A 143666-nucleotide genomic window follows, 5' to 3' on the forward strand; every position below is an offset into this window, starting at 1 on the left:
TTGCCTGTATCTTTTCCACAAAAATCCACTTGATGTTTGCCTTTGGGTGGAACCACAGAAAGCTTGCCCTGGGTGAGAGCTTAGGCACCTGGCTCACGAGTCACCAATTCTGAGTCTCCCCCATGCCAGATTCAAACAGCAGTGATTTGTGGGCGTTTTTACTGGAGGCTTGATGGACTAAACCTCAAAGAAAACAATAGCTGGGTCACAGCTCCACCACATCCCGTGTTTCTCACCTGGGAAGTTCAGGAGATGCCACCACTGGAGGCCTGGAGTAGGCAAGCTCCCGTAAGCGTTGCCTCGATGTGTCAGCCTGGGGTCAAGGAAGGACTAGATTCTTTTAGTTCTTCTCTATCCTTGTGACCCAAGGGGCATCTGAGTCACCTCAGATATGGGGCCTGAGAATCAAATCCCCCTTGCCATCTACAGAAACTGGAAAATGCATCCCATGCTCTGCTGGGGAGTATCTTCTCTAGCTTGGGCTTCTCTTGTTTCCCTCTAGGATGAACTGTCCTACTGTGCACTCGTGAGCTACTGGTTGAGATCTCCTGTGGAAGGGAGAGGTCTGGGTTTCAAACTCAACCCCAAGGCAAGTGAAGCCCTAATCAAGGTATGAGGATGACTCACTTCTGCTCACCCTTCTGACTGTATTTCTCTGTAGGATGTGACACCCGTAACCTGGCAACACAGCAGTGGTGACATCACTTTTTTTTTGCAACAAGTTAGGCAGCTATATAGAATGCCTTACAGGAAAAAGAGCTCACATCATAGACACTGGATTCCCAAGGAAAAGCTCACGTGATTGTGTGCTCTGCTACTCTGCCCCTCATCCCTTCCCCAAGGATTTTATTAGAGTGGGCTAATTTCAAGCAGATTTGACAAAGGTTAAATGTCTCAAAAATAAAAAGTTTCTAAAAGAGCCACAAATATTGATAGACATGTAGAACAGAGATATCCAGATTAGTGACCCCACTGAGAGACTAATGGAGACTCAGTGCTATTAATAAAGACCAGAAAATTGAAAAAGGAAAGAGCCATCAAGAATCAGACTTTGTAAGTCCCACTGCTCATGAAACTGTTAACTCCTACTTGTTATTACTTGTCTCCATAAAAACACTGCCTGTCTTCTCCCTCGGGCATCTGTTGCAAGTGTTACTGAAGATGTCCTTGTAGAAAGAAAACAATTATTTTAATGCCTCCTTTAAATAAGAATATAGGCACTGCAGTTGCCTTTTCGAGCCCTTGCCCGTTAAGAGCCCAGTGCAGCAGGTCTGAAAACACTGGCCTTAAAAGCCTGATTGCCAAGGCCCCCAAGGCTGTGTGAGAGCTGGAAAAGGCGCTACTATCACATGGTGGGCTGGGAGGAACTGCAGTTTCTGCCTGAAGACTGAAGGTAAACTCTCTGTTTTTCTGTTGAGTAACATCTTCTGGCTCCTTCTGTCTCTCATCGTAAAATGCAGTTTATTTGTTTAGAGCCTCTGCAGTGTAGATGAGGGATGTTAAAAAGTGTAACAATAGATTAATAGATTCTTTTAGGGCCATCTTAAAATGCTAAGAAGTTAGCCTTTAAAATCTATTGGCCTGTAGGCTGACTTTTTGCATCAATTATGCCGAAAGACATTGTTCACCAGTACCTGCTCCCACTCCATCAGGTTCAAGCACTTCCATATCATCCTTCAACATTGCATTTATATGCCTGAAGTACTGCAGAAACTCCTTCAGATGGAAAAGATTTGGTTTTGTTCTTTCCTCTTTGAAAAGTTCCTGCAGGGGAGAGGCATCTGAGACCTCCAGAGCTGGCAAGCAGGTGACACAACCCTTCCCCTGCGTTTCTCATGTGGCCAGCTGCTTGCCCTGGTGCCACTCAGCTGCCCATAAACCTCTTTTACTACCAGTTTAGGGGTACAGTATGTGAGATGTTCAGTTTAGGAGTGCTGTAGAAAGTGGCAAAGCAAGTCCAAGATCAACAAACGGCCACTGGGCAATGATAAAACCATTGTTCTCCAAAGCTCCTTGCTTTGCAACACTGTCCAGAGAAACACAAAAAGACACACACCCTCAGAGCAGTGAAACTCAATTTTGCTGTCACTGAGAGGTTTCTAAGCCAGCCCTGGCCAGCAGCCAGCTGCTCAGTAGGCAGCAAGCTGCGGATCCTGAGGAATAAGCCACCCACGGTGTCTCAGAGCCCTCTAAACCTGTTGGGGCTGACAGAGATTCAGGAATCCTGGATTCATGGCCCCTTGCCAGGATAGGCGCCAAGCAGACCAGGGAGGCTACCTGCCAGCCAGTGATCACCAGGAGACCACGATCAATCCATTCCTTCTTGAGTAAATTTACATACACCGAGCTCAGGATTGGATCAAAGATAAAATCTAGTATCTACTTGGGTTTCACGAGATTTATTTTCTCTTGCCTACACTGGCTGTCAATAATTTTGCCATTGTTTTTTCAATAATTTACTGACTGAACTTAATCTTTATCTTTCTCAGATTAATGGATTGCCTAACACTGATGTCAGACCAGTTGATTAATCTTTTTTTTGTTTGTTTATTTTCTGTTTAACTTTTCAAGATATGAACAAACCCCGTATCCTTTCACATCTTTTGATGCTTTCCTGAAATGTGCCAAAGGTTGACTCAGATCTCAGCAAGCTTCCTATAACTATCAACAAGAGCAAAAAATGCACATATGGGGGTATGGGGCTAATGGAATGATAACCCCCTCATTGTCCCCCCCCTGCATTTCACATTAGCATGAGGTCATACTCAGGATTAGGTGATGGGACACTTGTTGCAGCCCTCTGAGCTCTGCTTCCTCAGCTGTATCTAGTCTCACAGGTTATTTTGGTGCTGGAGACACCAAAATTTTGGAAAATTCAAGAAATGTTGAGTAGTTGCTGTCAACAAAAACTGCTGGACAAAAGGGACATCTGCTTTCTTTCTGAAGATGCTCCTGCCTTTTTTTCTGAAACACAGAAAACCTAGTGCTGCAGTGTAGGTGATGCCTCAGATGGATTTTGGGGCTTTTCAGCTTCAAAACTTAGCCAATAAGCCTGGATCAATGCATTGCAACCTGCTGCAGGAAGCAAAAGAGTGTGTTCTCCATTGAGACAACAGCTTGTGGAGCTATTACTGTAATGATACTGCCTCGTAAAGAATACTCATTTCAATGGTTAATTGCTTCCAGCTCTGTGCTGGTATGGTCCCAGCCGGAGCAGGCCCAGCGTGACTTCTGCTGCATTGGCCGCTGCTATCGCAGCGCACAGAGCACTCTCCAGCAGACAGGGAAGCATTTAATCACCTAAGCGAGCACTTTCTCTGCTCCAGCAGTCAGCAGAGAGCCAATGCCCTAATGCAGCCAGTGCCCTAATGCAGCCAGTGCCGTTCCCGTAACGAGAATTTGCTAGCTCCAGTGCTCAGGAGAACAGAAGGGAAATGTGTGATGCACAGCAGAGGATCCAGAGCCACTGTTAAAGCTCCCATGAGGTCTGAGAGCCTGGTAAAGCCTACTGCAGCCTGCACTCCCTTAAGCACATCACATTCTCCTTCCCAAAGAAGCTGAATAAATTTAACTTTTTATATCAGGTGGACCCAAATAATTTCCATTGGCTTGCCATGAAAAGTACGTGCACAAGCTGCTATTGCAAGTGGTTTCATTTTCGTTAGAGGGCCAACCAAGAGTCTTGATGTTGAAAATACACATGTGCCATATTCTGTGCAGCTAAAAGAAATCCATAGAGAGAGACTGTCAGCACAAGGCAGCATCAGGGTGCATAGCTGACATCTGCAATCATATGTTTGCTCTTTCTTCCAATTCCCCCTTCTTTTCAATTACACCCACCAATTATATTTCGATTCATTGACATTGCAGTCACTCCTGTGTGGGCACAGTCAAGCTAGTTTCAAATGAGCTAATTTGGCTACAGATAGCATTGCAGACAATGCAGCATGGGACTGGATGCAGTAGAAACGGGGTAAATATTTCAGTGGCTTCACCAAAATGGGCAGTGGTGGGCTGCTGTGTCTCTCAGGGCATGAACAAACTATGTGAAATCTAGCCGAGGCACACGGGCAATACATAGCCAGGATTTCGGAACAGAACGAGGTTACTCTTAGGGAAGGGCTAAGAATGCTGCAGACCACCACCCCGGCTGAGACAGACCTAGTATACAGACCTAAAGTGTCCAAAAGCATCATTCTGGAGAGAGTTTCAGTTTGTTCAGCACTCTCGCAATTGCTTGAGATGTTTAAAAAAAAAAACAAACAAACAAAAACAACCCTGCAGACTTTACCCCGATGTATAAAAGCATAGTGCCAGCAGGAGCACAGAACCAGTGGAGATGACTGATGGGGCTTCCACGAGGTCTGAAAACACACCTATGCCCCACCAGCTGCAGATAGACGAGCTCAGAGAACTCCTGGGACAGTAACGCTGCAGGGAGCGTCTAAACACCTGAGACCTCAGCGTCTTTCACCTGGGGCCGGAAAAACCCTGCCCTCAGCGGCCAGGCGACAGCACCGGGGCCGTTCTTAGTCCCGCTGCGCCCAGGCGGGAAGGAGGAGGTCACTCCTCCTCCTCCTGCTCGCCCCCGGCGGGCGCTGGCGCGGTGTCCCGGTGGCGGAGGGCCGGGCCGGTGCCCGCGGGGCTCGGGCGGGGGCGGGCGCGGCGCGGGTGCCGCCCGGGGGGCGGTGGCGGCGGCGGCGGCCCCGCCTCGCCCGGCCGAGGGGCGGGGGCTCCCGCAGAGCTACTACTACCGCGGCGGGGCGCGGGGCAGCGGCGAGCGCTGGGGCCGGAGCGGGGCCGGCCGGGTTGCGGAGGCTCCTCCGGCGCCGGGGAGCGGCGGTGCCCGAGGAGAAAGAGGAGGAAAGGCGCGGGGGCCCCTCGGCGGGGCGCAGGGTTCCGCTGAGCGGGCGTGTGCGGCGGCCGGGGTCTGTCGGCAGCTGCCCCGCCGCCGCCCGCTCCTTGCCGGCCTCCCGCCGAGGTCCATGAGTCGCGGGCGGGCAGCGCACCGCGCCCGCTCCCCCGGCTCCGGCAGCGGCCCGTGGCGGCGGTGAGATGGGGGGCAGCCTGGGCTGCCACCGCTCCATCCCCCGCGACCCGGCCGACCTGTGCCACAGCCGCAAGTTCAGCGCGGCGTGCAACTTCAGCAACATCCTCGTCAACCAGGAGAGGCTCAACATCAACACGGCCACGGAGGAGGAGCTGATGACCCTGCCCGGGGTCACCCGAGTGGTGGCCCAGAACATCGTGGAGTACCGCGAGTACATCGGCGGCTTCAAGAAAGTGGAGGACCTGGCGCTGGTGAGCGGGGTGGGGGCGGCCAAGCTGGAGCAGGTGAAGTTCGAGATCTGCGTGAGCAGCAAGGGCAGCTCGGCGCAGCACTCGCCCAGCTCCCTGCGCAAGGACCCGGCCTCTGAGCACCACCTGTCCGCCACCAAGATCAACATCAATACCGCCACCCCGGCACAGCTCATGAGCATCCGTGGCATCACTGAGAAGATCGCCAACAGCATCGTGGACTACCGTAAAGAGCACGGGCCCTTCAAAAGTATCGAGGACCTGGTGAGGATGGACTGCATCAATTCCTCCTTTCTGGACAAAATCAGGCACCAGATTTTTGCAGAGCGCTCCAGGCCCCCTTCAACAAACACCAATGGTGGCCTCAACTTCATGACCAAGCCTCACCCCAGCCCCACCTCTCTAAGCCTCCAGAGCGAGGACTTGGACTTTCCTCCGGGGGGTCCAACCCAGATCATATCCACTCGCCCCTCTGTGGAGATGTTTGGGGGGGTGAGAGATGGCAGACCCGTCTTAAGGGTGGCTACGTGGAACCTGCAAAGCTGCTCCATCGAGAAGGCCAACAACCCAGGCGTGCGGGAGGTCGTGTGCATGACGCTGCTGGAGAACAGGTAAGAGGCAGCACCTGATCTGCAGGCCCAGCTCCACACAGGATTGATTGTAGGCTCATGCCTTTGAGGTTTGGGCGCTGTGGAGTCTTGCTGTGTGATCCTAGTGGGACTCACTCTTTCCCAGGATTACTAAATGTTTCCCACTTCTTGCATGAAACCCTGTTTGAGTCATAACTGGGGCTGTAGTGGCTGTCCCTCCATCAAGCTGCTGTAAGCCTCGATAGGCAGTGGAGCTCCTGAGGAGGTGTGTGTGTGCGTGTGTGTGTACACACAGCTGTGCAGGGGACTCTGGGCTGTTACAGTCGGTCTCCTCAGGCCTGTTAATGGTTGGTCAAGGATTGTTTCTCCATTAAGAGCTGCCTTTCCTGCCAGAAGCTGGGGAGCAGTAGCAGGGGAAGGGCTGTGTAACAGGTGTGGAATGCCACAGCTCGTCCCGCAAGGGTGACACAGCTTGTTAATGAGTGGTCATGGGGCACCTGAGCTGGAGGGACTGCTCATCCTTGGTGGGGTGAGACATGGAGCACCTGCCTGGGGATGCAGTGCTGTCCTTGTGCCAGGCTTTGTGCCCTGACTGCACTGAGCAAGCTCACTTGGTGGTGTGGCCAACAGGATGGTAATGCAGGTGTTAATGAAAAGCTAAGAGTCTGGGTTTTGTTTTTTGTCTGTAATTGAGCAAGGGTGCTGGGGATGTCTGTTTTACTAAACTTTCTGCTGGACCACAGAAATGCAGATTGCAATAACTCTTGAAATAACTTTTGAAATAACTCTAGCAGTTTACTCTTCATGTGTCAAATCTGGCTCAGCTGATTTGCCATTTAGTTTACAACAGAGGTAAGGTAACTTTTTTCCTCTGTCTGCCATTCAGACTTCCAGCAGGAAATAAGTAGGGGCAGGGGACTCTTTGGCTTCTGTGAAAGGATATTGTGGGGAGGGCAAGCACCGATGAACTGTTATCTCTGTCCTTTTCCAATAATATGCTGAATAACAGCTCTTGTCGGTGTGTTTGCAGAGGTCAGGCATATGAGCAGGATGGTGACAGTGATATGACATCCTGTGCTGCAGTACAGTATTTGTGGCCAGGGTTACCTCTGCTGTGCACTGCTGGGGAGCCTGATGCTCCCACATAGGAAACATCTGTCATCTCATCTCACAGTCACCACTGCTTGATACCGAAAATGAAGATGATATTGAGGGTTATTGAGATGTTACACTGATGGCTTCAGCCTAACATTATCAGTATTCTGCTTCACTAGTTCAGGTATCCTGTGCTTCCCCCTTTGTCTCCTCTCCCTCTCTCTCTGGCTCTTTTTTTTTTTTTTTTTTTAAGCAGCAGCTGGTTGGCTAGAGTGGAGCTTATGGGGAAAGAAACTCAGATTATCACCAGTCTCAGAATAATTTTAGTAACACAGTTTTGGAAGAAAAGTGACTTTGGTGATTTATTTCTATTTTTACATACATATATAAAGGTTTTTTAAGGCCTTCATCCAGTAAAGTGTTAGCTGTCAGTTCTGCAACTTCAGCATTTTTGGGGGGAAAAAGCTCCAAACAAGATGGCCCACCTATTACAAAAAAGCAGGGAGATGTAGTGGCTTATAAAACAAAGCTGCCTTAGTCCGAGCTGGCCACTGTGTATGCAGAACGTGGCCCTAGAAGTTTGTTTTATTTTTGCCCTTAGACTGCATGGTGCTTAGTTTCTGTCCAGTTTAACCAACAGGCACTTAGTTATGCTGGGTGCTGTGAAATGTCTCCTGGCTACTTTGAAGTTTCAAAGGAGCCTGACAGAAGTACTTGTTTTTGTTCTGTTTTATTGCACATATCTGTGTCATCAATCACGCAGGGTGAGTACGATGCAATGGTTTTCTGTATTTGATCCAATTTGTGATAACGTGAGAAGCTGGAAAGAAATGAGAGTGATGTATATCCACAGACAAGCCTGCAAAACTTTCCTGGGAAAATAAACGTGGGAACAGAAAACAGCAACACTGTGCAGAAAAAAAAAAAAAAAAATCATGTTGGGGAAAGCCATACTCAGTAACTCAGGGAAGAATTTCCTCTTGCTTGTGTGAGTATTGCTGGGGTCAGTGGAGCTCTGCACCTGTAAAACAGCCTCAGCTGGGGATGCCTTCATTCTGCTTTTGAGCTCCACGGTCTCCCTCCCAGCTCTGGCAATGGACAGAATGCTTGCAAACTAATCTTTGCTCAGGTAAATCAACTTCAGTAGATAGTCAGCTGGAGAAATTCACTTCTTGCTTCTCCAAGCAAGAATATATCACTGCACAGGGCTCACCAGCACTTCAGCCTCACAAAATCCATGGGTGTGTTTTCAGGGTGCTCTGTGGGTGTCCCACAAGTGTTGCTCAAGTCCCCAGCTATGACCCAAGCTGGAGGTGGGTCTGAAGGCTGTTTGGGTGGCAGTAGGTGCTCTCGTGAGCTGTGCTAATAGGCACCTGCTTGCTGCTGCCCTTAGGTGCATAAATGAGAGAGCTCCTTCCTGCTGGTCCCTTATAGTCTGTGGTGGTCTGGGGTAGTCCAGGGTGCTCTCAGGAGCTGGAGTACAGTCTTGTTGCAGTACCAGGAGCTGCCTCACCTGGTTTCTTAAGTCCAGAAATACAGCACAGCAAGTCAAGAAGATTAGTAAAACTGTGTAAAGGGAAGCAGAGAATCTTAATTTTACATGTTGGGGATTTTTATGCCAGTGAAAAGACTTGCGTTGGGCTTTGCCTTGGGGTTTGATTTTTTAAAAAAATTTTGGTTGGTTGAGGTGTTTTTTTGTTTGTTTTTTAATGACCTGGTCACAGCAAGTAACTTTAAAACCCCTTGGGCTTGTTCTTTCAGGTGTTAACAACAGGGAAAAGTACTGCTTCTTTCCAGGTGAGGCTAGAAGGCTAAGCTCCTCCTGTCTTCCAGCTCTTTGTATTGAGGGAACAGTTGTGCCAGAAGGAAAGAGGGCCAGACTTTAATTCAAATGAAACAAAAAGTAAGAAAATGTCATTTTGTAACCTGCTGAAGGGAGGAGAGGGGGAAAAAAAAACCCAACTAATTCAAGGTCTTCACGCTTGTTCCCAGAAGTGCTAAATTTCTGAAGAGCAGTGAAGGGAATGTACACTAAATCAGTAAGCATGACTACTACTCCTAAGCTATTTTGAAATTCATTGCTGTAGTGCAAAAATAATGAAATACAGCAAGGTCCTCACCCTCTTTTCTCATATTACAAGGATCTATGTTTATCACAGTGTTTGAAGTGAAGGAGCGAGGTGTTTTCATTCAGAGGACTACAGGGTAATTTTAGAAGAGCTTAACTCGATGAACGAGGAGGCATGACACATAATTGGATTGAAGTATCAAGTCTGGGGTGAATTTGCTCAAACCCGTGGTGTTTCTTGCAGGTGTTGTTCAGAAGATCTGGGATTTATTGACAGAGAGTCAGAGCTGTCTCTGGGGTCATCCCCTCTATCTGACCCTCACGTCCTCCCCATTCTCAGGGGGAATGAGGGAACCAACTGCTGCTTCTCACCAAAAAAGTAAAGAAAAACGTAGGGTAAGTTCAGGTCAAAGGCAACAAGTGTTCTTGTGGAAAATAAGTAGCCCCATGTTTCCAACCCTAGAGGATGTTTCCCCTGGACAAGGATGGTGGGAGTACCCCAGAACTGTCCCATACCCCAGGTCCATAGGGAAGGGTACTTTTTCCACTCCTTATCCAAAGCTGCCTCAGGCCTGTCCCTCCTTGCCATAAACTGATCTCGTGGCTCCTGTGACACCCTGTGACTGCTTTCTCTGGCTGTCAGGTGTTGGGGTGCCAGCTGGCTGCTGCCATGAAGAAGTGTGGGGCAGGCATGTGCAACACTGACCAGCACCACCGTAAAGGTGCAAACTCCAGTCTGACTGTGTGCTTCAGAGTCTGCAAGTAGCCAAGGGATCAGTTGTGATCCCCTTCCCCAGCATGGTTTTCAGTGGAGGAGTTCCAACTGGTTTTCATGATGCTTTATAATACTGAGAAGTAACTTGGTAAAGACCTCTTAACTAGTTTTTTTTCTTGTCAGCACACTTTCCAGTTGACTGAATGAAAATTGATAGAGGGTTTGAAGGCCAGAACTTGTACTCTATCTAAAGGAGGTTTGAAAAACATCTAGCAGCGTGGTTCTTCTGCATCCCTAGAAGGTTGTTCCAGTGATTGACTCTTTTCACTATAAAAAAAGTTATTACTTGCATACCTGTAGAGTAACAAATACAAATACCAGTATAAGGTTTGTACTTAGCACTGGTGTTGGTTTTTTTCTTGGCATGGACAGCAAGCCTTAGGAACCTGTCAGTCCTTCTTTTTCCCCAAGGTTTGTAACTGGTTAGCTGTTTTCAGTTTGGTTAGACAGAAGCATAGAGGTGTCTCAAAGGCAGGAAATTAATCTCAGTTTCTATGTCTGAGACCTGAGTCAGTGTTCCAGCTGGGGGAACAGTAGGTAGACCTCAGCCCAAAATTGCTTTCTGGGAGGCAGGGGGTGGACAGGCAAGCCCTGGGTAACCCTTGCTGTGCCACCATATTTGAAAGTTCTTCTTCTTAGCCTTACCCACCCCAGGAGACCTTTAGCACACCCTCTTGTCACCTAATAAAAAAAGAAGTTTCTGAGCCAACCTCTGAAGCAGACTCTTCCTATTAAGACATGAGGAAAACTTAATCTTTCTCAGCTTGCACTAGGTGCTGGAGGCAGTAGAACCACTTTTCCCATTGTTCCCCTACACAAAATAACAGGGTGGGGCTTTTACTTTCCACTCCAGTTTCTTAGTCTGGGCCGAGAGGTGGGGTTTTACAAGGGGCAGTTCTCCAACAAACTGGAGTTTGCTAATTTGCTTGGGAAGGGGTATGGTGTAGTACCTTGCCTCCTTGACTGTATTGTGTTTCCCATTCCCAAGATGATGGAAAAAGATTGGACCCCCACAGAACAGACATCATAGCAGTTTATCATGGTAGTAGCGATGGTTGTACTTCAGAGGCTCATCACCAGCTTGTATTTGTTGTTTCTATGCTGTTGCTGAAGCTCTCAGTGGTCGGTCAAAGCCCTGAGGTGCATCTGTTTTATATCTCTTTCTTTGTTAAGCTACTTGGTTTTCCCTCCATTGGGTTAAGCTGGAGCCTTGCCAAGAATAATTCCCCTGCAAGAAAAGATCAGGAAAGAGGGCCTGGCTCGAGTAACCTGACTATGCTAATAAGTATTAAACGGCGAAAGAACAAATACACCCTCTTCTCCTTATGTAATAGAGAGGAAATCCTGCCTCCTGCAACTTCAGAGAAAACTTAAGAAAAAAGGAATTGTTAGATGATATCATTTATGTGCACTTCACAAAGGGATTTTAATGAGCAGTAGAAAAAATGATTCATATAAAGCCACCATTAATTTGCACTTTCTGATATCTCAGAGGACAAAAAAATGGGGTGATAGAAGAGCTGTTGTTTTGGGGGTTGGCCTTTTTTTTGGTCCCCACCTGCATGAGACCAATGATATTTTACTTACTGGAGACTAATCGGAGCCTTGAACTGCCTTCTGCATACCATCTGGCATGGGAAAGCAGCAGGTCAGACACTGAGTTATGTAGTTTTCCAGTAAAATGAAACTCGACTGATTTAGTCCTGTTCAGGATTTGGCCCATTCCTTTGCCTGTGTAAAATCACATGAATGCTGCCAAGCTTAATGCTAAAGAGCACTGCCCTCTCCTTGGGGATTAGGGCTCCTCTGAGGTACTGCTCCTGCTTGGATAGGGGTCCCAGCCCCTTTCAGGACTACTGCTGGGAGAACAGGTGATGTCAGCTTCAAATTAATCAAATAATACGTTAATTAAATTCCATTTCCAAACTTCTGCTTCCTGTGGATGCAGTACTGAGCCGCTCTACAAGGGCATCACCTACTCCTCCTGCAGGAGATGGGCTGCTTGCTCGAGATACTTTGCTGCTCCTGGGTCTTTGCAGGACAGATCAAAAGCTGACTTGCATCAAGATCACGAAGGGCGTACACCATCCCTGTGTCCAGACACTTGGAGAAGGCATCTGGAGCCACGTGCTCTGCAGGAGATCTCAGAGGTGAATGCACTGAGCTGTTTGATCCTGCTTGGTCTCTGTTGCCACAGCCCCCACAGCTTTCCTTCCTCAGACATGACATAGGAATGTAGGACAAGCCCTTGAAATTACCCCTGAGTAGCCTTTCCAGGGATTTTGTGTTTTAAATGGAGATCTGGGCATTGTTTTAACTTTGCACAACTGCAGTTTCAGCGTATTTTCTGAACATTCAAGAGCTGTATCCAACCAGTCATTTTTATCTGCTTTAAAGTTGAGAATGTGGCTGGAAAAACAGTACCGTTTAAAGGCTGGTTTAGCCATATAAAATAAACATTATTTTTCTCCTTTTTAAAATTATAACCATGCCCTGCCACTGTTACTTGTGCCATAAAGCTTGACAAAAAGGAAACAGATTAATAGAGAAAGCATTGGTTCATATTATTCTTTTCTCCCAACATGTCTAGTTGATACATCTGGCAGCACTTAATGGCCACATATTTTCAATCCATGCATGTTTGACTATTTTGCACATGTTATTTTGTGTCACTGGGTTAATGTTGCAGGTATTTTGGTAAAGCAGAGCTGCCAGCTTATTCCTGCAGATCCTGCAAGGTTTGCTTTATTCCATGTGGCAAAGATTAAATGGGTTGGCTGATTTATGGTCATAAATTGGTGAATTATTAAGTGATATTGTACTTCCTGTTCCTGAATCACAAGCAGAGGCCACAAGACTATAAGCTCATCCTGTTTGACTTCTCAGAAAGCTTGTCCCACATGACTGTAGGAGACAGACTACATACCTACACATAGGGCTTCGTTCTCTAAACAGAAATATTTAATGCTTTGTGATTTTTCTGTGGTTTGGCAGCTTGCAGTACAGCTGCAGGAAGGGTGATTTTCTAACCTTGTCTTTGAAAAGAGCCATAGGATCATTCCCATTTCTTACTGGGAAAGAAGAACCAAGGGGCTGCTAAGTTCCTGACAAGGTGCAAGCAGAAACTCGGCCAGTCACTGTTAACTAGAGGAAAACACTGTCTCTGCAACCAAGTGCTGGTCTAGCTCACTCTGAATATGGGTCTCCAGTGGTGTTAAACAGGGAGATTTAGGACACAATCAGGTTTTCTCAAATTTAGCTGCATCCTTCTTGATGGAGTTGAGCTTCAGTGTGTTTCCTACAGCTTCATTGTTAGGAGGACCCTGCTTCTTTAGTCTCTAATTGGTGTTTCTCTGGGAAACTCACCCAAATCATGATTTCAAGATTTGGCTGAGTGAGCACAGAGGAGGTGATAGGTCATGGATTACAGTGTGCATGCAACTTTATTTTTAAATCATATTGTTCTTCATTGTAATGCAAGTGTAAGCTGACAGATGGAAACACAGTGTCCTTACTGAAATAATTACAATATGCTGCAGTAATTTCTCAACACTATTATATGGTGTGGTGATGGAGACAAGAACTGTGGCACATTAATAATAGCAGTGGTTAAAAATAGGAACGCAGTAGCTTCTTCGAGTTTTTCTTTTCATTATTATTTTACAGAGGTACTGTGCTTTGTTTGAGTAATAGCTGGTGACCCCCACTGATTTATCAGAGAGTGAAAGTGCACAAAGGCTTTGCTGAGGGGTCCTTTCTCATGTTGGTCCTCTCCCTCATCTCAGGCCTTGGTGCTCTACAGTGGATTCCAAAATGGCTTGTAAGGTGCTGAGAGCGGAATGGGCATCATATCAGTAGTAGATAAATATGTAGGGAATATGTAGCCACAGTAAACAAGGATATTTTCTGTCAATAAACTATTTCACCTCACCGCTGGCATATAGAGCATATTCATGTCCTGATCAGACCACGTGGCATTTTCAAATGGCATGAGTGTTTTAAACTGCTCGGTCACTGCTGGGGAGGCTCAGTGCTGCTGACCTCCTTTCCATCCCTGCTGCTGGGGGTTTGTGCAGGAAGGAACCTGGCATCAGTGCCAAGCTGTTATTTTCAGTGCCTGTGATAAAATTATTAGAGGCCAGTGAGTAAGAGAAATAAGTTTACCCTGCATATGCCTCATGTGCGTGCATGTTCCAGAAATTCAACTCTGTATAAAAATATAATCTAAAAAACAATTAATTCCTAAGGAAGGATACATCTGGGGATATGTTGTTGTGTGTGCTAGGGTTGGCTGAGAACACAGTGGATACTGTATGTGCACTGTGAGTGCAGTGGAATTAATGCAGCCTGCTTGTGCAGAATGGATCGGTATGGCTCTGATTGAGGCTGTCTGGAAGGGAGCTTCATGGCTATGCAGGCTTTCTGTCCATCTGCTCTGTCCCTGTGTCTGTCATGGAGCTGGGGGAGAGAGAGCACAGTAATGCCCTTCTGCCCTTTGCGGTGAACATCCCAATGGGCAAGGCTATACCTGGGAGCAGCTCTCACCGTAGGCTTACGGATAAAGAGGGAGAATCAGAAGATTTCCTTCTGCGTGCCTGTTTTTCTCCCTGTTTTTATAGGTGTTTCAGGTAACGTGCTCGAACTCCTGTGCAAATTTAGCTACAGCAGCTGTCCAAGCCATTCACAGCTGAGCAGGTTTTTAATGGGTTACTGAACAGCTAATTGATCAACTCTGCTTTGGCTGCGTGAGGCAGTGGCAGCCTTCCTGCCCTAAATCCCCTGTGCTTGCTGCACGCCAGTCCTGCAGAACCACCATTCCCTCTGCTCCACGAGGCGGGCGGAATAAAGAGGCTGTTGCTTTTGCCTTCAGACTTATCCTTCGACTCCTTGGTATTTATAGCTCCGTTGTTCCCCTCCGCTTCCGTGCCGCTCGCTCGGTCACAGCCCTGCGGGTGCGGAGGCGCTCAGCTGCCCAGGGCTTGCTCCAGGCTCACTTGAGGTAATTGCCGGTCAGTGCCTCCCCTCTCTTGCTCAGGCTTGGCTGGAGTAAAGGGTAGCCACCTTTCTGCCAAAGTGGAAGCCGTGAGCCGTTGGATACGTGCTGGATGTGGACTTAGAAACCATATATTTGGTTTCTTTATTTATTCTGTTTAAACAAATAAGACCAAGTGTGGTTTCATTTCAGTGCCACTCAATTGCAGGGTGTTGTGTCAAAAGCAGGTCTTAATTTGGTGTTGAAAAATGAACTGCTAGGCAAGTTTTTCTTTCATACATGCAAGGCAAGTTCTACGGGTTTGCTGTCAAACTTACTACCTGTAGAATGTTAAATGACTACCCTACTCCTCTTTTTTTTCTCCTTCTAAGCAGGCAGAAATATGGAGTAGTGTGAACCGCTGTCAGGGAGGACAGTCTTAGCTGGGAACAACCCATATGACTTGTTTTAAAACAGTCTGCTTTTCTCCTAGGGCAGGAAATTTCCAGTGGTAATCCCATCTTAAGCTAACATAGGCAGATACTGCTCTTCCACCAGATGCAATGATGGGATCCCTTTCCATAAGGATTGCCTTGGGGAAATCTTTGAGTTGTTCCCCTCTTGTGATGTGTGGGGCTGCTGGTGGTGAGGCATGTACCAGCACCACAATACATAGGACAGGAAGTACACTGTGTCTGCAAGAGCTTCTGCCCCCATACACAAAACACCAGAGCTGCCGGTGAATTCAGAGCTAAAATAAATGTTATTGTCAAGAAGATGCTGCAGTGGTACCTGGCTACACTTTGTAACCTTTATTCTGACCAGCCCAAGTGTTCCTATGATTCTGGCAGCAATGACAGTGCAATTTTTGGCTATCTATCTGTCTGTATCTTCCTGCTAGTCCTTTGTACAGCTCTTTCCATTATCTCTAGCTGTGTTTACGGTCCCCTTTCATAATCAATGGAGGCTGCCAGCGCTGCCCACTGCCCTCCGTGCTGGCTGCTCTCCTGAAAACACGGCACTGAGCAATAAGCAGTATGTGGCCTGGGTGAGGGCACGGGGGCTGGTACTGCTGGCAGAAACACAGAGGTACTCCCAACACATCCCAGAGGGTTTTCTTGGTGAAGATTACCCGTTGGTTACCAAGAAAACCCCCCAATGTCATATTTTAATTGCTTCTGAGCTCTCTAGTGCAAAGCAGCGCTGCACAAAAGGAAGCCGTGGTTTAAAGGAGGAGATAAGGTTTCAGTCATCAGCTCATGGATATAGATACAGATAGATATTTGAATAACATCGACTCTGGGCTGTAAAAGTTCTGGAAAGATTGCTGCTGGATGGAAGCTGTGCAAAAGCCACCTCCAAGCATGTGGAGTTTCCCATTTCTATTTTAAACTGAGAGCACTTGGACTTGGCTGTGGTTTGACTTGTTTCTCTATCCATTTTTTTTCCTTTTCTTTTTTCTGTGTGTGTGTGTAGCAGTTTTTTTGCGGAGAGGTATGCAAGGATGATGTGACCTGTATTGCCCAGCTGAGCTCTGAAATTTGGCAAAAAGAAACTGAAAGTAAGAAACTAGGCAAATATCTGTGTATTGGTTGTCCATAGGTTGAAAGGAAATTACGTCATATATTTTCTTCTATCTTTGACCTTATCTTTGAAGCTTGCTCTTGCAACCTGAACATGATCCCCCCCCCCACTTCCATATCCTCTTTCCACCCCTACTGAATCTAAAGCCTTTTCACTGGTTTCAATTGGCTTTCTGTCTTATCATATCTTAAGTACTTACAGTTATCTCAAATGCTGCTTGATCAAGCCTTTGCCTTCACACCATGAGGGTTGAATATCATCTCTCACCTACAAGGCTGAGGACTTCAGTTTCCTTGGATCATCTGTGATGCTTCCCCCAAATCGTTCTAATGCCATCTTCTTGTTCCAAGATGTGCTGCAGCATTTCTTTCTCTGCTGAGGCCTCTTGCCAGGCAGTTTGAAAATCAGTGCCTTTTAAGATACATCAAGTTTCAGGCAGAAGCTGCCTGAAAACTACAGCCTCACCTTTTATGTCAGGGAGGTGTTAGGAATTCTTGCAATTAGACAAGGCTCTTATACCATTGCTTTAAAGGAAAAAAGAATTTATATTTCCCATTTCTGTTACTCAGAGGTACTAAAAACTCTGCAGAAAAATTACTTGTTAGCTTCCTGATGTGTTGGACATGGTATTATTTTTAACTTCCTGGAGCAGTTGTTTTAAAGGAGATTGTATGTACCTTAGGCACTTGTCAGTGTGAGTGCTCAGTATTTTTTTCCTATCTGATTATGCTGTGCGGGTGCATGCTGCACTGACAGTTTACAGTTCCTCTTCCATATGCATCTTATCTTCCTGAAGATAGTGTCTGGAGATGTCAGCTCTGTGAGGAGAGACTGATGAATTTATATCAGAAGAATCTTTTTGTCTAGCAGCTCTTCAGCACAGCACGCTGTTAAGAATATCTCTTAAAAATAGAAAGTACTGGAGGAATATCAGCTTTGTCATGGCAGTGTCGTTCGTCATCAGTGCCAACTTGATTTGGCTAATCCCTGGTATTAGTAGGAGAAAGCCTGAGTTGCCCACACAAGGTTCCCTGTGCCCTAGTTTTTAGAGTGCTTGGTGATATGTTTTGGGGTCTCCAGCCAGACCAGCATGAAGTGCGTGTGCTCCCTTACTCGCACCTAAGTGTGTTTTTCAGTAGGAATGTAACTATGATGGTCTAAAAACTTCAGTTCTTCTGGAGATGGGATTTCCTTGTGTATTTAGCTGCTGCAGGCCAATTTCATGTTATCAAGGAGCAAGGGTCATACAACAGCATGAATCCACCATCCAAAAAAAGCACAGAGATTGTTGCTTCCATTTTTTACTCCCTGTGCTTAGCTCAAGTTCTACTTCCCAGGTCTACTCCTCAAAATTGGGATGTTCTTAGAAATGCTGTCAGATCTAGACCTTTTTTTCCCATTGAATTGATGGTTAAATTTTGGACAGTGATTATTCCTTGGTTTTCATCCTCCTGAATGCCTCATCCAGTCAAACACTTGTGCATGTTTCCCTGTCACCCTGTTTTTATGTCTTGTTTTCCATACTGGCATTTTGCTTTATGGGTGCAATGAATGGCAAGATATATTTTAGTACTGTGTTATTGCCCATAGGTATTAAATTACTGGTTTGATTATTTTTATAGATTGTTTTTATAGCACAACTTTAGAAGGCAGTCAGTCATGCTAACAAAGTCTGTGTGAGGCACACCTCTTCAAATAATCTGGAATGCTTTCCATGGAGCAATGATTACTTCTTCCTCAGAATAATCAAAAAGGAGTGGGATCAGCATTGTAAAAGCTTTATAATTCTCCTCCATGGACTTCGTAGACCTGCAGTTTGTAAACACCATTGAGAAAAATCACTGCTGCCCTCTATGTTGCTTCATGTCTACTATGGAATCCAATAAAATTGTCACGAGGGTTCAGCATTCAATATTCTAGCTCCTTCTCCCTGGGGGTGTCTGCACGGCCAGCTTCACCATTTCTCCACTGTTTTTGGGATGTTAGCACCTGTTCAAACTTGAGAAGATCAGTGGCAAACTGGAGGCATGTGTGGCATGGCAGTGGGTGGCCAGGGCATTAGAGAGAACCTATGGGGAACATCATGAGCATCCACACAATTCTGTTTCATGCCCTGCATGTAGTTTGTTAAGAGCTTGTTTGACTTGGAACTTGTTAAGAGTTTGCCTTGGAGCTTGTTACCAAACATGCAAATCATACCAAAAGCTGCACAAGACATAATTTTGCACCAGTATGTGAATCCCATGAAGCAAAATTTCCTCCTTCATCCGTTTCCAAGATACGTTTGCACTTCAGCTCCAATAATTGGAGAGCTCTGGGCCTGCATGAAGCAGACTTTCCCACACAAGTCTGGTGTTTCTGAGACTGTTTTGTGCTGAAGCCCCTGACCTAAATAAGGTTAAGGATCTGGGCTACACAATTAGCACCCAATGCCAAGAAAGGAAAAGCTAAGCTTGAGCTACCATTCCCTGCTTGGCCAGGGCTGGTCTGCATAGGGGGCTCGGTAGTCCTCTTGCATCCTTATGCTGTAAAGGCCATTCTTATATCCAGACGTCTCCGAGCCTGGCACACAGGGGTCCTCTGTGACTGAGAAGCTTTCAAAACTCCTTCCTGCATGTCATTGTGCAGCTAGAAGCTGGGATTGCTTCCAGCTCACTGAAGACACTCTGACATTGTTCCCTCCTAATCCCCTCCTTCTCACAGAGTATGGTTTTTCGGAAGGCTAGCATGTTCCCTTGTTGGCTTTCCATGCGGGAACACAAGCGGCGGTTCCTGGGAATAACGTAACCCTGAATTAGCGATGAGCCAAGGCGGAGGGCGGCTGCGTGGTGTGATGGTGGGATGAGCCTTTGGCTCTGTGGTGTGTTAGTGAGGACGCCTGGCTAGCCAGGCTGGCTTGTGGCCGTGTTCCATTTATCTGCTTGCTGGCCTGCCAACAAGAAGCGCAAATGTTTAGCATGGGTGGTGGGGCTGGGTTTCAGCAGGAAGAAACACCATCCCCCCATCCCCCTGCTTGCAGCCGCTCAGAGGATGATCCATACCTGGTTTGCTGTTTCTTTTTGTGTGCTGGTAGCCTGGGGAAATCAAAGCAGGTTAATGGGACAGGGAGAATTGTGCTTTCTACTGAACTGGCTTTTTCTTTTTTTTTTTTCCCAAACCCAGATACAAGTAGAGAGAGAGAGAGAACAAGGTAATGAATAAATAGATATATTCAGATGTCTTTACAAGGACATCTTTCAGTGCAGGGATTTGACCTTGGAGGTTTGGATTGTATAATTTATAAGATGGTGGCCTTATGGTCAACCAACCTGATACCTGAAGGTGTTGCTCCAGAAGACTTTGCACAGCTCTCAAGGCATTCAAAGAGAAAGAGGAGTAAAGGAAATATATTCCAGCTGAGTTATATCACCTTTTCCTGCCTTCTAGCAGGTCAGGAGCTCAGGTGAAGTTAGAACTTCTGGTACATCTGGCTGTGCTACTGTTTGCTCCACTGTTCCTTCCAATGTTATTATCTGTGTGTATTTGGAGTGTTAAAGGAGATATTTAAGGAGAGGGAAGCTGGGTTTTTTCAGGGTTTCTCCTAGTGATGAGAACCTGGAAACTTCTATAGCCATGAGCAGCAGCCAGCATGACTGGGATCCCTAAATCAATGGTATGTAGATGTTGGAGCTTCCTTTGCATTGTCAGGCTCTAACTTTCAAGTTTTGCCTCTTAGAAATATTAAAAAAATGGTGTTTCTAAAAAAAAAAAGCAAGATTAAGTTAGAGCTACACTTGACAATTTTACGGATCTGTTGTGATCTATAATCTCACACTTTCTGCTTTTATCCTTCAGAGCCATGTCCTGTAGAAAAGGCTGTGCTCCTGGGAGATAGGACTAAAGTGGGAGGTGGCTAAGATGCTTCACAGATCCCACAATGGTATGCATGTTCTCAGATTGGATATTAAGAAAAATTTCTTTGCTGAAAGGGTTGCCAAGTATTGGAATAGGCTGCCAAGAGGAGTGGTTGAGTTGCCAGTGTTGGAGGTCTTTAAAAGCCTTGAAGATGTGGTGCTAAGGAACAGGGTTTAGTGATGGACTTGGTGGTGTCAGGTTAGTGGTTGGAGCTGGTGATCTTGCAGGCCTTTTCCAGCCTAAATATTTCTATGATTCCATGGGTTGCTGCTGTGAGCTTTGGGTCCTGGTATGACGTAAAGGGCACAGCAGTCAGAGATGCATTGCTCCACCTCCTCCAGCCAGCCCACATCCCTTTCACCTCTCACATCCTGTAGACATGATGGGTATTTCCCTTCTTGAAAGAGGGCTTTAAAGCATTATTGTGTTCTGGGATGGGGGTAGGGCAGAGAGGAAATCAAAAGCCCAGCATGCAGGCTCTGCTGACTTAGGAAATCAGATGGTGTGCCTCGTGAGAGAGTTCTTCAGTGCAGAGCTGGTTGTGAGGTGGTTTGTGGCAACATTGATTAATTCATGTTCTCCTGCAGGAGAGGGGGGACAGATTGGTCCCTACAAAAGGTTGTCTCTGCCACGAGGTATAACCAAACTCCCTTTGCACGATGTCTTTGTATCTGTGCATGCACAAGTTGCCCCTGCTTGCTCATCAGAACAGGTTTTCTTTCTGCTTCTGGTTGTTGTCAGCAAACTTCAGCCGGTGGGAGGTTTTGTAGTGACCTGGGCTCTGGGAAAAGCACCCTGCCATCCTATTAAATGAAGGGAGGAGCATCACTGCTGAAGATCTGTTCCAGTGTTAGGTCAGCCTCTTTTTCTGATTACTGACTACTAAAATGTGTAATTTTTTTTGCCTAAACGATTTGTGCTTTTCTCTGAAGAGGAGAAGGGCAATTTAAAATTCTCCTTTCTGCTCCCTTCTTCTACCCTGCTTTTCTGAGAAAGATGTCCTTAGCATTTTTCTCTGTGCTTTTGTCATGAGATCTGTTATGTATGTTGTCATCTCCTTCTGATGTTCTCCTGGAAGTTGCTCTCCTATGACTGCCACTTCTGTAGCCTTTCTTCCCCAAGGGTGCTGCTTCTTCCCTCATCCTTTTGTGTCACTACATGGTCATTTGTACATCTGACACTGTCCAAGTGGGACCACCCAGTCTTGTCATCATTGCCTTGCTAAGCATCCTGTGGGCTTGTAACAGGTTGGGTATGACCTATAGTGTCACCCAGAGACCCGTCCTACCTCTTTGCTCCATTAGGGCTCACTTTTTAGTTTCCTCATGCTTATCCCCAAGGATGGTGCTGCTTTGCTGTTGACCTTACTGAGATGCCAAAATTGCCATCTTGCACACAGCTTTTTTATTTAGTGAAGTGACTGAATGGTGCAGTACCTGCTTTCTTTTATCATCTGTGGCATGGCCAGTCTTTTCCTGGATATTGGTGTTTCAGGCATTGGGGAAGCAGTTGTGATTTTCCTTACTGGTTTATATGTGTACACCACAGTAGGGTTAGCATTTGCTTAGTATTTTATTGCTTAAGCTAGTGAAGCTGGTGAGCCTCTAAGGGACCACAGGCACTTCAGCTGTAGATTAAGATTTGGGAAGCTCCAGGTGTCTGATTGGAATTGTGCATGAGAGGAGCCAGCCTGATGAGGGACTGGGCTTTCCAAGCTGCTGTTCTATGGACTCCCCTTCATCAGGATCCTTATTGCTGGGTATCCTGGCCACCTGGACTGCAAACCAACATCAGTCCCACTGAAGTGATTAATGTATGTGGAGGCTTCAGTACCCTTAATATGTGCTGCACATCTGCAAAAAACTGGAATGCTTAGCCAAGGTGAGTGGAAAGGAGAATTGGTAAATGGCTTCTGCCTCCAAACCCCTTTTCCTTTCTGAGCCTTTAGTCATGGAGCAATAAACAGGAAAAGTAATTAAATCACCTTTTTGATGCGGTGCAGGTGTGCCAGAGTTATGCCCTATTAAAAGTTCAGTAAACGCTATTAACCTTTCTTACACTGCTAGGACTTGCATAACTTCAGGAACTTCTTTCCCTTACAGCCCCTTACAGAGGCTATGTGGTGTGTATGTTATTTTTCTCTTTTCTCTATAAAGCAAAAAAGACATGCCGTTTTTGTTTAACCAAGGGAGATAAGAGAACTTCCTCTTACTCAATCCTGTGGCAATGCAATCCCAACCCAGCTGAATTTAAGCATGTGTAGATGTCTGCCTTTGGCAATTTTTATTTTTGTTGGTGAGAGAGAGTGAGAGTCAGTGTTTCTCCTCTTTCAGTGTGAATCCTAGTAACCCCTAAGATGTCTGGCTGGATCCTTGCCTGTGCAGGGTTATTTCAGTTCAGGGAATGCACAGTGCTGCAGCTTGTGGCAGGCTGCATCCACTCGCAGGCAAAGCGCCTTAAATCTTTGCCCTACACACACTGTGTAGCACAAATAAGAAGATGCTGAGAATCATGTGTTTAACAAAATCTCCTTTCCATGGCTCTTTGAAGAGCTTTAAAAAGATTTATTTTTTTTTAAATCCCCAACAAGCTCAAGGTCTTTTAAAATTAGACGGATTTGGGATTTTGCTTTTAAGTTTACCTGTATTCTCTCTAAAGGAAAACCTTTGGTGACAGGGCTGACACAGCAGAATTGTGTTTATTGTCCACTATTATGTATCTGGTAAAGCAGATATGACAAGTGCTCCTTTCTTTAGACCTTAAATCTTTTCTTTTTTTCTTAGTGGATACTAGCAGGCTGGTTAAATAGAATTCCTCCATAGATGCAATTTATGTAATAGTAATTTCTACAGCTTTCTATAGTAACTGGCTACATACCTGTGTGATGGCTGTGCACTGCAGAAGTTGTGACAGTTTTCAGGCATCAGTGTTTATTACGAGCTTTAAAATAAAATTAATGGCCCTTCCCTTTCCATCCTCACAGCCTTTGTGATTTCTTAGGTGTTCTGCTTTTGGTTTGAATTTTTGTTTATTTTGGCTTATTTTTTAAATAGCATATGGTCATTTAAGATTAAGCTGCAGCTGTTCAGTGTTTGGGGATTTATTCGATGCCCTTTGAGAAAGAGACAGCCTTGGACTTCTGTTGCTTAACAGGGCCTTGCTGAGAAGACTGACACTTCCTGTTGCTGTCCTGTGCTTCTAAACTACCACTTATCATCCACCAGGTTTTTCCTCTGCCTCCACCTCCATAATTAATCCTCCAAAAACCAGGGCTTGCAGTTTGTAATCGAAATTATAGCTAGGAGCTATTTGACTAAATGGGGGTGGGGGTGGGGGGTGTGCACCGGGGGAGAGGAGGAATGTGAGTTACTACAAAAATCAGAGGAATGATCCAAATAGTGAAGAGTAAATGCTGAAGTAATGAATAATGCATTAATGCTGTCCTTAAGTCGGAAGTAGGAGCCCTGTACACTGTATAATTAGCCCTGCTATAACGTGTATGCATTCCTGCTCTGTAAAATGTCTAAATGACAAACTGAAACGTGAGGTGGTCTAAGTGGAGTAGACTGTGCCTGGGAGCTGTAGCTGCTCTGGGTCTGTCCCACCTCCATCTCTGACACGATGCTGGACGAGAGCCATCCTTTCTCTGTGGCTTCAAGCACGTTCTGATCACTGAAGAAGCAGCACGTGTCCCTGAGATCTCCCGCTCGCTGCTTGTTACTCTTTCTCAGCAGCCGGAGCTGATCCAGGTTAATCTGGGAGCTTCTCGTCCGCCAAGTAAATTGGCTTCACCCTAACGGCTGCTGGATACAGCTTGCTGAGCAGGAGTGGTGACTGCTCACACCACCTTGTCTGCAGCTGCAAGAGACAGCCAGGCTACACCCTGGCTGTTTGGGGCATCACCACTTGCTGCCTCTGTAAAGAATGTGGAAGTCCACAGGGAATGGAGTATGAAGACATGAACTTTAAATTACACAGGCAGGAGAGTTGCTGTGTATTGGGAACAGGGCACGGGGAGAGGTTTTCCAGGTGGTCACCTCTGGCATTTGGCCAGTCCTGCTGCCCATTGAGGGAGACAGAGCCCTGCCATACGGCCACCCCAGGAAGGTGGATGTGGCCAGCGTGGTCATGGTGCTGGCACTTGGGAGCAGGGTGCCTGGGCAGTGCTGCTGTGTTTCAGCATGATGCTGCTCTGCCTGGCCTTGCTCAGCTGTGCTGTACTATTCCTTATCAAATCCCGGCACTTGGAATTGACACTAATTCTCATTTGTTTGCTTTTGTTTATTTACTTTTTAAACACTCTGACAAATGCAGGGATTCTGCTTGCCATAAAGTCATGACTCATGCTCTTGAAATTGCAGGAATTGCTCTAGAAATAACATGTTGTCCTGGCTTTGTTGCTTGTTCTGCCCATTCACCCAAAGTTTCAGGGGGCTTCACTTTGATGGCAATCCTCTTGAGCTTCCACAGCACCTGGCTTTTCCTTAGGACCAAGGAGAAACTGTGCACAGACCTCTGCTGCAGGGAAGCATTTTCTAGGCAGGCCGCTGTGCACAGTGTTTCCGTGGACATTGACCAAAAGACCTGTTTTTGTAACAGTGCTAATTATTGCAGGCAATATAAGCTTCTATGTGTGTACACAAATAACACTCTTGATTTGAAGCTTGCTATTCCACATAGAAGTGTTCCACAATTTGAAACTCTCAGTGATAACTTCCATGACAGAAACTTAAGATTTTTCCTCTTCTCTAGGAGAAATAGATCACTTTAATGAGGTTCCTTAACTGATGGAGTTTGTCCTGATCTCAAAGTCAAAAGCTACTAGAACAAAGAGGCTGCTGTGATAAATGAGTGTAAAGTAACTCAACTGTGCTATTTGCTAAGCACATTATAGAACAAGGGGAAAAACCTTCTGCTGTGCTTTCTCCAAGGAAACTTCTAACATGGCACTTTAATAAACCCATGACAGAAAATGCCACACAGTTTAGGACCTAGGCAGGAGCTCAAATAAAGGATTAGTTGCTCTCCACCTACCTCATTCCTGAGGTATGACTGATTTGACTGTGGTCTTGTCCTTGGTGAGACATCCCTTTTGTGTATCTTTTGGTCAACTATTTCACAACAGCATGTCATCTGCTGTGGAGGGCAGCTCCAATCTTGACAGCAGGCTGCAGCCCAGAAAGCCTGGGAACCACCAAATGAGATACTTATATGGACAGTGGTGGCATCCTGTTATGTGAGATGAGAGCAGCAGGGAAAGCGGAGAAGCCCTTTGCCTTCCTTACCGTGTGTCTCTGAAGAATCTGGCACAAGCTGCTGCTGGGGCGGGGAAAAGAAAACATTACTTGACCCCTGTATCTAGTCAGATAAGCCTCTTCCTTTGTCAACAAAGACCTTTTGTGGCAGTAGATATTTCCCATGCAGGATGATTATCTTTTATGATGAGTAATGTTATAGTTATGCTATATAACAGTGTGTAATTTGAGGGAATGGCCACTGTAGCAAACAGTAGGCATTGAATCCAAAAGATCCTAAAGAAACTCAGCTGTGCCAACGAAGCCCTGTGAAGCTCAAATGGAAGCCCATAGCCCAGCACTGCAGGTGAAATAACTCCCTGCTTTAGTAGAAGCAGGCAGGTGGTTGTTTTGGGATCTTCAGAACAGACAGTAAAAGAAGCTTCCTCACTCAGAAGCTGGTGCAGCACTGGAAGATGTTATCTCAAGGTCATGGTTTCTCAGTGTTTTAGAGGTTTTCAAGACTACAGCTGACCTCCTGGTAGCCCCGTGCTGAGGACACTGCTGCATCAAATGGTCTCTTTTGACCAATGTTCCTGTGTTTGTGGTTCTGCAGTACTGCTAGAGACAGGCACACAGGATTTGGTTGGTAGAGGATTCTTCTCTTTGCCATGCACAATCTCAAGGAATTTTCTGAGATGCAGTAGAAAAAGTGAATGGTAGCAGCCTGTGAAAATAGGCCATAGTCTGCTTGGCTGCATGTTTACGTTGCTTATGCTTTCTTTTTGAGTGGTCTGTCCCTTCTGCTTGGTGTATCTCTGCCAGCAAACTAAGCAGAGGCTGGTTTGAGGACAGCTGTTGGCTGGGAGAGTGTCGACTCAGCCAGTTTTTCTGACTTTGAGAACTGAGGATGGATTACATTTGCTCCCAGATTAGAGTTACAGCTATGTGATGCATCCACTGGAGGTTTAAATCAAAACCTTTCCGTGTTACTCCGATACTCAGAGCAAAGGCTATATGTGGTTGTGGCTTTTGGCTAACTGGAGGCTTAAACTTCACGTAACCCTCATCACACTTCAAAGTCATTACTGAAGTACAAAACAACTGCACTGATAGAAAGACTGTCTGGTCTGTTATTTGGGTTAAAGTTATATAAATGTCACTTCAAATGCCCCATAAGCTAAATTCTCTTTTCTAATGCAGTATCATGTGATGTTGTAGATGAAGCTGATAGGATACCGTTGTAATTAGCTCTTGGAAAGAAGGCTTTTGACTTCTTACCCTTATTTGACAGATAGTTTTCTTATCTAATTTGTGCTTTCTGTGTGCTCTTGCAGATACAGCCTCAGTGTTGGCTCATTTGTTTTCTGACTAGCATTTCTGGCTACCTAAGAGTGTACCATCAGTGTAAACAAAATTCTTTATGGCTTAACATCAACACCACTTGTAAATAGTAGTGAAGACTGACAGAAGGCTGAGATGTCTATTGTGGCTTCTCTGACATTTAAAGGCTTGGGTGTGTGCAAGATGGAGGAGTGTCATCTTCACTGGTATACAAAACTTGGGTTTTCTGCCTTTGCTACCTCTGGCCCGCTTCTTTTCACAGTTTTCCATTTCTTCACTTTTTGTTTTGGACTGTGCAATTGACCTCTGTTTCAGGATGATGAATGTTCATATTCATTCAAAGTTTGGGTTGTTCTGTTTTTTGGTAACCTTTGAGTGGGCCAGCTGAGTGACAGTTCTGAGGAATTCTCACCTATTGTGACCTTTCCTTCATCATATGGGATAGATGCTGTAAAGAGAGCACCCCAGCTGCTGGCGGTGGGTCCTGACGCCGTTCCTGTGTGTGGAGCAGCAGATGGCTGTGCTGACTGACGCTCCGCTCTGTTGACATGCAGACTCGATAGTGTTAGGCTAGGCCTGCACTGGAGACTTGAGTTGGAGTAGTAATGCATGAGTGTTATCTTGTTAAACCCACACTTTCCCCCCCTCTCATGGTGACAAGGTCTCAATCTTGAAAACGTCTTTGGATGCTTGCCCTTGCAGAGCACTGGTGTCAAGGTCTTGTCACCAGCTTCCCAAGCTCCGCGTTGGAATATGGGTGGGCTGGCTTTTGGCCACAGAATGGGAAGTCTTTAAAACATACAGGCTGTCTGCTAGTACAGTTTCTGCTTTGTTTCCCACCTGTTATAATGATGCACTTCATTTTAACCTTTTCATCAAAATGTCCTTGAATTTGTAAGACAACATAAGCTGCTTGTGAAAGAGCCATGGAGAAAAGTGCACTTGACCAAAGCACTGCTCTTGGTTTCTGTAGTGCTCCTTTTCCCTTGTCACAGTGCCTCTCCTCAGTAATTTTGTAGAGTCTCTTTGAGCATTTTTTGTGCACATTCCTCTGTTTTAATGCCCAGTGTTTAGCATCTTCCACCACTTAAACAATTCCAGTTTGGCATGAAGTCTTCCGCAAAAGATGCGCATATGAAATGCACAATGGCTGTGGCACTTCGCCAGCCTCTTTGAAGCAGGAGCCAGCTCTTGAGGGTCAGTCTCTTTCTTAAGAGTGTGTTGTAAAAAACTGCAGAGCTCTGTATCCAGATTCAGCCTGCTTCAATACTCTTTGCACAGCACCAGGCTAAATCTTAGTGGCACTCAGATGTCACCAGCTGATGGTGGTTGTACTACCATAAAGCTGCAGCATTGCTCTTGAGCAAGTATTTTGCAAAACAAACTGACTTTCCCTGTGTCCCTTTGTAATGATTTTAACTGTTTAAACTCATTTGTCTGAGACAAGGCTGTGCATGTATGGCAAAGTAATACCACCTTCAGTTTCTGAGGCTGAATAAGGGGCCATGATGAGCTTTCACATAAGAGCTTGATAGCATATGGTTCATGTACCTAAAGGAGAAAGGGAAGCAGGCTCAAGTCACATTTTGCAGGGACATAGAGGTGTATTTTTAAAGTAGAGTCCCTATTAACCATTTTTCCTCCCAAGGCCTCATGATTTTGCTGGAAGCTTTGTAATTCATGGCAGAACAGTAGTGTGGTGGTGTGCCCTTTCCCAAGCATATCCATTTATCTAACTAGAGACTACTCAGTTTTTCCACTGCTGCAGTAGGGCAGGATTGGGTGGGAGAAGGTGCTGTTTCTGGAACTAGGACTCTCTACCCCAGCAGGGAATGATTCAGAAAATCCAGAAAAAGAGCCAAACGCCAGAGACGGCATACACTATAACATAATGCCTATATTTGGAAGCTCTAAGTCACCTTTGATTTTTATGACCTTCTAAATTTTTTGGTTTTGGTGTTGGTCTCCTCCCTTGTTGGACAGATTTGAATAACTCAGTGCAAGTTAAATGAGCTGTTCATGTCCAGTTTTAATGACTCAGAAGAAATCAATGTTGCCACAGACACAGCATTCTCTGTGAGTCTTTCTCTTCCTGCAGAATTATAAGGAAACAGGCATCTTTTGAAAAATTGAAATCCTGTGACTGTGGACATTATACAGAGGATTTGCCCAACTTCAAAACAACTGAGCATAAGGTGAACTGGTTTGGATGAAGACATTATTGCTCTTAGCTAAATAGAATAAGAAATTAAATACTGAGAAGGAAAAGTACATTTTATCATTATATGAATTAAACTGAAATCTGACTCCCCCCCTTTTTTAATGCAGTCAACTGATTTTGGTTTGCTGTCTGTCAGAAGTGAGTTGCAACAACTGGTGTGATTTTTTTTGTGCATAAATATAAGGCACATACACACACACACGCTGCTTGCAGTAGTACTCTCTTCTGTTGCCTGAATTATCATGTAGCAAAGTGTTTGTCACAGCAGCAATCAGTGAAGGTGGAGGTGGTGACAAAGCCTGCTGGACTGTCACTCTGAGTTTTGAATGATTTTGGGAGTTTGGCTGCATTGCCACTGCATGTACCTGGTCTCTGTTAGTATTTATGTGTGGACAAGATTGCTGTGTTTAGTATAATTTAATATAGGTATTTGATTTACTGTTTCTTTATTCATTAGGCTACTATTGTGTAGTCATTATGTTCCTGGCAGTCCCAGGCCTTCTGTGGTTTCATCTCATGCATTTGGGAATTTGGGACATATTTTCAGCTCCTTGGTCTATTTTAAACTCTCTGTTAAAATTTAAAAAAAAAAAATAATAAAATCAACAAATAAGGGATTAGAACAGATTGATCCTTTTGAGCCATTTGCTCAATTAACCTTTGCCTCTCAGGAATCAGCTTTGATTCTGTTCAATCAAGTGCAATGTATTCCAGCCCTTAATAACCAGCATTTCTTCTGAGGACCTTGGAAATCTTCCCTGACTTCTACTTTTCTAACTGCTGCCACTCTCTTGGCATTGCACCAGTTTGCAGAGACCAAACTGGAGAAGGACAGGAAGAATAACAACAGGATATCAAGAGAAAAGGCCATAGGATGGCTTCTAACTTAGTCAAGTGTTTCTGAAAGTGTGGTTAGCACAGTGCTTGAGTCTTCAGTACTCTGTACCTCAGATGCAGGTTTATGAACCTAATGGTGAAATAAAGGACAATATTTACGTGTGCCTTGCATGCACCCAAAGTGACCCTTCTGTGACTTCCTCTAGTGTAAAAGTTGGAGGGAATCTTCAGAGAGACTTTATACAAGTAGAAATTATGTCCTGTCTCCTTCCCCCTTACCTGAGGAAAGGAAAGAATTAGGCCCAAGATCTCCTCTATGTGGAAAAAGAGGTGAATAGGACCCTTCCCTGTTGCTCCTAACCCACTCTATGATAGAACCCCTCAGAGTTTGCACAAGTGTCCTGAAAAAGCATCACTGCCTCTGCCTCACAGCTCAGGTGACACCTTTTCTGGGTAGATGGATAAGAGTGACATTTCTTTAGCCTTAGAGATTCTCCAAGTTTTGTGCAGCTCCCCTCTTAATTTTGCTGAGTGTGACCTGCTCTGCTTACTGATGTAGAGAAAGTCTGTATGCACAGCAGCTTGGATTTCATCCATTTGAAATACCATGGGTTGGGTGGTGTTTCCAAGTACATGGTCAAGCAGGCTTCCAGGTCTCATTATACATGGGCATTCACATGTTTTCTGCAGTTGGTTGTGGTTTGGGTCATTGTGAGTGGGTTTTATTCCCTTTCAGAATTCTAGGAAAAAGTTTGCTGTTCTTTCAGCTTTTTGGTTTTTCTCTCGTGCATTGGGAATACACAGTACTCAGAAGTTATGAATCATTGTTCTGTTCTTGCAATGATACAGCTGCACTGAAACCACAGCATCAGCTGAACATAAATCAGATCCTCAGTGCAAAGTTCATAGGTCCTGAAAAGTGATGGCTTTGCTGCAAGTTTAGGGCAGAGAATAGCAAGTAAAGAGCATCCCTGAACCCAAGGAATCACTGAAATAGGAAAGAAATGAACTATTTCAATTGCCTCCTGCCTGGTAATGCTGCTGTTCTTCCCCCTTCAGCTCTCAGTAGTAACCATCCATAATTCATGCTTTCCCTCTTCTAGTTCCATTACAGTTTCCTTTCTCCCCATGACAAATACTTCAATCACTCACATAATGTAATAGGATCCATGAATGCAAACATCAGGGTGGGAGTGTTTGTGTGGCCTGCACTACATTGCCAATTTGCTTGATGGATTTCAGCTTCTCTGCTCCTTCCATTTACTCCTGGTTCCCTTTCCAGCTGTGGTGCCTTGATCTGCTTTTTGGTTTCAGACCATGCTGCAGGCAAATCAGCATTGAATGACTAGGCATTGAAGAATATCTGCTTTCATCCCAGTGAGGAATCTGTGAAAAAATTAGCCCTAAATAAATTCATCTATGTATAGTTGTGTATATATATATATATGAATATTTCAAAAATTATATATAACATGCATATGATCTGTTTTATGTGTACCTCTAGTAGAGATAGATACAAATACATTTAATATGTAGGAAATGCAGCTGCCTGATTTTATCATAATTTCTTCTTACTGTAGATGCATTTTTCTTTTCCTGAGAATCTTCCAACATATTTTGTTGTGTCATTAGCTGGCAGTTAGTCCCAGAGCAATATGGCATGGTATTCCCATCCAAGCCCATCAGCCTGCCTCAGAAACTGCCCGGTGGCCTCAAGCAGCCGCTACTATGTGGCAGTGGACACAGTTTTTCCTTCCATTTAAGGAGTGATTGAGAAGATGCAGATGCTTTTATTGGAAAAGGAGAAACTGTGCTTTTTTTCCTCATCCGACTTCACAGAGGTAGATGAAGGAAATGTACGAGGCTGAAAGTCATTGAGCATGCTTTTCTTTCCTCCTGCTTTTTTTTTTATGGGGGTGTGAGTGAACACTGTCTTGGGGAGGAAAGACAACTTTGTAAATGGAATATGCCAGCAAAAATAAGATGGCTTTTTATAGTGCATGCATTGATGAAAGTCTTGAATGTTGCTCCTTCACTGTAAAGGCGCCCCACTTAAGTGACCCATTGCTCTGGTCAGTGTGGGCAGCCCCAAAAAAGGAGTGGCACAGATTCCTTTGCAGCCCCAAGGTGCTCAGACTTGCTCCCCCATCATCTCACCATGTTAAACATAGTCTGCCGTGCTGTTTGTGGGAGCCTGCTGTTCTTTCACCTACACTTGTGCGAGGTAATCATCACAGGGGCAGGGTCAGGAGGAAAAGCCTTGGGTCCATTAGGCATTAGCAGCAAGGAACAACTCCAGCAGCAGGTCTGTATTCAAAACAAACAGCCAAACAGCAAAGAAACCTCACCCCCACTCCCTCTATACACACCACCCCCACCACCTCCCCCCACATTTGTTTAAGCCACAAGATTTGTGTTTTCCTGTGTTTGTCACTTTTGGGCTGTTACCTTTCCCTGCTCTCCATGTATTTCTCTAAGCATCTGGCTATGCTTAAATCAATTAGAAAACAGTTAATCACAGCCCTTAACCTCAGGCTGTTGACAGCTGGGGCAGCAGGGACCACCACAGCCCTCACAAGGAGCACATACACGCATAGGTGGCTTCCCCATCCTTACTGTTACTCACCCTGTCATCTGGCAAGTGCTGAAGGAAAAACAGGGGCTGTGGTGTGAATGGTGATGAGCCTGCCCATTCAGCAGCAGAACTGGAGGCTTAGGTGAGGGATGGGGAGTGCTCCCTCCCAGGTACCATTAGCACAGCTCAGCTGCATTTTCTTTTTTCTCTTTTTAGTTCAACTCTCATGTTTTATGCACATCTCTTAGAGCAGGATAGATTTATGAGTAAGGCCGGTTTGGATAGGTTTGCAAATACAATTTTGGTGCACAAATTTGGTGGCCCAAGTGGTTTTGTCCTGTTCTTTTTGTTAACTAACTTGCACATGTCTGTCAGCAAGCACTTCAGTTACATGTATTCATGCTCTACTCTTAGATATGTGTTTCATAAAACTTCACTGTGGGCCATAATATATTTATGGAATCTTATCTCAAGTGCAAAGAGGAAGAGTTTGTGGACTAAAAGGAAGGGAGAAAGGAATTATTTAATGTTGCTCGAAATGGTTTGGGATTGAGTGGTTTTTGTATGGGCTATTTATAATAATGTCCGTGAGTCCAGCTGAAGCTGGAGGATTTGGTGCAGCTGTATGCTGAAGAAGGTGATAGAAAAGCCAGAGAAGTCAAATGGCATTTCTCAATGTTGTTAACTTTAGGCTTATGCACTGGCTGATAGAAAGCATGAGGCTTTTGGAAAAACTCGGGCCTCATGCAAAGTATGTATTTGAGCTTTTCTAGGCCACTGTTGTGAGGCCAAGTGTTCGTTTAAACACTTCAGTGAGTCTCTGATTGCTGAATGTAATGCTTCACCTTTTCCTCACTTTCTCCTCTTCCCCTTTCCTCGTAATTACCAGGCTCTGCACAGAATGGAAGCCTGAGCTCCACGCTGCGCTCAGTTCAGCAGACGTAGGTCAAGGTGCCCATTGATGATCTGCCCTGATAGTGGCAGCCAGGTGACCTGTGACCTGTAATGGCTGCAGTTCTAGTTCTGTGCATGAGTGGTCCAGAAACTGACTGTAATTCTAAAAACCTTCCTACCCCAAAAGCACCCTTCAAGCAGATTTTGGAGGAAGCAGCTTCTTTTCCTTAGGTGAAGACCAGAGGTTCATTCTGCATGGATGGATCTGGGATCTGCCTTGTGCAGCAGTCTCAGTCTATCCCATCTGCCTTGCTGCAGAGCCATAGGTTCACTGGTTTGCAGGCAGATGACCCTGTAGCACTTCTTCAGAAAGCCCCAACATTCCCCACTGCAAGAGCAGATAGGATTTTGTGGGCAATGTGAATTCAAGCTGGGAAGTGAAGCTCAGTTGAAATTAAACGCAGTCATGATGGCTCATGGTGAACAGCAATGCACCAGCCAGCAAGGGACCTATCTGCAAGTTTGCAGCATTGCAAAAGACTGCCAAAAAGTCTTAAATTACTCCTGGGTATGTGGGATTAGAAAGAGAAACCCAATGCTACTTGTTTTTGAGTGGGAAGGCTTTGAGGAAAGGATTGCAATGATACCCTGAGGCGTAGAAATGTGCTATAGGCAAATGTAGCTATAGGCATTTGCTCAGCACTGTGACTAATCTTCTGGAAACCAAAAGGAATTCCCTTAGTGGAGAATGCTGTGCGTCACCCATGGCCAAAAAAAGAGGGAGTCATGTGTTTCCTTGACAGCACATCATGTTTGCATATTTTCAGTGCTGGAGGAGAGTCCTTCATCCTGATCACTGCGTGTTTTCAAGTATTTTGAGTGTGCCTGGGGTGCCAGGATATTAATTTCAGTAGCTTTGTTTAGATAGATCATGTAAGTAATTCAGTCAGTGAGTATTTTTAATAGAGTTTCACATTCAAGCAGAGCAATTTTTATTATAGCTACTCATATGACAACTTTCTTAACCAGTATATTTTAAAGCTGGTAGGTTAGAGCTGGCTCTCCAGGAGCCATAGGGTTTCTTTGTGAAATATTATTTTTCTATGACTTTATTCATAAGTTAGTGTTTGCACAACACAGGTGATGATGAACAAAATAATGCCAAGGATATATATAAACAGAGTTTTTAAGTGTTGTAGACTGCAAGAACTTGGGCTTCAGCATTGGCTTTTGGTAACTCTGGCATTTCTTTTGAGATTTTTTTAATTGGAAACTTCCTCCCCTCCCCACCCTCCACCCGTTACTGACTTTATTCTCTTCTACTTTGAAATGCTTGGTGAGCAAAAAAGCTACAAACAGCAAATGAAGTTATGAGCTGCTCTCAGTGGTTGTAAGATTGCTGATGTAGCACCTAAATAAGCAGCCTGCTTTCTTTTTGAAGCATCAAACGACTAAAGAAGCAGCCTTGAAAGAAGCTGCATTTTCAAGCCGACATTGTATCAAGTAACACATACTAATGTTGCTTGGAACTGCTGGAAGAAATAGCAGTAAATAACTGGTTATCAAGAGCAATTTTCCAAGTAGTGGGCTGTAATCCAATGGACAGAGACAGCATCTGTGATAGTGCTTTAAGGAAAGAAGGAACTTACAGCTGGTTGGGTAAAGGCTGATAACTTGCATTTGCAGATTCCTTTTGACCAAGAAAGAATACCTGAGGTATTTTCAGGTGTCACTTGAGGAGAAAAGAGTAAAGTACTGGGCAAACATTGATCCTTAATTTGTAACAGCAGAGGAAGTATTTTTCTCTCCAGGAATCAAACCAATGTTGCTGCAAATGATGTAGCAACTTTGAATTGAGATTCAATTCTGAACCTGCATATGCAGTATCTCTGCAAGATGTAAACCCTTTGTATGGGTTCTTCACCTCTGAACAAGCATACAGCATCTCCATAATACTATGAAGTGAAGTAAAAAGATTCCTGCTTCCTGTTTCATTATGTGCTTCTGTGTGACTGGATACTTTGTTTTAAATAAATACATACCAGTTGAAAAAGTTCTTGTGGGACTTTACAGGTGTAAATGGGAAGGAAGGTAGGTTTTTACAGTGAGATGATTTTTGATGAAATTGGTACTTGGTTTTGGGGCAGTCTACATCTTTCTTCTGCAGCTATTGAGCATCAGATAACTCACAAATAATGTTCTAGAAATAAATTAGTCAATTGGTAGAAGCATCCGCAGCCTTGACTGATTTGATTAAGTAGTGAAAAAGTCTTAGCTTCAGGAAGAAAATGACAAAAGTAATATGCATACCCCCAAGCCACGTGCACACAGACTTGAAGCTGCCTTTGCAGCAGCCCAGGTGGCTGTGAGCACCCTGAATGCATCCACACGTGTGTTAGCCTACCTCCCTCTCCCCTGTCCAGTGTTCTTCTCAAGTGCACTGCAACAGAGGTGAGTCATCCAAAATTAACAGGTGACTTTTAAATTCAGAGACAGGTCTTGACTGTGGCTGCTTTGTTCCTGCATGGGTTATTGGACCTTTTTCTCCAAGGTGCATCAGCTGAGGCTCCTTCTGACTTGGACATAGCACTGCAGTGTTTTTTAAATGGAGCTGCCTTCCTTGCTTGCTGCCCAGCCCATCTTTATTTTGTATGCTGGCTGAATTACAAGGAAAATTATGTTTAAAAATACTTTGTATTGGTTTTGTACTTTCCCTAAGTGCCTTCCAGTTCAGCTGAATGTGTGTGTGTGTGTGTGCACCAAACAGTAACACCAAATCACATGTCCCCTGCCACCATAGTGGTTGGGCTTTAATGGAATACCTTTTTCATTCTCCAGATTATCCCATTGTTTTCTGAACCATCTCCATCCTCTTTGTCTTAGTAGTAATAGTCTCTGCAGACTAGAAATGTATTGTCTGTGGCTATTTTATAATTCATTGGATATAGGCTTTTTATGATACCTTGAAGACACTGAAAGCTACAAGTCCATTAAAGTGGAAGCACATTGGTGTTTAGGGATTAGGCTGTGAATACCTGCAGTGGAAAGCCATAGAAAGACAGGACTAGAACTATGCTTTGCCAGCTGCTGTTGCAGGATGGATGTACATAATTAGCATATAAGGTACCAGTGGATGCTCAAGAATTATGCAATATTGCTATGGGGTTTTGAAAGGTTAATAAAACTTTTTCTATTATATCCTTTGGCAGACTTCTTTGTTGACTATTCACACCTTCTTGAATATGAGCTTTTAACTGTACTGGCTTTTTATTGTGTCTGTGTGCAGGGTGGTGAGAGTAATTTAAACAATATTTATATGCATAATTTGATTCTTCTATTGCCATGCAAATGTTTTTGTATCCCTGGGTAAAGGAAATTATCCTCTGAAGCCCAAGGATAATATATTAAGTGACAGGGTTGAAGGCTGGATAAAGAAAGTGAGCCTGTGGAGTTCCAATACAGGGCTAGAATCCTGCTTGAGTGGCTCCCATAGCCTTGTTGAAGTGAGTGTAATTCAGTGTGCAGGATTTAGCCCCTAGAAGTAAACTTAAAAAAGATTCAGTAGGTGAAGAAATTTGGGATTGATGAGCAATGGGCATTACAAGAACAATAGTTGTGTATTGTCTTTCCACCATACTTTTAAACAGCAGTGCACATTTCCCTCATCTCTCCCTCAAATTTCTTGAGCTGGGTTGTCTTAATCACTGAACCTCATATTTAATGTAAATCCTTGGGAATGGCTTTTTGGGACTCATAGAAACCCATTTACACAGAGGAACAAAGTTGACTACAACTGATGGAAATGTCTAGAATATTTTTCTGTGTTTGTCATTCAGAAGATCCTTTGGTGTTAATTTGGGATATTACAAAAGTAATGACTGATGCAGTTTCTCTGTAAGGCAAATTCAGACATGCTTGTAATTTGGAAACCAAAAAATCTGCTTGTGATGGCTAATTCAAGGCAAACAAAGTGACATTGTCTCTATTTATTTTGTTACATCATGAGCATTTCTTGTATTTCTTTTTTCAAGAGAGAAGATAAAATGAGAGCTTTAGTTCTGCTGTTTCTTTGATTTCTGTAATGCTTGCAGTGGAGTGATTAATTCTCTTTTTCTTTCTGTTTTTTCTTACAGTATCAAGCTTCTGGCTGTGCAGGAGCTGGCTGACAGAGAAGCATTGGAAAAGGTACTAAAAAATGCATCTACTGCAACTATTGTAACACGTTTAAGCTCTTAAAGCCCTCTGTGTTAGTTGTGCTTCCTTACTTCATGGAATACCATGCTGCATAAAATAGGACATCTTCCTAGCTACATGGTGCATGAAGGTAGAGGGTCAATATTTTGTCTAACCTGACCACGTGCTTGTGGTGTTTTCTGATTTTACAGCAAGTTTGGGGTAAGCAATGCTTAATAATAAGCAGTAACTAATAAAATACAGTGTTGCCCTTCACCCAAGGGTATTGCAAGCACAGCAGGCTCAGGTCAGGTACACAGAAGAAATTATTTACTGTAAGGGTGAGAAGGCACTTGAACAGGTTCCTCAAGCCTGTGGATGCCTCATTCCTGGAAGTCTTCAGTGCCAGGTTGGATGGGGCTCTGAGCTACCTGGTCTGGTCAACAGGTTTCCCTGCCCATGCAGGGGGGTTGGAACTAGATGATCTTTTAAGGTCCCTTCCAACCTAAATTGTTCTATGATGGCCTTCTTCTGGATGAAGAACCAAATTTCTTACTACTTCATGATTCTTCTGGCCTGGCATGACCAGTGCCATGGACTCCCAGTGTCCATACTGGGACCAGTGGCTTCCCTTCACTTTCTACACTACTTCACCTGCAAGAGCAAGGAGCCAGCTGTGAGGAAGCACGGGAAACTTTTTAGGATGCAAAGAAAACAACTGGATTCTGAGCCCTGTTGTAAAAACTGCTGTCTTAGAGCGGGCACTGAGCTGGTCCTGACCCGAGTAGCCCCTCTGTACCTATGGGTGCTGGCAAGGCTTGTGGAGGAAGGAGCAACTCTTCTCCTGGCTTGAGCACATCCTTGTCTGTCTGTAAAGGAGAAGGTCCTGCAGTTCTGTGTTCAGGCTGCACCTTCTGGGTACTCTAGACATAATGAGTAAAATGAAATACAGCAGTAATGGGTGCTTCAACCTTGTGCTTTGCCACTGACCAGAGATGCATTTCACTGAGGTACTCCATACACCCCAGTTAATTCACATGGGGCATCTCTTCTCTGGTGTTCGTGAACTCTGATTTTGACATGAAGAGGTAGGTTTTGGTAATGGGCAGTAACAGAGGACTGTGCAGGAGACATTGCAGTTTTTTGCACCTGAACAGGACATGGTTCTCAAGCACTCATTGTGCAAAACAGGTTGATATTAGCAAATTTTCATAGGTTGTAGCAGTCAGATTTTGTGGCTCCTCACACCCTGTACACTTCCCACCTTTCCAACGGACCCATCCCTCCATTTGGCCCAATGCCTCCAAAAACATGGCCTGGCAAGGTTAAGTGACTTCAGCCTGGTGGGAGTGGCAGTTTGAGGCATTGTCTGGAGCGCTTCAGGAAGCTCTTCAGAATGGCTCAGCCTCAGAGAAATGATCTTTCTAAATTGAGCGCTGTGAATATTTGATATCTGCTTTCATGCAATGCCAAGCTTAAAGAATTTTAAAAGGCCAGTTTAGCCCTATGGAAAATAACAGGCTTGAATTATGTAAGTTCAAAGAAATTTGCTTTATTTTTTAAGTACAGGAGGGGAAAGAAACCCACAGAATAGAACAAAATGCCTTGTCCAGCCTGCTTGCAGTCAGATTTTGAGAACACTGTGCTGAGTTTTGTATTCTTAAGTAATTATTTATCAGCATTATACTGCAGGAATGCAGAATATTATTAAATTATAATATCTTAAAATTTATTCTAAGGTGGGTTTTTTTGGTTTTTGAAGGAAAGTTTCCTTTAAAGTAGCTCTGGACATAACTTAAAACTTTTTCCTGTGGGACACTTTCCAGTCTGTTGTAGATGGTTTTTAACTTTGGAATTTTTCTTGTTCCTAAAATTTGCTGTCCAGCTTTGAAAGTGTTCTTATATATTTTTGACACTTGCATGGAATCCCAGAGTGAGCAGAAGCACCCTGCTGAACAGCAGTGCCCCCCTGAACAGGCTTGGGGGCTGCAGATTAGCTCTATGAATTCACACTGAAGTTAAGCATGTGCAGCTAGTCTCTTGAGAACCAGGGCCTCGAGATAAAATGATATGTCATAAAATTATTCTGGCCATGAATAATGCAAGCAGCCTGTGAGGTGAGGCACATGAAGCCAGTGCACTGTTGGAACAGGCTGGGAGAACTTGCTTGAACTGTTGGGGTCTTGCTTTCTGGAGAAGGATTTTGTGCCACTCTATCTTAGGTACTTCAGTATCTTTAAATGTTTCTGCCACCTTGGCTATTGAAAATGAACTGGACACACTGTGAGAAGGTTTGTGTCCTGCAAAGACTCCGTTTCTTTAATTTCCTAAACCCCAGTGTTTTGGAAAATTGGGCCAAAATGGCCCTTTAAGCCAAAGATCTACTGCACTTGGTGGCATTTATGCCTGGCGTTGCCAGAACAGGAGGGTTGATTGGCAGGGTTTAATTACAGCCTGTCCTGGATTGGGACAAGCCTGACTGACCCTTGGATGCTGCTCATGAGCTGTTTTGTTTTTTTGGTTTTTTTTTCTTATGGGGTGCCACAGGTTCCTGTAAGGACCACAGATGGGGTGCTTGTGGAGCTGAACATCAGCACCATGCTTCTTGTTAGGAGAAATGGGAAAATAATAATTTATTACCGTGAACCAGGTCACTTAAAAAGAACAAGAGCCTTAACCTGGAGAAAATTCTGGGTCAGAGGTGGGTTTGTTTGTGTTTGTTTTGGCCATAGCCCATCAGATCCATTCCAGAACAGGCTCCACGTGAGTAATCTTGCAGGCAGCTTAAAACCAAGCCCATGCTTACCTGTATTTTGTCCTACCTTGAGCCTTCAAATCGATGTGTTTGCCTCCCCTGCCCTCTTGCTGAGCTGGCCCTGCTGCTGTGGGGCTGCGTTACTTCCACGCCTTCCTTTCAGAAGTGCTGCTGGTGTTTGCTGAGGGCAGGGAAGAGCACAGATGGCAAGATGCCATTGGGAGGGCTCCCAGTCGTGCCAGCCTCGTCCCCACAAGGGTTCAAGGCCGCTCAGGCTTTAGAAAGAGGTATCCCAGGCACGCAGGCTTGTCGGTGCCGAGCCCTGCATGGAACATCTCTTCCAGAAGCACAGCTCTGGGAGACACTCCCAGCGACACTCTTGCCCCACTGTGTTTTTGAGTACTTTATCTAATTTTGGCAAGCCCTTAATTGCAGAAGAAGAATTCTACTTGGCAAATGTTAATTGTATTTATTTGGGGTAGGGGAAAAAATAATTCTCCCAAGGAACATGCTGTTTTTATAGTTTAAAAATAAATCTGTGTAAGTAATTAGGTTGAACTGCCTAGCCAGGTGACATTTCACATTGGTTACTGTTTTAGCATTTAAATCCGTAGCCCTTTTCCATAGGGAAGCACGTGCACCAAAGCAATTGTTCTTATTGGTGCTTGGTGCCAGTAAGTTGTGCTCCTGCACATATAATAGTTATACATCTTACAAGAAAAATAAAAACATTCTTTGCATTCTAAGCATTTCCTCATGCATTTTTCAGGAGTTAGGAGGGGCTCTTGAGCTCATTTCTCCTTCAGAGGTGGGTTATAGAGGAAAGTTAAATAATTTGTATAGTTCAATAAACCCTGACAGCTTTTTAAAAGGTAAGCCTGCTTTGTGAACAAGCAACAGCAACCCATTATTTTATTATTTGTGTATTAAAACATAAATGCATCTGCTGTTACTCGAGATGACAAAGGACTGTCCACTTGACAGAGAAGTTTGTTGGCTTCTCATCTAGGAAACACAAATCATGTGATTTTGATCTGCAGTTTGTAAAGTATGGAATTCATCTGCAAAGAGATAATTGTTTCACCTGAAGTTGGAAGAGACCTACTTAGACTGCTGTGAAACACACTAGGTGGGCTGAAGGACAGTAGAAATTGGGGTGAGAATTTTGGTTTTGTTCAGGGATGATGTTCTTGAAGTTGACAATAACTCGCAGCTAGAAAATCAGTGTGAGTAATATAAGTTTCAGTATTAAGGTCTGCCTATAACAATGATGGCAGATTTATGTGAGCTGTGTCCAAGAGGTCAGTGAAAACAAAGTGAAAAGAACAAAACAATTATCAGTAGGCTTTCACTGTCTGTGTGGGGATTTTCACCTTCACTGGAGAAGTTTTGGAGGTCACAAATCAAGAGATATTGAAAGTCTTTCACCTGGTGCCTCTGAAGCACAGAATGCATGCTCTGGACACGAGGATAGGCAGCCATGCACCTTCTCAATACAGGAAGGGACCTCTTCTGTCTGCTGGCCTAACCTTACTGGGTCATCCACTGGGAATTTCTGCTGGAGATGATAGAATGAGGAGCCTTCTCCTCCAGATAGATCCCCCCTGCATCTAAAGAGCTATTTCTCTTTCTTCATATTTACAATGTTTCATTAAATGGAAAACTTAGTTCTGTAAGCAAGCAATCTCTACAATCTGTGCTCATTTTTTGACTTTTCCCACCTCCTTCAGCAGTACTAATGGCTGGAGTTGTCTTCCATGATGTGGAATCAGTTCCCTGGATTTCCTCACCCATAGGAAAGACCAGATGTCTGTATCTGGGAAATACTTGCTAAATTCAGCCCCTTCCCATCACACAGAATTTTCACACTGTACATGAGGAATCAGTGAAGCACAACTGGGGTGATACTGAGGAGGTGGCATTCTTTTACTAGAAGAAACTTAACATGCCTGCCATTGATCAGAAGCGGCTTTTGTGTCAGGGGAAATTCAGTGACTACTGTTGAACAATTTTACAGGGTAAAATTCCTACAGATGTAGGAGATGAGGCAAGAAAGGGGGGTTTGTTTCTTTTTAGTAGCATTGCTCTGCTGGTGCAATTTCAGCTGCAGTCAAAAAGAGGTTTGTAAAATGCTGAGCTGCCCTGTGTGTTCCCTGCTGTAGCCGCCTTCTTTTTGCACAGCACATGGAGAATTTTAACTAAAAATTTGCTTTTGTTTTCTTAATCCAGTGTACTGTTTCCTCCAGATATTATCAGAACATAAAAAGTATGACGTCAATTGAGGTTCCAGAATTTCCAGTATGAAATGCATCTGCTGGAGGTTTTTATTTATCTTTTGTCTGCTTTTGAGTAGATTGAGCCAGATCAGTGTTTAATCATGATTAGGCCCATTGTAATCTCTGTTCTTTATAAAATCCCTCTCTGAGCAGAGCAGGTTGTTTATTTGTGAAAGGTTATCCCTAGGAGCTTTTCCGTGTTTGAAAGAGAGGTGCTGTTTTTCATTTGCAGGGGTAAACATAGGCACATCACATTTTGCTTGCATGGATGTAAATGTGGTCGTGTGTGCATTTGATGTGATTATTTTTTTTATTTCTTTTTTTAATGTAGCCCAGAGATGCAGTCAGTCTGGGACTGAGTCTTTGTGTGCATATTTTTAATTGCCATAATCCTTCTGTACAGTGTGAGCCCTATCTTGCAATCTTGCTTTGGGCTGTTGGTTATAAAAGATCATAAGGCGATTTGCAATGAATTAATTAGTTGCTGTAAAGGACTCATATTTACTTAGACCTATCCTTTCCAGAAATCAGTTGACCCCTTTGAAAATCAGATGCATTTGGATGTCCTCTAGAGTCAGGTAACAAAACAGCAGTCTTGCTTTCAGAGATCAGGAAAAGGAGATGTCAACCTGGCCACTGACTCAGTCAGGACATTTGATCAGTTTCTTCCAGCCGTGTCACTGCCTCATTTTTCTGCTCCCCACTTCTAGAGAGGATAGCTGGAGTCAAGTCTCTGAGCTATGGGATGTACTTCTGCAGAATTCATCAGCTGATGTAGGTCTTCCTGCCCTGTTCCTTCAAAGCCACCATGGATTCAGAGATTGACCACATAGAGTAAAAGAAGATTTTTCCAAATCATCCCACTGATTTTGCTTTAATTCTTTTTCTCACCTTATTCCCTATTGCTTTACCCTCTTGCTTTCCCACACCCTCCCTGTGTTCCCCCCTCTCTCCCTTGTCTTGCTCTTCTAAGTGAGTGCAGGTAATACTCAGGAATACAAAGTATTAATTTGTTTCGGACTTCACCCTATGGGGTCATGAAATTTCTGAGCGAAGGGAAGAAGAGCTGTAATTGGAAAGGAATAATTTTTGGCTGAGTGGAGCTGCAAATGACGTAGCATTACTTATTAAATGTGTGGCTTTTTTGGCATTATCGTATCTACTAAATTGCCTTAGGAACACTGTAGCTAGACTGTGTTTGCTTCTGGCCTTTCATATTTTCCTCCTTTCTGTCCTCTAGGAAGGATCTAGATGGCTGGAAGTTTAAGGGCATGTGTTGGTGGACCTTACAGTTCTGGCCAGGTCCATGAGGATTTCAGTAGCTCTCTGCAGGAAGACCTATCTCTGCATGGTCTTTACAGGCCCCTCACCTGCAAACTATCATCACCTGGTCAGCAGCATTGGAAGCACAGGCTTTCATCTTCTAGGATTTCTGGTGTCTTTGATCTTGGCTGGTTTTTTTTTTCTCTGTAGCTGCATTGCACATCTCTTTTCTGATGATCAGTGGACTTCAATAAACAAAACATTAGAAGCCATGCTATACATGCCACAGGGAGCTACAGAGAGCACAAATTCTCTTAAAATGCTGTCCCTTATTAGGTGCCCTCTTCTTCCCTAGAGCACAGCTCTGCCTCTCTGAGCAGTTGCCGCCTATGGAGATTGCTTGTTCCAGTAACTTGGCATTTTTTGTAAATTATTTGGTCTTATCCCTGAACATAAGCCAAACTCACCCAATAGTGAAGTCATTCTCTACACTTCCAGAGCAGGGAGAAAGAGAAAATATGTGTTTATAAGTGCTGGCAAGTGTTAAGATTTGGTCGTGGGTGGTAGAAGTAAGAGGGGGCTTAGTCCTTTTTCCTTGATTTCTTCTAGAAGATGGTAGAAGGCAAAGCAAGTTCAAAGAACTGGAATAGTTTTGAATACTCAGCAATTTGAGGAAGAGTGTGTTTGGGGTTTGTTGCTTTTTTTTTCCTTTTTAATATATTGACATAGCACCAAGGGTGTTTTAATGTCATCACAAATGATTTTTGGTAGTAATGCATATGCTCTCCATGGGAAGCCAGAATCCATGGCATCTGTTGGAGCAGAATTTTGGTCAGGGTTGAAGGACAGTCCTGGAGACTCTGTGAAGGGCATGCTAGTAAGAACACACAGAAAAACATGTATTATTACTCATAGAAACTTATAAATAAAGAATGAGTTGTTTCAGAGGGGAATCAGTGTCAGATTGGGCTTTTTAAATTAAGGGCTAAAGCTGTAAAAACAAAAAAGAAAGGAGTATGAGATTTTTTTTATTTTTTATTTTTCTTATAAGGTAGGATAACATTATTGCTAGTGCTAGTTCCAGAGAATAAGCATTATTAAAAAAAAAAGGAATTAGTAGGTGAGGCAGATTTAAATAACTTTACAAAAGTGTTCTGTAGGGTGGTGTAATCAATGCCTGAAGGAAGAACAAATATTTGAGGCTAGCAACAGTTGTGAGTCATATTAGATGTTTCTTTCTTCCTTATTTTTGTGTTCTTACTGTGGGAAGGAATGCTTGCTCTAAGCAGAGATGTAAATCAGCTGGGGAAAACAGTAATACTAACAGTAGGAAAGAAATGAAGCCACATAACACCCAACTCACTTACTATTGCCTCTAGATATTAATGAAGTTTTATTATGAGGATGGAGGGAGACCTAAGCTTCCATGCTAGAGAAGCTTTCCTTGATTAATAAGATTCAAATATTGTGATTTTCCTGTTCCCTTTCAGTTTTATTTGTTCTTCTTTTGCATTAGCACATTTTCCCCCCCTCCTCTTTTCCTCTGGCTGAAGGTGGTATGCAGATGAGGAGATTCAGATGAGGGCAGATCGATACAGCTCAATGGTCAGTTGCTTTGTGGTGAATAAGATACTGTTTCTTATCACTTTTGTATCTCGTGTTTCATAGGATGATTTTCTATTTGCTTTTTGTATGAAGGGCTAGGTTCTGATAAACTCATTGTCACCTCGTGCACTCCCAGTATTTCCTGGGTGAGTAAGGTTGTATTCACAGTGGTGTCATTTTACACCACACCGCAGAAATTCATTCCTGGGTTTCATGGGAAAATAATCAATCCAGGATTAAGCATAAAAAACCAAACCTCCACGCTTCTAACAAAAACCAAAAAACCTTTCCCAAACAAACAAAAATCACCCACCAAACCCCCACAACCAGTAAACATTCAAAGCCGACACAAACAAAAACCATAAAACGGTGTTCCCAGGAAGCCCCTGACTCCTGGTTGCCCAGTACCTGATATCCAGCCCAAATGAACACGTAGTTTAGGTCTCCAGACATCTGCTGCATGGATGTTTGTGATTTTCATGTTTCTGTGATTTTAGCACAGCTACTCAGTTGAGCTGGGTACTATTTGATAACAGCATAATGTAAGTACTTAAATGCTCAATTTTGGTAAAACCAGCTTGATGAAAAAGATATTCTCACAGTCACCAGGGCTTCTTTTTATTCCTTTTTTTTTTTTTTATCATGTCAGTCCCCTTGGCATGCCATTTTACCTGTTAATGATTATAGTGCCTACTTACGAAGTATAAAACCGTATCTTGAAAAGACTTCAAGAATGAATTTGTGACCATCCTTGATGACCTCTTGAGCCTTAGTTTATGAATTATGTTTAAAATAAAAAAAGTCTTTAGGAATATGAAAGGAAGTAGTCAGGAAACGTCTTCTTACAGATGAGTCTATTCCACAAGGTACAAGGAAAAACCTCAGCTTGTGAATGGAAACATGAAAAATTAGGAACCCACAAATATTCTACGTGGAGGCCTGGTAGATATGGCTGTCTTCTTCCACAGGGAAAAGGCAGCATAGATTTTGACCAAGCTTCTGTATAAACACCTTTCCATTAAATGGCAAACTGGATGAAAGATAGTGAGTATTCAACTTTGACAATAGGAAGCTGAACATCCCATAATTCTTCACTAGTACCCCCAGCACTAAAAATGTGTTAGAGGAGTTATGTATTTCATCTTTCAGTTGTTGTTTTGCTGCTCTGCACCAAAGGTTCTTCCTTGTCTTCCTTTTGAAGATCTATAAAAAGACACTGTTTATATAAATAATCACCTTTGTTTAGGGTGAAGGTAGGCAAACAGGCCAGTGAATGATCTGCATTGTTGTCCTGGTAACAGAGTGTTTAAAGGCAAGCAAAGAACTGGGTATATGGGCAGCAATCTGTTTTTTTAATCATATATTCAAAGATTACAACAGTAATTTCCTCTTAGATACTACAGAGAATTAAGCATTTGGGTGGCCATGGTGAGCTATAATTCATCTGGGAGGGCAGTGTAGAAAGTCACTGCTAAGTTTTTCCAAAGCAAGTACTCAAAAGGGAAAGCAAGTACCTTGGGAGTGAAAACTTAGGCTCCTACCACTCCCCAATGGATCACGTAAAGCCTGACAAAGGAAAAAAAGAAAAAAGTGATCTGATTCCAACAAGTTTGTATATGGAAACAAACCATCACACACTTTTGATAACTGAGATAATGTTAAGCTTATCAGCATAATTATTTCCGGCACATTCCCAAAGTACAATGGGTGAGCAACGCAGCAGCAGCAGGAGAGGGGCGTGTGTCCAGCTGGATCCACATCCATGGGCTGGCTCAAAAGAGAGTCAGGCTCATGAAGGGGCTTAGATACCTGATGTGGGAAACAATGCCTTCAGTTTGAAAAACCTTCCAATCCTGCCAAGCATCATTCAGCTGCTGCCTAACCCCAGGGTGCCTTAGATGATGGTCTCCTCTGATGCCTTGCTGAGCAGTGCCTCTCTGCAGACATGGAATTACCCACCTCTGAAGGAGGCAGAGGGACTGGAACACTTAGTTTCTAGCCTATGTATAGCTAGGCTTGAAAAATGATCCTTCCTCATCCCATCTCCTCTATGAAGCTCAGTCCTGAAGGTTTCCGTTCTTAAAAGTATAAAGCTTAGAAGTGGTTTTTGCAGCAAAGCTGGGAATTCAGGTCACCACAAGGCTAACAGGGGTGAGGCTGAAGTGTGGTTAAGTGTTTGCTTTGTGGTCCATAACATAGGGCCTGGAGCTGTCATTCCAGAGCTTAGTGAGAACCTGATCTTCAGAGGAAAGAAATCCTTCCTCTGAATTACTGGTGTGCTCTGTAAGAAGCAGAAGCAGCACATTTTCCAGGAAAAAAATGAGTCCTTCCTGAGTTGAGGAAAAAGCCATAGGTGCCTTCAGATGGACCAAGCTTTTGGACCCAAATTTGCACGTTATCTTAACAAATGAGCTTTGTATGTCCATAGTACACAAAGGTATATGGAGGTGGTGACTGTGCCTATGGGTCCTGTATTATATCTGAAGAAAGACAAGAGATTAATATCTGGCTGTGCTGAAGGGCTCAGCCTTGGTTTCACTTCTCGCAGTGAGTCTATAGAGCTTTTTTGAAGGGTGAATTAGGTAATGTTTGTGAAGAATGTGGAGGGTAGCAAGAATTTATTTGGTCATGAATCTAGATGTTTTGATTTAGTTCTAGGAACAACAAACCAGCACTGAAAGGATGGGAAGGTATTGCCCCAGGGCTCAATGACCCAGTACAAATAGGACATGTTGGCATGGCCAAAGGGGAAGATAAGTTTTCCAGACATGAATCTATGGCCTTTGCCTGTTCAGTGGATTGATTCCTTTTTTTCCCTTTGTCTTAGAATTTTTCTCCCAAACTATTAAATTTTTAAAAACTATTTCCTCAGCTCTAACATCATTGTAGAATTTTGTACAATATGGAGAAAGAGGAGACTTTTTCCATTGCAAATATATGGTTAAGACTGAAACTGATTCCCTGAAGGGGGTTTGTTCTCCTTTGAAAATACTCATAATTACCTGCCTGTCAGACCCCCATCTGCCTTTGTGTAATATCAATGCACGAACAACACAAGCAGTAAAGGTTATGTAGTCTTTAATGAAATCTTCCTGCAAGGGAGTATTTGAATGGGCATGTGAAAATTGTTATAACTTAACAGAGGTTCACCCCAGTTTTCCCACACGCTGCTTATGTGGAATAGAGCCGGTGAGTGCATCCCGCGTGGCAGGGGATGCATCTCATTCTCATGTGTGTATTTTTCGACTGTGTTGCAAACAGGAAAGGGATATGCTTGAGAGAAAGGCAAACAAGCAATGAAGGCCTGAGACAACATTCTTGTCAGTGGGAAATTGGACCCAGTGATGAGTCTCAGTTTTGGGCTTTAATCATAATGCTTCCTTCCGTGCTGTTACATTCGGTCATAGGAGAATCCAGATGTTACTGAAACACCTGATGCTCCTCTGTGTCCCCTTCCTGAGTTGCTCCAGCCTGTGGGAAGTGCATTCAGTGTTACCCAGCTGCAGAAGTGTGCTGAGCATCCTGGCCCTGCTGCGTCTTTCATCTCCTCTTGACTTGCCTTGTGCTGTCACGTGTGCTCACACCAGGGCAGCAGTCCTGAAGCCTCTGACCTTTCCCTACCTCTACCTTAATAGCCAGTACAATAAAATACAGCACCCACAAGTCTCTTCACCACCCAACTCTGCTTTTCCTCCTCACAAACCTGACCTAACAAAACACTCATCTTCTGGAAATCAAATCGGAAGTTTTGCTTGAAAACCAAAGATGTTGGTTTCAGGTTCTCGGAAAATTTTGTAATGTTTCTGCTCCTGGGTTTCTGGGTCAGGCTTCATTAGGATGAACCAACTGTAACTATGTCCTGTGGTAGATTTGGATTTGGATTATGGGTGTTGAAGTCTGCTTTTTTAATTAGAAATAAAAGTACAGTCCATTTGGGTGAATAAAGAAGGGTAATGTGCATTTAGTTTGTAATTTATACAGTACATGACAGAGCAGGGAAGTCAAGTATGTATTAAAGGATGGATTAAAAATGAGCATTGCCAGATGGTCTCATGAAGCCACTGTCACTTTTGTTGTGTCTTCTGTCAGAGATATATTAGATCATATTTCAGGATGGAATTTTTATTGGAGAGTGCTGTAGGCCTCAAGTGCCACTGCTGAATTTACAAGGTCTGTCTTAGAGCTCTTCTGCTTACCCTTCCTGGATGCACCAAGTCCATCATACTGGGAGATGCTCCGTAGCACAAAACAGCCCTTACCTCAAACTGCAAGTGTCTTTCCCCATGGAGAGACAAATCTTTGTTAATAGGACACCTCCACATAGCTGAGATGATAAGGAATTGATAGAAGTTTCTTACTTATCTCTGGTGTTCATTAAAGCTGCTCCCTCTAGTGCTTATTAAAAGAAAAGTAATTGCATATGTAACACCTGAAAAGGGAAAATTTATTTGGTTGTTCTCATCTCTCTTCTCCATTAAAAGGAACCAAAATCACCTTTTCTTTGATGAAGCAAGTAGTTGTTTATCTCAACTGCAGTGCCCTTTTGGCCTGACAGCTTCTGTGGCAGTTAACCAAAATGGATATTTAATGGCTTTCAGTGCCTTTCTGAAGTTCAGGTGATGATTACTGCACCCAGACATACCATGCTGCAACAACAGGCTCACCCTTCAATCTCCTCTTCACTGCTCTTTCTCCCTTTGCCCTTCTCACAGCCTCTGCTCTGACTCCGGGTCTGAAACAAAGGTGTATCCTCCAAAGAGCAATCCCTGGCTAATAAGACGTGTAATTCATTAAACCCTAAGGCATTGTTTTCCTGGGTCACATTTAGTTTCCTTGGGGTTTAGGGGTAGCCCATCTTCTTTTTGAGCAAAAGGTGTTCACCACAAGGGAGGTGTGGAGGTGTCACTGGCTCAGGGTGGTCCCCAGAGCTGGCATTACAAGAGTAACACTTGGCAAGTGGCCAAAATGTTCAGCATGGAGTGGTGTCATCATCTGGGAAGGGTGACCCTGCTGCACAAATGGGGTTGGCTGCACAAATAGCACCCCAAAATAAAGCACAGGGTAACCAGAACATCGTGAAGAAGAGGTGATAGGAGCTGCTTGTGTGCAGAATTGCAGAGCAATCTCTGGCAGCTCTACTAGTGGGCGAGTTATTGCATTGGAAGAGACTGAATTTTATGCACAAATTAGATGTTCTTGCAGTGCTTGGAGTGCCCTGTGGAGGCATGTAGGTGTGTTAGGAAGACTATAACTGCCTTATGGTCTCCAGCATGTGCCAACCCAGCATATGGTTTTTTTTCCCTGCACCCAAATGAGTCCAAGACCCCTTGCCTTCACTTCTCCAGTCACTCCTCAAATGTGCATTTCTACAGCTTCTTCCAGCTGCCCTCTGTTCTTCTCCTGAGTCAGCCATAAATATCTGTCTCTGCTTCTGGACAGACAGGGTGGGACAGGTGCCAGCTCTTTATCAGGGTGGACGAACAGCAATTGCAACTTTGGGTCCTCCCTTCTTGGGAAAATGACGTGTTGCTGATCAGCAAATGAAACAGGGCTTGTGCCAGTTCCTGGGGTAGTGGCTTTTATTGGTGCCTTGCATGCCAGATGGGGGCAATTGTAGAACTGTAGACTTATTTTTGATTGGAGAAGATTTTTAAAATCATTGAATCCAGTGGGCAATCTACCTGACACAAGGAGGCTGAGCACTCAAAAGGCTGCTCTTTGTTTAGAGTATGCCTTGGTGCCTGGTGCTGCCATGTTCCTGGTCCCTGGCAGCACTGCCTATCCCACAAAAACCAGCACCCAGCTGGAAGAGAGACCACAGGGCATCTGTGTAAATAAGCCCTGGTGCTGTTGGTCTCACAGTGGTGTGTGTGTGTGAGCTTTGACTCGGTATATGTAGGTTATAATGAAGAAGCTGATAGAATTTCAGGAAACTTACAGCCTGGAAGGCTCTAGAGAAAGACAAAACTAGAATTTTTTTCCTTAGGAGGATTTTTTGGTGGGGGGAAAAAATAGTTGTTTTGATTGACTGAGATTTTAATTTTTCTTTGCAACTTGAAGAATTGCCTCTCAAAGGGGTTGGAATAGCTCCAACTTGGCTGTACAAAAGAGGAAAGGCATTTTTTTAATTCCAAATGTGGACTAGGAGCTTGTCTGTATATTTTTGCTGCATGAGGGAAAACATAATGTTGGTTTATGTTGGGTTTTGTGGGCAGAACAACATGATTTGAAAAATGCCATTCTCACTTCAGCTAAAAAGCATGACCTCAGCAAGTATGCTGTCACAGCTTCAAAATATGTGTGCCTGTAAGCCTTAGAAAATGAGTACAGATTGAAATCAGCTGCTGTAGGCCAAGTTCTCCATGGCTGCAGCGGTACCCAGAATGGGCTTTTTTTTCTGAACAAACCGTGTAATCTTATTTATGTCATCTTTTTGTTTGCACAAAGTCAAATCAAGGCCCTAAAAAAAAAAAAAAAAAAAAAAAAAAACTTGAAGGAAATAAACTATTCAAACTAGTGGACTGCAGATGTTCTTTTTAATAAAGTGATGGTTTCTGTAGGATTTATTCAGTCCTGTCATATGCTTTGTCCTGGCTGGACTTTCTAGGCAGCTGCAACCTAGAGATAAGTCTTCTGTCAGGTTACAGTTGAACTCCTAATTTCAACAGTATTTTTGTTTTTTCTAATTTAAGTTATTTAAGTGTTAGAAAACTCATTGACCAAATCCACTGTGTTTGAAGACATCAAAATGGCATCAGGAGTGAGTAATTATTGCTGCCATGATTTATTATATTAGCTGGGGTAGCACCTGGCGATCAGCTGAGAGCAGATCTGTGTTCCCAGGCTGTGCAAACACTCTGCGTGCCTCTGAGTTCCATAAATCAGCCCAGCCCTGGCACTGCCTGAAGGTACAATGGGCAACAACCTGGTATGTTAATGTGGCATCTTGAATAAGAAGCCCCAGCCAACCTCTGCACGTCAGAAAACTGTTACAAAAGCTGTGCCAAGTGTTTTTGCTTTGGGTGTGCAACCAAAACAGCTCTTGGGTCTTCTGAGGCAAATAAGGGTGCCTGGGTTGGGTGTATCTGAGAATCAGTGCTTCAAAGAGCTTCAGCCTGCAGGATGCTGAACTTGCAGACAAGGGAGTCAGTGAAAGATCAGGATTTAATTTTAGTTTCTGAATCAAAAGACAAACATGAAAATAACTATCCCATCATTTTACTGATAGCCGTGTAGGAAATACTTATATCCGTGCGGATATAAGCTCTTCAAACTGTGTTTGGCTTGTCCCGCTGCACAGAGTCACTGTGCACATGAGGTTATTGTTTGCCTTGCAAATCCTTTGTTAAATTGCTGCTTGATCTGGAGGGGTATTCTGGATCCAAGATTTTGTCTGAGGATACTTCACTGTGAAAGCCTCTGTATTTCCACCCAGTTTCTCCAGTATCAGAACAAGATCATGCATGGTGGAAGTCCCTGTTGCTCTTTCACAGGGAGGACTTTTTCGTAGCCCCTTTCCCCGCAGCCAGAACCTCTGTCACAACCAGGGCATCCAACTGCTGCCTGTCCCTGCCAGCTTCCAGCCAGAGCCTGCCCGGAGCCAACATCAGCCTTGCAAAGGACTCTAGCTCATGTTGAGCCTGGTCTTGAAACCCCTGGAAAAAAGTATTCCATACTGTCTGCACCAAGGAGTTTCAGATCCAAGATTTTCCAGGGTTGTTTTTATTATTTATTTACTTACTTACTTTTATTTCAGTCTCCAAGGAGTTACACAGGAAGATTTGGGGGCTCTCCACAGCGTCCACAGTTCTGGTATCTGACCTATTGGGCATGAGGGTGCAGGCTCTCCAGCTCTGACCATGTGCTTGGACATGTAATGGTGTCCTAGTGCTGTGGCTGTTCAGCAGTGACCAGGAAGATGAGCACCACGAGAAGGACGTGCTAGAACCGCGTGCAAGTGCGCAGCTGCTTCCTTCATGCACAGAGGAAGTCAAGCACGTGTCCCTGGTGTAAAGTCAGAGGAACCTTAACCCCAAAACTCCAGCGACTGAGCTTGGCCTACACCCTTCCTCTCATGTTGTGCCAGTGGCTGTGTTGCTGGAGTGGGGCCAGCCATGCTATGGGGGCCTCCTGCCCCCAGGAGGATTCAGCAGCTGTTTGTGAAGCCCCAAGCAGGGGTGGAACGTGGTGGGGGCAGCACAGAAGAAAGCCCTCTCCAATCAAAAAAGTAGCTCTGGAGGAAAAGAAAAGGGTCTGAGGGATAAATGTTCTACTTGCAGCATTTGCAGAGTTATTTTAGTTTTTATTTATCTCCAAGTCAGGGGTGAGTCAGCCTGGGATGTGGCTCAGACCACCTCCTTTGCAAGCCTTCAGGGAAGGAGAGAGCACAGCCTGTGCTCTACTGTGCCTCTTAGCAGTGCTTTACTACACACTTTATTTTGCAGGTTTTTTTTAAAACCCTCCAAGCTGATGTTACTTTTTTCCCCTTTCCTCTCTCTCTAGTTTTGTATGGAGCTGAACCAGCCGACGCTGCCAAACATCCGCAAGTGGAAGGGCCCTAGAGGATGTTGGAAGGGTGTTGTTTCCGAAAAACCCTCAGGCCAGCTACACAAGGTACATTAATCCCAAAGTCTGAACTTTGGCTTTGCTTCCCCCCCCCCCCCCCCCCCCCAACCAAGGACGTATTTTGAATGTTTAAGGCAACACTTTTTGCAAATCCTTTTTGGCAAGGTTTGCCTTTCATGTTTTTTAAGCTGACTGTTCCTATAGCTTTTAATTTGACTGTGTTTAATTCATGTTAGGGAAGAATTGTGGTGAACTTGTAAGGAGGAAGATGTGTGTGTGTATTTGGTGTGCAGGTATTTGGGGGAGGTGGATAAAAGCAGTACAGATACATAGATGAAAAGCCATGCATTTGGACAAGGTAAGAGTCCTGAGTTTTTGCCCTGGCAGGCTGTAGTACTTCTGACATTTTTTGTACAAGTCACCTGAGTTTGCTCCCTGGTGCTGCACGGGCTGGCATTTGGAAGGGCTTCCCAATTTCCTACTATTTTCCTAGTTTGCAGGTGAAGAGCCCACAGAGGGGCTCTGCAGCCTACTGTCCTCACCTGGAAGAGTTTACCTTGTGTGTTCCCCAGACTCCTCGGCACAGGTGTTTAAAATACTGTGGACTTTGAAATCTGCACTGTTCTGCACTGTGCTTTTCCCTGCAGCATCTTCTGCTCTGGGAAGATATATATATATATATATATATATATATATATATATATATATATATTAATATGTACTGCAGGGAGGTACAGATTTTTTAAGGTGGTGACAGCTGCACCTGCCTACCCTTGACAATATTCAAGCTACAGCTGCACTGGGCTGGACAGCCCTAACAGTGCCCAAAAGCAGTTTCTCCCAAGGGAAATCCCTCTTTTTCACCCTTAAGGGTGCCAATGAGTTTTCAGAGCAGTGTCTTCCTTGAATCTGTTGATGCTGAATAGGATCATTCTCATGGTGCAGTTATTGCAGTGTGGATGTTGTTGTGGGTAGAAGCAGGATCTGAGACCTGTCATGTAACAAGTAGTGCCTGTCAGCACACGGGGCAGTCTTCAACAATCTATTGATCCAGAATGATCTATTCTGAGCACTGCTGTTACTGAACAACAGTGCAGTTCTGTCCTATAGCCATGCTGCGTAGAACCCACACTTCTTTATTTTGGCTTTTCCAAATCAGTTGCATCACCGTTCACTGGTTTTGGACTGATGTTTTGGGAGGTGCAGCTCCTTTTATTTATTGCACTTCTGGGAAAAACCCAAGAATGAAGGAAAAATAAACCCAAACAAACCAAAACCCACCATCTGAGCAGCACAAGTATTGCACTCTAGCTAGACAGACACACAGGGTCAAGAAGGGTCTGGAAAGATACAGAGTGTCTGAATGTGTCTAAAGTTTACTACAATTCACACTTAATTGTGGTGCAGAGTGCAAATGCCCTTCAGGACATTTTTATTCCTGGCTGGAGTTTCCCTTTGGGATCTCTTGTTAGACCAGATCATTAAAACACTGAATATAAATAGTTGTGCGAAATTGTCAAAGTTGTTCCCTCCACTTTTTCTTTTTTTACCAGGAACTATTAATAAATATCTCAGAATTTCTATGTTAAATTCAGAGTCTTTAGTCAGTTCTTTCTTGAGCTGTACTTCCAAAGATAACAATGACAGCTTTGACTACAGGCTGAGTAAATAAAAATGATCATTCACCTTGTTTTACAGATAGGGATATAAGGATGAGTGGTTCCCAAAATTAGGGCAGAAATGTGCAGCCAAACTAAGAATAGAAATTGAATCTACTTGACTCTTCCTTTTAGCTGCTTTAACAGGAATCTGGCTGAGCTGGGAACCCTCCACTAAAATAAATAGTCTCTTCCATTCCTGGGGCTAGGTAGTGGGTCTATCAGGTTTGAGAACTGGGTAAACAAATGCAGTGAGCTAATGCAGTGTAACCCCAAGAACACAGCATCTTTGGCACAAGCTGATTTTGGGATGGTCTGTAGGGCTAAATAACCCAAAATAGTGGCTGGTGCTTTTGGCCGGTGCTTCCATACGTTCTGTGCATTTCAACCAGGCAATGACTTGTGACTGCCACGTTGGTATGAAGTCTGGAGCCTGGAAATAGCCAACAGCTGTTTGGAAGTTTTATTCTTCCACATCTTTTCCCATAGCAGTTTTTAGACCTTAGGCTCCCTACTTGCGGAATACTTTTGTCAGTATTTTAAAGGTGAGTTATCAAAAGAGCTACCAAAGAATTTTAACCAACCTTAATCCTTTCAAGGCTCTTGGGAAATCAGTGGAGCAGTTAACACTTTTTTATTGCACCTGACATGGAGAAAAAACTCTTCCTTGCAATGGATTTAACTGTGATTTGCTAAGGGAAGTGGGTTTAAATGATGCCGAGGAAAATGGTGTCTGGGTGATGAGAGAAGAGGGCTGACAGTCTTTGAATTAGATACTGCTGCTGGTGCGACCATTGTAGACAGTTTTCTGAAAATGCCAATTCCACGTCATGAAGTAATCAAAAAAAAAAACCCATTCAGGATCATAGACGGAGAGCTGAAAGGAGCAGAGCTGAGCATGAAACATTCAAGCTGGAAAAGAGACAGAAAAATTGACAGGGCTGAGAGGTCTAGACCAGATTTCACGCCAAGAGACTGAAGGTGCCCGATTATTTTTAGCTTGCGGGTGAAAAAGGTCTGTGAGATGGTGTCGAGCAGGAGCAACTGTGCACAGCACCATCTACTGCAAGCCCCAGCAGTCACCCAGTGAGACTTCAAAGCACCAAACTCATGGCTAGACAACTAATCATGTGGGTAATGAGCTGCCTTGTTACTGACCATGCTCAGAGGTATCCAGTGCCTTGTCTGGAGTAGGAGGAAAGAGGACCTCGTCAGCCCAAACACGCACGCGAGAGGCAGGATCCTTCACCCCTGCAGTGCTCCTGAACATGCTCTGCCTGTAGAAGATAAAACAGATTATTAAATCCTTGGCTTTACTGGAGCAGTGCTGCAATTAACTGGGTGTCCAATAGCCAGTGTGCAGGTGAGGGGCTGTTGAGTAGCAGAGTGATGTGTGTTTCAGCTTGGCTGAAACAGTGAAGTCAGTGGAGCTTCCCAGGAAGCATTCCTCCCACATCTGGTGGGAGTTTTGGCAGGGGTGAGATGAAGAAGCCTGTCCACTGGTCCTCTGTATCTTCCTCTGATAGCCCAGGAAGCTGTTTCTCCTTTATGCATAGGCACAGCAAATTTGGCTTCCTGCCCTCAGCAGACACCACACCTAGATATAGATATAGATATAAAGTAGGTGTGGGGCTACATTTGGGCAGAATGTTTTGTTTTTACCATTTTGTGAATGGCATTTCCCTTTTTCTTTTTTACTTCCAGGGAGTTGAATATTCTGGCTTCCTCTGGGATACAACAGCTGGTATTGAGCTGAAAGATGCCTCATCTCAGGAGACTGCACAGACTAATGGCAATGGGAGGCACTCATATCCTCATCCGTATCTTGCACATTTCAAGGTGACTGCCACAGTGCCAGTTTTGCAGAACTTTTACTAAAAAGAATTAATAAAAATAATGTAATTAATAAATAAATAAATTTATTATAAAGAAATACATTATTAATATAATTTAAATAATGAATTATTTTAAATAATAAAGAAGAAATAAAATAAATAAAAATAAGATAATAATTACTACTATATAAATATTATATTTATAATAATTAATAATAATCAGTAATAAAATAAAAATAATTTAACAAAAATAGTTTGGCTAAGATGAAAAGAGACACAACCTTCTCATAGATAAAAATTTGCATGAGCCTCTGACCCTTCTCATTACTGTCTTATGGCTTGATTATGGATAGGTGCCTAATGCACCTTAATACATGTGGTGGTTCACCACAGTCAGTCCTTTCCCTTGCTCCTGTGGGAGTAAACCCTGCTGCAATGGAGTATTTGAGAACCTGAGGGTCAGTGGATCCTCAGTAGCAGCCAGGCCACGGGGCTGGGATTCTTATCAGTGCGACAAAGAGGGATGAGTGCAGGGAGAATGGAGATGGATTATATATATATGTGTATATACAAACAGTATGTGTGTATAAAAGGGACAGTGCCCCAGTGAGACTTGGGCTGGCCTATCTTATGTTGCTGTCGCACTTCAGAATTTCCATTTTAAAGTTTTTTCACTAGGGCCAAACCTTTCTAAAGGACCATCATCACTTTTGGAATCAGTTCTTAAGCATATGCTGAAGCAAACATATGAGCAGAGAGCCCATCTCCACACAGGCTGTAATGAGAGGGTTCAGTTTAGGGACCTTGACATCTCTGGTAATACTTTGAGAGAAGCATTAATCAAACAATTATTAATAAATAAAATATTAGTAATTAATTGATCATAAAAATAGGTCTAAGTGATTCCCAGAAGGTGAACAGGAGATTGCAGGGAGCCAACAGCTCCTTTCAAGGTACATTAATTTTCTTGGTTAGTCTCTTTGACAAGCTGGGGCTAATCACAAGACAGTAGTAATTAGCCCTTGTAATGACCATGACATTATTTATAGCTTATTAACAACTGGTTTTGCATAAACTGATTTTCATAAGCAGCTGACTTCCTTCTGCAACTGTGGTGAAAGGAAGCTGTTTGCTAATGCAAACCAGTTTCCCCAGAACTGAGAGGGTATGAGGTTACTGCAGACGAAGCTGCAAAATGCAGATGCCTCCCTCCTCCTCCTCCTCCCCACACTGAGACACACCAAGACACATATCCAGCAGTGTGAGTCCTACTGCCCCAGATTTACTACTGAAAGTACTGGGAACTGGCACCTGTGGTTTTGCGTTGTGGCTTTCCATTCCCCACGTGCACGGCATTGATTTCTCCTCCTGCCGCCCCAGGTTGGAATGAATGATCTGACCGTGGTTAACCTTCACCTGGCCTTGCCACCCTCGGCAGGGGAGAACACCGGCAAGAACCACGACAGCCACAAACTGGCAGCCTGTGCGCAGAGTTTGCAGGAGACTCTGAAAGGTAAGGCAAGGTTTTTCCTGCCAGCTATCATGTGCACACTGTCTAAGTCAAATTAATTTTTAAAGGACTAAACTTTGTCTCAGTGAGCATTTCAGAAATACCCTTATCAGCCCTTCGTCTTTATCCGTGTTTGCATGATGCATAGTGTGACAAATGTGTTTTTCCCTTGCTCATTGTATTACAGTCTTTCCTAATTAACACAAACAGCACAGGAGATCCTACTGCCTTTGACACCATTTTTTCAAATTAAGTTCCTTCTGTTTTATGCTGCTGTATCAGCAAGTTCTGCCAAAGGAAAGAAAAGTCACTAGAGTTGAGATCCTGTTTTAAGTGCTTTGTGGAAATTACACCTACCTGATATCAGAGCAAAGCTTAATTATTTTTTTCTTCCAAGAGAAATAGGTTCTATATATTTAATTTTTGGATAATTGGAAGTTCTTTGGAAAGCCCAATGCAAATTCGCAGATGTCTGCTAATGAGAAAAGAGACCAAATCCTGCTTTGGTACCTGGATGTAATATGTAGAATAATCTTGTTGATTTCAGATAAGTTGCTCTGGCTTTACACCAGGATGAAATGATGCCAGAATTTAGACCTGAGCTTGGGCAATGAAATAGGCAGCTGAATTTCTTTACTTCATTTCTGTGAATTTGCTTTTTACTTTGAAGCTTGCAAATTATGTTTCACTTCCGGTGAAGCAGAACAAAGCGGTTTAGATCCTGAATGTTGCTGATCTTGTTATAGGAACAGAAAAAGCCTAGCCCTTTGTTTATTGCTTAAGAAAGATGTGAAAGGCTTGCAAGGTTATTCGCGTGATGATTTTCAACTTGGCCCAGCTCAGCAAGGTTGGTCACTTGGAAGCATTAATATCCTTCTTGTATTACTCAAGAGGTATTTGCAGTTTTTCTGAGTGTTCTATTGTTGTTTCTTTTGAGCTGCAAAAGGCACTCAGAGCTATTTTAAGTGCTACTGATTTAAGTATTTGTCCACGTACTTTATAATTGGAAAGGATGAAGGTAAACAGAGGGATCATTTGTTCAATCCCCAAAGACTGAACTGAAACATGGGATAAATGTGTAGCTCTTCTGATGTCAACTGAGCTGCACTTCCACTGCATCTAAATTTAGACTGTTGGTGCTCTCTTTATTTCATGTTTCAGTTTTGATATGGCAGGCACGTTACTGGAGCAAGCTTGTTCCTGGATTAGTCTTTCACAAAAGAAAAAATTCAGATTCCTCCAAACTTGTGGGATGCAGGTGTGGTCTTCTAAGGAAATGGTAGTGCACACATGTGGCTTTGAAGTACTGAATTACCCTGCCAAAATGAATTTCATGCTTAAAATTACCATCATCCTTCAATTTCTTCCAAATTAGTCCACAAAATATGGGCAGTAAGAACTGATTTGTCTGTGGGTACTGCAGTAAATTTGAGTTTCTGTTCCCATTTTGCTAACAGAGGCCTGTTCTATTATCTTTTATTCTTACTAAGAGGCATGTGGGCACTTGAGGAACATTGTTTACTATCCACAGCCTCCATTAACGAAGGGCATAGTATCCCCATATTTCACCCATTAGATTGGTCCTGGTTCCTTTTTCCTTCTCTTTTCTTCCTTTCATCAGTACTGGAGAGATGCAGTGGCTGTTGGCGGCTCATAGCTAGCTCTTTGCAGCAGCTCTTCTGTCTTCTCTCAAGAACTCTACCAGTTTGTCTCCAGTGTGGTGACCATGGACAGCACTCAGATGTTATCCTGGATGTCCTGGTAGTGGCTGGACCCAAGGACCAGGGTGCTGGGTGGATTGAGAGAGTCCTGAGGAGAACAATTGGCAAGTGCTGGTGGGTGAGAGGCTGGACATGACCCAGCCATGTGCACTTACAGCCCACAGTCAGCCTCATCCCGGGCTGCATCCAGAGCAGCATGGCCAGCAGGGCGAGGGAGGGGATTATGCCTCCCTAATCTGCTCCCATGTGACCCCACCTGGAGAGCTGCATCCAGCTCTGGGATCCCCAACATAGGAAGGACAGGGACCTGTTAGAACAAGTCCACAGAAGGATTGAGAAGATGATCAGAGGGCTAGAACACCTCTCCTGTAAAGAAAGGCTGAGCTATCTGGGGTTATTCAGTCTGAAGAAGAGAAGACTTATCTTACAGCAGTCTTCCAGCACCTGAAAGCGTATGAGAGAGCTGAAGAGGGACTTTTTTACGAGGACATGTAGTGATGGAACAAGGGGGAATGGCCTTTAAACTGAAAAATGGTAGGTTTAGATTAGATACTAGGAAGAAATTCTTTATTGTGAGGGTGGTGAAGCACTGGTACAAGTTGCCCAGAGCATCTGTGGATGCTTCTCCTTTGCTGTATTCAAGGTCAAGTTGACCTGGTTTAGTGGGAGGTGTCTCTACCCATGGCAGAGGGTGATCTTTAAGGGTCCTTTCCAGCACAAACCATTCTGCAATTTTGTGATTTTATCTTCTCCCATGTGGCTTGGCCATATTCCATGGGTTACCTATGCACCAAGCACTGGGCTTACAGGACTCCTGATAAGACTTCTTAGCAGCCAATGTAACATCACATCCTTCTCATTGTATGTGTGTCACTGTCCAGGAAGAATTTGAGCATTTAAGAGTCTGTTTATTTCGTGAGAGAAATCATTCAGGGCATGGTGAAATCAGGGAGTGTGTCCTACAGATGTCCCCTTGGCCTGCCATGAAGCAAAGGAGGGTTTCCCAGTTCCTGCAGAAAGGCAGATTTCAACACTGCAGACCTTCTGCAGGCACTGTCATTCCCTCAGCTGATTGCCTTGGCACACCAGAGCTCAGCCACTGCAGCAGAGGGCTGAGTAAAGGTTCTGCTTTGCTTTGCTGGCCAAGAGCCACCCACAGGCACTGCCAAAATTCACCGGTGCTTTAGTGAATTTGAAGATTTGCAAACAGACCAGACTTATTTTTTCACCTGAGGAGTTCTCCACTGACAAGGGCATGGTTGGTTGGGGCCCAGAGGGTGTGAATGTGTGTGAGCACTGCTGAGAGGTCATGAGCAGGACACGTGCCTGGCTGCTGGGGGCTTTATGCCACCACGTCCCAACAGATGGAGGCTCTGGGTCCTTGTGGACAGTACAGTCTGTGTCAGGGACCTTTGCAGCAGAAGATTGGTTGTAAAGAGAGCTCCTGCTGCTCTGTCTGTTGGAGGAGGAGGAGGACCAGATTGCCTTGGCCGAGGAGCCTCAGGCTCCTGAGGAGCAGAATCAAGCCCCACCAGTCTTAAACTCGTTTCCTCCAAAAGAGGAAAATCACAGCACAGCACCAGTAGCATTGTCTTAATTTTCTGTTTTTCTTTCCATCCAGTTGTAACTGTGGGCATCATGATTGCAGTTTCTGACCAGTTATCATTTCTCATTATGAGCAAGGACATGATTTCTTCCAGAACTTTTGCTAAGTTTGGCTGAGAGCCATTGGGGCTCATCCATGAGACCCCCGAGAGCTGCAGCTGCTGTGGGCAGCTCTGCTCCCTGTCTCTGATGAGAGACCCAGTTAGACAGAGCCACACATTTGGGAGGATCCAGGCTGGTTCACTTCCTTCCCTCTCGTGGCTGGTCTGTTGGGGTCAAGACAAGACACAAAACTGCAGTGCTGGCGTGCATGATATTGTTGTTGCAGGAGCTGGCAGGGCTGAGAGTGAGCCAGGACAAGGGGAAATGAAGTTGGTGGTTGTCTAGAAAACTGGTTGCTTGCTCTTCCTTGCTTAGCAGAGGGCTGCCTGATGTATTCCCCACTCTTTTGCAGTCTGAGGAGCTCCAGAAGCTCCTGTCAGAGGGGAACCAAAAGCACTCCTTTCTCTCCCAATGGCAATTTGGGTTTCAGTTCTTTAACATGCTCCAGCCCATTCTGTCTGTCAACTTTACGCTTTGTTATGATTTTATGCTTAGTTAATCTGCATCCAAAAGTTTAAATGGGTGAAGAATATAGTGATTCCCTACCTGGGCAGTCAGCTGCAGGCTGACTCCTTACCTCCCTCCAAGCATGCATCCAAAGTGCTGGGTCTTTTGTCCTCTGCAATTTCTAACCTCTCCAGAATGGACAGTTAAAAATTTCAGTCAGTAAAAATTGTCACTTGTCAGGTGGGGTTTTTTTAATAGATCTTTCATGTAAGGGAGGTAGTCTTCAATGTTTGCTAAAAGAAGCATGAGTAGTTTAGGAGAGAATAGGTTTTGTGCATAATCAAGGTACTGTTGTTAAGGTCCCAGCTTGTCTGTCATTTTTAAACACCAAGGATGTGCTCCAGAGGTTTCTGTAGTGGTCTTTTCCCAGATAGGTTGGAGATGAAAGCATGGAAGGAGCCAAGTGCTGCCTGGGCTGTCGAGCAAGTGTTAGCACTGAAGCACCAAAGTTACATTTCAAGCTTCTTGGTCCTGGCAAGCAAGAGATCTTGCAAGCAAAGATCATGATCTTTGTTGTGAGATGCATGCACAACCACCAGCTCATAGCAGGCACAATCATCCCATTAGACAAGGACTTATTTTTCTTTTGGGTTCTGATGTAGCTTAAAATGACTAAGGTTCAGATTCAGGTGGGGTTTTTTCCTTCAAAGGTGGGAAGACTGCTGTCATGAATGCTTTATAGAATAATACTTAAACTTCCTGTTATTTACAATGTGATTTGTGACTTACGAAGGGTAGAGAAACCATAAATAATTTCACTAACTATTCATTGCCCCTCTGCATCTTAGCAAGCACCATGTTTTGAAGTATTTGTAAGTCATATGCCCTCAATCTTTCCCAATTCATCGTTCCTGCGCTGCAAAACAGGAGTGGAATAGATTTTGTTGAGCTTGTGCTCCCTCTCCTGGATAGCCGCTTCTACAGCAACAGCAAAAAAATGAGGAGGTTTATCCAGAGTATGGTAGAGAAAGTGTCCACTCCATCCCTTCTCACACCAATCCCAGGAAAGAAAAAGCTTATAGGCTCTTCATAGATTTCTCCTCTGAAGTCAGCTTTAGGATAAGTTTTTTTTGTGCATTTGTGCCTCCTTCAGCATCTTTCTCCAGTGGCAGGCAGTGACATGGAAGCATCTCTGATCAGCTGTCACCATTCCTCATTTGTCTTCTCAGACATTTCTGTCGGTGGTTTGAGATGGGCACAGAGGCATGTGCTTTGTCCTTTTATCCCAGGGCACAGGTGGGATGTCTGCATCCACATCTTTGGGGCTGGGAGAGCACACATTGTGGATATGAAATTAGGGTCCGGAGTTTCTATTCTCCCTCATTAGGGTTGGAAACAAAATGTAACAGAAGTAATTTTCTGTTCCAAGTTGAGCAGTATCTCTTCAGTCAGCCAGGCAAAAGAAAGTTGCTGTAGTCAGGGAGTGCCTGTGTGGTTTCTCAATTCATTGTCTGCCATCAGGGGTGCAGACTGCTCCTTCGTCCTATTCCTTGGGATTTTTTTTAATGCAGAGGTTAGAATAATAAGCACTGCACTTTGGGCACTGTGGTATATACCAGCATAAGGCTGTGTCTTTCTGGGTTCTTCACAAAAGTGTCCTTAAGTGACTCTTAAAGAAAATCTGTTTTAAAAAATGTCTACATAAGCCAGTAGATGTTTCTTGCAGGAAAAAAAACAACAAAAAAACCACAAAAAATGTAAAAAGAAAGCATTACAAAGGCACAGATTTATAAAAACCTCTGAGACTAAAACTTGCTTGTCTTTGAGTTTGTCACTAACGGAGTAGTAAGGAAAAGGCACCAATATTTGGGCTTCACTAAAGCTGTTGATACTGTCTCTCACAGTATCTTTCTGGACAAAACATCCAGCACACAGCTGGATAACCATGTTACATGATGGGTGAGCAAATAGGTCATAGATCAGGCACAAAAAATTACAGTGAATGGGTGACATCAGGCTGGCATCTGGTCACTAGTGGGATTCTGCAGGGCTCCATCCTTGGCCCAGTTCTCTTCAACATCTTTGGTAATGGACATGGGACTTGAAGGAGTACTAAGTTTGAAAACAACACTAAATTGTGAGAAGCTGTCAACTCCCTTGAGGGCAGACAGGTCCTGCAGAGAGGAGAGATGGAAAATCACCAGTCATGAAGTTTAACAAGGGCAAGCTCCAGATTGTGCACCTGAGATGGGGCAACCCTGGCTGTGTGCACAGACTGGGGAATGAGAGGCTGGAGAGCCGTGCTGTGGAAAGGATCCTGGGGCTCCTGGTCCATGGCAAGCAGAACATGAGTCAGCAGTGCCCTGGCAGCCAGGAGGGCCAAGTGTGTACTGCCTTCATCAGGGACAGCATCACCAGCCAGGCAAGGGAGGGGATTGTCCTGCTCTGCTCTGAGCTGGGGCTGCCTCACCTTGAGTGCTGGGGGCAGGTTTGGGTGACACAATATAAAAAACATTAAGCTGTTAGAGAGTGTACAGGGGAGAGACCGTGAGGATGGTGAAGGGCCTTGAGGGGAAGTTGTATGAGGAGTGGCTGAGGTCACTTGGTCTGTTCAGCCTGGAGGAGACCGAGAGGAGATCTCATTGTGATCTTCAGCATCCTCAAGAGGGGAAGAGGAGGGGCATGTACTGGTGTCTTCACTTTTGTGCCCAGTGACAGGACCTGAGGGAATGGTCTGAAGCTGAATTCAGAGGAGGTTTAGGTTGGGTATTAGGAAGAAGTTCCTCACCCAGAGAGTCTGGGGACAGGCTCCCCAGAGAAATGATCACAGCACAAAGCCGGCCTGTGTCCAAGAAGTGCTTTGACAGTGCTCTTAGGCATATGATGTGACTCTTGGGGTGTCCTGAGCAGGACCAAGAGTTGGACTCGATGACCCTTATGAGTCCCTTCCAACTCAGCATTTTCTATGATTCTATAACAAATGAGATTATATTTAAAAACAAGCATCAAATGTGTACTGACTGGTTTTATTATCATGAAGAGAATGGCCATGAGTAAATAGTCAGTGAAAAAGGCTTTAAACAGCATTTCTTTTGGGCGTTCAGAGTCCAATCACTCTGTTTATTCAGTATTTGTATTTTTCCTCTTTCCATTAATCCTCTTGTCCTTGAGTGATGGATGTCCATTCCTCCCATTCTTTTCTATTTTTCATGCTTTCTAGGAGAAAAAGATGTAATAATCCTTGGAGATTTTAACCAGGCCCCAGACAGCAGTGACCATGACATCCTGAGGAAGGAGAAGTTTCACCACCTGGTCCCTTCCAGCACCTTCACCAACATCAGCACAAAGAACCCACAAGGGTCCAAGTCGCTGGATAACATCTGGATCAGTCGGAGCTTGAAAAAGGTTTTCACAGGTAGAGTTGCTTGAGTGAAGTGGTGCAACCTTAAGTTGGGTTAGCCTCGCATCTCCGGTTTGGGCAATATCACTTAACGTTTTCCCTGTGACTCTCTTTGATGCAGGCCACTGGGCTGTCGTGCGAGAAGGGCTTACAAACCCATGGATCCCCGATAACTGGTCCTGGGGTGGCGTGGCTTCAGAGCACTGCCCCGTGCTCGCTGAATTTTACCTGGAAAAGGACTGGAGCAGGAAGGAGGTGACGCGGAACGGGAACGGCGTGACGGTTGAACGCAACGACTCCCACACTAAGCACGAACGATGACGTGAACTTGAGGCTGTCTCTTCTGCCATCCAGGGAAGGCTCTGGTCACTCGCAGCTCCAAGGCAGAGCAGGACTGCCTTCCCCTCCCTCTCCTTCCTGCTCTCCTCCCTGCACCTAGAAAGCATCAGCACTTGATTTTGGTCGTTCTGGCTTTGTGCCCCTCGTGGACAGTTCTGGACGGAGTCTCATGGCCACAGAACAATCTGCAACTTTTTACAGGGACACAGTGGACATTTCCACACCTGGAGATTTGGATGAGAATTGTACAGAAAATAAAGTGTACTTTTAATACTGGAAAAGCTCTTTGCTAAAATGCAGCTGAACAGGGTTTTGCTGGGAGGGGGAAGTGATGGTGATTTTCCTTTGCCTGTTTGTAAATTGAGGTAATAAGAGAGGTCCCAGAAAGAGAGACACTGTGGGCATCCTTGGCAAGTCTCAAATGCCATTCAACACTTGCAAAAGCTGCTGGAGCTGGTCCCTATGTGAGTCCTGAATGGTTCCTCTGCCCCAGCCTGGAGAGACACTATTCCTCTGCAGCCCCATGTAGGTACCCCTCATCCTTTCTTTCCTCCTTCCTTATGCTCCTGGCAGGGTCATTTTGCCCCAGAATAGCTTCCTGGAACTTGACTTTGTATTTTTGTTTGGTGCAATGTTCAATATTGGGTTTTCTTCCTGCACAATAGTTTTCAGGAGCTGGGAAAGCACCAACTTGTCCCTCTGCAAAGCCAGGTCCCCTTCACTAATGCCCTTTGCCTTGCTCCCTGTTGGGGATCTCACAGGAGCAGCCTTTGTCCTCTGGCCCTGCAGCTGGCATCAGTGAGATGCAGCCATGAGTCTTTGTGTAGGAGTTGGTGTTCTGCATTGAGGAGAAACAGGCCATGCATCCTGGAGGTCTACAGATGAACCCATATTCATGTGATCTCTGCAGGGGCTGGCCTGCATGATGCACTGGCCTCTGCTTGTTTACTTTTCTAGGAGGTTTCAGTTTCTCCCTCTGGCAGACCAGGATGCAGTTAATGCACCCCTTTCCTGAGCCTTGCTGCTACATAAGCCTGGTTCACTCACCACAACAGGGGGTCCAAATACAGCATGGGGTCATCCTGCATATGGCAGGGATGGGGGCTGCTTCCAAGGAGGTTTGGGTTCTGTGCATGTCCTGGGTGGGGGCACTTCAGTCAGCGCCCTGCCATGGCAGCGCCAGGAATGGAGCATTGAATTTGCCACCTACATGAGACTTTTCATGCAGCAATGACCTAGAAGGGAAACATATCAGGACTTCAGAATTTGCAAAAGAAATAGGTTGAGTGTGAAAGGCACCGAGCTGCCCACTAACCCAGTGCCTGCTGCTCTGGGCTGCAGATGACCACATATTTCGCTGCTGAGAGGAAAGTTCTCTGTTGCGGCTCACTACTCTTGACAGCAGTGCCACACCAAAGGAGATGTTGTAACTGAGGGTTTTAGAGCAGAGCAGTATCATATTCTTGCAGTATTTTTATTACTTTAACTTTCTGAGATATCACCTCATTTCTAACACCTCAATAACAACTAATTTCTCAACAACTAAATAAATTCCCATACAAACACACAGTTGAATAGCTTTTCTGTCTGTATGCAAAACTAAACCCAGAAAAAGGTGGCATAGCCTGGGGGTGACTCTCAGACTGAGGGAGATTTCAAGGATGTTCCAAGAGGTTAAGTGAATGACTAAGAACAGAGCATCAGACCAAAAATGTACCTTTAGGTCATTAAAGAAACTAGCCAAAGATCTTGGCTCCAGCTTTCATTCTTGATCCTTGCTGCAACTTTGTCCTTTTCAATCAGGCACAGTTTTGCTGCCCTCTTTTAATTTGAGCAGCACCAGATTCCCCAAGAAACTCTGACTGGATACCTGCAAAATATAGGTGAAGATGCAATAGAGTTGCCTTAGTCAAACGAATATTACGTAATTACATAAGGTGAGAGGCAGTAAAATTCCCAGGGACACACTCACTCTCTTGTACTACCTAGTATTTCCCTTCTATAAATATGTTTGGAGGCTGAAATTATTTTATAGCTCTAGAAATAAAACTTGGAAAGGCCAGATTCCATTTATTCTGTGGGTGTAAATAAGTGCAGAGGCACCAAAGCCTGGAGAAGCAGCTGCAGCCTCCTGAGCAGGTGATAGTGCTCACAGGTGCTGCATGGCTCAAGAGTTACCAGGGGCTGCCGGTGTGGGAAATGAGCTGAGCCCCCTTCTTAACCTATGTGTGAGCTGTAGGGAAAGTTACTGAGGCTGGTCTGTAGCCCAGAGGTTCCTCAGCCCAGGGGAGATCTCTGGAAAGGTGATTGCTTGGTGGATAAAAATATGCCGTGGGATAAGATGGGAGGATGATGAAGGAATTAGATACCTACAGGTGGAAGTGTCTTGCATGGAGCATCTGTATGAGGTATGTGCCTGCTTCATTTTGGCAGTCAGCTGTGCCTCACTGAGGTCTCGCCAGTTTTAAAAAGCTTGCTTTGTTTGCTTTGTTTCTGACAACCCTGGAGGAGGATGAGGTGGTTGTGAGTGATGGATTTTGGAGCTCCCCAGAACATCTGTTGTGCTATGGTTGTTCAGAAGCTGAAGTGGTGGCTGTGTTCCTCCTGCCTAGCAATTCTATTTCAATATTTATTTATTTTATTTCACAGTGGAAGCTCTGGCTGTGGCTTCAGTGCCCAGGCAGTGCCAAGGAAGGCAGGGGTACAAATGCAGTGAGCCTTTCCTACAGAAGGGTGGATACACCTTGCACATCTTGGGGTCCACTCAGGAGCCCAGATTTTGTGAGGCAGCGTCCTGCTTCATTAGTGATGCCACCAACAGCTACAGGCTGATTTGGTCCAGGTTTATTTTTTTGTAAGGCCATATATCTCACCTGTGCACAGTGAAGGTTGGTGAAAATCTTTCCTGCCCACTTTATGTGGACCCTGGGCTGCTTCCTTACAACAAAGTGCTGCCTCCTGTCTCCTGCTGACACGTGCCAGCCTCAGACCTCCCCTGGCCGGGGGACATGGTGACAGCTGATGCACAGCCCATGGTCCCTGCGGTGGCTGTGGTTGGTCAGACCACACAGTGGCTTCTGCAGGGAGCTCACTCCTCCTTCTGGCAGGACAGGTGGCTCCTGGAAGGACACATTTGAGTTTCTATCTTTTAGCATCTTCTGGAAAAAGCTTAAAGCAGCACCCAGCTCACCAAGGCTGAGGGGGCCATGTCTAGCATTTGCCCTCTGCAGCTCACAATGAAAGCTTTTAAGTTATTTACAGCTAAATTATTCGCCTTTCCTATTTGCTCTGACCCATTTGCTTAATGGGAAAGCCTCTACTTTGTCCTGTGGCCTTTTTAAAAGAACTTGGCAAATGTCCATTTGGTCACTTGGCTTTGCAGTGTAGTTGCACTGCAGTGTTGCAAGTATCTAAAAAAAGAGGTATCATATAGAAGGGTTTGGAGAGTTGCTAAAAACCTCTGAGGAGCAAACACAAGGAAATAACTGTCCTGGAGATGAGCTTCCAAGAACCAGGTTGTGGCAGCAGTAGGTTGATAAATCCTGATGCAGCACGCTGGAGTGGAGGCTTGGCTGTACAAGTTAATCAGCCTTGGTCTTGGCGCTCTCAAACCCTAAGGGGACTCAATGCTCCTAGTGTTCCTAGCAAATGAAAGAAAAGAGTCAGTCCAGGGGACTTCAAGGTTTTCCTAGACATCTAAATGCTGTCTTCTGCCATCGAGTTGATTTTTGGTTTTAAACCTGGTGTCTTGGTGGAGCATACTGGCCACAGGCAGGAGACATGCAATGGGAAGCAGAGCTCCTGGGTCAGCAGCTGCTGCTCGCTGGGAGTATGTCTGGTCATAAATTTAAGCACTCAGAAATTAGGTGGAAATGTCACATATTTAGGTTATGAGCTTTTCCTTAGCTGCAGGAAGCAAGGCAAAAGCATGCAGGCATTTCCTGGCTGCTGACCTTAACACATTTGTACAGAGTTTCTAGATGGGAAAAACTTTATAGGATGCTTATGTTCCTTGTTTTTCCTAAGCAAAATGCAAAGTTCTTCCCCATGCGAGGAATCCCACTGACTGTGAATCAGGGCTTTTGTGGGAAACAGCCTGCAGCAGCTTTTTGCATCCCCAGAAGGCATGCAGCAGCAGGTTTCTGTGAGCTGGCTGCTCTCAGGGTGACTGGAGGGCCATGCCAGCAGACTCCACAGCTCTCACTGCCACCACTCAGCAGTTCTGGGATGCATCCCACATTCCACAGAGCAGGACAAGACCACAATTGCAGACAGAGCCCTTGTCTGCTTACCTGTCTTTTAGGTTTTTAAGCCCTAAGTAATTTTTACCTCACTATCTGTAGGTAAAAAAGCTTCTTTGTAAAATTAGGTAAAGTAGGTAAAAGGATTTAGCTACTTTAGCTAAAAGGATTTAGTAGGTACTCTAAAGTACCTACAGGTTAGGTGTACACTTAGGAAATATGTTGCTGGATGACCCTTTGATGACCCATCCTTCTGGCCCAAATCAGATCTTCCCAGCCTGAGGGATGTCCAAGTCTCTCTTCATCAGCTGTGTGAAAGGCCTCATTTAAAAAGGTAAAAAAATGGAATGTGCACAGACCTGAACTGCAACATTGCTCAAACTTAGTGTGAAAACACAAGGAACACCAGGGTCTCAGAGGACTTTCCCACCAGATTTTAGGGAGTGTTCTTCCTTCAGACCTCCTTACTTCCTTCTCTATAGACAAGAAAGGCTGCCTTGCAGCTGAGTGGTCACTTTACCTCCCCCCATTCTTACTGCCTGAAGTTCTCAGCAGGTTCCCACAAAGGTCACTCCTACATGCACCTTGGTACCCTTGCACACCCTCCTTTGGGGGAACTTTGATTCCTTCAGATATTGTTCCTTTTTCTGACCAAGGGTGCTGGGAGCTGGAGGAGTGTGGGCTGGAGAGATTGGGAAATGGGGAACGACAGAGATGAGACAACAGATTGGAGGAGTGAGTTGCCACTGGAGGCTTCTCCACGTGGTCTTGTGTGTCTGGTGATATATCTTGTCCATGCCTGGAAAAGCTTCTTGGCTGAAAAATATATAGGAAGATCAAAAATACGGGGGAACTTTGCTTTAAAATACTGCCAGGAGGAGAGGAAGAAGAGGTTGACTTACAGATCACCTGTGGCTTTTTAGGGGATGGGAGTGAATTTACTTTTTAGACTCTGAGAGGCATGATATAATAGTGATTATATTCCTTAGATAAAAAGGAATGTGAAGAACTAGGATTAAAAAAAAAGCAGTCTGATGGATGAGTGCCAGAGACCAGGACAAAAGTCAAACAAGACGGAAATAAGCCAGTAAGCTGGAGAAAACAGCCTGACAGGTGTCTTGCTTGGAATGTGCCACAGGATGGAAATTTGGCCCAAAAGTATAAATGTGAGACCCTCCAAGTGTCCTTTTCAAGGCACTGCTGGGACAGGGCCTGAACATGAGCCCAGCTCTGCTGTACTGGAATAGCTGTGAAGTGGAATTGCACAGATCCAGTGTAGAACCCTGCAGGGAGGTGTCCATTTCACTCTGACCCTGTGGGATGCCAGGAGTACTGTGGATTCCTGCCAGTCCCTCCTGTGCCACCATCTGCATTTCTCCTGCCACCAACTTTTTTAGGAATTTTTTTCAGGAATTCTTTCTTTTCAAGACTGTGTCAATACAACTTGACCCTGCTCACTCATGAGGGCCTCATCTGTGGTCTCTATACCCCTGCTCTTTCCTTCTTCACACTGTGGCCAGTGCAGCTCCAGTTCAGGCTCAGTTTCTTCACTTCCTTTTTCTAAAGAGCTGAAATAATCCTGTGCTTCACCCTGCTTGTCCATAGACACCTCAGAAAAGATGTTTAAAGTGTGTCAGAGGCACTGTGTGACTGGGGAAGATACAAAATATTTCAGCAGGAGCATAAAAAATTAATTTGGATAATTTTAATGGGAAGGGTAAGGCTATGCCTTGAAGTGTAATCCTGATGACATCTTTCAGCAATGGAATCAGTGTAAATGAATGGGTTTAAAATTCAGTATCCAGATTTTCTGGATTTAATCTAATATAGACCTTGAGAAGTCCATAAATGTTCAGCAAAGCCAGAATAGAGTCTCTCTTCTGTATCTTAAAGACAGAAAAACTCATTTTAAAGTGCATACTGAAAAAACCCTAACTTAATTTTGTGTTAATATATTATTAAAAGTATTAAAACACTTTAAAATCACTATTCCTTTAAAAAAACCCCAAATTGAGCAGACCAAGAAAATAAATAAATAACAAAAAACCCCCGAACAAACCCAAACAAAAGAATTGTTCCAGATGTTTCCTTTTGCCTTTCTCTTGGCTTAGACAAGTTCTCTCTCAACTTCCACTATGACTCATGGGGTGCCAGATTTCCATCCTGGTTTCCAGAAGAAATGATTTCCATCTTTCTCTCCTTTCAGAGAACCTTAGTGCTTAAGTTGCTTCTCAAGCTGCTGGCAGGGCCTCCAGCTTCACAAGCCTGGCACTTGAGTGCTGCAAAAAGACTTTCAGAGCTGTATTGGTCCTGCAGGTCACCTGTAACAAATGTGAGACTTATTCAGTACTGAAATACACCTGCCCAGTGATGGGTGAGCACTGTGTTTCACCCTACTGATGCCATCTGGGATGCACAGGGCAAGGGAGAACAGTGGTAGCTTGGGAGCCTATGAAGGGAACAGATTTTGTGTTTTCCAAACTTTCTATCAAGGGAAAGGGAATATGGTGTGATACTTAGCAGTCTTGCAAGGCAAATTAGCAATTGGCTTTAAAAATATTTCCATTAAAAAGAACCCCCAACCCTTGAATGTTATCCTTACCTACTTGTGAGGGAGCTGAGCTGTAAGGAGATGACGGGACTCCCTGGAGATAAGTAAGGACTTTATAATGTGAGAGGGGATGGGGAGCACTGGAATGAAGCAGCAGGGAAGGGGGGTTTTGGGGGGTGAATCAAAGTGTTAAAGTGGAACATTTGGAGCTGCTGCTTCTCACGTGGATGGTGCTGAGAACTGCATTGCAGCAAAGAGGCTCCAACCCTGCCTCAGACTGTATCCTAGAAAATAAGAGGTTAATTTCCTTGTGAGCAGCCAGGCCTTCTGGCTGAGCAGGGAGAGCCATACCCAGTGTAAGGCTTCAACAGGCCCTTTGTGACTCCAACCCTAGGTGACATTTCTGACTCTTGTCAGAAAGGCACCTCTTCCACACACACCGTAGGAGGTCCAAGTTGCCGTAGAGCCGAGGCCATTGGAGAGAGGAACCTTCTCACACACCAAGATGTAACACTTCAGTACTCTCATCTCGATCATTATTTTGTCTTTATTTGTAAAAGTTGTATAAAATGCCTTTCAAAATTGGTCTGGTGAAACGGGGAGGCTTTTCCAATGCCAAACAGGTTTCTGTATAGGAATAACATAGCAAGACACAGATACACAACAAAGCAATCATGCCAGACAGCCAGGAAAGGCTGCCAACACATCACTGACACCATGAAACTGCAGTGACATGAGCTCACTGCTGCTCACCACTGCTGTCCACACACTCAATCACAGAACTTCAGTATCACAACTCAGTAACCAGCCTCTTCACAGTGAACAACAAAAATTCAGGAAAATTTACAAAATCTACACTTCAAAATTTGAAACAGTTTTATAAAGGAGGAATGACACGTCTGATGCCAAAAACAGAAGCTGACAGCTTCGCCTATTGCTACATATTGATGCTGACCACTTCCAGACTCCAGACTTTGCACCAGGCAAATCTATTTCTAGAATAATGAAGAATGGAAGTTTAATGGCACCTACTGCTTTGCGAAAAAGGTGATGCAGGTCTTCAAGTAAAGCAAAAAGGCCTGTAGTAGTGTTTAGGGCTACAGAGTGGTAAAAGAGTCACTTGTAGGCATGACATTTTGTGGTGAAAGTGTGACTAGCACAGCGTCCTGGTTTTGATGACACATTATGCACGTGCTCTTAGATTATAAGATGCTACTACTGGGGGAGGAAGGAAACCATTTTGCTTATGCAGAAGTCATGGGAGAAAGGCAGGGATCTTTCCAGTCAGAATAAAATCAGTTCAGAACTGTTTTTCTTAAAGGACTGTCCCTTTTGCATACCCCAGGGTCAGCAAAGTGAGTCAGATTTTTCCACGGTGTAGCTCAAGTGATCTCTGCCCAGTTTACTCCAAAGGCAGCTTTTGACTGTAATCCTTGGCTTGCCTTCAGTCATGTGTGGCTTTCTTGCTGTTTCTGGCAAAGGAGCCAAAACCTGGAGCACATGTGAGGAACTGACTGCAAATGGCTCCTGTCAGGCTGCTGCAACACCTTGTCTACTCTGCACAGCTCTAAAACAAAGCTGGGCAGGTGTAGTCACCAGTGATCAAAGTAGACAGCCTGAAGGAGGAGAGAATGGCTCTCAGCTCCTGAACAATACTGACAACAACAAAATTAAGGCTGCTGCAAGCAGTTCTCAGTCCCTGCCTTGAAAATAACTAAATTGAGTAAATTTATGCTTGTTGAACACATTTTCTTTTTTGCAGCAGCCAGCCAGCCACTGCAACCAACCTGCAATAGTATCTGAAAGACAGCTGCTTTTATGGGATTACTCATAAACCTCAGACCTCTTAGCCAACTCTCAACTTTTCCTCACAGATTTTCCCATGGATCAGAAAATACGTTCTCAAGATTTTACTGTAATGTCCTGGGTGTAAAACAAGGTGGGAGAGTTATTGCATTTCTTACATTAAAGAACAGGATAAGAGGGGAGGGCTGTGGTGATTGCTACTGTGGCTCAGGTCTGTGCAAATGTAGCATGGAGGAAACCTTGGCTCCATCTATTCACCTTATCGTGTGCCAGGCCTGTTACCAGTGGGCAAAAGCAGCTGGGTAAGAAAGGGCAGAAGCCCTGTCCAAGGCTCCCACTAGTTTCTGCCCTTGTAAAATTCTGTCTACTAAAACAAAATCCTTTGTCAGAATACTTACATACTTTGCCTCACCAATTCCATAATACACCACAATCAGAAAATGTAGTTTATGTAGTAAGTCCTCCTGCATCATCTAAGTTATTCATCATGTGACTAGAGAAAGCTCTTTGCTGTAAGGAGCTTTCTTTCCTTGGTCCTGAATATAGCACCAGCAGTTAAAACAGAGGTAAGGTTGCTTCAGGGTGGTGCAGCACTTCTGTTGGAACACAGGAATAGGGCACTTGGGAGTCATCTTCTCTCCCCCAGTCACATCTTGTCTCTGAAGCGAGCTCTGCAAGCTCAAGCTCGCTGTAGTCTGGGGGTACTGCTCAAAAATGTGACCTGATCCTCTGTAGGCTCAGGTGACCCAACAAAGAAGTGAGTGTTGCCTGCTGGGCTGGACTGTGGCCCTGTGTTCCTGAATTTATTTAGAACCATAGGTCATGAAATCACAGTTTTGTTCGATCCTCCTTCCAAAATGATGCCGTGCTGAATTTCCTAGACATGTTATGCTTGTCTTTAAAGGAGGGAGGCCCTTCCCAGAATTCAGCTTCCTGAAACACATACTATACACATATAGAAGATGTAGAACGGTGTAACTTTTTGAGGGAATGAAGGGGAAAGCTTTGCTACCCACTTACAATCATTAAAACAGCACTACCTACCTTTTCCTTCTTTTTTTTTTAAACACTAATCCTCTCACTAAAAAAAAAACAAAAAACAAACTTTTTGTAATGTTACAGACTTCAACCCTGTGGCACAAAGACCTGCTTCTGTGCACTGTTTTTAAACTTTCTGTTTTCATTGCAATGATGACTAAATGGGAAAGTTATGCAGACAGCAATGCAGCATAATCTACAGCAGTTCTATTGCTATGAACCATGAAAGCTATGACCAAAGATAAGGCAAACAAAAGTGAACTAAGGGGGTGATTTCTCCTCTGTCTCCTTTCCTCCACCTCTAAGCCTGGGTGGGAAAAGGTAATATATTACAAGAGACAGCACTGACCACTATACCAAGCATACAAAACAGAGTAGGTGATTGGACAGATCACTGCAGAGGAATTTCTAAGTCAAATTTTACAAAAATGCACAATCCCTTTAAAAAATAATCAGTATACAATCACAATGCAAAAGGACATAAAGGGGCTTTTTCTGAATTCCACATATTCTGGCCACTCTTCCCTCCCATCCCTCTTGAGTCCCTTTTTGCAGGCTCTGGGAAGTCCAGTTTTACATCCTCACACAGTAAGTGAATGGAGGTCTAATACTGTTAATTTATGAGATCCTGGAGCTCCTCATCAGTAAGCTCATTGACTTCCATGATCTTTTTCAAGTGTTCCATGTACCGGGTGTGGTCTTGCAAAAAGTGTGGCACCCTCATGTTCTCAATCACAGCTAATCCTTTCAGGCGATCCACATCCTCATATGAGATCTGTAAGGAAGGACATGGGTCAGTTTAGCAGTACAGTCCCATCGCTTCTCTGCTGCTGCTATAAATTCTCTCCTGTAAATGAGAAAATATTTCAGAGCAGGGGAATTTAAAATCCTGGAGAACCGTTTGAAAACATGAGCAACTGTGTGCTTCAGTGGAAGATGCAAAAGAAGCGTAAATTTAGCAAATGCTTTCATAATTTCTGATTCTGCTTTTGATTCAATCAGTAAACAGACTTGCAGGAATGTGAATGAGAATCATCTACAGCAGCTGCAGGAACAGAGAGGGAAAGGATGGAGCACATGTGAGTCCTGGAACATCTTTTCAACAAGGCAGAAAGATTTACAAGAGAATGGAAAAAACACTGTGCAAAAGACTAAAGAACTAGAAAGGGAGGGCAGGACAGGCATGGCACAGGAAACAGTTTGGGAAACGCATGGTGCCAGCTGACCTGAACTCTGCTGTTTCATTTTCACTAGTAAATGTGCTTTTGCACAACTAAATTAAAATGCACCTCTAGTAACTAACTGAGCATGAACACCTAAGCATTCCAGTGAGTTTTTTTGTTTTCCCCATTCAATAGCAGAGTGGAGACTGGGTTTGCCTCGTGGAATCAGAATTTTCTGGGTATTGGTGCTGAACTCTCACTTTGCAGCTATTACAGGACCTGGATATTTCTATCTTCATAGTCTTATGATTCTAAAAGCTAGGACTTCTAATCACAGGAGCTCAAGATGCTGTGAATGATAGTCCAGAAAGGATGAATACTTTGGCTGGGCACAAGCTGCCATGGAAGCACAGAGCAGGACTCCTCGGGCAGCTGTCCAGTGTGATGAAATTTGTGTGGCTGTCACTTTTTCTCCAAGCTGTGTGTTCTGGGCACCCTGCAGACAGCAGCATATGCACTGGCAAAGCCACCAGCCTCGCTGTGCTTTCTAACTGGCGCGTCCTATTTCTTCACAGGAGGTTTGTGCCAGGTGGCTTGAGGGGAGCCTGCTCCTTACAACCTTTTTGTCCCATGTTTCCTCTAAGGAGCTGAGCCCTGCAGTCTGCTTTCCCTGGAAGCAGCCTGCCCTCTTGGCAGGTGATGGTTTCTACTCAGCAGCGATTAAAGTGCGCATGAAGGATTCACCAACGTGCAAGGGGCACGGAAGGGCTTTCTGGGAAGACAGGACAGTGTAATCCAGATTGCTACACCTGATCCATAGAGACAGATGAGTATATCTCAGTGATGATAATTGGAACAAAGTCCACAAAGAGAATCAATTTGCAGCTGCATACACAAGTGTGCTTTTCTAGTTGAAAGGACAAGATGCACCCAATTAAGAAAAGGAACAGACACCTGTGCCCAGGCTTATTCAAGTCACTAAGATACTGCTGTTTGAAGATTGTGTGGCATTACACCTAATTAACTTACTTAGAAGTAGATACAGAGGGGCTCTACAAAACTGTACCATCTCTTCTCAGTCTGGAGATGCAGCACCACATGCAATTAAATTCTACCTCTTTTCCTGCCAAAAGAAAGAAAAAGGATCCTTCCTCCCTCACATTTATGTTCAGAGGTTTCTGTTACTGCTGCAAACAAAAAACATGTATCTATAATTTGAGATATGGCTTGAATGGGATGCATTTTCCCAGCTCTTGCAATTAAACTAACATCCTGAGGAGATCAAAAACATAATCCCATCCTATGGTGGAAACAGGCTGTCTTCCTTACCAAATGTTATTAGTTATTGCACTAGACAAAAAAGATTGAGACTAAAACAGGCTTTCTTATGCTCTTCATAATGCGCTCACGTGCTTCTTGGGAAACACAACAGTAGGTGATATTTTGCTGCTTTTACTTTTCCAAACTCTGGTAGTTTTGCTATACTCAAGTGCACCCAATATCTGCATTCCATTTCTCTTCAGCAATATTTGCATGCGATTACCACATGAATATTTTGCAGTGCTTCTTGTATTTGATTCTTTCCTGCAAAGTTTTAAAGCTGGTCCTTTTAAGAAGCACCTTTTCTCAGGTTTCAAGTGCTTTCCTTAGTCCCTTCTAGGTATGTTGAACAGCTTGCATGTATCCACACCACACTCTTCTACACTCTAAGTAATGTCAGAAGCAACAGGAAGGCAAGACCTGGAAAATGTGCCAGCCAAGCTCAATACTCCCTTTGGAACAACCTGATTCTGCCATTCCACCCTAAAAAAACAAATAAATCCCCCATTTAAAGTGGTGATAAACCACTAGGCTAGATCCCAGTGCAAGTTTTATACTTCTCTTTTTCATGAGAAGATTAAGAGCTATTGGAGCAGGCCCAGTGAAGGGTCACTAAGATGATGAAGGCACTGGAGCATCTCTCCTGTGAGGACAGGCTGAGAGAGCTGGAACTGTTTAGCCTGGAGAAAAGCAAGCTCACGGGAATCGTCAGTGTGTATGAACACGGGAATGGGGCTCTTCTCACCAGCACACACTGGCAGGGCAAGAGGCAGTGTAAAATGCGCAAAATTCCATCTGAACCAAAACCACTTTTGTACAATGAGGGTAGAAAAACACTGGCACAGGCCACCCAGAGGTTGTGGAGTCACCATCAGTGGAGATATTCAAAGCCCAACTAGACATGGTCCAGGGCAAACTTCTGTAGCTGGCAGTGCTTAAGCATGGAAGTTGGACTAGATGATGTGGAGAGATCTCTGCAGACCTCAACTAATCTGTGATGCTGAGAGCAGACATTGCTCTGATACACAAATTTCCAGCTTGACTGCAGCTGTCTGAAGCAAAACCATTCAGAATGCATTTTAAGACCCCTTGATTTTAAAAGTTGTAAAGTCAAGCACTTATAAATTATCATACTGCTAGAAATAAATTGCTTGTAGACCCTTAATGTGGGTGATGTGCAATGTGGATCATAGTGAAATCTGTAATTTTGTGAGGAATGACTCTGTGATTTTCAAGTGGCCTCACAACCTGCAGACTTCCTGAAGTAAAGCAACTGTGTTCAGTGGTTTAGCAGGCAGAAGCTGTGTGGAGTTAAGCAGGCTTAAAGCAAAAGGAAATTTCAGAGAGTTGCAGACTTATTTCACAGTGTGATTTTATTTTCAAAGCTTCCTAACTTGGTTCAGTTACCTAAATAGTTCTTGCTTATCAATAAGGATGTTTCTGCCAGTAAAGGGAAAACTCAAATGTGGACCAAAACCCTCTATCATGCCCTGTCCCTTTATCACCCATTGATTGCTAAGTAGGCAGAAATGTTGGTATACCAGCTCTAAATTCAAGCTCAAGTCAATTTGACTCCCTGTTTATGTGAGTATGAACCCTGCTTAATGAACTGTGAAAGCTTAGCAACCCAAGGATTTGGTTCAGGACAAAATTTCTGCACTTCTTAGGATAATTTGATAACAAACAAGTAATGACAGAATGAACCTAAAGTTCATTCACATTCTGTGAATGTAGAAATGCCATTATTCTGGGTAAAGAAACCCCTCATTTTTGAGAAACACTTGCCATCAGTGAGAGAATTTTGAGACTAAATACTCTGTGGTGGAAGAGGGGTGCATTAATGTCACATGACTCATTTTGTTTTCTGCTAGGACCACTGCCTTATCTAGTACCTGTCTTGTTTGGCCAAGGCAGTCTGTCGTACTGCAAGTCAGGTAGTACCCCATGAAGGGAGGAAAGTCAGAGAAATATGACCATAAAATCTCAATCTGATAAGTGAAGAATGAGGATAAGCTGGTAGAAATGTTTAGGACCTCAAAATACTTGCAACTTGCACAGTGTAATTGAAGGTGCTGTACAGAGCAGAGAATTCTAGATCAAAGTAAAAGCACCATGACTCATAGCTCATAACAGGCAGGCTTGCTGAAGTGATAAAACTGTACCCTTGGGAATATGAGTTCAGTCACCTTTCCAAGGGCTGTCAGAAGATGGAAATCAATGGACTCCCTGTATCTCAGGATTCGGAGGATGCCGTCCAAGTATACCTGGTCCTTATTGAAACAGCCTGAAAGGAATGGAGATACATTGCACTCTATCAGTGTCTGGTCAAGGCAAGTTCTCAGAAGCCATTATGAGCAGAGCAATTTAATTTTTAAAAACTAGATATTTATATCCCTGATTTTGAAAACCTTTCCAAAAAAGTAGCTCGAAGGCAAAACCCACTCACCAGAAAAAGAAATCAAACATAGAAAATAGGGCCTGTGGATAACCACAGGCAACACAACATCTGTAGAAAGCAGGTCAAACTGTGAGTATGAATTTTTTCAAAGTTTTGCATTTATGTTCCACTTCCACAAAAACAAAAAAAAAAACACCACAAAACAAACAAACAACAAAAAAACCCCTTTACTGATTCAGCTTGAAGGTCTCACTCATGAGCATTTTCAGCCTTGCTCTCCATAGCAAAATTCCTAAGACCCCATTCCAGAAAGCGTGGAGTTTGATTTCTCCCTTTTGCAAAGGTTTTACTGTGTGACATGATTAAGGAGCTCTGTGCATGTTCTGAAAACCTCCCTGAAGTATGAAACAAGCGAACACAAAGAGGGCACTCACCTGGCTGTGAAGTGTCAGTCCACCCTCTCTTGGCTCGTACGCAGTAATCCCACCTAGTATTGGGGTCCTTGACAAATTTCCCCACGTCCTGGAAAAGCTGGCTGAAGGACATTTGGCTGGCCTGGTACACTGTGTAGTAGAGCAGGGCAGCTCTCCAAAGAAAAGGGTCTTTGCGGAACAGGACACTGTGAATGCTCGCTAGCCCCTCTTCTGTAGGGTTGATTGGTTTTAACCCGTGCTTTCGACGTCCATTACGGTTGCACCAAGGCTGGCTGTTGTTGTTAAATCCCCGAAAGTAATGAGTTCCTGAAAAAAAAAAATAAAAGGAATGTGGAACTTAGAACAGTAGCATACAATGACTAACAGAAATTTGTAAAATATATGAGGAGATACCCATTTCAGAACTCTGGGCACTGGGACTGGGCACTGGGAAAAACAATGACTTTAGCCTTATCTACAACAGAGAATTTTGTCAGAGATACATACACCATGCAAATATTCACCTGATGACTGCACATGAAATTCCTGCAAATGCTTAAGGAATGCAACTATCAGGAGGACTTGGCTTTCTAAATCTGCGAAAAGGAATTTTCAGAAGTCTTACAAGCTGAATTGTCTCTGACATAGGCTAGACATCGCAAGGAACAGCAGGAAGAAAAATCAGTGTAAAAGGGAGAAGTGTTGCCTCCTGAAGGTGATTAAACAGCACCACTGCAGCCTTGGAAGATGCTATGTGACTTAAAAATGAGTAACAGTGGTTCTAGGCAATTGCAACGCTTATTCTTCAGTTGATATTCAGACACTAGCCAAGTTTATCCATATTTTATGTACTTCGTTGAAACAGATGCACTGAAAAATTTGTAAAAATTTTCCACAGGGCTGGAACCTTGTGTAATGCAAAACCACAGCAATTTTATACCAGTTTAAGGATCACTGGGTAAATTCTTCATACCTAAAGCATGCCTACATTTACAAGCAGTGCAGCGTGACAGGAGCAGGTTTGTAAAGAGACATGGCTGGAGCCGAGGTTGAACGGTCACACTATTTTTGTTTCCCCCCTTTTTTTTTTAACTCCAAAGTAGCTTAAAAAAAATTGCTCTTGTGAGCAAAACATCCCTGAGCAGTGACAGCACAGAAGGTATGCCCTGGAGCAGAGCCTCTGGGCTAGCATCATCTGAAAGGATTACTCTTTGCCTGCTCCAAGATTCCTTTGGCATGGTAACCTCAGTGTTGTTGTAAGTGGGACTAGCTGGTAGGCTTATTTCAAAAGCTTGTTCTGGATCTGACCTAAAGTGCTAATGTCCATGAACCCTAGGAATCCTTTTACTGCATGCTGCAGTTCTTTGGATAGGGATGCTCCCTCTTTCTGTATCTGTCCAGTGCCTGGCCCATCAGTGTGCCACAAGTAAGAATGCATGCAAGTACTCCCCTCTGCCTGCAGAAGGGATGTCATGCTCATACCAATTTCGTGTCTCAGCATCCCCTCCAGCCAGTGCTCTCGCGCGGTGGAGACATTGATGGTGAGAGTGGGGCGGCCGTTCACCACGGTCATGGAGGCTCGGGACAGCAGGTCCTCCGTGAGATGGACCACAATCTGAAGAGGAGAGAGTTCAGGTAGAACTGAAAGAGCTCTCTTCTCGCTCCTGTTCCTGCTTTTTCCTCTGGCCCTTCCATTATTTCATTTCTCTTTGGTCCCTTGTCCTCCCCAACTCTGTCTTGTGATCAGCTATCACCTGAGAGAGCCTTCTGAATGAGTTTGTCCTACTCACCCGTGCTACTGACAGAACCTTAGACTTTATGGGGTGAGGGTGAAGATGAACCAACATGAGACTGAAAAATTTAATATGGTAACACTGAATAGACTCAGAGGGCAGGGAGAAATTGCATGCATACTAAATTAGAGAAAATTCCAGGTTTTTAACTGTGTTGAATATTAAGTTATTATTACTGAGAACTGAAAAACACTAGATAAGAACACATAAATTAACTAGGTATCTACATAATTAGCTGTCTGAAATAATTTCAGTTGTAATTCTAAAGCCCCTTGAATGAGAGGGGGAAGTACTGTGTACTTTTTTTCCTGTTACATGACGCAGACTTGAAATATTGAAATGCTGGTATTGTTTTGTTCTATACAGCAAAATAGTTCTTGCTTTCCTGTTCTCTCTTGGAAAACTGGTAATCCAAACAAAAACTGGCAGAGAAGGAAATTAATGCATATTGATATATTTTCTTATTTGACTTCAAAAAGCCTTTTTAAACAAGTGACTGAGAGGGAAAAGTGAAACCCTTTGTTGAAGACTAAGCACCTTTCCCTCTTCATGTAAAGCCTGAAAGAAATGCTACCACTCAGAAGAGTACAAGGGAGACTACTTTAAAGAAAGATTACTTTTTTAGTTTCCAAAAAAAAAAAGGACCCAGGGATCAAAGGCATGAATACAACACTTCCCTGTAGTCAAAACTCACCATTCACCTTCAAGTTCAACAGCAAATTGTCAGTCCCATAAAAGTTGCATTTTAGAAACAGGAAAAATAGGTAAATCCCAAAGCATTTAAAGGACAAGTGCCACTTAGCTTTATTAATACCTCTTCAGCTGGAGAGTATTTTCATATTTTAGACCATCCTAAGCATGATGTATTAAACCAATTTTCACAGAAAAAGTGGAGCATTTCATTAAGAAGAGCATGGGTGGCTGGATGAGGATGTAGGATCCAGCTGCCATGAAGTCAAACCAAGCCAAAAATGAAGAGGGAGATAAAAGCACAGGAAAAGACAAAACATACAAATTTCTTCCACTTGCTCTAAACTGTAGTTTATTAATCCAACTCTTAGAAACACAGGTAAAGTCTGGTTATCAGTGTCAAATCATAGTCTCACAAAAATGTGTGATGAGTTTACCAGTTTCTCCTAATAATATTATGTTTACAAATTAAACCTAGTTTCTGGGAAATTAATTTTTGTCTCATGATTCCAGACTCCTCTTGCTCACTGCCAATGATCTCATTCAAGTCTTTGTCATCTGGTGATTTCATCTGGATTAATCCCTTTTTTATACATTCAATTTCATATAACTTCATCAAACTGGTCTTCTAAAATTCTGAATATAGAAAATAAGGTTTTTTTCACGGGGCTATAAAAAATTAGATGGGTAAAGACAGGAAAAAAACAGCACTCAGACCAACTTGACAAGCTCTTTCAGACATTTTTATTCACTTATGTCACTTTCATTTGTGTTGCTTCTTATAAATCACTCTCTTGGGCTGCTGCTTATTTTTCTTGGCCTTTTCTTAACTCTTTCCTTTGGTGTAAATAATTTGATACAGGAGAACAGATGGCAGAACTGATGAATAAATGGAAATGTGCTGGTCTCCAAGTAGCTGAAAAAAGGAGGGAAGGAAGGGTGTCGTTCTTGGGTACTCCCAAAAGAAGAGAATATAAGAACGAGCATATATGAATCAGGAAACAGGCTCAGAGAGATGACTGAAGCGTTCACAATGAATTTCTGTCGTTTCAATTGTTCAAACATTAGACTGGGCTTAGCCATGAGAAAAGTATGATGTAAGGAATATTCTTGTAATTATGGAAGAAAGGCCTCCCAGATGGTCTCTTGGGTCCATCCATGTGTAATGTCTAAGATCTACATAAGTGTTTCTTTCCTGATCCAGTGCAGGACTTACCTCACCAAGACAGCCTTCTTTCACCATGTACTTCCTGACGTGATTCCAGATGCGACTTTTGGTCAGCAAGCTGCCTCCAGTGGCCTGTTCAAATTTTTCATAGCTTCCATATTTCTGCAATGTCCGCTTCATAATATTAATGGACTATAAAATGAAAAAGCATAGCAAATATCAGTGCAGTAAGATCCCCATGTCAGACTGACACTTGTATTCTTTCTCTTCCTCTCAATCTTTTTCCTTAGTTTAAAATCCTTCTTTTCTTAACTCACTAACAGGCTGTACTCATTTAATACATGCTGACATGTTCTGCAATGAACTTACACCGTCTTCAGATGTACATTAATGCCAAAGTACTGAAAAAAGATTCTGATCAACTCATCTTAGACCCACATACATTGGCGTGATGATTAGATGATTATCAGTCTAGTGAAATAATACCCGTTTTCTTTTTAATTTTGGCAATGTTGGGCAACTGCCTTGTAAAACAGACGTAACAGCTCTCCAGGACATTTGCAGTTTGACAGCATGTTTCTTTTTATGTTTTTCCAAAGAATTTGAAAAAGATCAACTATTACTGTCATCTCACTTCATTTTTTGGCATTTGCTAATTTAGGAACACTGAACCATGACTAAACAGATGTGTAACTATAATTTTAACAATAATACTTTTACCAAAAATGTCTCCTTAGAATGAAATCCCTTGTACCATGGGTGTCTGTATTAGAAAGGAGAGAGACTAGGAACTTTTATTTACAGAATTTTCATTTAAACTTTTCATTGAAACTACAGTACTTCTAATATAACCCCCCAAAATGAAGGCCTATTTCACGAGATAAATAAAGTGGTATCAACAATTCCCCTATGAATTGCTTCTAGAAGAAGTCTCTTGTAGGTGCAAGGCTTAGCACAATGCCCATAACCATGATCTGAACTATGCATACTGAAGATTTTATTTGTGGGGTTTGAAATGCTCATCCCCAGTTATCTGCTTTCCAGCATGTCATTTCACATCCTTAAAAGAAAATATGGTATGGAATAACTTCTATCCCAGCAACAGTCCAGCTACAGGGAATAGCTTTTTGTCATAGACTTGACAAAAGAAGCTCCTGGCACTACCTTAAAAAATTAATGCTCTTGCTAAGAAAATACCACTAACAATAAAGGTGAAAATCCTGCAGACTGAATCTCTTTTTACATTATACACTTAGATCCCTTTATGAACATGTTTGTCTCCAGTGATGTAATTCTGACATTGGCAGATTGACTGATTTTCCACAAAAACTGGATTCATTTTTTATCTCTCACAGCTACCAATAATCCTTCTCTCATGTTTTTCATGTTGAAACTAAGCAACCCTGAGTAATTGCTACTGAAACCCATAAATGACAGCTAGACATATTCTTAAACTCTAATAGCTCTTTGATGAGGGAAATGTCACTTACCTGAATGCCAAAAAAATATTGCATCTAATGTTCAGTATTTCTTTGTCTTGTATATTTTTCCAAACCATTTTTTTTCCTTTTTTAAAAATTACCTATGAATTTAAACATCTAAAAACATTGTCTGTTTTATAATGTTTTCAGTGTCTGCACATGCTGAGACATTTGCCTGTCTTATACAAAATCCTCAGTTAAAGAAACAACCTAAATATTCCCACCCTTTTTTCCAAGGATTTTTGTTTATTCTCAGCCAGCAGCCTGAACAATTCATGGTAACAGTTCTTCAGTCTCCTTTGCCAGGTGCCAGATCCTTAAGATATTTATGTCACCTACTAGTTGTTTAGTATATTGGGTTTCTATGAACAATTAATTAACTTTATTTTTTCACTCTGGAAGAAGTCATCTCTAAATCAATCTTCTAGCATAAAATTTGTCTTCACAACTTGTTGATATTAAATTTCAGTTCAATCTGTAAGCCTAAACACTAAGTACCTACTTAAATTCTAGGATGCCTAAGTTCATTTGAAATGAAATCCCAGACGACTCTCTGACCTTAGCTGGAGGGCAGGCATTTTCCAAAGCCACCTCATCACAACAGTGAGAAAATGAGCACTGAACACATCAAACCTCCTGCTTGGCTGTCTGTAAACTCCCTGGAGCTGAGACCTCCATGCTACAGGAGGCAGCATGATTTTGGGAGTCAGGAGACCCAAGTTCTAGCTCCTCCTGTCTGCAGGAACTTTCCTGGGCTGTTGAAGGCTTTCCTAAACGCTGTGAGACACTTGAATCAACAGCACAATACAGACAGCAGTCTTTCAGGTGCTCCTGAAGAAACACAGACCCACTCCAAACTCTCCTACCTCAACCTGATAGAGTTCACGGCTTCAATGGGAAACTGATGTTTCATGCTAGGTAACCCACACCCTGGCATTCCATTCACAACCAGATAGGTGCTGCAAGTTTGGACTCCTGCATACTGAGAAAGTCATTAAACTTAAGCCTCCTCATTGCTGAACACATATTCAGACATTACTAAGAAGGGTGCTCACCCCTATCACCTTCTCCCTTGACTCTGTTTCAAGTGAAACAGAAAAAAGTCCCGAAAATTCTTTCCAAGCGGGCAGGTGTGGCTCTGAAGCATGAAAACAAGGAGAGCCTTCACACACAGACACATTGCACACAAATCTCTGGGGAGTGGCAGATGGCCCTGACACTGAGATGAGCCCCATCCCCAGTGATGTTCCTGGTTTGGACACTTCTTCCCACAACCATTCCCATTGGGGGTGGTTCCTGAGGGTAAAAGGTTTGGGAAATGTTTGGTTTCCAGGCACTGACTACAACACCAAGCCTTTAATTTGAGATTCTGCACCTGCCTCCAAGGTGAGATGACTCAATCAGGTGTTGCAAGAACATGCTCAGAAAGGGGAAAATCCAGACCAGCATGCCAGCTGCTGCCTACTGCAGCATCCACCTTTGAGCTTATTTTCAAGCCTGTGAGCCAGCAGAACACTGGTACTGCTGCAGTTCCTAAGGCCAAACTGTAAATAAGTTCAGCAACAAGTTAAAAAAATGGAGGAAAATAACTGTGTGGATATACCAGGTTACTGGTTAGGAGTAAGAATTCCTGTTCTTTTCAATATTACTTAAAATGTCTGCTTATCCCTCTGATTACTACCAAACAATGCCAAAAGAATTAGCAACACCACGACAAGCCCCCTTGCACAGCAAACTCCACTGATGCTCAAGAAAGTAATGACATGGAAGCACTAATGAGCAAGGCAAGGCTGTTTAATTGACTCGTTTAGGTTATGGTGGTGATGGCTTTTTAAAACAAGTTATTTACAGCCAGGTAGGGCTGTGAATCCCAAGTCACCCAGGTTCAACAACACAGATCAGGGGTCAAGAATTATTGTAGAAATAGGTACTGATAAGACTTCTTATGAGTAGTGTGAGACAAGCAAGCCAGAGAAGGGGCTCAGTGATCTAGGAGTCAGCCCCCTACTTGAGTCAGCTCATCCTACATTCAGAAGCAGCTCTGATGCAAAGGGGCTGCAGACTCTGCTGAGACTTATAAGACAGACAAGGTAGACAAAGACTATTGCTCTTCTTCCTGCATAACTTATCTGCTGGGGGGAAAATAGCTTCCAAGGTGCATCATTAGATAACAGTACCAGGCTGAGCTTGTTAGTCTAATCAACAGCCATAAAATGGTGGCTGGGTCAAGAGGAATGCAGAGAGGAAGGGAAGTGTAGATTTTTGAGGTCAGTCCATGCAGGCTGTAGTATTTTGTGTTTTATTCAGTACTTATAGGTTGTTTTTTTTTTTTTATATGCTTGTTCTTATTAGTATAAAGCTCACATTAAAGTAATTTAGAGCTGGTAAAAATATTTTTAATTAAAAACTTTTAAATTAGTTTGCAAAGAATTTGAAGCTAATACTCACTAGGTTTTTGCATAAGACTGTGTTCAGAAGCAAAGCTATCTTCCTACTGTGGTATCAGCAGAAGTGATCTAATAGTCTCTTCTAGGGGGAGATGTTTGTGTCAGAACCTGAGAACCTGTGCCACTTGGATAGCCTGATGTGCTTTGCGTTGTATATTAGGACACCTAATCTATAAATCTGAGTTAGCAAGGGAATTTGTTACTAGAGGAGAATGAAGTGTTTTACAATTAAGTGCTTTCTACAGACAGTGTCATGCTCTTGAATCTCCTACATGCCTAAACTGTGATATCACTTGGACATAGCAAAGGATTACTCAGAATTTAATGCTATGTTGTTTAGCCTTCCAGCTCCACCTAAATTTTTCCCAACATCTGATAAATTTCCTAACTGTAGACTGCTTTTATTATCACCTTAAAAATGTCACACAAACACTTGCAATGTGGTATAACTGGTTTATTTATGAACTCAAAACTGCTATATTCTTATGAGTACAAGAGAAGAGGATGCATAACTCTTTAGTGGGGGATCACTCATTTGATAAAATGGTTGGGGTTTTTTTGTTTTTTTAATGTATATAGAAATAGAATTTTTTCTTTCTTGTACAATTCAAAGAAACAGGTTAGCCAAAATTGCAACTTGCTGATTTTGGTTGAGCAAATTGCAACTGCTAAGTTCATCTGCTCTGCGAATACTGGGAACAATTATTTCTAAGCAAATATTGCCACCCCTAGCATCTGAGCAAAAATAACAAACCCTTTGAGTGCTAAGATAACTTCACCATGAGGTATAAGTAGTTTGAGCCAGAAAACTTTTAAAGCAGAGCTGCTGCAGTGACCTTGAAACACAGTGGTAAGAGAATTAACTTCTGTAATTTCAGATATGTTAGTCAATGTGAAGAGTGCAAATTTGCATGCTATTTTCTATTCTACATTTTTCTTCCTTAAAGGCACTCTATTGTGTCACTCATGAAAAAAAAACCTTATTATGAAGAAAATATTATAAAGTAGGAAGAGAGAAACAGAACACAGTATGAGAAGAAAGACACTAAAACTAGCATTTTTCAAACTCATTAATAATTCAAAAATGTTTTTTCTGTCTTTGAAAAGTCAATCAATAAAAAGTGTTGGGCTGTGCCCAAGGTTTAAAAGCTTTGATTTAAGTAGAGGCATGGGGTAAAGTGGGAACTCACAAGCCTGTGTGTTCCCCACTTCAGCATTGCTAGGTTAATGGTTTACGAATCTCCAGTGCTCTTTGCCTTTAAAAAAAAAAAATTAAAAAATGGGGCAGAGTGTGATTTGTTTTCCAGACATATTACAGCAATGCTATATTAACCAATTTTATAGACATGCACAAATGCAGAAAGGGCAATAAGAAAACACAATCTGTTTTAATGCTCTATTGCAGAGCTGTGGGTAAAAATATTTTTTTTTACATGACTGAAAAATTCCTTAAAATTCTGACATGTCAGGTCTTGAGCTCATTTCAATTAAGTATCCTAAAAGCCCCCTATAAAAATGGGGGGCTTAGTCAGTAAGAGTTTACAGCTTTTTACTCATAAAACAGCAAGCAAGTGTAAGTTGTCATGAGCACCTTTTGTAGAGAAAAAAAAATAGCAATAACTCTGTTCAGAGTTACTAAGGCTTTCTAAAATAAGTGGAGCAATAAATGGAAGACAAATATGCCTCAAAAAAACTGCAATGAAACTTTGCAGTTTTTGAAAAACTGAATTGAACCTTCTTGTAGCAAAAAGGGGTTTGCACAGTTTGTTTTTACTGCAGACGCAGCTCTTGATATTGTGTGTACTTTTTTTTTGCGACTGAAGTCATCCTTTCTGAACTTAACTTCCTGTAAGATACCTACGAGTTTCTTCTGACAAGTAAAATCTGCATGGAAAAAAAAAATAGCAATGAGGAAAAGCAAGAACTCCTACAATACTTGCTGATTAAAATTTTGATTAATGCAGCTTTTTCTGGATTGTAAATTTGCATGAAATTAAATTCAAATTTGCGTGGAGATGAAAATTTCTAAAGTTAGTTGTAGATAAAGGAGAGAGAGTGACACCTGCTGGGCTTGGAGCTGTGTTAAAGCTGCTGGTTTGGGCATTTTTAAGTGCAAGGTATTTTTAGGAGCTGAACTCTGCATTCATGTTTTTCTAGTGACTCAAGCAAAGTCTTGTGAAACAATTTACATCTTCCTTGTTAACTGTCAGATGTATCATACTTCCTCAAATATTAAGTACTTTACTGCATTTTATAAAGTTGTTACAGAACCTGTATTTTCCCATACTTTTTATGGTTAGGGAAAAAGGTACAGTAACAAATCAGAATAATACTGAGGAATCATTCATTATTAAAATATTCAGTATTTAGCCTTAGGGGTTTTTGTTACAGAAAGTATAAACCAAAGATAGGCTTGCTCCAGAAAATCACGCATGAAAGGACTTTTAAGGCTCTGCTAGCCCACACAAAAAGGGATAATTTGTATTAAATTCAGTTTGTCAAATCAGTAGTTGTTGGTTTTCTGTCCTCCATGTTGATAATATTGCTCAAAAAAATAAAAATATCAAAGGAAAACCTACTAAAAAGCTCTAGATAAGGAGCAGTTTTATTTTGTGTCATTATGATTTGGTTTGTTGTTTGGAAGTACGGAAGTAGATTTTAAGAATAGAACAGCTGTTCCCTTTTCTCATAAAGAATATAATTTTTAAATGAAAACCCAGAAACTGAGTTGTTAAAATACACAGGTATTTCCAATGTGAAAATGGAAACTATCAATACAATGGTGTAATGGGTAATAATACTTTTGTGTGTTCTTGGATTTACAAAAAGAAAAAAAAAAAAATCAGTCTGTTACAAGTCAAGGATCAGTTCTTACAATCCCTAGTCCTTTTAATTCACGTATCTTTTCCACCAGGAATTTTAGTTTTAAATGAAATATTCATATCACAAAGAAGTGAAACTCATGGGATGGCACGATGTCTTCCCAAGTTAAAGTATCACTTGAAAACATAAGAGTCTCTGCTCAGAAAAGCTTGTCAGACTTAAATAATATCTAAATTATTTTAAAATAAAAAAGCTCCTAAACCGTTTAAAAATAGCAGAAGTGCTTCTGCTACTGTACAGATAAGCACTGGGTTTTGTCACTTAGGTCAAAGTTGAAAGCAAGGCATTTGTTGTTCAGGTTTTTTTGTACCTCAGGTGGGAAGCCAAGGCAGTTACACAGAATGGGTACATCTGTAGCTATGTTACCAGTGTGGCTGCATGTTTTGAAAAACCAAAATTGTCCTCTTAAAATTTACCTCTCTCTGTAATGGAATTTGGCTACTGCTTGATTGAGTCTAATGTATATTTGAACACCTTTTCAAAGTTGATTAAAACAAGGAACATCAACATGCTTATCCAATAATGATGACCTCAAATAATTGCTATCCCCTCCCAATCCGTGTGTCACCAAGAGGATTGGCAGGATTTCTATGCTGCCTTATTCCTCTGTCTGTTTAGGCACTGTATTTTTCCTTCATTGCCTAAAATACTTCCTTGCTTTAAATAATGTTTCATATAAAACCACTTAGAATGAACTGTCTTTATCTTTTAAAATCCTCTAAATTTTAGAAAGGTTTTAATTTTTTTAATGAAAAAAAAAAAAAGATTTTATTTCAGTTCTACCAGTGCATTCTCATCTTTGATGCATTTTTCCAACAGCAGGGGAGATATAAGGAGAAATTACTTGCTACAAACAAAGCCAAACGCCACCTAAGTGTAGGAAGAAATACTAATTGGAAACGGAGGGGAATAAAAGTTAACAATACCTGCTTAAGAAATCTGTCAGACGCGTGGCTGTGCTTAGCTAACACATTGGGCAGAGCAGGGTTTTCATACTCAAACTGAGGATTGTACGTGAAATCCGAGCCGAAAAACTTCACCTTCTCCTTCTCCACATTGGACGGCTTGATGGCAGTCAGCAGACAGAGCTTTTGGCCAGCGGCATCGCCTTCCTTGGCGTGGCTTTTGGAGGGCTGGGGTTGCTTTGTCTTGGCGAGGTTGGGGTGTTTTCTGGGCCGGGCGGCGGCGGGCGGGGCGCTGCCGGGGCCCGGGAGCGGCGGCGGGCGGCGGCCGCAGCAGCGCCCACCCGGCGGCGGAGCCTTGGCCCGGCGGTGCTCGCTGCCCCGGGAGCCCGGCGAGCGCTTGGGGCTCCTCCTGCGCTTCTTGTGGTGGGCGGCAGACTGCTTCTGAGCGTGGTGCTTCTTCTCCTCCTTGCTCTGCAACAGCACGTTGTAGCTGCTGGTTCCCGTTGTGAAAATGTCCTTAAGGATCCCAGAAGGTGGATGCTGGAGGTTGTTTTCATTATTAATGTTCAGCTTATGTACTTCCAGGCTCAGGACTGATTTCCTAGAAAGCTCTGTCTTAGGCCAGTGAAGTTTTTCTGCATTTAGGGGGGAAAAAATTTAAAAATGAGGACAAACTTGATTTTCACACAGTGATGCTAATCTTAAGGACTCAAAACTGCAATATAAAGGAAACATAAAATGTCTTAACTGCAGTCACATCACATTAATCCTGACTTCTAGGCATAGGGGAGAATTCAGTGTGTATGTCACTTTTGAACAATTAGACTGGGATTTATAAGATCCAGCTTAACAAGTATTTTATGCTTGCATCTCCATGCACAACTACACTGTTGGCAGCTAAGAATTTAGTTGTTTAAAAAAAGACTGCAGGACTTCACAAACATTTACTGCTACAGTAACAAATGTATAGTTTTGAACGGATTGATCTTTATCATGCAAGGAAGGCTTTCTGTAAAGATAAAGAATAATTTAAAAAATAGGAAGCTGTATAGGAGCATGTGAGCAGTGTTTACAGTGAAGCCCCATAGGGATCTGTGCTGCCACACAAGCAGCCTGGTGTGATCTTGTCTGCAAAATCTGATTCGAGGAATTTACTCTCAGAAAAGGCTGAAAACATTGGAAAGGGCCAGCCACTTGTGAACAACTTACAACAGCATGTGGATAGTAATATACATTTAAAAGACTTGAGTTTCACATGTTCAGTCTTAATGCAGTCAATAAGCTACACTGTAAGAGGTGAGAGAGATCAGCTAGTTACACCCCTGAAAAGCCTTAAGACAATAGTGGATATTTCATCTAATCAAAGTTGTTCTACAGTAACAGCTGGCTTAAAAAAAAGAACCAAAAAATCCACTTGAGAAGAAACACTGTAAACCAAACTAAGTGCAAGAAGCAAATATAATTTCTTTAATGAGTGAACCCTCCTTTCTTGCTCTGACCCCTGGCATAGCCTTCAGGGGAGACTGGTCCCTGGTGCAGAGCAGCTGCACAGAAAAGTCACTGAGGATTAAAACTGAATTTAACATTTGTGCTGGCTTGTTAGAGAACAGTGACCTCTCTTCACTGGTTCTAACCATCCCCTCCCCTCGACAACCAGCTTCTCCTAGAACATCAGGTGAGCTGAAACTACAGGTACAAATAAACTGTGCCACAGAGAAATGTTTCCTACTTCTGTGCCGAAAATAAAAGGATTCACAGAAGAGGAGATATGGCTGAAGCGTGATTAAAGCCACGATAGGGATTTGAGCTTCATCGCACAGTTATACGTAGCTGAGCTGTAATTACTTTACATACAGTAATTATACTCTGAATGTAACAGTAGCAAGAGATCATTAAATGCCTCCAAGGTGGAAAAAAAATCAAGAGTGGCTTAATTTCAGCTTTATTTTCACAGTAAAAATCAGTTTTGCTCCCAACATAAACACCATGACAACGTATTTCATGCTTTTGGACTTCTGTCAGTTCCATATCAACCCGTGTTCCTCAGTTCTCATGAACATCCTGTCCTAAAAAACTAAAGACCAGAGGTCCTATTTGCATGAACATATGATGGGTGATCTACAGCCTGGGTGTTTTCTCCACTGGAAAGAAGAGAGGTAGAAGCATTAGATTTTCCTTTCATTAAAGTAACCATTCACTAAAGCATGTGTATCCTATGCAAACTCAGTTTTCTTCCAGGTTAAGTTTGTGAATTCCCTTTCTATGCTTGGCACAGGAATGTGCTCCTTGGCATCCCTGATCAAATTCTGTCAGATCATTCCCATCACATATGTGACAACCTGCCTGCATGGCTTATCTTGCTTTCCCATGAGCTGTCACGGTGAGAAGCCACAGCTCCCCATCACTAGGAGTACAACATCAAACTAAATACATAAAAGGGATGCATTGTTTGGACACCAGAATAGGATGACCACTCTCATATTCCTAGGCAAATATTTGAGATTGACTTTAGACCTGTATCAACTATTACTGTATGAGAATTGTTACTTTTAAGAAGGGTAAGTAAAAACTAAGGTTTCCAGAATGGCTGAACACATAGTAAATTTCTAAGCATGTGACTTTGCCTAGGTAGACAAAATTGGAGCTGGAAATTACACAGCTACTTCTTAAAATAAGACAGAGAAATAACATGCAAGTAGAGGCATTAACATTTCACCTTCTCTACTAACCAGCTGTTAAAAACCACAAAGAATTTAGGAGGCTTTAATTGCTGCTGTAATGGAACAATTTGAACTAATATCACACATACATCTAAGAAGTGATTAATAGAAAAAAAAACCCAGAAATTTAATTCAAGGAAACAGCTCAAAATGACCTTAAACCACCCATTCCCTCCCTCCCCCACCCAACGCTTGTGTCAATCTAATACCAAAAACTCATGACAGCAAGCTGTTACAGCTAAGAGGTACAGTTGGCCAGTAATAAATGCTTTTATATGTAGACAATCGCTGAATGCCGTAAACCAAAATTCTCCTGAAAGTGTCACAAATGGTGGTTGAGTGCTGAACATGCACTGGCAGGTTTCACATGCACATGGCTGATATCAAAAATAGTTGTTCCCAATCTGTAGTTACTTTATAAGCGCAATCTCGTAGCAAAGTGATTTTTCAGCTGCCAAACTAAGTGTGGCTGTCCTTAATTTTATTCTGACTAAAGGATACTGTTCCATGCCTGTTTGTGCTGGAAACCCAGAATCAACAAGTAATCCGACACATTTGATATATTATAATAGATAACAAAGCAGTTTTCACAGAAGTCATTTAACTGCTGTTCTAAGATTTTTTTATAGGTCTTCTGAACATCCTTACCAAATAAGTAAGGAATTAACATTTGAAACTATGTCAAAATCATGTTGCAAAGCACCAAATTTAAAATTCTTTCTCTAGTACATTTGTTTAAGCTATAACATATTTTAAACTCATTTGTAAATCAGGCAGCATCAACCAAACTAAGAATATAGTCTTCTAGGAAACTTGTCTTACTATATCCAAGACTTTCCAATGAGTAGCAATGCCTGACGATTGAAAAAGAGGTCTAGTATTCTGAATATCAAACAAATTCATTGCACAGCCTGCCTCACGAAAACCTGCTTCATTATTTCAAAAAGTACTGAGATACTGTGCTGCTATAAAGTAGCTGGTTGGAATGGATTATCAACCCAGATTAATTGCATGGATTGCTTAGCAGTGATTTCCAGCTTTTAAATTCTGGATACCATTGGATGGATGACTGGAGATTACTTCTAAAAGATATGAAAAAGGCAAATTGAAAACCACCATGCTATGGTGTGATGCTACCCTGCATACCCAGATACAGATATCATTCTACAGATCCCACAGGTATTATCTTTTTTATTTCATCCGCATGTGCTACATGTGTTCTGAGAAGTACAAATCTGAATTTCCTGACTTATTTCTGTTTTTGAAGTAGAAAACTGTCAAAGAACATATGCTCGGGGCTCCAGTTACCTTTGAGAACCTCCATCGTGTAATTTATGTACAAGGATTCTTTTCATTGTTCTCATTTCCAAACACTTGACAGTCACAAAGCCACAAGTCCTTCAGCAATTAAAAAAAAAACAAAAAAAAAAAACCCTCACCCCACAACAAAACTAGTATAGTCTCTTCCTAAAAGATTCTTCATCATGTTTGTTTCCATTTATTTATATCTTGTTCCTTTCTACAACCACACATTAATAAAAACATGGCCCTATAGACATAGGTCAAATATTACATGCAACAATCTGCCACATTCGGAGTGCAAGTGATGGCAAGTGATAAGCAAGGAGGGGACAGAAGTGCTGTTTGTCCCCATTTTGTCATAATTAGGGTACAAAGAACAGAAAACCCTCCTGTTAATGGCAACCTGGTGTGTCTTGGGTCAGAGTAGAGCTCCACCCCTCTTTAGCACCTTGGTGTTCAACGTTTGCTGTCCCATACCCCTGTGAGTCTAAAGAATCTCACGAGACAGCAGGTTGTGCCCTAGCCAAAATCCCATCATTGCCAAGACATCAGTTGGAACTGGCAGTACTGGACTTACTCCATCCTGCAGACACAAGTTTACTGTGTGTCACACAAAACAACTCAAAATACCACAGGGTTGATTTTGCAAAAATAGTTTTATCTGTAACTTCCATTTATATACAAGGTAGCTATTTCAGTGTTGCAGCAGTACTGGAAAAGGGATGGAGCCCATGAGTGCTAACAGAGAATACGTGGGAACCACAAATTTCGCGACGATTCTGCACTAATGAAAAACTTTCCTTGTATAAATTGCATCCTGGTCACTAGCTTTGAACCTGGCATCACTGCAGACACTGCCTAATCTTGTCAGAGGTTATTTGCTAGAAAAAAATGTTAGATTTTATGTTATATTCAGGAGCTACGCTATATTATTGGTCTCTGTCCTTTAGAAACTGATGGATTGAGCTAAGAAGTTAATATGTGTGGTAAAACCCGAGTGTAAGCATTTTTCTGCCCTTTGGAGAGTGTTGTATAAATAATACCTTCTTCTAGGCTACAGAACAGCCACTATCCAAGCAGCTTCTTAAATACTTGTTCCATAGGTAGAACGAGGTTAACTACAGGTATTTGTGGGCACAGATATCTCTGTCTGGCTAGCCTTGCTCTAAAATAGCAGAGAGCTCCTGCTGTTTTCGAGCAGCTGTCACTCAGGTTATATATGCACCATGAACAAATCCTGTCCAAACTGCAAGTGTGACGAAGGTGCTTAGCAAACATGTTCACGGAGCATTTCCTCCTATCCTAGCAATGTAATGGTCTGAGCCACTACTTTTGTTTTTCAGATCACCATTACTACGTTAGAATATGGCTGAGTTGCTTTTTGCTCAAAATCAATAATCATTTCAAGGCTGACTTGAATTTTCAAATTTATAGGAATGCAAATAATTTATGTGATCTGTCTGCAAGCAATAGTTAAGTCTGAAACTGTGAGATGCGAAGGAACTACACTGATGTGACAAGTAAGATTCTTCCTCTGACACACTGTGCAAAGGTACAATTACATTACAAAGAAATGTTTATCTCAAATATTTAGACAATTTTAATAGATTCACACCACCCTGTGTTTATGGGCTCTAGACTGTATAGTTTGTGTGTGCAGAGGATTATAGAGAGAATATTCTGAAAAAAAACAGGCAACATAAAGTGTTGCATATGAACCTGTAATGCTCTATTTCCTCTCAAACACTACAGGCTGGTATTTGTGGCATAACAGAATTTGACCACAATTCTATATGCTATTTCCTCACCACTGGAAACATCTTTAAAGTTTAAAAACCCTCCAGTTTTGACCAGAAGCTGTCAGGAAACTTGAACTAGAATGCACTGGAAGCTCTGCCTACAATGACTGAACATGGTTTAACAGCAGAATTAGGCAATGAGTTTCTGAAAACACACTGACATTGAGTTACTTTTTATTTTCACGAGCATCATAGTTATTACCTGGAGCCTGTATGATCTTAGGAACTTTTACATTTAACCTAAGCCTCTTCTTTTTCCCCAAAAAAATATCCAAAATACCCATCTATTATTTACTTTTCTCCTGTAAAGGTGTTATCTGTCATCCAGCTTTTAATTCTGAGCTTCAAAACTAAAGGCAGGTTTCAGCTATCAGCCAACTTGTATATCTGATTCATTAGCTGCCAATATTTGTAAGTAACTCTGCATTTTTAGAGCTGATTGGCAGTTTTTATTTTCTTCTTTAAAAATGACAGTGCTATTTCAGATGTACTCTTTCTACCTTAAAAAAAAAAAAAAAAAGATAAATAAAAAATGGTATGGACTGACTTGCAAGCAGTTTCCTGCATAGTTACTTCTCTATTGAAATACAGTATTATGTAACTGACTTGAAATTTGGGCCCTTCAAATTAAATTACATGGGCACAGTAATAATCAATAAAAGTGAAGACTTGGCTCTAATGAAATCAAGCAACAAACTCCCACTGATGTAATAAACTCAGGATATAATCACAGAACACTGATTTATAGGCAGACCTGCACAGGATGAAACTCTAATCCAAGCAGGTCTTTGGCTTGTTCTACTGCAGCATAGGTGCAGTAAGGAATATTTGATGAAGGAATATGGACTCCAAATAACTATTTTTCAAAAATCTCATCCTTTAAGATTGCAGTGGCCACTGCACATCTCCAGGGGTGCTCTGATCGATCCCATGAACTTTATTTCTGTTCCCATTAGCAGAAGTAACACTCTAGTCATATCCATGCACAGATGGAACAGCATATCAATTATGCAGAGAAAGAGTAGCTGTAAGAGATCTTAGTTACGATTGCAAGGGTATTGAATGAGGGCACACTAAGACACCTCCAGCAGATTTCTTGTAGATAGATATCCCCATGGAAAAGTAACATTGGCTTGAGCAGCTGAAGTAATGACACATGAAAGGATGTCAAATTTAAACAAGGAAAACATCTGTTTTCAAGTAGCAACTGTATTGTAGGTTTTCCTGCGTTCCACATGTACAAAGCACAGAAGACAGCAGTTCTGTGTGGCACCACGTACCTGGCCATATTATCGTTATATAGTCATAATATGTGTTTTTATACACACATACCATAAGGATTTGTTAACTTCTCTGAGAACACATCAAAGGGTAGAGCCAAAGCGTGTAAGACCCCAGATATAATCAGCAACAGTTCTATTGGCATTCTTCCTTGCATGGTCTGTCCCTCGCTCCAGCGGAGCGGCTGTCACCTCCGCACTCCCCCGTGTCCTGGGGCAGGGCCCGCAGGCGATACACTCACTCCCTATTCACCGGGGGGCTCCTGCTCCTGGAGCCAGGCAGGTGTGGAGCCCCTTCCCCCGTCCCCAGGCTCCAGGTGACACCCCACGGACACCCGCGGCGCCGCCCGGCCGCCGCTTCCCCGCTCGGCAGGGAAGAGCTGGCGGCCCGCCGGCTGCCCCGGGCGCGGCGGGGACCGCGCCGCCCCCGCTCCCGCTACTCACCGGTGACACAGATGGACTCCAGCATGGTGCTCTGCCCCGCCGGCTGCTGGGCGGGGAGCGGTGAGGGAGGCAGCGCCCGGCGCCGCGGGATGTGCCCGCCTCGCCGGCTCGGCGGATCCGGGGAGCGCGGCTGGCCCCGGGCCGGCAGGCGGGAGCCGCACCGGCAAGAGCCCCCGCCCGCCCGCCTCTGCAGACTACAAGTCCCGGCGGGCTCCGCGCGGCCCGAGCGCTGGCGGGGGCGGGGCGCGGGCGCGCTGCACCCTGGGATCTGTAGTGCAGCGGACGGTGTCCCGGTGTTCCCGGTGCCACCCCGCCGACGCCACCCGGGAACACCAGCCCGCTGTATCACACCGGTACTGCCACCCCAGGTCAGGCGAGGGTTTAGTGTCATCTTTTGCAGGAGTCTAGCGAGCATAACTCACGCAGAGTCCAACGCTGCAGTCCTCTGATAATCATCAACTACCATCATCGTTGCAATTGGTGATAGTCGGTGTGATTAGTAATTATCTTCTGGATCTGTGGCAGGCAGAGGAAGGACTGCATGGGACAAGGGTGCTTAGCAGGATATGTGCCACCCTGGGAGACGGATCTCATGCTTGGGGATGCCTCAGGTAAAAAGAATGGGGAAGGAATTGCATCAGGCAACGGTTTAGGGCCGTAACTGATGGTTATCATACATCGATAAGTAGTAAATAGAATTTAAAGTAGAAGACAGACTTTATATTACACCCTCCTGTCGCCTTACTTGTGCAATCTGTTGCTTTGCTTGTGAAACCTTTCACTCCTTGAAATACAATCTGCACATTTTAAAACTGAACATCAAATAGGAACAAGTTATTTTATCTTAGCAATCACGGTTGTGTAACCCATTAATGTAGGCATGGCGTAGGAAGATTCTGTACTCTTCATGCAGACTTAAGGGGACTACTGAAGTCAGATTACACATCAATACATTTTACTGTGTTAATAATGCACTTACTTTTCCTAAATGGTCAACATGTACTGGAGAGAGCAATTTAATTGAAAGTGATTTACCAGCACAATAGTGCTTAACATAGATTGTGTAGTGTAGCAATCTCCCAGGGAGAGGAGAGCTGGGAAGTTGTGTGGTTCTTTATTTGAGTATCTTAAATATCTGCCATGTTCCCTCCCATCAATAAATCCATATCTGCAATGTGCTCTACACAGAGATTCCCTCCATAGCACTGTCCAATAAGACCTGGCTGTATCATCAGGTAGCAGTGGACGAAATTCTACAGACCACAGGTTGTTGATACTTCAGAGAATCCCTTTCTGTGTCCTACCTGGAAAAGTTTTACTGAGTTTCACGAATCCTTCTTAGACAGACATGCATACTTGCAAGTATGCAATCACAAGACTGAGTAAACACTGCTCAGATAGCTCTGCCTGCTTTCATGTCACTCTTCACAGGCAATAATTAACAAAAATAAGGGTTTAAAGCAAATATTTCAATTTTATTTTCTACCGCCTCACACGTAGTCAAACCCAGGTACTCTTAATACCAGCTATGAAAAGACTGAGGTGTCGTTTTTCTCAGTTGGCTAATGAGGAGCCAGTGCTAAAACACACTTCTACCTAGCTGACAAATTTGATGTTCCTTTTAACTTAAATTCTTTGAAGATTTGAAGAGATATATACTCTGTCAACATGTCCAAGTTTAACCTAAAATACCCTCTAAACTATTTCACTAACAATGTAGCATCTGGAGCTTGCAGGCTTGTCTCCAAATCTCAAATTGCAGGAACTGAATAAACATTTTTAAATTTAGAGAGAAAAAGCTATCCCTAATGGGTTAGAGTTTGCTTGTGATACATGGCAATTACAGGAAAAAAACCACCAAAAAACAGTGAATCGATTCAAGTACTGCAAATAATTAGCACAGCTGATGAAGAAATGATAGACAATTTCTAAAATATAAAGTCAATGTACCATTTTACCGTAACTTCCTCGTGGTTTTTCTGCATAGACCCTAATTCTCCTTCTAGAGATACTCTTTTATTTATTCTTGGACACCATAGCAATGAAATCAGTAATTATCCAGCTATTTTTGTGTATATTGCACATCTACCTCCTGTCCTTGCTCCATCCAGTGGATGTTTTCTCTCCATCTCTCTCATCTCTTGCCTGCTTCTCTCTGGTGTCCATGAGTCCTTTTTTCCCTGAGTGCTTGGGCAGTCAGTCACCCCTGAATCTGCTGCCTCCACTTTGTTATTTTTCTCTTTCCCCTCTAGCCTTTTCCTTTGCAGGACAGCATGAAGGTTTTTTTAGGTCATACTAGCTCCTGGCTGTAGCAAGACCATGCCAAAAGCAATAGCAGCAGAAGGCACAGAGGAGTGGTGCTAAAAGGCCACCTGTCCCTGCTTTCTGCTTCATCTCCGAGCAAGCTTTGTCACTTTTGTCGATTAAAAGCATAACATGGAAAGGTCAGTTGAGAAAAACATTACTGAGTATCTCATGACAAAAATGCTACACACACACACACATATATAATTATATATATATATATATAAAAATAAAAATATATACATATAGTGTACCTCTAGCAGTTCTGACCTTAAAAGATACCTTAGCTTGCAAGTCTTTCTGGAAAGACAGTGGGGAAAAAGACAAGCTACTCTGTCATGAAAAAAATCCTGGAGGCTATCAGTGCAGCTGGTACTGATCACATTGTAGCAAGATGAGGGAACATAGGGACCAATTGTGATGTTTAGATGAGACACACTGTGGAATACAGCTTAAATGACACAGTTCCACAGTCCAAACGGATCTATACCCATTGTTAGGAGCCAGAATTAAAGGTGGCATTCATCTTGTATTTCAGCTTTAACATAACATTACTTCCAGAGATGCTTTCAGATTTATCTGGTCATGCCTTGAGAGATAATGTCATTATCACTTGGTCAAAAATACTGCAATGTCTTTCACACAGAGGAGTATTTTTATAGGAATATTAGCATCAATAAGCTCTGCAATGTGTACAGTCCGGAAGAGCAGTTACACATTTTATTGATCTCTGTATCTGTCAAAAGCTAACACTGCAAAATTCCAACACATACATGCATATATAAATGCACATATATATCTATAGATGCATATATAAATATATTTATGCATATATGTGCATTTGGATTTTAAATGTGTATGTGTATATACATATATATATATATATATAAATATGTATATATATCTACACACACTTGTTTTAACATCAGTTTTATTTGGTTCCTCCCTCATATTCACACCATCTTTCTGCCACTTCTCTATGACAACAAAAAAATCACTGATGAACTATGAAAGCTGACAACGAGAGTCCTTAACTAACTCTGAACAATTTGGCACAGCTTCAGGCCCTTCAGAATGGCAAGGTCAGCCTTCCCTCCCTGCTTATTATTCTTAGCTGGCTGGGTAATTCCTGACCAAACAATTTCACTGGCCAAGTGACTCCAACTGACCATCCTTCCAGACATATTCTTTCTAGAAGCTCCTTCAGAAATGTCTGACATTGCCTTCTGATTCCAGCTGGGTCCTACACTCCTAGTACACAGCAAATGCAGCACATGCTAGTGGGAGCTGCTAACTCATAGACTTATTCAATGGAACTGCTATTTTAAGATGCACAACTTGATACAGCTCCAGTATTCAGATTGATTTATCCACTGAATTTGTTCACTCTTTATGCTAAGGAGGCTCATAACCATACACTCAATGCAACAAGGGCAAACAAAACACAGGCAAACCTTGCAGTAAAGAAGAGAGAAGTGAAAGCAATGTAAGATCCTTGTGCTGTGAACCTATGAGTGCATCTGACTGTTGTCTGCTATCACATGAGGAAAGAAATGTAAGATGTCTATTTTACACTGACAAATGCACTTATACTTACTAATGAAAAAGAGGCTGCTTTCCTATGGCAGAGAAGTGGGTTATAAAAATATAATAGTCACAGTAAAGCATGTACCTCCTTCAGTATGGACTGATGGACCAACTCACCCCTCTTGACCTTTCCTCCTCTAACCCTCTGTCCACTTCTGCAGCAATGCCTTGTCACCACAGGGGTCCTTCTCAGAAAGGCAGGGTGTTGCCTTTGGCAGTGGAAGGCAGGACTGGCAGGCAGGACTGGCAAGCAGCCAGAGCACAAGCTGCCTGCTGAACTGCAAACACCAGCAGATGAATCACAGGTACCTTGCTGTGGCAACACAAATACCAGGTCAGGCAGCACAGGCAGCACAAGACAATATGCCTCATGCTGGTTTTGGCTGGGGTAGAGTTAATTTTCTTCACAGTGGCTGCTGTGAGGCTGTGTTTTAGATTTGTGCTGAACACATGGTTGATAATACAGGAAGGTTTTGTTATTGCTGATCCAGGCTCACACAGAGATGAGATCTTTTCTGCTTTTCCTACTGCCATGCTGGCCAGGAAGTTTGGGGTTCATGGGAGGTTGGGAGGAGACACAGCCAGGACAGGTGACCCAAACTGACCAGAGGGACATTCCAGACCATCTGACATCATGCTCAGGGTATAAACTGGAGGCAAGAAGGAGAAAGAGGGAGATATTTGGAGTGATGGTGTTTGTGTTTCCAAGTCACTGCTGTGTGTGATGGGGTCCTGCTCTCTTGGAGATGGCTGAACACCACCTGCCCATGGAAAGCATTGAATTAATCCCTTGTTTTGCTTTGCTTGTGTGAAGCTTTTGCTTTTTCTATCAATCTGACTTTATCTCAACCTACAAGTTTTTCAAGCCTTTACATTTCCCATTCTCTCCCTGGTCCCACTGGTGGGGGAGTGGGTGACCAGCTGCCTGGGGCTTTGCTACTGGCTGGGGTAAACCACAGCCCACCAAAAATCTATTAAACAATCTATTAAACATTTGTACTTTGTGCCTCTTGAAGTTAGTCAACTTTTTTGTGGTGATGGGATAATTTCAGTTGAAAAGCAAAGTTTTCCTAGTAATGCATCGTCCTTTTTGGTTTATCAGGTAAGCAGTTCAACTATTTCTTAACCAACATGAAAAAAACATGATGTTCCTCTCTCTATTGATGTTCATTTATCTTTTCCTGTTCCACCTTGTTTATTTGATTCCCTATTTTTTGCTACTGCAAGCTATACAACAGACTTATAAAACGAGAAGGGGATATCCAGAAACCACAAAACACCTAATTTGCAGATTTTTACAAGAAACAAACTTACTACTTGTGCAGTACTAAGTGTGAGTACATGGAGTTTTGGAGGCATCTCTCACCTACATGCTGGGCCCAACAGTCTCCTGCAGCAGGAGCTCCATTGCTGGGAGCAGGGGACCCTTCACAGCTAACATTAGTGGGCGATGACCCAACAGCTGTGGAAAGAGTGATGATGTACTTCTTCATCAAAGCATTTCATTTCATGGGACATCCAGATTCTCACACTTAGGATAGGATCTGTAGAGCAGAAGGGACTTTTCCTGGCCTGGAGAAGGTGGTCCTCTAGCAAACCCTGTCTTCAAGGAGAAACACTGACTCAGTGAGGGGCAGAACCCAAGGTATAAGCTCACTCTCTTTTTCCAGTTTCCAAGTACATGCCTGGCACTGCTACCGAGCTTTACTTTGCAGATTCCCACATAGTTTCTGAGGTTAAATGGGGCTATAAAACAGCTGAGGCCATTTTATTTACTCCATGAGGAATAACACCTTCCAAGTGGTATCAGTGACAAATTCAAACAACTGAAATAGTGGCCAGTAGAGTTGGGGGAAAAGTGTAAACCAAACCAGAGGTATTTTCAGACTTGATTCACCTCCACCTCCTGGCTGTTTTTGGAGACTCCCTGGCTACCTCTTCATCATGGTGTTAGTAGAGTCCTGGAATTGGAGCTGCAGCATCTCTGAGATGGGGACAGTGCAGGGCAAACACTGTCTTACCTTGTTACAGACCTGCCTAGTTCAAAAGAGACTTTTGGATTAGACATACAAGAAGACAAGCTGCCCATACCAACCCACTTGCAAACAGCTGTTAGGGAGCAGCAGATGTCTTCATGGCCCAAGATCTGCACTATCTCCATGTGGGCTCTGTCTGGAGGCAGCCAAAGGCCCTGGAGATGCAGAGAGACATGCTCAGAATTCTCACAATTCTCATCACCATGGGAAGAATGAAAGAAGAATTATTTAAAATAACCTCTTGGCCATTTCCATTTCCTTTGCCTTCTTTCAAGCTTTACTGTAAGGTGAGGCAACCCTTTGTCATATGACACCCAGGCATTCAGTAACACTGTGTTTCCACTATAGACTGCTAATTTAGGTTTTACTCCTTTAGATGCTTCTGTCCTTCTCAGTAATGAGAAGAGAAAGAAGAGCCATGAGGAATATTTTTATATTCCATTAGTTAATCTATTTTCTGTGTCATAGCAGTTAGTTAAGCAAAAGCAGATTAAAATATTAAGGATATTTACTCATCTCTAACACATCCTCAGTGTAACTATATATGTTGTTTGTACTGAAGCTGAGATGGCATAAGGGACCAGTGTCCCTGTTGGGTATATGTGTGGAAAATATCATTTCAGTTATGTTTATTTTAATTTCAGTAGAATTTGTCCCATAAGAAACATCTGTTTCTTATTTCAGATATGTATTTTTTCCAAATGTTGAAAAAGGGATTTCCAAAGCAAGACACTGAGAAGCTTAAAATCCTGTCCAAGTAGCACCATCTAGTGTAAATATGCTGCTTTTGCAGAAAGGATTTCATGATACAGTATGGTTGTTTTTTGCTAAAGAACTGATATAGAAAGTGAAAAAAACTACCATGAACTCACAGAAAAGCCATTTCATATTCTTATTATATCCTTTCCCTATTTCCCTATTTAGCAAAGCTTACATATAATTTGAAGCACCTATTTTGGTTTAAAAACCTTTCAGGTGATTTTGTGGGTAACATTCTTGGCCTTCCTTGTAAATAATTTATTTTATGTGCATCCTGTAGCTTCATTTATTTATTTAAAATATGAGAACAAGATGGCAGAAAATTATTGCCTGTTAAGCTTGCAGCCTACTGTGTCTTTAAAAAAAAAACAACCTAGAGCTGATAGAACTATTTTTTTGTTAGTGAAAAATGGTTTCTCAACAAGAATGTCCTAATTTTTCCATGGTTCAGAAAAATATTTCAAAAACATAAAATGCAATACAATTTGGTTAGTAAAATTGCTGATGTGGTTACTCCATTTGCACTATGTTGCAGTTGCAAGCAAGTCTCAGTACTGAGAGTAATATCCTGGTCTAAATTAACACAACAGCACATAAGTACTCTCATGCCCTTTGCTTAATTTGAGAATTTTTATGTCAGCAAATGGATAAATAAATAAAGGGGGTATTTTACCCTGAGACACAAAAGAAGGAAGTCTAATTCTCCTTCTCCTGTGTAAATCAATTAGGAGACCTAAATGAAAAACCCTGAGAAACTTTCTGTGATTTAGTGATACAAATGCAATATTATACTGACTGAAGACAATAAATCTTTTGAGAGTGAATGAAACGCAAATATTTCTTAATTCCCACAGACTTGTAAAAAAGCAGAGTGCAACCACCCAGAGACCGTTTTCTGAAACTGAGTCCACTTGACAACTGGTTTTTTTGTTGTAAATAAATTATGATTTTTTTTCTCATTCCTTGTTTCACTACTTTTCCATTTTAATGTATCTTTTCTTTTCCTGTGTTTCTTTGTTATCCTCCCTTGTTGCCTGCCATTTTTCACTCATCTTGTTTTAATTATTTCTTCCCATAATCATAAATCATTGAAGTTGGAAGAAGACTTCTAAGATCATAGCGTCCAGCCATAAACCTATAATGTTTTTGCATTTCCCTCCAGCTTTGATTTCTGTGAGATTTTTTCCTTCAGTTGCTCCTCACAAGAGAGCTTCTGGAATATTTTCCCTCAGCAAGCATCCACTTTAAGGATTTTCCCCCCAAGTACACTTGTCAAGGCAGAGTAATGAATTTACTTTTGGTAACAGAAAACAAAGTCCCAGGTAAAAGCAACGCTGCAATGGTTATGGAGTCTCACATTGTTTTAGTCTGGGTGAGCTGGGGATGAATTTCCTATTTGGACTAGTAGGAGAGAGACTTGTGCTCTGAGCATTGCTAATTTAAATCCATGTCACACATTGGGTTACTCATGAAACCTGTCTTATTCCTGACATAAATATATTCCTTTACTGGATAATGCCAGCCTAAATTGCCTTTGTGATGATCATAGGAGCTGACAAAAGCAGTATAATCACCTTTGGCTTGGCTTAGAGAACATACTCTAAATGCTGCCTATCAAAATGTTTTTGATTATGTAATGTTTGTAATAAAAAAATACAGATTAATCCAAACTGCAGTGTTATACCACACTATGGATCTGCCCTTCTATTCACCGTTTGGAGGTGAAATTGCCTATTTCCAGGCCAGCTCTCTGGCAAACTAGGATATTCAAGAGGATCTGAGGGCAGAGTTTGCTCTTCATTTCAGAACCACTAAAACAATGAATATTATATTCTTACTGCTCTTTTGTAGTGCAGGATTCCCTTATTACAGGGAATAATGAGGAAATAAGGGGGCCTGTAAAGAGAGGAATTTCTTACAGCATTAGTTCAACTTAGACATCTCTGAGACACTGAGTCAGACCTGCACCATACATGCTCCAGGATCCAGCAGAGGCAAAAAAGAAGGAGGGCTAGGGGAAGGAGATGTCCTCAAGAAGCTCTGCAAGGACTGTCACCTTGTCTCTTCCCCAAGGTTCTTCTTCCCCCTTTGTGTGAAGTCATGGGGAAGAATTAATTCTAATTGCGACTATAGCCCAGAAATTGTGATGCACACCACCATGTACTAGGCCATTCTCCTCTCTGTGGATTCCCATGCAATCCTACTACTAGGTGGGAAATGGCTTTCAGAATGATGACAGCTCTCCAGCTGATTAGTGGAAGAGTAGATTTTTTCTGGTAAAAAACACCTTTTGAAAGGAAATCTACACTACAACGAATACTACACTACTGTATTCTAATTGCCATGCTACAAATTGAATCTGCTTGCAAGTGCAAGGTAGGTGAGCATTAACTTTTGAGTTATTAAACAATGAATAAAAGTTAATTACAAGATTAAAAGTAATAATTTTCTCTAATTGGCAGGATTTTTCTGTGCATCAAAGAAGCACCTTGCTCATCTTTCCTTTGGAATCAGAATTATGTACTCAGTTTTTCAGCAGAAAGTTTTAGGAAATATTATCTGACAATTACAGAATGGAACTACAGAGTAGACTACAATGGGATCAGCATTTTCAATGTCAATATTTTGCATTTCTGATTGTATTGGTATTGTAAGAAAGCCAAAGATAAAAACACTTTGGCAAGTGTTCTCCTTACTAGTTAAAAAGTGCTCCACTCTTATTAAAGTGCAAGTGCAAACATCTATAGGCTTCTGAAATTAAAATACACTCCCAAAAACAGTCAATGTGCTTTAAAACATTTTGAAAGAAAACTTGGGAAAGTAAAAATGTTCTTCTTGCCATGTCAAAAGAAAAATGACTGGCTCCAGTGCATAAGTTCTCAACTCCCATGAAAACTGCAAGCCAGCAAAAACCGTTCTCCAAGTGCTTTGTATTGTGTTATTTATTATTACAGAGAGAATTTCTTTTCATTAGCCTATGACTGGCAAGAAGACATCTTAAACCACATCATGTGAGGGGAGGAGACAGTGAAGGGTGTGATTCATAATTTTTGAATGCAAAAGTCTGGCATAAAATATAAAGCTGTTGAACAGGCAGAGCTGGCTCATTGTTCTGCTGTTTTCACATGGCATTTCTTTCTTTCCCTCTCTTTTTCTTTATGCCTTGGCACTGTGAAAGATCAGTTAATTTTTTTCTCCTGTAATTTGCTGTAGAACAGTTTTACTTGTTTATTATGAAAAATATAACTTCAACTGAAAATTCCATTGCTAAGCACTGTGCCCCCACCACTATGCAGACAATAGGCCTCACTTTTATAGCACAGTTCCTGAAAAGGATTGACTTTCTTTGGCTCCTTAGAGTGATAAAAGGATAAGATATATTTACTATCCACTAGTTCCTGGAAGACAGACATAATTCCCAGACAAGACAAGAAACTAAGTATTCTATTTACTTCTAGCAGGACCTTGATGTAGAAATTATTGGCTCTGTAGAGAGCAAAAGGGAGGACATTTGTCACATATACTGCATTGATTTAAGCTGTTATACACTCCCAGGAATCTCCATTTAATTTTTTAGAGTACGCTGCATAGAAATACATTTTACAAGAAATTTATTGCACAGATTAAGAATAACTATTTTCCTCTTTTTAATAATAGTAATTAGCATATGACAGCATTAAATAAATAGTATTATTTACACACCCTAAGGTACACTAACAGTGCAGCCACACCCGTTCTGTTGGCCCCCAGGCTGAGCACCATGTGCTATGCTGTGTCATTTGAAAGACATCAGAAATGCATGGAGCCACATTTGGAAATTCACCAAGGACAGATGGAGCTTCACTGTATATATGTCACAGACCCACATGTAAAGCAGAAAGCATGTTTAGATTGCTGTAATACTGTATAGTAATAGTATAAAGGGTTCGAATTGTGCATGACTTTTGCATCCTTTGGGGTGGCAGGAGAAATGCCACCATGAATTAATGGTAATTCTCTCTATTTTCTGTCAATGACTTTGAGCTCCATATTGCCTATTTTGTCTTCTGGTGCTTTCCTGCATTGACTCTCTACTGCTCCATTAAAGGAATGTTTCTGTTGTTTACCAGTGATAGCTAAACCTAGTTTCTCTTGAAGGAAATAAAGCCTGCTCTTTCTTACCACTGAACAGGCTGGTTCATAGATTATGAATGAGTGACAAATCCCATCTGGTAAGTCCTAATTTTCTGCCTGGTGTGTGAGCAAGTTCTGATGCTAGATCTCAGACTGCTCCAACCCATGTCTATCTGAGAACAATGCAGAGAAGCTTGTTTGCCAGTGTCCAATCTGAAGATATCTTCAGAAAAGTATTATTTGATACTGTATTTTTAGATTCTGCTGCACACTGATACTGTGCTGTTTGCAAATAAGACACTGGGAAGATTTTTTAATGAGGGACAATTAGAAAAGTGTTGGTTTGTTTAGCAAGGCAAAATAAAGCCTGAAAGAAAAGACTACTGCCTATAAATAATCAAAGAGGCAAGAAGCACAGCAATAGTGAAGAAAGGCATTCATGCAAAGTAATTAACACTATTTGCATAGGAGCAAAAAGGGCCAGAATGTATGGATAGACTGGAAATTTGACAAGGTTTATTTATTTGGGCAGGCAGCCTATAGCAGCCTCCCAATGGGAATGGCAGATATGAAAAAAACAAGCTGTATTTGTGACTATGCTGAAGACGTACTTGAAGGGCATTTGGAGTGGTTCATGGATAACAAGGAGTGAACCTCAGCAAGCAGTGGGTCCCTGCTAATTCCACATTCACTGAGAAAGGTGTGCCAGTGAAATGGTGCAGGGGACAGCTGTAGGAAGTGGTGGGTGAGGTTTCACGGGACCCACAGGCTGTAGCACAAGGAGAAGCTCAAGAATCGTGAAAGGGATCTGCAAGTTTCACAGCTACACTGGGGTAAGTACCTCTGCATTTACTATGTCACACAAAAATCATGTTTTCTGCTGACATCACCATGACAATGCCAGGCGAAAAATCTTCCAGTGAAAAAGGTACAAGGCACATTCCTAACGAGCAGCTGCAGCAAGATGTGTGATTAACTAGGCACTATTGCTCTACTTCCCTGTAAAGGAGTTAAAAGCGTCTTAATTCGAAGAGGGGCTGTCAGCGTGGAGGAGCAGAAAGTGAGGACGTGAGCTCAATAGTCTTTAAGCTGTGCCAGGGGAGGTTTAGGTTAGATATTAGGATGAATTTCTTCACAGAAGGAGTGATTAGCCATTGGAATGTGCTGCCCGGGAGGTGGCTGAAGCCCCATCCCTGGAGGTGTTGAGGACTGGCCGTGGCGCTCAGTGCCATGGTCTGGCTGGCGGTGTGGTGTTCAGTCAGCTTGGACTCCATGATCTCACAGCTCTTTGCCAAACAAATTCTGTGACAGGGCAGCCATGGCTGGACGGACTCCGGACACGGAACACACTGAAGCCTTAGGCGGCTGGGCCGCAGACAGGGCCAGCCAAGAACCCGGTGCCGCAGATGACCAATCCAGCGGCGATTCCACGGCCGGGAACGCGCATCCGCTCTCCCGGCGCTCCGCCGGACCCCTCAGCTCCCCCGGGCGGGCGCGCGCGCAGCCGCCTGCTGCCGGATTGGGCGGCGCTCCTGTCAATCAGCGCCCGCGTGCGGGCACCGCCCCCTCTTCCCGTCGTGCCTGCGCGCGGCGGGCGCTGAAATTCAAATCCCGGGAGCGGTTGGGGCGGAGGTTTGGCTGGTCGCGGCGGCTTTGGTGAGCGAACCTTGCGTGGGCACCGGCACAGCCATGGACCCCTTCACCGAGGTGAGGACACGACCCGGCTCGGCCCCCCGCCTCCTCGGCTGGTGGGGCGGCGGGTTGTCAGTGTCGGGGACCGCGGGGTCACAGGGCAGGGAAAGGGCCGGTTGGGGTCTGAAGGGAGGGGAGCCGCTCCTTGTGCCGCGCTCTCGGGGCGGGATAGTTGCTCCTGGCTGAGCCCTGTCAGCCACCCTCGTTCCCTCTCGCAGCGGGGTTTGCGGGCTTGCAGCGACCCTTTCTCTGCGGCGGGGAGCCCCTTGCTGCCTCGGCCCGCCTTGCTCCTGCCGGTGCCTCCGCTCCTGGAGCCGCCCGGGCTGTGTCAGATCCTGCCGGGAGAGGAGAGAGCACGCACGGGTGATTGGCACAAGGGTTTGCGGAGGAGAGGCCCTTCCCAAGCCGGGCGCTTGCCTTTCATGCGTGCCGGGCAGATAAGATTTCCAGCGGGGAGGGAAGGGACCCTGGGAGCAGACGGGAGCGCAGTCGATGCTCTGTGCCTGCCTTGCCTAAAGGTCGGATCATAAATCTGCCCAGAGCCGAGACCGTCTGATAAAAAATGCATTTGGCGTTTTTATATTTTATGAAAAACGCAAAGTGCATTTGGCACTCTTGCCTCCTGTGATTGGTCACTTTCTTTGGCAGGCACAGTTCCTCTTTCTGTTTTTCTTTTTTTTTAAACTAGCTGTGTGTGTGGTTAAGATTTACACAGGCGAAATTGTAAAACGAGGAACTGGCCACGTTGAGTCTGTACGAAGATGCTATGCTGTACTCTGATTTCATGTCAGAGGTATAGTTTTAAAGCTGTCTCGTGACTGCTTTGAGAAATGCCATAGTAAAAAGGGTCTTCAGTCCACAGCCTGTGTAAATAAAACCTGAACTACTTGAAAACAACCTCAAATCATATGCATTGGTGTAATACTCTCTCCTCTCCTTGTAAACAATCTGTTTAGCAAACTGACATTCTTTATCTCTTTTAAGTGCCTGGAAAAGGTGACTTCAGAGATCTGATTTAAAAAAAAATGAACATAAGGTGTTGATCTGAACAGATTTACTAAATGTGTTATGCCATGGCAGTTCTACCCTACCCCCATGTAAAGTCTTGCTAAATGTAAACACCTAAACCCTCTTTCCTTAATTGGTAGTGAGTGACATGATCCAGCTCGCCTTAAATAAACTTCAAGTCCGGACTACTGAATCGAGTTTAAAATGGTTTTGCATCCTGGGAGATATTCCAACCGGTACACACCCTTCTTGACTTTGAAATACTTTGAAAATGACCAACTGTGAGGCCACTCCCCAGAGTAAACTTCATTCATGTGTTAGCCAGTATTGCAGAGTGCATAAGAAATCACCTTATCAAGAACATTTCTGCTGTGGAGGACATTCCATTGTTGTGTAAAGTTCTGACCAATAGTAGTGTCCAAGTATTGAAGTTTAGTAACTTTCCCCGAAGTTCTGTGAAAAGAAAGCCTTTTACCACTGATTTTTATGTTCTGTGTTTTGTGTTGCTATTTTTTTTTTTTCTTTTAATATAACCTTCCATTAGTTTAACTGTTTTCAGATAATATCTGTCTACAAGTTTCCATGCTCTGTTACTTGCAGTGACTTGGTGAAGCATTATAACTGTTGATTATGTAAAACAGCATAATTCGGGCTGTAGTTGGCCAAATCATACTGTGTAATTCAGTGTATGCTGATCCCTTTACAGTATCAATTTTTGTCTCTTTGTCAGTGAATTTAAGCTCAAATAAATCTTGCTGTAGTCAGTGGAATGCTTTCAAATCAGTTCTCAAATAATATTTCTTTTGGCTAATCTTGCAAAAAAAAAAGCTAATAACCTTCTGAATCTCAACCAAATTTTTAATACAGATTGCACAGTGGAAATGGTACAGTGGGTACTTTTTCAAGATCACAATGAACATGCTATTTGTGACTTTGTGGCTGATTTTGTAACTCACCCTTCTTGCAAAAAAGGTTTTGTTTTTGTTACTACAGAATGTTAGAAGTAGTCTAGGTTATTTTGTACTTTGCAGTAGTTTTTACCATTCATAGAGGCAAGTATGGTTTCCTAGCATGGACGATGAGCAAAGAGAAATAAGGAATGCATTTGTTTGGTGAAAATTTGCAAATGTGAGGTTTGAAGTTAACTATTCCTTCAATTGCTCCCTTTGCTCTATTCTGCTAGTAAAGCAGTGTAGTTAGAGGAAATTCTTGTAATCATATATGGGCCTGAGTATTTTCTCTAATATGTACTTTAAAACATACATTTGAAAAACTGAGGTTGTCCATTAACATTTGAAGTGGGAGGGTTTTTTTCTGAATTTTAGAAAGTGCTTTTGTGACACAGTGATCCTCTGACTTTGACTTAGGAGCTCAGATTCCTTGATGTGGTAAAATAGATAATGGTCTCAGGCACATTGTGTAATTTTGGCTGTTCTGTGCAGGGTCAGGAGTTGGACTTCTAGGGGGTCTCTTCCATCTCAGTTTATTCTAGGATTTTAGACCTCTATGATACTCTGAAACTTTGTCATCAGACAAAGAGAATGTACTTGTAGAAAATATTGTGCTGAAGAACTTGGAAAGTTAGCCTCAAGTTGTGGAGTGTGGCTTACTCATCGTGTGTAGCAGCACCGTTGGAATTATGGCAGTTGAATGGAAAATTTGAGATGCCAGAAGCCAATAGGAGCTGGAGCTGAACAACAGAGGCGTGCATTCTTGGGAAGTGACATCTCATTTGTAACAAGTGAAACTATTTTGCTCAACTAACAAAACAGAAAGGAATGTGACTCCATTTGAATAGAACTGTAGGACAGTACAAGAACTCTTGTAAGACATGTTCCACTTTTTGCAAGAAGAACTGTTAATTTAAACTGCCTTTAGGATTTTTTTAATGTGGGTGTTACGTGTGCTTTGTAGCTCTGCATTTTGGAAATAAGGAATATTGACCTGTGGACACAGCTAGCATGGAACCTGTGTTGAAGGCATTCATGGCATTTAATGCATTTTGTTTTGGGGATTTTTTTTTTTTCCAAATTCCTACTCTTCTGTGAAAGTTAGCAAAGCTGAGATTTGCTTTCACAAAAAAACTGTTGAGATTGCCATTCTATTTGTCCTGTGTTGCCCTACAATGGAACATTGTTTAAGACTTCAGCCTTAGACAGTTAAAAATGTGAAATGTGTATTTAATTGCTGTGCCACAGGACAGATAATGGCTGGCACAGTTCTCACAATAATTTATGTGCCACCAAACAAGTGCAGTTTATATGCTTCCCTTGAAAGGCCATTAGTTCAATTGCACAATTTTGTGTCTCAACCTTAAAGCTTAGATCAAAAGAGTCATTAAGTATCCTTTAGGTTTGATCAAACTGGGTGATAATGACTTACAAATGCTACATTTAAAACAAATTGCAACCTATTTTAAACTTGAGTACTGTAAGGAATCACTTTGTAATAGTGTGGAACATTGACTAAAACAACTATTTCATATGTAACATAACCAGGGTACTCAAATTTCCAGTGGGTAGGGAATGAAAAAGAATGTCGTGTAGCTTAATTGATATCTCTTTGTATGTTTTTCTGTATAGCTATATCTTAATAAACAGGCTATTTACCATAATATAGCTAGGTATAATATCAGTCTATTCTTAAAATTTAAGCTTGAGGCAAAGAAATCCAACTTTTGATTTAGAAGGTGTAATAGCAATTTTTCTTTTTAATATTGACAGCCACACTTTTATTTGTTGAACTTTTTTACGAGGTCTTGACAATCCCTTCAATGTGGTTTATTTTGTTAGAGGGTTAGTGCTTGTCAGGTAACTTGACCAGATGCTTTAGCAATGTGTCAGAAAATCCTGCTAGCAATACATGACAGATCAAGACTGACATGTGGTGATTCAGAATAAAAAAAAAAAAATTACTTTTGAACGTTTCTGATGGCTTTGTGGTCCATAGGAGCCCCTGTTCTTTAATTTTGCCATTGCTTGTGTCTTTACCCTGATTCTCTTTCAGAGCCAACCTAGTTAGGGACAATAGTTGATTTAATGACTGAAATTTGGAACCTGCTGGCTATTTATGCTAAACAGAATTCCAACATCTTTTGCTCTGAGCTGTTACCAGTTAACACACTGCAATGTCTGGTAACACATGCCTTATTGACCACTCAGAAACTCCTCGAAAGAACGCGCGCCAGGCGAGAGAATCTGCAGAGGAAAATGGCAGAGCGGCCCAAGGCGGGGGTGAGACCCACAATGCAGACCAAGAGGGCCAGAGAGCCTTTGGCAGAAACTGGTAACCAGGCACCTCTTCCCAGTGACGAAGGTATTTTGCAGCATGTTAAATAAAGATTGTTTTGATCCCAGTCACATCTTTTTTCCAAAGGGAAAGTGAAAACATTGTGCATTTATCCTAAATTAAACAGTGATGGATGCAGTGATCTGGCCACTAGTACTAGCTCGTGTTTAGCTGGACCTGAGAGCAGATGTGCCAGGTCATTAATAAGCTATTTGGAAATAATTATGTAATGCCAAAGAAAGTGCCTCGTGCTTGGTAGATTTGGGAGAGGCATTTTTATGGGAAGCATATCAGGGTATTCATAAATCGTAACTTTATTTGCACTACAATTTTGTGTTGTTGGAAAACATTTTGAATTGTTTGAATACTAATTTGCTTGAATACTCTGACATATCCAGTAAAACCAGATACAAAGCCATCACCATCAAAAAGGCTCTGCCCTAATGATACCGAGACTCAAGCATCTACTTCAGAGAACGTCCAGCCAGTTCCTTCAAGTTCCAGAAGCCATGTTTCTCCTCAGATGACTTCAGAATCACACGAAACTGCTTCTAACAGAGCTTCATTGCTTCAGCCTCTTGAGAAAGTAAAACCAAACACCACATCGGAAACTCCTGCAGCCCTTTCAGTCAAAACACGTATGCAGAAGTTGGCAGAACAGCGGCGCTGCTGGGATAGTGAGGGTATGTTTCACTTGCTAAGCACCATTGGTGTCTCTCAGTGTTTGCATTGGTAATTATGATGGCTAGAAAAGCATAGTTTTGTGTGTGGGAAGGTTAATGTTTTCTTAAAGAATTCTAAGATAATACTAGGGCAGGCCTAAAATATTGAAGCTGTTGTCTACAATTTTAAACTTTTTTTTTTCCCTACTAGGCTAATACCTTGCTCCTCACAACACTGACATAAAATTAGTAAACTGCTTGATTAAAAATATTTAATTTGTTTAATCTTAATGCCTCCAGGGCTAGTAGTTTGATTCTGTTAATGGCAGGGACATCTAATTCTTGATAATCTCAATATGTAATATAATGCAAAAGATGCAACTATATCTCAACATATTTTATTAGTAAAATAAATGTTGCTTTTTTTTTCCAGATCCCTCTGAATGTGTTCCTCTGTCTCCTCTCCTCTCAAAAGATCTGTCTGTTTCTCCACCTAAGCAGACCTCTAATGCCCCGGCAAGTGGAACCCCTATTGGGAGAAGAGGCCGTTTAGCTAACCTTGCTGCTACAATTGGTTCCTGGGAAGATGACCTAAGTCATCCATCTGCAAAGCAAAACAATGCACAAGAACAGCCTGGCACTACTTGTTTATCCAAATTGTCCACTACAAGTGAAGCATCTGCTAGAATCAATAGTAGCAGTGTAAAGCAGGAAGCTGCATCCTGTTCTCAAAGGCTTGTTGAGGCTTCTATTAATAAACCAGCAAATTCAAAGAGAGCGGTGAGTGTCTGATTTAGTTGCTGATTAAAAATTGATATGAGTATTGTATTGGGGTGGACAAATGTTAGCACATAACTGTTTAATCTGAATTTTAAGATTTGGTGTGGGCAGTATGTCTATTTACAACTTCTGCTTTATTGCAATCCCACATGCTCTTTTTTTAATAGCAGATCTGAAACATCTTAGAATTCCTTTTATTGAGACTTAAAGATGAGAATACTTATGTGTTTTGTTGATGTCAATGTACTTGATTGCTGCTCTTGACCATCAGAAGGGGGGCTTGTTACAGAGATATTTGGTTTCACTCTGTAACTTCATGTAGTTGATTGAAATTGTAAATGTTATTGCTGCACAAAGACTCAGTCACAATGATGAAGTAAATACCAGACACTTATTGTTCAATTTATGCAATTTCTGCATTGAAAATATCTGCTATGTGTGTTCTTGTTTAGGGTAATGTGGGATAATACTTGAAATAGCTGGCAAGAGCACCTGGAATCAAATGCTGAAACAATTTGAAATACTGGATTAAAAAAAAAAGTTAGTAAAAGCTTAACACTTGTTTTTGGCTTTTTCTTTTGTTAAAGGAATAGGTATATTAGGTGATAGTATGCTATGCAGAGTGTTTTCATTCTTTTTCCTCTTGAGAAAATAAGAACGTCTTTTTTTTTTTTTCTTTTTCCCTTGTTAAGGATCCAAACAATTTTTTAACACAATCTTCAAGAGTCACTGCTCCCTGTTCTAAAGAATCTGAAGTACAACGACAAGCAGCAGACAATCCCTGCAGTCCTTGGAAAACTGAAGAGCGTACACAAACAGCGAAGTCAGCTTTGCCTCAACCGGTTCAGTCCAAAGCAGAGCCAGTCAAAGGAACACATGTGCAACTTGAACCTAAGGGTAAACCCACAACACCAGGTAGGTTGCTTTTTGGCTTCAGTAAATAGTCATTTGAATTAGGCCCACATGTGCTGTGTTGAAAACTTCATATTACTTAAGAATTTAAGGTACCATACCAGATAATACCCCTTTCCAGCTGTAACTTTAAAATGCTGATGAATTCTTTTAAGTTGTACAGGTATTGTATTGTGCAGGGGACATTTTCTTGGACATGGTTTTAGCAACTCTTAAGAGCAAAAGCAGCCTAACATGTTAATTGAGATTATTCAAAGTTTGTTTCAGATTGTTGGATACTATATGTATCCATTTGATAGAATGTTAAGAGCCTGCATATTTGGAAGAAATCAAAGCTTGGTGCCACAAAGGTGCTCTAACTTTGCAATGTGTTTATTTTTAGTGATAGCATTTATGTCAAAATAAGTGAACAACCTCAGTTTTAAATTCAACGGCTTATTATGTCAGAAACCTGGACTAACAGCTTGAACTCTTTAAAAATAATGGCCAGAAAAGCGAGTTTTAGATATGCTGACAGTAAAACATAATCTCAATCAAGCAGGTTGGGTGCCAAACAACATATCCTCCTTATGTACTAGAAAGCTTATTTCTGTGAAAGATAAAAGTGAGGCTGGTAGTAGAGGAAATTTGGAAAAGACAAACCAGTTTAAATAACTGGTGTATTACATGTGGGCCATAGGAAGAGAGAGATATCTACTTGCTTTGATTTAGTGTTTTATTAACATGACTGTTACAATTTGCGTTTCAGGTTCAGTTTGTATAAAGTATAATGGAGCAAGAGCTGTAAAGGAGACAGCTTAATTGCTTCACTGGGCACCTTCATCAGGATACAAAATTGCAGTGATTTCTTTAATTCTGAGAGTTTCTTTCAAGGCAAAACAATTGTTCTTGTAGGGGGATCAGGAATTAAGCCGTTCCTGGAACGCTTTGGGGAGCGCTGTCAAGAGCGTAGCGCACGCAGCCCTGCTCCGAATACTCCAGGGTGCAGAACACCCATTGTTACCCCAAATACAAGAACAATCCAAGAGAGGCTTCTCAAACAAAATGAAAATTCCTCTACTGCCAGTTTAGCGCTTCAGCTTAAGCAGGTATGACTTGTTACATTTGTAGCTAGTTTACAAGCTTTGGGAAGGTTGTACTCCTGTTGGAGGAATCTGAAATGTTGTGACATCTTAAAGCTGTCAGCTTTCCTCCCATTTCCCTACATTTCTTTAGGAACGTGAGCGAGAACTCGCATGCCTTCGTGGCCGATTTGATAGGGGCAATCTGTGGAGTGCGGAGAAAAGTGACAGTTCAAAGAGGAAGCTTCCAGAAGCTAAAATGGTAATGTGTTACCTTATCAATCAAAATATGATACTCTGAATTGCTGTAACATATTCTGAATACAGAATTATATGTGGAAATGTATATAAGGGATAAAAACCTTTATGTTGGGACTGCCCAGGCTGCACAAGACTCTATGATTAGCAAATTATTAGGTTTTTTACCTCTTGTAGAATCAACTAAGACAACTAAGACAAGTGAAACTGCTTTAAGCCAATTGATTTATTTACTTTTTGATGATACTAAGTTTGGGGGATTTTATATTCTTTAACTAGAAAAGCAAAAGAGCTCCTCATGCAAACATTTAATATTTACTGCTGCAGCTAAGTATATTAGATAAATAAATAGGGTACTGGATAGGAAAGCTCTTTTTCCTAGCAGATGTGAAAATGTTTCTTTCTGGTAGTTTTTTTTTAGTCAGTTTCAACATTACCTCCTGAATGCATTCTGCTTTTTTTCTTGCCAGGAAAGCCAATCTCAGGCTAGTCCAAAACATCCTCCTAGTTCAGATGCCTCTGCTCTTGGATCATCAGAAGACACATCAGCAAGTGACAGGCCAGCAAAGTCTCCCAGCGTGGAGTCTTCGGGTGAGAACTGTCACAGTTTACCTGTGATTAGTGCTGGACAGGGACACTGCACTTGATATTCATGAGCAGAGAAAGAGGCCAGTAACACTGATATGTGGAACTGGACCTCTCATTTGGTTACTGGTTATCTGATCTAAATCTTCTAGTATGATAGTAGTACTCTGCACTCCTATTCCACTTGGAAGGACGGCAAGGCAAGACCGTCTTTTTGTTCTTCAGTGGATATACCTATGTTTCAAACTTGAATGGAGGTTGAGCGCAGGGGAGTGAATGAGAATTGTCAGTTACATATTTAGTCTATCCTATACCTGAGTATCCAAATTTCCACCAGAATCTAATGGGAGGGAATTCTTCCTTTGTCAGTATCCTTCTATGATATTAATTCTTATGGTAGGACACATGAAAAGGATTGTGAGGTGCTCCTGATATCCTTTCTGGCTCTTACTGAGCAGAAGGATCTTTAGGTCTCTGTGATAAAAGTGTGAACTTAGTTAACACTCTTGGAAGCCTGTTTGCTTGTAAGATCTATCAAATGTCCTTCTAGAAAAATTGCAGTGGTTTCTGTGTATTAGATTTTTGTCTTTTTAAATTTTTCCCTTTTTGCTCTTGAGTGTCTGCACTCTGCTATGGTTTCAGCATTGCTTCTTGTGATGTCAGTTTTCTGATTATAAGATAGAACTCTAGGTGTACAGGTTGTGGAGGGTATTCTAATGTTTTTTTCAACATGAACTGGAATATTTAATCTAGTGGCCTTTTAGTTAGTAAAACTTCTAAAATTTAATAACTAAAATAAAGGCTAGACATAATACTTCTTTTCTTTATAAACCCTTTAGATACTTCTAAATGTGAAGAGGCTGATAAACCCAGTCCTCTGAAGATTGCTGAGTCAAAGAGCCCTGTAAAAGTGATATCTGTCTCAAAACTTGAACAACTCGATGAGAAACCAAAAGGTTTGTATTGAGTAGATGTATATTAATGACTTAGCTCTCTATTGCCACTTGTTGAGGACAGTGTTAACATCCTTCAAGTCTGAACAATGAATTCACCATACATTTGCTGACCCCCATGTGTTTTGTAATGAGGTTTATATAAAACAAATTAGGAAACTTCTTTTATCATACATAATCCTTCTCTCTTGCCATTCAAGTCTTCGAGGAGTATTAAAAAGCTGATATTAAAAGTTCATTGGGAAAGGACAGAAATGATTGCTCTACTGTTGGACTTGCAGTTAAGTTTCAGATGTATTTGAACTAAAAGGTTGAAATTTGTCTAAAATGTGCATCTTTTCATTACCTTTCTGCATTGTTTATGCAGCATATGTAAAAATAGTGTATTAAAATAGCCATGGAGGTGTACTTTTAGGTTCTATAAGCCTGACTGTAAGCTTGCTTGAAAAGCTAAATGAGTATGCTTCTCTGTTTGTTTAATGAGAGTTTTGATGATACTAATATATTTTAAAATGTCACCCTTCAGATGAAGTATTTGAGGGCAAAAAGCATGCAGATGATGAGATGAATAGCTCAAGAGTGATAAATGAGATTTTTGAAATTCTTCAAGAGGATGGTCCAGACATAGAAAAGCTGAAGAAAGAAATGAGCATGAGCCTGGAAGGTGAAAGTGATGAGGATGAGCAGGAAGAGTCACTGAACATTTCATCAATGTCTCTGTTAACCCCTCTAGTGGAATCTGTTGGCTCAGAGGTGAGAACTCAGGGAGGGTGAGGAAGGGCTCGTTTATCACACAGAGATGTCTGATTGGCTTGTGAGCTGTGATATTTTGTAGTATTAGGCTATCCAGGCAAATAAAGAAGTTACAAATGGTATTTTGCTAATGAAAGCATAATGAGGCAAAATTATTTTTTTCTGACATTAGTGTAGCATATTGGATGCTCTGCTAAACAAGTGGTCTTCTGCTAAATCAAACCTGTACTGGGTTTTCAGTGGTATGTATGCATTCAGTGGCGTGAATGCTGATGAAAAATCTGAAGAGAAGTAATTAGGTAGCTGTACTGATTTGGAAAATAAAGGTGGCATCTTACTGAGTTTCATAATCTGTTAGTGTTCTTAAATAAATAAACTTGCTCTTTGTCCATATTTGTAAAATATCATCCATTAAATAGTATTAAGAAAATTCTGTTTATATATAAAACAAGTAAAGGAGAGAGAAAACAGATTATTATTATTATTATTATTACAGATATCTGTAATATAATGTTTTCTTTTCCTCAGGCCTTTGGTTCTCCTAAGTCAACTGAGGAAGGTAGCAGTATCAGTGATGTAAGTCTGAAGTCTGAGAAGTTCCAAAGGACTAGAGTTCCCAGGGCAGAATCTGGAGACAGTATCGGCTCTATGTCAGAAGATCGCAACCTCCCTTACAGGTAATAAACATAATGCCCCACCCCTGATTTTGTAAGTGTACATGTTAAAACACTGTCTTTTTTAACTCTTCTAATGATGCATACTACTCAAACTACAAATCAAGCTTTTTTTGCAAGATCTCAGCCTTTATCAAAGATTTGTGTTGTCTTTTATGTTGCTTAACATTAGCTGATAGAATGCTTTCATTAAAGAAAATTTCCATTTAGGCAAGTTTGGAAAACTTCAATATATGATACGTATCTATATCTATCTATATATATTTTTTAAAGAGCTTGGCACACCTGTGTAACATTTTATGGGGTTTCCTTTTTTAAAAGTGTCGATGCGTATAGATCGCAAAGATTTAAGGAAACTGATCGTCCTTCAATAAAGCAAATAATTGTTCGCAAAGAAGATGTTGCTTCCAAACTAGAGATGAGAAGAAATGGTCCATCTGATCAAGTCAATATCAAAAAGAAGATGCAGGTACTTAATAAACTTCTTAAAACCCTCTTTCTAATCTACTGTTTCCAAATTTAATTGCCCCATGAACGTCCAGAACTTTAACATACTGCTTAGAACTGCAAAATTAGATTGTTTAGGATAGATAACTAATGGTAGGGAATGATGATGCATAATTTGAACAGCTAATGCTTCTCTTAAAAGGATCATGTTATAGATTAAGTCTGGAGAGAACAAGCCATTATTCTGAGAAGGAGACAGAGAATCTGTCTTAGCTCTGCCTTTGAATTAGGCAGAATGTGTAACTAGTGTAGTGGTTTAGATTACCTACTTTACTACTTTGAGTAGGTAATATTCTGATCTTTACTAGTGCTTTGTTCATCTATATTGCTGAGTTTCTGGCTACTGCTGATTCCCCTGGTGAAGGGAAGACTAGATGGGATATGGAACATACAATATTGGGTCTTTCACTCCCCACCTGCCTCTGAGACCAAAACAATAGTTGTGCTGCAATGTTCTTTTGCCAAAGTAACAGCAAACTGCAAGGCTTGAGTAGTTTGCTGTCTGAAGGATCAGATTTTCTTCTGAAGCCTTGTCCCCAAAAATGCTCATCTTGAGTCATTTCCTTATTTGAACGCAACACCAAATCTCTTTTTGGTAATTATTTTTGTTCTTGGTTTACTTTAGGAATTGAACAATGAGATCAACATGCAACAGACAGTGATTTATCAAGCCAGTCAAGCTCTGAACTGCTGTTTTGATGAAGAGCATGGGAAGGGGTCACAAGAAGAAGCAGAAGCAGAGAGACTTCTTCTCTTTGCAAGTAGGTTTTTATACTCAAGTTCAATTATTTGTAATGAACATTTCCATAGGGTTCATAATTTCTTCCCCACTTATTGTGTTACATTGTGGTCATATATTAATAGTTCTTCACCTGGAAAAAAAGAACAGGATAGTGTCTGTTCTGTCTCAACTCTTTTTGTAGGCAAGAGGACATCTTAAGTAAGTTTCTTGACCCTTATATTCCTACTACACTGTAAAATGATTAATATTTAAGTTGCATTTTACATATGTCTGACAGAAAAAGTTGTTCAGTACTTTTTCTTTTCTATAATTTTCTATAATTAATTTCTTTGTGCAGCCGAGAAGAGAACGGCTTTATTGGAAGAATTGAATAAACTGAAGAGTGAAGGACCTCATAATAAAAGAAATAAAGCTGCTTCTACATCCACTGAATTTGCTCCCTCCAGGGGATCTGTTTCCATTTCAGAAATGCGTCTACCTCTAAAAGCAGACTTTGTATGTGGTACAGTTCAAAAGCCAGGTAAAACTAGCAAACAAAGCTTTATTCCTTTTCTCCTCCTTCCTCATTCTCCCAACATATTTCTGATTCATTCTCCTTGGGTTTTGTTTTTTTTGTCTTCTGCTTTGATGTTCTCAGAAATCTAGGGGTAATGAAAATTTAGCTATTGCATTCAGTTCATCTGCTTCTGACTAATTTTTCAATATTTTAAGTAGGGTGAGGCAGAGATGTGCTTAATAGCAGTGCAGTACTTGGGGATTTTTTTAGATACTTGGAGTCCTCTGGCTAACCAAACCATCTGATGTGTACTTACAGAAGCAGGAAATTACTACTATGTAATAATACTGAGATCTGGAGCAGAAAACATGGTTGCAACTCCATTAGCAAGTACTGCCAGTTCCCTGAATGGAGATGCTCTTACTTTTACTACGACGTTTACTATGTAAGTGTAAAGAAATTTTTTTGAACCAGTTTTAACTCTGATGGAGCATGCATAAAAACATTTGAAGTCTTAGTAATGAGAATGTCATATTCTGCAAAAAAGTATGGAAAGATTTTGTGGTATAGCTATTTCCTTCTTAAAAATTAGGTATAAGACACTTCTCTCAGAAGAGCAACCTAGACTTCTTCAACCACCAATCAGCTATTTTATCTCTTGTATTTTCTGTCTTTTGTTCTTTCCTGGAACACCTGCAATGACAGATGGATTGCTGTGCCTGAGATATGTTTTTCTCTTTTGCAGCAACTAACATTTTATATAGCTATTTGGTTTTGGTATCTGGAAAAATAGTGCTCTTACAACTATAGCTTCAACTCTCACATGTCAGCTAAAAAGGTATTGTGAGTTCAAATGACTGTTTGTTAGTAAGTCTTCAAAATAAATAAGCAAACTCTATTTTTAAAATTCAGTTTTACTGGACTTTTTGCTTAAAGCTATTTACTCAAAAAACCCAATCTGTGACAGGAGGGTGCAATCTGACAAATGGTAGATGCACGTTATCTGCCCCTTGTCCTCCCCTCCCCTTTTCTTTGAGTTCTGAAAAGTATTTTAAAATGATAAAACACTAAAATCTTCTTGCTCCTTGGACAGTTATAAGGAGCAAAAGGAGGGAAGAAGTAAAGAGGAGCTTAAAACCCAACAAAAGCAACCAAAACAAAAAACCAACCCCGTAAAAGCTTGCCACAAACCAAACAAAAACCTTTCTGCTTCAGTTAAACTTTTTTCTTCTTCCCTTTTAGGCACAATGTGTCAAATGACTTTGAAATAAATATAGAAGTTTACAGTTGGGTATGTATCAGTTCCTGTCAGGAGGAGGTGTAAAGGAGAATGATGTGCTGCACTTTCTCAATACCTTCTTGCCTTGCAGGTGCAGAGAAAAGAAGTTACAAGCACTGATAAAAGGAAAAAGGCAAATAAATCTAAGGTAAATGAAACCTGAAAATCAGTATGTAATGTTTCAACAGAAGGTGCTCTAGGAGAACTGACTGATAGTCTTAGACAATCTGTTGCTTTCTTTTACTCCCTTCTTGGAACATCTGCCATGACAGATGGATTATGGAGACCTACAGCAATTAGTAGATTGGACCTGCAGCACTTGGTTGAGTCTGAAATATATTGGTGGGGAAGAAGTCTTATTAGTTCTGTAAAATGCTATGCTTAGGAGACCTGTGTTTATTAGGTGTGGGGCCTCCAATCATTATTTATTGCCCTTTTATTCCACTTCAATTAAACTATGCCAGTCAATATGCCCTACCCTGGAGTTTGATTTGTCTTAAAGGTTTATTGATCAACTGAAAACTCCTCTTTCTCCCCAGTATTAAGTATAAGCTCTAGATGCTTACTTTTTAAAGCAAATGTTGTTTTAATAAGGATGTGCATATCCAAATGTTTGTGCTTTATTAAAGGTAGGTAACCCTAAACAAGCCTTTCTGGAGGTGGTTTGGGGTTTGTTTTTGGTTTTTTTTTTCTTTGTTGTGGTTTGTTTATTTTGAGTTATTTTTGGGGAGGATTTGTATATTTTTCTTCTTTTTATTCTAATAGATCACTCACTGTATTAATGGCCTCAGGTCTAATTTCCTCCTTGACAAGATAAAACAAACTTGAGTGTCCTTCAAAATAGTTGGAATGAGTAATTAAGTCCTGTGTCTGCAAGTAGAAATAGGAAATTTCTTTATTCTTTGATTTGGCACAGTGAAAGCCTCCCACAGTGAAAACTTCCACCTATTCTCTAATAAAAGTTTAAAGTCCCAGGGTTTACTTCTTTCCTGTGCTGTAGTTTAAAGGAATTTTTACTTAAAACTGAATGATTTTGTGCTACTGTACGTTGCTGACACGAGATTATAGGTTTGCCAATGACATCCTATATCTGCTTTTTGACAAACTGCTTATACTTGTCTTTCATCCTCAAAAAAAGCACTTAATTCCAGTTTGTGTTTAAGATAACAGTCTCACTTAAACTTTGAGATTTTAATTTTAAAACAATAATGTGTAACAGCAATATATTGAACATATCCATACTTTTATTGTTAACTCTTACCTTTAGTTATGCAAATGTAACTTCGAAATCCCATTATATAGGTAAAAAGGCCTACTAAGAATGATTTTCTTAAATATGCTAATCATCCCAAGTTCATGCATGCTTTAACTTTTCTGCAGTATTTCTTTGATACCTAGCATTTCTTCCACTGAGATATATTATATCCAGTCAAAACCCAAGACTTATTCATAGTAATGAGTACCCATTCAAAATTTGAGATAAGCCTCCAGTAGTTTCACTGTCTAGTTTTCATGCAGCTGTGGTGGACAAATTCAGTTGCAAATGGATTTATCTTCTTGTCTTCTTTTGTAGGTTATTACTCCAAAGAGATTATTAACATCTATTACCTCGGTAGGTATGAATGTAATATTTTAACAAGATCTGACCATGACCCTTTCTAAAGGCTGTGTTCTCACACAGATTAAAGCTGTACCCATAATAGGTTGTTTCTGTCCCTTATGTAAGGCTCTATAAATTGTCTAGTTTTCTGCCAAATTTTTCAGTCATCAGCCCAAGAAATAGCTCTGTTACATATGTAATGCTGGAAATACGCAGTTACTACACATTTATTTGGACTTTCTTTTTGATTATTTTTTCTGTTTGACTGGGTTTTTAAAAGTACTTCAAATCTAATTTCTTTTTGCTTTGTCTTCTGTAGAAGCTGTCAGAAGTACTTTTTCACTAAGCTTTTATTTCTCTCTCTTTCTAGAAAAGCAACCTTCTTACACCAGGTAAGTAAAGTCTAAACATCTTATGCCAGGATGAATAATCCACACTTGCTGTCAAAACTACTATATCAATAAATAATATTTAAAACAGATGACAATTTGTGAGTAATAAACACTAGATTTTCCAGCCCAGAAACTGGTCCTGTGCTTATGTCTGAATTACTATTATGTTTAACAGAAGGTATCTTTACAAAATCAAAACTAAAATCTGGTATCTGATACCCATAGTTCACACTTTTTTCCCCTGAAAGTATGAATTCAAACTACTTTAACAGTTTTTAAAGTAGAGAACTAGAGTCTGCTGTCAACAAAGTAATACAGAATAATTTGAAAATATTAACAGATCCCGAAATATTGCTTTTGTGGTGTTTTGTGTATATATATATTTATATATAAAAACATGTATATACTTGTTTATGTATTTCTGACTTGACAAAAAAAACATCTTTAAGTGTTTTTCTAAGTATATAAAAACATTATACACTTCTCTGACTAAAGTATGAGGTACTTGAGCTCATTTCAGCAGAAATTGCAGCAATAAGGAGCTCATGATCTAAATTTGGAATGTGTATCATGTTGCTGCAACTAATAAGATTCCAGAACCTGAGCTATAGTGTGTGTTTCTCTTGATGTAAGTGCAGAGGAAAGGTGTACAAATTCTAGAAGATTGCAGTGTGTCACTTGACAAGAGGTTAAGAGATTAAAAAGACACATTCTTACTGCAGTGCTTTGTAGTGTGCCCTGGTATGCTCTACGTTCCCCCAGACTTAAAATGCTTTGTTTTCTTCTTTGTGGGTGTTCTCAAAGCTTGTTTCTGGAAGGAGAACTCTACTGAGGAGGAATGGTGTATATCGAGATTCTCTCTGAGTGCGCTGCTGGGCAAAGAGTGCTTCTCCAGGTGTACTGAGTAGGGCATGCATACAGTAGTGCAAATAAAGTTCTTCTTTTAAGCCTGGCAGCATCCTGATTGTGTTTTGTTATGAATTCAGTTTAACTCTTCTCCACAGCCATGGCCAGTCCAGGTGGCCCGAATGCCATACGCAGTACAAATTTCATCCTTGTTGGATCCCACAAGTTATCGCTGTCTTCCATAGGAAATACCAAATTTGCACTGGACAAGGTAATGGAAGTTATTGATTACTAATCCAAAGGTAATTGCATACTACTAGAAAAGTGAATGAGTCTGGGTTTACTTTTCAGGTGAAAGTACCATCCTAGAAATGAAACATACATATTGTTTAGAGATATGTTATTTATATAGGCATTAAACACTTTTACATAATTGTTACTTACATATAATTTCATATGAATTAAATGCAATCTGGAGATAAACAGGGAGACTTACATTACTGTGCCAGATGCTCTTTCATTTCTGTAGCTCAGTATAAGGTATGGTTATGCGAAGATAATGAAGGAATTTATTTTTGATTGCTGATTTGCTTTTACTGACAAAAAATTAATGTATGCAGTTGGCATCTCTGTGTGTGGTCTTCATATTGTTGCTCCTAGTCTTGCAGTTATCGCTAAAGAAGGCATTAAGTGCTTTAATGATAATGAAGTATTTGAATTTTTATGCACTTAATTGACCTAAAAATTACCATTTGAATGTATTTAGGAGTATGAGTTTTTCCTTTCATATCCCAATTAAATTTGTAGAAGCAAATATCTTAATTTTTTTTGGAGAGCTATTATTGGGTTTTATGACATTAGTTCCTTGTCTAAACAGAGTGCTTATTGCCTTTTGCTATGAGAAGTTTATAAAATACATTCTTACATTCATTGTAATCTCTAACCTTGTAATATCTTATACCTAAGGCCTATTTTAATAGGTGTTTATGCCAGCAGCTATCCTAAGCTAGTTTAAATTAATCAAAATGTTACTACAGCTTATGGTAGTACTAAATCACAGCTTTAGCTACCCAAACAGCAGCATAAGAATAATTTTGGCACTTTTTTTTTTCTGACTAATCAAATCTTATTGAGATGACAGTATTATTGCAATTACAGTTTCTGATGAGAGATGAGAAAAGAGGAACTAGTTGTGTTTGTGTATTAACCTTAAAACAAAATATCCTAATAATCCCAACTTGCATTTTAGAAGTTTTACTATTTGTATACGCACAAGCAGATTCCTTTACTGAAACAGCTGGCCAAACTTAATGGCTAGATTGCACTGTTGCAATGTGAATTTCAGAAGTAGCAGCTTCGGTTCTTCAGCATAAATGTTCCTCTTAACCAGAACTATATGTATAAGTCTTTGTGTATAGCTTCCTTATTGGAAACCACTTGTTCTTGGAGTTAATGGAGTCAGCTTTTGCATTATATTCAGCAGTTTAGGTGTGGATTTCACTGGTTTACAGTATATGACAGGACAGTGGACTGGACTAGTGAAATATAGCAAAAGCACTATGTTCAAAAAGAATTCCAGGGAAACTATCACTTGGTTAATTTCTTTGCAGATGCAGTCTTACAGTTATTTGGCAAAAAGGGAAATTCTTATTCATGACTTGTTTGGGTTTTTTTTGTTAAATTACTACCTCAGTAAAATTTAAATTTTGACTTGGCCTATGGCTGTACCAAGCAGCTGCTTTTTAACTTGTTTCATGCATTTCTAATATGGAACAAACTGATGCCACAGTGGTTTTTTTTTTGAGTGTTATTCCTCTCTTTTACATTATGTACTGTTGAAATTCGGGGTATAGAGGACCAAAATGTACTCAGGTGTAACTGTCCTTTTTTCTTCTAGACCATAACTTTACACTAATTGTATTGAGCATGTTTCTTTTTTCCCTAGATAAATTTTGAAGGGGTGGAAAAAGAACTCTTGGGCTATATGTTCCAGGACAAGGTTGCTATGATCCTTTAGTTTATAACTTAAAATAGGAAACTGCTTCCTAGTGCATGTTGCTCATTTCTGTCTGGCCTTTTCTGCAGCTTTTTTTTTTATTCTTCTGAGAAAATGCTTACAAAGATTTACTAACTAAACACAAGATATTAGAAGCCTTTAAGACTTGCAGAATTCTACCCCTTGCCCTTCACAATAAAAAGCATGCTGCTAGAACTCAGTTATTTAGGTTACCTAGGGTTTTTCCTTAACTAGCATGTTTCTCTTTGCTTCCTAGATCATTAGAGGAGGGTGTTTCTTGCTTTAGAACAAATAAATGTTTTTCTTAAAGATTTCCAGTCAGGAAATTTGAGCCAGCTTCTGGACAGCTACACAGAACATAGAATCAACTGCTGTGCTGATAAGAGAACCAGAGAAAAATGTCTGGCAGCCTTAAATGTTGATTTAACTCAACTTTGTTGCTGCTGAAGAAACTTAAAATCTTAGACCTAAATAAACCTTGCTTCTTATTCTAACCTTGTTCTGACAAGACATATCAAGACATTAATTTTTTCAAACAAAAGGTTTTGAAAATACTAAACATGTCAAAAAATTAGGTCCTTATTTGTACACAAATGTGCACTTTAAAATATTTTGCTTGGTGTATATTTTTTTGGTTTTAGAAATTATGTGAATTGATATCTTTAACAGAAATTATTTGTCTTTAACCTATGAAAACATTTCCATCTACTTAATATATTGTTTACCCAAGTTCTGCAGAAGAAATTTAGATGAATTTTCATGGTTTTGCTCAAAATTAAGCAAGTGATAATTTTAGTACCCATCATCTCCTATTTTTAATCAAAAGTCTCCTAAGAAACCAGTTTTTCAAATTCTTGAGTTACCTTGAGGCCCTTTACAGATAATTTTCTGTGACAGCAAGCTGTGTTCCTATGGCAAATACCTGTATGACCACACCAGAATGCAAGATAGCCTAATCATGGGCTTTAGCTTTCTTCTCATCTAGCTGGATATTTGTCAAACTGCTTTCTTTCCATCACCTTTAAACCTTTGAAAGAGATATATTGTTAACTAGAACTCAATATTTTCTCATTATGTGTACAAGATGGTGTTGTAGACTCTGCAAAACTGTGTGGTGTTTGCTATACAACCTCTTTGCCTTTCCTGTCACACAGTTCTTCACTGGTAAACTTCATAAATTGGATTCTTCTCTTCTGACATGAAGCTTAAAGGGGATGTAAAGCCCCTAAACTCGAAGTGGGGAATGGCCAAATGTCCTTGAAGCACTCACTCAGAAGTGTGTTTTACTGTGCTTTATTTGGGTTATATGCTATAATTCCCTTGTGTAGCATGTAGGGTTATAGTTGTCTTCACTGATAAGTTGCATCCGTCCTGGATTTTTTTTTATTTTTGTTATGTCGAAGTGTTCTACTGTTTTTGCTTCCCAAGTGGTCACGCAAACTCCTACCTAATGTTTAGAATTTTTCTGTGCTATAGTATTCCTGTTGAGTACAGGAGCAAGCTATGCATGCTGTGTTAGCTGAGTAGATCTAACATATAAAAATTATTTGATCACCTGCCTTGTGCATGTGTGTCTTATGTCTGGGAGGAAGCTGCAGGATGTCTGCAAATCAAAGGTGATTGATTTCTGACCTCAACACCTATTTTGGTGTTCTGCAGGACTCGGAGGCCCACAGATGAGTGCTTTTAACTACTGAGGGTTACTTCTGTTCATCTTAACTAGCAAAATTTAGTTCCATATGATTGGAGTTGATTCCATAGTTCTGAAAGCTGTTTTGTTGCTGTGTACACATGCTTGTGCCTATTCCCTGGCAAACAGTTCTTTCAGTGTTTGAGTAGCGACATTACCTTCCTGGCTTTTCTAATAAAAGACGAGTATTTCTGATTTTTGTCAAATTTATTTTCAAGGTTCTTAGCTGTGTTGCTTATTCAAATTAGCAATAGAATATGGTGTGTAGAATGCTGTGCAAGTCATCATTTGCTTGTTGAATTAGCAGTTTGCCTCAGTTTCCTTGTGAGGGGGGAAAAAATAAGAAGGGATGTGATTTCATGGGAGTAGTCAAGGTAATGAGGCATTATGTGTGGAGGGATTGGGGGAAGCTCAAAGGCTTTGTTGCATGCTCTTCCTCAAAACTCATGACTATCAAAAAACTGTTTAATTGACCTCTGGTACATAAATGAAGCTAGAATTTATTTTTTTTTCCAGTAGCAAAAGATAGGACTGGGAAACTTTTCTGTTATAAATTACTTAACAGGTGTCTTTAACACCTTGAGTGCCAGTTGAGAACTGTTTTCATTATTTTCCCCTTTCTAGCTCTGCTTTTATACAAGGATTTATCTGAGTAGGCACTACTACATTAGTATCTGCTAAAAATGCGTATGGTATCCAAGTACCATTCCTGTTTAAGCTCACTTTGATATTTTCCAAACAACTTGGTGTCAAACTGAGGCAGGAGCTTGAAAGGTGTGGACTGGTGCCTTCTGTTGTTTCTAACCATGCTTGGAGCGCCTGTTTTTTATAGCAGGAGTGCATGTTTATATATATGTCCTGAGCAAACTAATAAATAATTATTGGAAAGCTTCTAAATGAACTTGAAACCAAAAGTGATTATTACTGTCTTGCTTGAGTCTGACTGCTTCTTTCTGGCTGCAGGTCCTAAGAGCAAGACAGTGCTAACATCTTGGTGTAGGTGGCTTGCTTGAACTGGTAAGAGTTAGTTGAGAGGTGTCAAAATTAAATTATTGTTTTACATTTTGCAGGTTCCCTTTTTGTCTCCTTTGGAAGGTCATATATATCTGAAGTTGAAATGCCAAGTGGACTCTTTGGTGGAGGAGAAAGGGTTCTTGGTAAGGTATTTACTGCACTCACTTCAAACTCCTGCCTTAGAAATTACAGGCCTATTAAATGTAGTAATTTTTTTGATGTCACTCCTGTGCTTGAAGCTTAAAACTGGCTTGATTTTTTTTTTTGGTGTTTTTTTGGGGGGAGTTTTTTTTGGTGGTTATTTTGTTGGTTTTTTTTTTTATCTCTGAACCAGACCACAAATGTTTCTTAGTTTATATTCTAAACATGTCTAAGTTAAGGCTACCTTTTAAGAGTTTGTGTATCTCTCTTCTAAATGCATGTTTATTTGTTTGTATTTTAAACTTCAGATAACCTTCTCTCACTAAAATATGTAATGTTAGATGAGATTTTAATTTCCTTGGCAGAAAATTTTCCAGGACTCTTTGTGTTCTAATAAAAACAAAAGATTGGGTTTTTCCATTGTGTTCACAGCCTTTAGAAATGAAAAAGAAACAACAGTATTTTTTTTTTTAGCAATATCTTGTGCAGTTCTCTCTAAAACTGGACCTAGAAAATGCAGCTGATGCTTGGCCTAAGGGCTGGAACTGTTGAAATGTCCACAAGATGGCAGTAAATGTGCTTTGGAAAATGGAACATTAATATTTGCTGTTATTTTGGTGTTTCCGGAAATCACGATTTCTTTAGACTCTTTTCAAACACTGCTTTCTGTCTCCCTTTACTTAATTGAAGTTGAACAGATTTCATTAGATGCAAACATTTCATATGCTTATGGTATTTGCTGTCCCATGTTTCTGTGTACTAATTTAAGAAAGTCCATATTTGCTTCTACTATCCAATATGTAAAGCCTGAAGAATGGTGTACATGCACACTGAATTTGTTCAGAGTAAGGGTTTGGAAATTCCCTGCACCATTAAAAATTATAATCTGAATTGTGAAGAGTGAGAATCACAATACATACATTAATTGGAAAAAAAGTTATTTACAAGTTCAGGAGGTATCAAGAATAGAAGTCAGGTACTAAACTCTCCATTCCAGTACTAAGGAAATGGGGCTTGAAATTGATGAAATCCAGCATCCAGTAGAAGAACTGCCAACATAAGCATTTAAAAATCAATTTCTAATTTCCTTTGAACTGACTGGACTCTCTTGAGTGTGGCCTCTTGAATAGCTGCATGTTTTTTAATCCTGATTTGTAAGTCAAAAATTGCTTAAATTTCTAATAATAAATTGTTTTTTGAACATATTTTGAGAACCACTCATACTGTATATACTATAAATAACCCTTCTTTACTTTAAAATAATGGAACTGCTTATCACCATTGACATGAAAATCTGGTAATTTTAAACAGCAATGATAGGTGGCTTTTAGCAAAAGGCTGCACACCTGAGAATGATAGTGTAAGCTAATTTTCTATGCCATCTGGAAAATAAATACACTGTATGAGTAGAAGCCTCTCTCAGGATAATTCTTTTTTCCTTCTCTTTCATTTAGTCCTATGAAGGGTGGCACTTACAGAACCATTCTGATGGAAAAATAGTTAAGTACAGACCAAGCTCAAGGTACAAAGTTACCCCATTTAATTTTTTGTTTTTAAGACTATGTTTGAAGATGTCAGTGGATTTGGAGCGTGGCATAGGCGCTGGTGTGTGCTGTCTGGAAATTGTATCTCCTATTGGACATACCCAGATGATGAGAAACGAAAGGTAATGCTGTTTTGTAAAGCTGAATTCCAAAGTTCTGTAGTACCCTGCACAAGTAGCTGTTTGTTTTTAAGCACAGTAATGTTTGTGCTTTAGATTGGTAAAGCATGGGATTCAAGCTCCTAAAGCTTCCTTGGGGAATGGAGGGGACTTGTTTTCATAAAGCTGACCTAAATCAGGGAAAACTTAGTAACTGACTTCCCTGTCTAGTAGGAAAGGGGGAAAAGTTATGGAAGATACGTATTTAATTTCCTCTTTAGACTGAAGGCCTTCTATTGTGCTCTTCAAATCACTAATAAGTGAAATGGATTGGATTTGTATGGCTTAATAAGCAGACTGTATCTGGTTGCCTTAAGTTTTGGACAAAATGATAACACTTTATACAGTAAAAAATGAGTGGACAGTCCTTGTATATTGCAGAAGCATAGCTGTAATTATGGACTGTCTTACTTGAAGTCCTTGCCTTCTTGCAGCTCCACATTGTAGCTGGAACTGGTGCTTCTTAAATGGGTCTCACCGAAAATGAAGTTCTTGTTGGGCTAATGAGACAAATCAGAGGTTCATCTGTCGCTGAGGTGAACCTTTTTGTCTCCTTAGTGTGTTCCTGCCATGTCCTAAAATGTTTCCAGGTTCTTTTAAAGACTGCTTTCAAGAGAGTTCTTCTGACTCACTGAAGTTATTTACCATTAAACACTTTCTTGTTTATTGGCAGAACATTTTCTTTCCCAAACTCTGTGGCAAACTCTGGTCCTTTTGGGACTTCTATGCCACTCCAGATGCCTGAGTTTAGTTTCTTCCCTGCTAACAGAGGAAGACCATATGCTGATAGTTGACATTGCCAAAATATATCAATGTACTTTCTTTCCTTGCCAGGAGAGAGGGAAAAATCTTTGCCTACTGTAAGACAAGATAGTAAAAAGAATAATCAAGAAGAAGGTTCCTATTTTGCTTTTGTCTTCAAGGAAGAAGCTTTGGTTTGTTTTCCAGATTCTGTTCTGGAAAATCTTGATACTTGTTTCACTACTTTTCAGAGAGCGAGTCAGCTGTATTTTGGTCATCTACAGAAATACTAAACTTACTAAATGCATCTCCTTGCCCCTACTGTATCTGTTCTATCATGCAGAGATGGATGTCACTCAGAAATATCAGTATTAGGCCATGATTTAAAGTAATCGTGGAATGTTTTTTTAAATAGATTTCTTACAGTTGCACAAGTATCACCTTTTTGTATGGAATAACTGACTGAGGAAAGGTGTGTTCACTTAATATCATCAAAGTTGTCAACGCATATGTTCAGAATTACTCTTGATTGCAGTGTTCTTGACTTATGAACTGGATTCACTTTCAGCATCCTTTGGGCCGGATAAACTTGGCTAACTGCACTAATCATCAGATTGAACCTGCTAACAGGGAGTTCTGTGCCCGTCCCAACACTTTTGAACTAATAACTGTCCGACCTCAAAGAGAAGATGACCGTGAGACGCTTGTCAGCCAATGCAGAGACACACTCTGTGTTACAAAGTGAGTGCATAAAATCATGGAGGTTTACCTCATGTGATAATTTTAGAAACTTTGGAGCTTTACAACTTTGTCATAATGATGCAAAAGTCATTTAAATGCTAAGATTTTTGGTGGTACTTGAACTGTTTTGTTTGGTTTTGGTCCTAACTGCTTTCTAGAAGTGGAAATGCCAAGTGGCTTAGTAGCAGGATCATGGAGTGTTTGACTTAATTTTTTAACCCTGCTATTTGGGCTTCTATGGTTGATCACCTTGGCATTTGTTACAAAAACTAACCGGAGGTGAAGAATAATCCATGGGGTTCCTTGCCTTCTAGGAACTGGCTGTCTGCTGATACTAAAGAAGAGCGTAACCTTTGGATGCAAAAGCTCAACCAAGTCCTCATTGACCTTCGCATGTGGCAGCCTGATGCCTGCTACAAACCTACTGGAAAGCTTTAAACTCAGGAAGGGAGCTACACAAGAAAATAATTTAAATGAAAATGGGGGAAGTCTTCTGGGTCACTTATGCTTTAAGTTTGAGAGAGTATTTAACATTATACAGGACTATGTTATTGCAGTATTTTTATTTCACTTAAAAAATTTTAAAACCTTTTTACTTCCTAGTTTTGAGTATGGTAGGAAGCAATTAGCTGTTTCTAAATGTGCTAAATATTTATATAACTACTTTTGGAAGTCTTTTAGCTAGGTGCATTCTCTTTTTCAAACAACTAAATTATTGCAGGAAATCTCACTTCAGGGCAGGAAGGGATGCACTAGCTAGTGAAAGAAAGCAAGTTTTCTAGGTAACTCAGCTCCCTGAAAGAAGCAATAGTTCAAAATACTCTTAACAAGGATGCTGCTGAGGCACAGGATTTAATATTGTAGCATTTTTTGGGGTTCTTTTGTAATGATCAGGCACAGAAGTAGCTAGTCAATTTTACTCTACAACATATGCAGTATAGATAATTCTGCTTGTACAGCATCCTTGTGGTCAGAACAAAAGACATGCACAAAATATTCATACTACTTTTGCAATTTCTCATACAAACTAGTATGGATAGTGCATGGCATGTACACTATGTGATTTGCAGGTGTGGAATTACGTTTGCAGTATAATGCACTTTGATAGAAATGGAAGGTCTTGAATATTTTTGTTAGAACTAAAATAATCAAACAGAAAAATTTAGGTTTAGTGTTGTATACATCAGTATTTCCTGGGACTTGTGGTTTTTACAAGCGAGAATTCTCCATTTGAGGACCAGGAATAGGTTAATAGGTCGTAATAGTGCCCTTTTTTGTGTTTTGTTTAATAATAAGACTTTACAAAGCTGCTATGTACCAACTAATACTCCGCTGGCTGAAAGAATGGGTCTTGCTTCCCTTGATGGACCTGTCCACAAATGCATATAAAAAGTACTTCGGACCTATCATAAAAATGGCAACATTTCTCAGCTAAAACTTACAGTTTTCACAGCTTTTCACTGAGTATATTTAAATACCAACTCATTACTTCACTTGGAATGCAGTAGTGGAAAACTTAAGATTGCTATTGCTGTTATATATTCACACTCGAAACACTAAATTCTGTTACCTTATACTGTTTTCATCCTGCCCCTTTTGTACTTGCTTTTAAATTTCATTTTATTTTCTGATGTCTTTAAATATTTCCAAACTATGTATTGAGATTTATTTTATCCATTTAAAATAAAAAGTAAAACCCTTCTTGCTTTTTTCATAATGTCATCTATGCATTTGAGTTATTAATTTGTAGGCTGAAGAAAAGCTGGACTCCACACAGTGTTTAAGGAGGGATCCTATTCTGTACATATATCCCAGAATTCCACTTGATAATGTGAAGCCTTGGACTTCAGTAGCTAGCTCTGAATTTTGTACTGGGAGGCCAGATTGTCCCTGTGCAGCAGCTCATCAAATATGAAGAGGAGAGATGGTTCGTTTTTTTTTTTTTTCCTTTCTGTGACAGAGACATGGCAGCAGAATAACACAATGTGGACAGTGTAAGAGCAAATTTCATCAGTGGATGCGTGGTAGGCTGTCTTCTTAAACTCCCAAGTGAGTGTTAAAAGTCATTAAATTTTGGATTATGAAATAAGTCCACAGGAAGGTGTTAAGAACAGAACTGGATGATATTCAAGAGAATGTTTTTATTTAGGCTAATTGGACTATTATCCCTTGTAGAAACCAATCTGTGTTCATTGCCCAGGAAGTTCTCCTGATAAAGGAAAAGGTATAAAGCGTAACAGGTGGTGGTGCTAAGTTAGAAAAGCTGACCTGTGTGGTGACTTTGGGCACCATCTGTGGGTGGTGATGACATGGGCTCCTGCAGCCAGCAGAAGCATGGGATGCAAGCTTAGCAGGAAGCCTGTGCTTACAGCTTTCCTGGCTGGCACTGCTGATGCTGCCTCCTCCCCTCCCATGCTCTTTTTAGGCTTTGCAGTGAAAGAGTTTGCAACGATGGTTACGTAGTTTTTCCACGTGTGGAGCATATCCTTTGTGAGGAGGCCAGACAGTGTGAATTCAAATAGCTTCAGGTAGGTTTAGATGTTCTATACCTCAAAAAGAGTTCCTACTGTCTGATTTCAAGCAAATCTTTTTTTGTAAAAACCATTTGCCGAGTAACATAAAGAGAATCTTCTCATGTGCAGTGTGCTGGACCCAGCCAGTGACATAATCCCTCCTGTATTCATTCACATGCTCTGACTCTCCCCAGAAAAGACCTTGACAGACCATTTCTTCTAGAACTACAGACTGCTAATAAACTTTGAATTACATGGAATTAAAATTAGCCTTCCAAGAGCAACTTTTTTTCCCTTTTCCCTGTGCATTTTTCCCCTTCAATCAGAGCACCAGGAGACAGTTAACCTAATGGAATAGACTAGAATTCATAGTTTGTCACTTAGCATAAGTAAGCTTTTTCAGCAGTGTTTTTTAAATATAGGACATGTATTTTTAGAGTGGTATGGGTAAGTGATTGATGGTTGGGGGTGCAGATCTTCAGCTGTTTTTTGCATTTGAAATAATAGAGAGACATAGTGGTTGTAAAAGCTGATGGCTTAATAGTCCCAAAATTCATTTTTCTTTGCAGATAGATAGTTACTGCATTAGTTACCTATCAGGTTTCTGCATGCAGCTGGGTTTGGAGGTGCAGAGCTCACTTTGAGGCACAAGGGCATGTGGCTTTGGGTATTGTGCCTTCAGCCAGGGGCAAACCCATTCCTTGGTGTCCTGCAGAGACCCTGTATCCAGCACGGAGCAATTGTACTGGGCAAACCTTTGAAAAGGCTTTGCTTTGGGACTCAGCTATGGAGGTTTGAGGTTGTCTTTGAAAAGATATTCTAATTTTATAAGAAACCTTTTTTTCCCCATTGTTCAGAAATTAAAGAAGTTCACAAGTAAGAAAGTCTGTACGAGATAAATGCATTGCTCTGGGCAATGAAGCTTACTTTAGCTGAGGAAATTTCAGTTTTACTACTTTGTAAAACTCCTAATTGGTGTTATTAAATCCCAACCTCAAATGAAATACAACAATTTGCAAAGAAATTGCCTTGAAAATTAGGCTTCCAAACATGACTCCCTTCCCGCTTTTAATTGCTGTACTTCTGTAGGTTCATGTAGAGAAAATAATCTGATATTTTGTAATTATTGCCTGTGCTTTATTTGGGCTGAAATAAAAATATGTGGATGCACTTGTCTCTGTCTTTGTGTTGTATTTAATGAAAGATAAGAGTCCTGAATAAGTAATACAGAAATAGGAGGTGCTTTACCTGGTCATGGAATGTTATGTTGTTTGAAGATAATTTCTACAGGAAGCAGGGAGCTTTTCTTCTAATGCTAAACAGTCTTCCCCAGGCATGCCTCTCTGGAGTTCAAACTATTCCTTGGGAGACTGGATATTTTGGTAAAATCTAAATGCCTTGAATGAATTGGGGCCTTATTAACAAGTATCATTCAATTAAGGAATGTATTCCCTTTTGGTTTCCTAAAGTAGGTGACTTGAATATTTACTTAAGTGTTAGCAGTTATCCCAAAGGAATTTCTATCTTAATTTCTATCTTAACATCTTAATAAGAGACCCAGCAGTGTCTGTACTCTATAAAAAGAATCAGGATCTAGGAAAGCAATGAAACATGCTTCAATCAAAATAGTATTAGCCAAGTCATTCCCTGCCTGTTCAAAATACTGAGTGGGTGCGTGTCCTACAGCCAGGCCCTGTCCTTGGGTTTGGACCACAGCCCAAGAGCTGCCTTGTGTATGACAGAGCCTTGGGCAAGGGCAGTTCTCAGAACAAGGAGCAGAGCTTTGGGCTGCTGGGCTGGGTTTTAGTCATGTCATGTTAATGCTAGCTATTTACCAGATCATTTCCACCCATAATTAATTCCATTTTATGCCCTCTGATCCCTCCACCACCGGTAAGGTTGTGAGTAGGGCAGAGCTGTCTCTAATTTTTAAGTATTTCTTTATTTTGCTAAGGGCATTGAACAAGCTGGTGAAAAACCAGGAATTCTCAATTGTCAAGTCTGCTATGAAGTAAGGGTTGCCCAGTATTTTCAGTGATTCCCTCAGCCATGCCTGTAAAAGGCATAGGACTGACCATATTATATTTCTTAGGAAGCAAAAAAAGCAAAAACAGGTTGAAAAAGCAACCTGCTTTAAATACATGAAGTGTTGTCAACTTAATATCTTATTAATGAAGGAAGAGAACCTGTGCTCAGTCAGCCTGTGCTGATGCTGCCAGGCACATCAAAATTGTAGTGCCTCGTTACTCCTGGCACACTTTAATAAGCAAATAGCAGCTAAATAATGTATTGACAGTCAAGGCAATTACATACAGACAATTTATAGCAAGATAATGAGTTTGGGGTCCCCCCCCCTCTCCTTTTGGGATTAGATTAACTGTTGAAACAGTACAAATAGCCTAGAAATGTTCTGCAGAAGGAAAAAGAATTGGTAGGTGTATGAGTGTGCTATATATGGAAAAAAGAAATGTGGATTTTCAAACTGGTACAATAAATGGTCTAGCTGGCAGCTAACCTTTGATTTTTATTTTTGTAGCTCCACAGAAAAAGCATAGCCTACTTGTGCAGATGAGATACAAGCTGAAAAGAATGCTCTTGTGTTATATCCACTGCTACTGGCTCTAATAACTTCCCCTCCTCCCTTTTTTGTGTGTCTTTAATAATCTTGACTCGTGGAAGTGCCTCCGTAAATCGCGTGAGGATTCCAGCGGTTTGGAAGTCAGTGTCCACCTTGATCTTTGAATATGGCTTCAATCTGATCATTGAATGGATTCTCCTTGCCAAGCACTTGAGGCCACTCGTGTAGTGCCTTCTGCCAGGTAATTCCTGTTCCAAGGGCTGCAGCAATCTGCAAACCACAAATATTATTATATTATTATTGGTTTCTTGTGCCTTTGTAATACGGTCATTTCATGCCAGAATTTAGAAGACCCCAGCATAAGGCAGACTGCCCAGTATAATCATGTGATGGACTGTAACCTCTAACCAAAGGAAGTACCCCATTCCAGCTGCTCTAGCAGGGCAAAATCTTCTCAACAGTAAAAATAGGGTGGGGGCCATATATCTGCAACTCCCTGACCCATCATTTGTCTGATAATGATAGTCTGTCTCCAGCCACTTCCAGATGCCTATGGTGTCTAGCCCATAAACTGCTATTTAAAAGCCCTGAAGCCTGATTTCTTTTTTTTTTTTTTTTTTCTCCTGTGAAACATTTTGAAAGTATGTCAAAAGCACTGCCTGGGTATAATGCATAAAACTCTGGCAAGTCCAAAGGAATTCATGCTCCCAAATGCCTTTGGTACTTCTAATAAATGTTCTCTGTGCTCTCCTGGGAGGAAACCAC

At 41.8% G+C, this 143666-nt stretch overlaps 4 protein-coding genes across 5 annotated transcripts in view; 2 read left to right on the forward strand and 2 right to left on the reverse strand.

The window, feature by feature from the left end:
• The first annotated feature begins 4741 nt into the window (after positions 1–4741).
• Positions 4742–66911, forward strand: EEPD1 (endonuclease/exonuclease/phosphatase family domain containing 1). The gene is made up of 7 exons (XM_058830294.1): positions 4742–5909; positions 37515–37566; positions 53956–54066; positions 57381–57515; positions 58892–59024; positions 66117–66311; positions 66418–66911. The coding sequence occupies exons 1-7, from the start codon at positions 5056–5058 to the stop codon at positions 66615–66617; spliced, it is 1680 nt and encodes a 559-aa protein (XP_058686277.1). The 5' UTR covers positions 4742–5055; the 3' UTR covers positions 66618–66911.
• A 7050-nt stretch (positions 66912–73961) lies between these two features.
• On the reverse strand, positions 73962–100657 carry MATCAP2 (microtubule associated tyrosine carboxypeptidase 2). The gene is made up of 7 exons (XM_058832279.1): positions 100478–100657; positions 92954–93567; positions 85265–85408; positions 83048–83180; positions 81587–81892; positions 80941–81038; positions 73962–77046 (listed from the first exon to the last, which is right to left on the reverse strand). The coding sequence occupies exons 1-7, from the start codon at positions 100500–100502 to the stop codon at positions 76885–76887; spliced, it is 1482 nt and encodes a 493-aa protein (XP_058688262.1). The 5' UTR covers positions 100503–100657; the 3' UTR covers positions 73962–76884.
• A 12256-nt stretch (positions 100658–112913) lies between these two features.
• On the forward strand, positions 112914–142126 carry ANLN (anillin, actin binding protein). Its single transcript, XM_058832276.1, has 25 exons — positions 112914–112983; positions 117138–117291; positions 117663–117947; positions 118360–118706; positions 119399–119621; positions 120513–120706; positions 120834–120941; positions 121408–121528; positions 122362–122478; positions 123002–123228; positions 123757–123905; positions 124224–124371; positions 125035–125170; positions 125489–125671; positions 125966–126092; positions 126890–126938; positions 127018–127074; positions 128500–128538; positions 128897–128918; positions 129923–130035; positions 131710–131763; positions 134542–134628; positions 136185–136292; positions 137638–137810; positions 138125–142126. The coding sequence occupies exons 1-25, from the start codon at positions 112966–112968 to the stop codon at positions 138246–138248; spliced, it is 3363 nt and encodes a 1120-aa protein (XP_058688259.1). The 5' UTR covers positions 112914–112965; the 3' UTR covers positions 138249–142126.
• A 122-nt stretch (positions 142127–142248) lies between these two features.
• Positions 142249–143666, reverse strand: part of AOAH (acyloxyacyl hydrolase) — a 73563-nt gene continuing 72145 nt past the window's right edge. For both annotated transcript variants that reach the window (XM_058832278.1, XM_058832277.1), the window contains exon 22: positions 142249–143171. In XM_058832278.1, the coding sequence (XP_058688261.1) occupies positions 143043–143171 (129 nt within the window). In that variant the 3' untranslated portion in view covers positions 142249–143042. The remainder of the gene's footprint in view (positions 143172–143666) is intronic.

Source organism: Poecile atricapillus, chromosome 2 (assembly GCF_030490865.1).
Source record: "Poecile atricapillus isolate bPoeAtr1 chromosome 2, bPoeAtr1.hap1, whole genome shotgun sequence".
Taxonomy (NCBI): domain Eukaryota; kingdom Metazoa; phylum Chordata; class Aves; order Passeriformes; family Paridae; genus Poecile; species Poecile atricapillus.

Coding starts and splice junctions, on each gene's coding strand:
- MATCAP2 (XM_058832279.1), bottom strand. CDS start 100,502: ATGCTGGAGTCCATCTGTGTCACCG. Junction 83,181..85,264: donor AAGAAGGCTGTCTTGGTGAG/GTAAGTCCTGCA, acceptor TCTCCTCTTCAG/ATTGTGGTCCATCTCACGGA. Junction 77,047..80,940: donor TTCTGACAGCCCTTGGAAAG/GTGACTGAACTC, acceptor CCTTCCTTACAG/ATCTCATATGAGGATGTGGA.
- EEPD1 (XM_058830294.1), top strand. CDS start 5,056: ATGGGGGGCAGCCTGGGCTGCCACCGCTCCATCCCCCGCGACCCGGCC. Junction 5,910..37,514: donor ATGACGCTGCTGGAGAACAG/GTAAGAGGCAGC, acceptor TTTTTCTTACAG/TATCAAGCTTCTGGCTGTGC. Junction 66,312..66,417: donor CTTGAAAAAGGTTTTCACAG/GTAGAGTTGCTT, acceptor TCTTTGATGCAG/GCCACTGGGCTGTCGTGCGA.
- ANLN (XM_058832276.1), top strand. Junction 117,292..117,662: donor ACCTCTTCCCAGTGACGAAG/GTATTTTGCAGC, acceptor TGACATATCCAG/TAAAACCAGATACAAAGCCA. Junction 127,075..128,499: donor AAAAGGCAAATAAATCTAAG/GTAAATGAAACC, acceptor CTTCTTTTGTAG/GTTATTACTCCAAAGAGATT.